The 144,179-nt window shown below is 42.9% G+C and overlaps 1 protein-coding gene across 4 annotated transcripts; it reads left to right on the forward strand.

Moving 5' to 3' along the window:
* Nucleotides 1-12,511: 12,511 nt before the first annotated feature.
* On the forward strand, nucleotides 12,512-52,527 carry Ehf (ETS homologous factor). 4 transcript variants are annotated; one of them, XM_085834616.1, is made up of 9 exons: nucleotides 12,512-12,697; nucleotides 32,108-32,207; nucleotides 35,901-36,146; nucleotides 38,429-38,491; nucleotides 41,143-41,211; nucleotides 41,312-41,380; nucleotides 47,765-47,824; nucleotides 48,832-49,027; nucleotides 49,124-52,527. In XM_085834616.1, the coding sequence occupies exons 2-9, from the start codon at nucleotides 32,111-32,113 to the stop codon at nucleotides 49,221-49,223; spliced, it is 900 nt and encodes a 299-aa protein (XP_085690742.1). In that variant the 5' UTR covers nucleotides 12,512-12,697; nucleotides 32,108-32,110; the 3' UTR covers nucleotides 49,224-52,527. The 4 variants fall into 4 exon arrangements, with proteins under 4 accessions (XP_085690742.1, XP_021011691.1, XP_085690740.1 ...); XM_021156032.2 differs by having other exon boundaries at nucleotides 12,515-12,697; nucleotides 47,762-47,824; XM_085834614.1 differs by lacking the exon at nucleotides 12,512-12,697 and adding an exon at nucleotides 14,682-14,703 and having other exon boundaries at nucleotides 47,762-47,824.
* Nucleotides 52,528-144,179: the final 91,652 nt, after the last annotated feature.

The raw sequence follows: 144,179 nt of genomic DNA on the forward strand, positions 1-144,179 counted from the left end.
TGATAAATACAGCTGCCACCCCTTCTCTGGGGTAAGAACTAGAGACCTAGTTGAAAGCTGGTTCCTAGTCCCACTGTCTTCACTTAAAAAAATTCTCAAAATGGACGACTGGAGAGGCAGCCCAGCAGTTAGAAGCACATCCTGCTCTCGCAGAGGTCCTGAGTTTCTTTCCTTTCTCCCACATAAAGTTGCTTACATCCATCTGTAACTCAAGCTCAAGAGGATCAGATTCCCTCTTCTGACTCACCTGTATTCACATATGAACCTTGCCATCCATATCAACAGATAATTTAAAATAAAGTAAATATTTAAAGTTTTATACGGCTGGAGAGATGGCTCAGAGGACTTGAAGATCTTATAGAGGATCAGAGTTTGGATCCAGCACACATCAGAGTTACTCACAACTGCCCAGGACTCCAGCTCCAGGGGATCTGATGCCCTCTTCTGGAATCCATAAGCATCTGCACACACAAGCACACAATGCAATCATGCACACACGTACACATTATTATATACAAGTATTATTTAATTGTATAAACAATAAATCTATCATCTCTCTATATCTATCTACATCTCTATCTATCTATCTATCTATCTATCTATCTATCTATCTATCTATCATCTATGCCTGTCTATCATCTATCTATTTCCCAGAAGGTCAGGGGTCAAGTTTGCTCTACTTTGGAAAGAATGATATAAATGGAAATTGTGTAGGACTGATGGCCAAGAGCTTCAGAAAGAGAAGGTAGACAACAGGGTCACTTGGCAAATGTCTCAATGTCATCAATGACCAATCTGGAATACAAAGAGACCTATCTTACTGTAGACCAAAATGCTACCTAGAGCATACAAGGTGTGACCTGAAGTTAGAGGTTGCTGCCACAAAGGCTGGATACATGAGAATGAAAGCTTCTCTTCTCTTCTCTTCTCTTCTCTTCTCTTCTCTTCTCTTCTCTTCTCTTCTCTTCTCTTCTCTTCTCTTCTCTTCTCTTCTCTTCTCTTCTCTTCTCTTCTCTTCTCTTCCCTTCCCTTCCCTTCCCTTCCCTTCCCTTCCCTTCCCTTCCCTTCCCTTCCCTTCCCTTCCCTTCCCTTCCCTTCCCTTCCCTTCCCTTCCCTTCCCTCCCCTCCCCTCCCCTCCCCTCCCCTCCCCTCCCCTCCCCTCCCCTCCCCTCCCCTCCCCTCCCCTCCCCTCCCCCCCCTCCCCTCCCCCTCCCCTCCCCTCCCCTCCCCTCCCCTCCCCTCCCCTCCCCTCCCCTCCCTTCCCTTCTCTTCCTCTTTCTTTCTTTCTTTCTTTCTTTCTTTCTTTCTTTCTTTCTTTCTTTCTTTCTGAGAAGAAATGAGCCATAGTCACAGGACAGTGGGACAAACCAGGACTTCCATTGCTGAACTCACAATGTCAATTTGTACATATTTGACAAGTCTACCACCCTCTAACCTCACATTCTCTCCATCCTCTTGGAGAATACTGGGAAAGCAAGGGCCGATGATATGGACTTAGCAGATGTGACTCTGGAGGAATCCCATGGAGACCCTGCAGGGTGATCGAAAGCTCACGTGACATGTTTGGTTTTGGTTATTTGTTTTACAAACTTTACTTGGGTCCACAGTACCTGGTGGAGTCTCTGGACCTCCTTGGAAGTCTTTGAGGCTGTGATTTATGACCCTGTAAACTAGACGGCCCTTGGCCTTCTTCTTGTCGCAGCTCCAGCTTGTAATTATCTTGGCCACAAGTGGCTGCCTGGCTTTGTTCTGCAGTTAGATACTCCTTCCTCAGTCCCCTCTGTTCCTGAGTCATTCTCAAGCTCCAATATGCACATCCAGACTGGTGAGTCACTTGCCATCACCTGAAAGGGCAGTGTGGGTCAAGGAGGAGGAGACACTGCCTTGGGGAAGGTGCTCTTGAGGACAGCCCCTTCTCTTCTACCAAAGCTCTTGGAAAGCAGGGGCTTGAGGACTATGCTGCAAAGGATGGGAGCTGGGCTTGCCAATGTGGACAGCCTTACTGAGAGCTTCACCTATGAGAGCGAACACATCAACCATGGGCAAGGCTTTCAGGTTAGATGGTCTGTGTTCTAGACCTTGTTCTACCACTATAGCCTTGGCCCAGTTTCCCACTTCTCTGAGTCTGGGTTTCCTTAGGTATAACGCAAGAATAAAGGTAGCCACTGTAGGCTGGGGATAGCTCAGTCAGTAAGGTACTTGCCTTGGAAGTGTGAGAACCTGAGTCTGAATCCCTAGAAACCATTGTAAATATCTGGGTATAATGGCACATGTCTGTAATTCCCGTGCCAGCAGGTGGAAGGTAGGAAGGGAGAAGAGGAAGGAAGAGGAGAAAGGTGTGGAGAGGAAGGGGAGGGAAGAGGAGAAAGGTGGGAAGGGGAGGTAGAAGGGGAAGGGAAAAGGGGTAGATGAGGGGACAGATGGGAGGGGGAGGGGAGAGGGGAGGAGGAAGAGGGAGAGAGCAATTGAGGAAGGGGGAAGTGGAGAACACTCTGGAGAGCTAATGGGCCAGCTCTACCTGCCTGTGATGGTGGTGTCTCAGGTCAGAAAGAAACACTGCCTCAAATAGATGGGAGGTTCCTTGGGATGGACACCAGAGGTTGTCCTCTGATTCTACATATGTGTGCCATGTATAGGTGTGCCTGTACACACACACACACACACACACACACACACTGAAAAATGTAACTACTGCCTAAAGCACCAAAGGGATTTTGCACATTTAAGTGGCACCAGAGATAATGATGACAGCAATGATGACAGGGACAATTTATATTTATTTTAAAGATGATTAAATTGAGTCTCAAATTGTCCAAAGTGAGATAATTAGTAAATAGTGGAGTCAGATACAAACCTAGTCTGTTTCCAAGGTAAGAACCTCTCCCTCTGTAATTAGTCTGTGTGCTTGTTGTGGGCTGGCAAACAAGCTGCCCATGCTACAGTGGCAATATTCACCCAAGTGGGTTCTGGGTTTTCTCCTGGAGATGAAGCTGGAAAACGATGTAATAAGATTATGTAAATATTAACTCAGGGTTCTGGGAAAGCCAGCAGGGCTTCAGGGTAAGCCATCTCCCAGCAAGCAAAGGCTTGCCCGCTAATTCTCAGGCCTTATGAGACTGATCAGGTTGCCCAGTGTGGAGGCAAAGACCAATTTGCTTCTATTTGGAGGGGAGAGCAGCTGTCTGCTCCCACTGAAGCTAGGAGAGAGTTCCTTGTGCATAATTAGAAGGTGTTTAAAGAGAGAGGTCCTGAGGTCAGCCTCAGCTGGCTCCCATCTGGCCTTTCCACCAGTGTGACCTTGGGAAAGTCACCTAATTTTTTTCTCAGCCTCAGTGTTCTCATACTGAAAATGTGGGATTATGGTGGTACTTTCTAGAGCCTTTTTGAGGATTAGGTAATAAACTACATGTCAATAAATCGGTATCCGGTGTGTAAGCGCTTGATCAAAATAATACAGCATGGTAAAGTGAGGGTTTGGTGTCCAGCATGCTGCAAACATGACTCTTCTTTCCTGCCACATGTTTCCTGGCATGCACCCAGGTTGGCCAACTTTGCTAGTTTGCCTGGGAATGTGGGGTTCTACAGGACATTGAGTGTTAAACTGGGGCAGGATCTAGAATGGGTTGGCCATCCTAATGTAGCCATCCTGCTGAGCTTGGCAGGGGTTCTAGAGGAGGGAAAGGGTAAGCAAGAAAAGAGGGGTGGGTGTGGAGTGAAGGCTGAAGGTCAGTCTTGCATTCTTTTCAATGATTCTGGCCTTCCTCTATTCTGAGGTTCTTGATGACTCCCTCTTTCCTGTAGTTACCACATGGCTACAGGGTGCTTCTATGGGCTTGGTGCCCCATGAGGGTTGAAGCTATCTCCTTAGTCTTTAGCTTGGAGATCTCAATGCACTGGCGTAAGGAGGACCCTGAACTTGACCTCAAGCTTTGCCTGCTGTTTAAGAACTGTATGGACCCCAGAAACTCACCAAGCCCAACAGAGTCTATATTATATACCAATGGAACACTGTGGGGGATCTAACAGATATAAAGAGGAAACAGATTCTAAAAGATGAGCAACTCAGGAGGCAGAGGCAGAGGCAGAGGCAGAGGCAGAGGCAGAGGCAGAGGCAGAGGCAGAGGCAGAGGCAGAGGCAGAGGCAGAGGCAGAGGCAGAGGCAGAGGCAGAGGCAGAGGCAGAGGCAGAGGCAGAGGCAGAGGCAGAGGCAGAGGCAGAGGCAGAGGCAGAGGCAGAGGCAGAGGCAGAGGCAGAGGCAGAGGCAGAGAGATCTCTGTGAGTTCCATACCAGCTTGATCTATAAAGTGAGTACAGGAACAGCCAGGGCTACAGAGAGAAATCTTGTCTTGGGGAGGTGGGATGGGGTGGTGAGTTGGAGGGAAACAAACTGAGAGAGAGAGAGAGAGAGAGAGAGAGAGAGAGAGAGAGAGAGAGAGAGAGAGAGAGAGAAAGACAGGCAGAGGGCAGGATCTTTAGCTAACATTAATGATTAATCTCAACCCTGGAGCTGGTGCCATGGGATTTGATTCAACAAGTAGGTTTGGATGCCCTGCTACTTGAGTGGAGTAATGTTCGGCCTTCCTGAGACAGAACCACAAAGAAGACTCGGGCTGCATTTGCCAGACTGGCAGGGAAAAGCAGTAATCTGAAAGTTGACTTCATCACAGTCTGTATCTGCCACAGTGGACCTTTTTCCTGCCGACCTGTGATGACTGAGGCATCACTGTCGGGTACACCCTAAGCACAGGCAGAAAGCCCCAGGCTTTTGTTAAATGTTGAGTATTACTTGTTTCCAAGGACAAAGGATCCTAGGAAATGCAAATTCGGAATGAAGGCAGTTGGGGAGGGCTGCACAGGAAGATGGGGAGAGGCTGTCTTGCTCATCTTCATCCTGTCTGGGTCACAACCAGACAAAAGGGAACAGGGAGGTGCAGGGTGCTTTATAGAAGACACATACCTGGTGTTGGGATGTACCCTCTGAGGTTGGAGGCTTAGAGACTTCAGACTAGGAATTTAAGTGGAGACGCAAGAGGAAGTCTCTCCCTTGGCAGGATGCAGTACTGAGAGTTTGCTATTTGCCATGGCTCTAGCAGTGGGGAGTGCCCATCTTTAAGTCAGTTCTCCCTGCATTTCAATCTTTTCTGTTTCTTTGCTACTGTTTTTGCTGTTTCCATTCTTTTTGGGGTTACAGAACTTAAGAGTTTGCTTTCAGTTGACTCACTTTTACTTATTAATTTTTTTCACATCAAAATCACATAGCTTAAAACAATGATGATCTACACTTGAAATCATCTCGCATGTCACCTGAGATGGTTTCATGTCACCTGAGATGGTGTGTTTCCCTCTGAGGAATATGAGCCTGGGATAGAGAACTGGCAATGATTTTTGACAAAGAGAATGAATTGGATGCTGTTTTGAGAAGGTCACAGATGCAAGGAAGTCCAGAATAGGGCATATAAGCTGTATGTGCATGTGTTTGTGTGTGCCAGGGAGGGGAGAAGGGAGAAAGGAGGGAGGGAGGGAGGGAGGGAGGGAGGGAGGGAGGGAGGGAGGGAAGGAGGGAGGCTGAGAGAAGTGGGGGAGGGAGAGAGACTCAGATACAACTGTGACTAAGATGGTAAGACATTTTCCAAGTGGATTTTGCCGTCATTGGGTTGATTATAAGCCCCCAATCCTCCCTCTCTTTGGGTGACCATCTTTTCCAGAAGTTCTGCCCTGTGCATGGTGGATGCCATGAAGAAGAAGGGAAATACGGGGAATGGAAGGCTCGGCTCTAGACTTCATCGTGACCTGCAGAACTCTGGATGTCTGGCAGTTACACCTTCACTGGTATAGTTTTTGTGGCTTTCTAGGTTCATCTTACTTGATTCTAAGAGAATGCTCCCCTCAGCCAAGGCTCAAGTTCACAGAGCTTTGTCCTCCTCCTCAGCTTGGCCTTTAGTCCTCAAGTTAAGTTGACCTACTAAGCTGGGAGAAAAAAAATGGATTAGCAAAAGTGAGGTGCTTGCCAGGGGTACCCCTCCCTCACCATGACCACACAACCTTGAGCTCTAAGACTGGATTCCCTGAGGTTTTCTGCCCTGGTGATTCTAGAAACTTCTGAAGAGCTATAGGCCAATGAGTCTGAGGGCCATAAAGAAGGCTTTGAAATTTTTTGGTGTTGATGGGAAAAATCCAACAACATTGTCTCAGTGTTGACGGAAAGGAGTCTACAGGGAGTGGGGCTTGCCTGTCTGTAGTCTCTTCTTGTTGGAGTGACTCCATTCTCTTCTCTTCTTATAGCATTCTTTTCTTATTAATTTGAAACCATGTGTGCGTTCATGTAAATGTGCATGTGGAGGTTAGAGGTCAATTTCAAGCGTCTTCTATGACTCTGTACCTTACTCTTCTGACAGGATCTCTCACTGAACCTGCACATCAACAACCAGCTAGGCTGGCTGCACAGTGCACTTCATGCATCTTCCCGTCTTGTCGTCCCCAGGGACAGTGTTATAGGCACATAGGACCATGCCTGATTCTTTTTTTTTTTTTTAGATTTATTTATTTATTATATGTAAGTACACTGTAGCTGTCTTCAGACACTTCAGTAGAGGGTGTCAGATCTTGTTAGGATGGTTGTGAGCCACCATGTGGTTGCTGGGATCAGAACTCAGGAAGAACAGTCGATGCTCTTAACCGCTAAGCCATCTTTCCAGCCCCACCATGCCTGATTCTTAAGTGGGGCTCTGAACCAAGGTACTCAGGCTTGTGGGCAGGTATGTTACCGAGAGAGCCATATCCCCTGCCTATCTTAGGCCATTCTTTTCAGAATCCCAGAGCCTTTGTGGTTTCCACTGTAAGGAGTTTTATGCATACTGTGGCTGGTCCCTCTTGTTGGCATTGTGCTCTCAACAGAAGTTTTCACATGCACTGACTATGCAGATTTGGTTCTGTTTGTAGCTAAGTTCCTTATTTCGGTTTTACTGTACACCCACCTACACTATATATATGTATATACATACATATACATTCTCTCTCTCTCTCTCTCTATATATATATATATATATATATATTTTTTTTTTTTTTTCAGAATTTCAGAGCTGTTAGCCTCCAAATCATGACTTGTATCAAACCTCCTTGGGTCAATGTCATGAAAGAAGTTACCTGTCAAAATAGGACTGTTTGGCATATAGCCTGTGCAGAGAGCAGGAAACTGACTGATTTCAAACCCTGAACTAACACGCGATTACTAAGAGTTAGGATGGGGAGAGAAGAGAGAGAGAAAAAAAAATCAGAGACATGTCCCAACATCAGCAGGGAGATTTCATCTGGATTTCCCCCAAATAGGAAATTATTCAGAAATAATTCCAGAGGTTTCTTTCCTGCCTCTTACCAGCCCACAGGTGCAAATGTTTTGAATAGCCTGAATGGATAACTTATTTATACAAATGAGTATTTTGCATAGTCCCTGTAGATGTGCCTGTCTCCTTTCTGATAGCACTTCTGGGAGTTTTGAGATGCGATGCATTTGGTCCAAGGGCATGGACAGTGCTAGCTTTATCTGGAAGACGGTTTTCAGAATGGCTGTCTGGGTGGTCACTCTGAGACACCAGAAGCTGGTTGTGCGATGGCCACAGGATAGTGACCTTCTCTCCCAGCTTGGTTTCCTTGCTGTCCTCGGTCCCTGCTGTGATCACTGTCACAGCCCCCTCTGCTCTGTTCCTCAATTTGTTTCCAGATGTCAGAGACTTCTCACATGGCATTTAGCCTATCCAATGCCACCAAGCCTGGTGATCAGCGGGGTGACCTTTGTGTCAAAAGACCCTCATAACTTCCCGCACAACACAAAATCCCTACTTTTGCAGTGGGTTTTCCCCTCAATTTTTATTCTGAACATTCAGCTTTTCCAGTATTTGATATTGAAACACAGGGGCTGGAGACTGGTCCCTAAGATCCAGGTCTGTCACCACAGTTTAGACTTGTTCACATTGGTGTCTAGTTTTAGTTTGGTCCTCCATTCATTCACTTGCTTTTACTTGTTTGAGACAAGGTCTCACTCTGCAGCCCTGGCTGGAGTTCAGTCATATGCTATAGACATCCTTTCATTAATTTTTTATTTAGGGTTCCATGATAGTGGGAAGGGCAATCTTAAGCAAAGCCTAACCTATGAAAGCAACTGATAATTGTACAATGGGATAACGGGAGTTAAAAACAAGATATTGTGTGTTTGAAAACTGCTGAGAACAGATTACAACTGCTCTTACTCCAAAAAATGCTAAATTTGTGTGTTCATGCATATGTTAATTAGTTTGATTTATTCATTCCACAAGGCATACCAAAGCATCATGTTGTATACCTTAGATATATTCAATTTTAATTCATCTGTTATAAAGAGACACAGAGGGTGGGAAAGCCTGCTCTAATTATGAAAAGCTTTTCCCTATAGAGAAAAGAAAATTCTGGTTACAGAAAATTTGTCTGGCAGAGGTCAACTTTTGCTTGGTCTTCTGGCCCTTTCTGAGACTGAGAATTGGTCCTGAGAGTCTGGGAGTAGTTTGATTCGAGAACCAGAGTGATTGTCCCCACAGTGGAGTTGGGACAGTGTGTGAGGCTGGTCCTGAGGGAAGATAAAGCCAGAGAGGGATTAGCAAGATAATACACTGTAGAAGAGGTAAGGCCGGGGCAATGGTGCTGGGCAGGAATAGAGAGAGGGCTTCTGGGTAGGAATTTAGGGTACTTCTGTTTTTTTTTTCTTTAGTGCTTAAGTAGGGCTGGAGACATGTTCAAATGATGGAGAAAGCTGTCTGTCTGTCTGTCTGCCTGCCTGTCTGCCTGCCTGTGTCTCTCCATCTGTCTCTTGCCACACTGAGCACTCAGCATCACTGGCTCCTCCCTACTTCCCAGTGAGGCTGTCTCTCACCTCAGCAGTGCGCAGGCCTTGCTCAGCAGCTGGTGGGTGCACAGATGTGATGGTGATAGCCACAGAGAGCTCTGTGCAAACACTCCGTGCAAACGTGAGGACAACAGTCAACCTATGACCTCCCCAAGAAACAGGCGGCCACTTTCAGGGCCCGTGAGATCATTGCAGAGTCCAGAAATCTAATCATTAATGTTCAGAACTTGAGAGGATGGTAAGAGGTGAGAAGCCTCCTACCACCTGACCTGTCGGGAAGATGAGGCAGGTTTCTATTCGGAGTATTTGTGTTTCTAGAGACCTTATGTACATCATATGTATGATGTCTAGTTCCTTATTTGGCTATAACCAGGCTAATAAATGACTGACTTTCTGCCCCCTGTTATACATGGAGGCACACACACACACACACACACACACACACACACACACAGAGAGAGAGAGAGAGAGAGAGAGAGAGAGAGAGAGAGAGAGAGAGAGAGAGAATATTTCTTGTTCCTGTTCAGCTTGTGTTAAACTTTTGTTTGTCTTTTATTACATATCACACTCAGTAGATCCAGACCAGCAGGAGAGAATGAGAGACAGCAATATACACAGACACACATTTGCTTTCAAAGATGAATATAGACTTCTAGTTAGGGTCTGAAGTGTAAAGCCAGTGAGCATCTGCCTTTGTGCAAAACAAGGACATCACTGCCTTTGGCCTTGTAATGACATCGGGGCCTTGTCTGAGCCTTGGAGCCCTTAAGGCTTGCTGATCTCAGAGAGACTCTCGGTTTAGCAGTTAGGTCCCTCTGATTCTTACCGTGTGAGTGTGTGTGTGTGTGGTGTTTGTTATGCCTGTGTGTATACACTTGAGTGCTTGTGCACACAGAGGCCAGAGGTTGACATTTTCTTCAGTGGCTCCCCACCTTAGGTTCTGAGACAGGAACTGTCAGTGACTCAGCAGGACTAGCTGACCAGCAAGCCACAGGGAACCTTTTGTCATCCCTAGTGCTAGGATTGTAGGTGCATGCTACCGCACCTGGCATTTTACCTGGGCACAGTGGATCTGAACGAAAGTCCTCATGTTTGTACAGTAGGCACTTCACTGAGACGTCTTGCCTCAGGACTTGACTCAGAGGCTCTATGTCTTTGTCCAAGTCCAATGCCTGGCAGGTTTCTACTCAGAGTATGCGTGTTTCTAGAGACCTTAGTACAGTTCCTGGTTCTATTTCCTTCTTATCTGTCTTCCAGAGAACCTGAGAAACATAGAGTGAATGATAGAAATCTGTGATGATAATGACACTCTGCCCAATTCTTCTTCATCTACCTACCTACCTACCTACCTACCTACCAGCACTGTCTTTTTGAAATTGACTATCAGGTAAATGACTTCATCTGGAGGAGTTTCTCTATGAATGAATGCCTAGGAATCTCTCTCTCTCTCTCTCTCTCTCTCTCTCCCTAAGAGGGAAAGTACTGTTTTAGCTATTGATTTTCTTCTAGAAAGGTAAGTTTAGTCCCAAGTAAAGAAAACAATCAATATTTAATACAGACCCACTAATTATAAGACACTTGGTTAGGTAATATATATTAATATATGTATACATATATATTCATATGTGTATTAATATATACAGCTGTGGAGGTACATATATATATATATATATATATATATATATATATATATACACACATATACATACATATATATACACATCCACAGTAGCTGTGGCTATAAGGTGACATCCCACCTCCACCAATGTCCCAGATTGTCCCTTCTCAGGAGTGTCCATCTAGCTTATTAGAATTAGTGTAAAAGGAATGGAAGCAGAAATAGTCTTGCCTCATCTTGATATTAAAAGGCCCATAACTAAGAGTGGCTGGGCCTGGGCTACGGAGCCACAAATTTTAGGTATTTGCATTTGATGTACCCCTTACCAGACTCTGCTGTTTCAGGTGAAGGTCACACAAAAGTGTGGAGAAGGCTAAGGTTGCTTCCCTAGAGGCACCCTCCGCTCCCCCCCCCCCCCGCCCCCGCCCCCAGCAAACACCCTATGGTGGGTGGAGTTAGGGCAGCTTGATTCATCTCTCCAGCAAAACTCCAGCTGGCTGTTCCCTGGGGCCTCTCAGATCTGGAGCTGATAGACTAATTGGGGCTAATATGATAATGGGCAGTGATGACATTTACTGTTTTTATAAGGCCCAGGGCATACATTTGCATGTCAACAGAGCCTTTGGCAGCTAGATAAGGTTGAACTGCAGGGGAGGTGGGTTTATTTGCTGGAGGATAGAGATGCAGAGCAGCTTCACAGAGTCACTTCAAACCCTAAACATTAAGGATGCCAATACCTCCTTTAAAGACCTACTCTCTTCCAAGACCCCTCCAAACCCACCCTTGCCTCACCTCTGTCTTTTGAACCTGGAACTTCTCTGAATTCATGGTGCTTAAACCAAGCAACAAGTACAAGAGAACATTGAAGCTGGCTGGCTCCTACCCCAGTCAGCAGCACAACAACCATTTGGGTTTTGTTTTTTCCATGAACTTTTGCATACACGCACACACTTTTTTTTTGTCACAGAAGGAACTGAGTTGTGATCACAAACTCTTCTTTTTGCCAAACTCCTTCCTGTCTTCCCACAGAGGGAGAAGAGCCTCGCCGAGTTCAACAAACCTGCCAGGGGGATTGCTTTGCTCATAGAAGGCTGGTGTCCAGGAAGACCCAGAAGAGAAAGTTAATGGTTAGGGGATTGTATTTTTCCTGGCCAGGGTAGTCGCTCACCTGTGCAGGTGGAGAAACATGTGGGACCCAGTGAAGCAAGAATAGGAAACTCCCTGTGCACCCTTAGCTCACTCAGGGGGTGGGGATATGTGAAATCCGTAGGTCCCCTCAGCAGTTCATATCTTGCTCAGACTGGCATTTGGTTTTCTCTTTTCTGGATCCTACAGGGAGGGCTGATAATATGTACGATGCATCGTGTAAGGGTCAAGGGGAAGGGAAGACAAGCTGGTCCCCCAGCCCTTGTCTGGCTGAGGATTGTTGCCCAAAGACATTTCATAGTGGCCCCTCCCTTTCAGGACTGTCCGATCCTCCGAGGTGCTTACCTGGGACTGGGGGAAGCCTCTGCAATTGTCAAGAGTCACTACAAAGAGTTGGTCATGATGCCCAGAGACAGAATGGACTAGAAGCTCCTTCCACGCTGGGTACCTGCACAGCCAGGGCAAAGATCTTGATGACATAGGAGAGAACTAAATACAGGTTAGAAAATGAGCCGGATGTTTAAGAGCACCTCAGGCCCTCTTCCTTCATTTGCTTGACGGGGACTTGGACTTGGCTTTTCTACTCCCCCTTCCTCACAGCATCTTTGAGGAGCGAGATACTTTTCACCTGAAACTGCCTCTAAGCTGAAAAGTACAGTCACCAGCAAATCAATTCCTCATCCATTAACAGGTTGTCTCTGTTCTTGAGACACAGGCATAACCTGGTTAGACCTGTTTTGTTTGAACACTAACGTGTGAGTTGGCCAAATGCAAATGAGCCAATGTTTGTAATCCTTTATTTTATTTTTTTAAAGGGCCGGGCAGCCAATCAGAGGAGGGGGAAGTGACTTAGGGAATTCCCGGTTGGTGGCTTATTGCTTAACATCCTACAAAATGATTTTAAATTATTGTCATATGCATTTATCTTCACTCTGATGAGAGCTCAGACGTGATAAGGCCGTGGCTCCCCATCCTGGTAGGAGCTGGTGTGATAGCTTCCTGCCTTCTTCTTCATCAACAGAGCCATAGGACTTCCCATCCAGAATCTTTAGGTAAATGAGGTAAGTCCTCGCTTTTAAACTTCTTTTGAACCTGAGATTCAAACACCTGCTTGGTGGAAAGACAAGCTGTCTTGAAGCAGACAGGTGAAAATAAACCTGAGGCAGCTGGCAGGAAGTCGAGCTTGTGTTCCCGGGGCTCCCCCACTGGGTCTTGTTAGAGTTTATCTGGGTGAGAGCAGCTGGGTTACTCGTGTGAGAGTGTTATCTGTGAATTCCCTACATTGTCTGGACTGCCAATCAGTGAGAGTCTAAAAGCCCCTGGTTTCTCTCTGCCCATGTGGTATGTATGCCAGAGCTATATCCCTGGGTTAGATTTTTCTGGGACAAAAAAGCAAACGGAGACAGGTGACTCTGATGTCGTTCAGTGACGAGCTGGCTGGCTAAGGGCTGGTAGGGCTCAGGGTGAGCTTATGGTCTCACAGTCTAGAGGTGTCTTGGCTGATATTTCTTCTGACTCAGGAGCTATAGGGAAAAGCCAATTCACCTTTAGTGTATTCCAGTTTGAGGAAATAGGTGTAGATAGGTAAAAGAATCTATATTCACAAAGGCGGCAGGAGTCAGGCTGCCAAGGTTAGGCAGGTGGTACTCTTAAAAATGATCCTAGGCAAAAAGAAAACTCAACTTAGGTAGATGATTTTTACCGTATCACAAGAGGACAGACCAACCCTTTGTTTTTCCACAATGGAATACTATGACCAGACAGGCAGACATGACTCACCAGCAACAAATGTCCTCGATGCAGGGACTCTTTTGATTTTGTTTGTACACTATGAACAAGTGTTGGTCTCAGTGTGGATCGAGCCGAGATCAGTGGGGGAATGAATCTTGTTGGTTCATGAGAGCAACAAAGTGGCAAGGCCATGTTTATTTTCTTGTCTTCCTTGGGACTCTCTGAAATCTGCTGTGTGACAATACATGTTCTAGATGAAGCATAAAATTCTCTGAGTCCTCAGGTGTCTCTATTGTTTTTCCACATTGATCTCAGGGAGAATCGGGGAGTTCGGAGTCTGAGATTTCTGATGGAAACATCAATTGGCTCTGTGGGCACTGGTGTGAGGATTTATCAAGGCAATATCTTTCAATGAATAAGGAGAAGTCAGGGATCAGGAATGGCTGGGCGCTACTTTCCTTGAGGTCCAGGGAAGAGTCAATTTCTACAGAAGAGATAAAGTTTCTTTTTTCTCTTTACAGAAGAGATAAAGAGAATTTCACAGTTGAGAATGCTATTAGAATATGGAGCCACGTGGGACTAGTTTCTGCTGCATCACTGGAGAGTGGCGTTTAAGAACTGTGGTGGGAGAGACTGGAGTTATTTGGAAGTTTATAACCACATTTAAACACTACCAACTCTTACGAGTACCACCTCCCATGTTTCTATTTCATTGGGCAGAGACGTTAAGAGAGCAATCTTGAGGAAGCTGTGTTAGAAGTTCTGTGACCACTCATGAGACCCTTATCCAGGACCTCTTCCCGTAGTCGTGGGTATGGAAGTGTGTTTGACCCAGGCCTCGTTTATGCAAAAGGTCCCAGAGTCAATAACATTTTTTGTTGTTGTTGTGTGTGCTAAAAATTATATTACCTATATCCACACAAGCTTTCTGATGTTTTCCTTGTTATATTATTATAATACTGCGATTTCTTATGTAAATACCTTGGGTCTTTCTAAACTTCTGATAAGCCCCACTCATACCTATGACTCCATGTTTGTGGGTACCCTCAGGGTCTCCCATTCATTGGCTGGTGTTACCTCAGTCCTCTTTCAATACCTTTGAAGGCCTGAGAAAAAACAGAACTGAGACTTCAGCTCTGTTCTTGCTGGTATTCGGTTAGCTAGTTGGTATTATTAGCAGGTCAGAGGTGAGTGCTTTGGGGCCGTGTTCTGCTCTAAGGAAGTGGGATTTTGCTTTCCGGACCCTTACTAGGTTTTATTTCCTTCTGATATCCTCCGCTCTTTGGGGATTTGAGAACTAGGCTGTGTTCATCGTGCTTTCTTGCGTCTTTAACAGGTAAGAATGTTGTTTCATATTGTATTATCACATACGGTTTTGGAGGCTTACACAAGAGCTCACTCAGTCTCCTTTCCCTTTGGACGGAGGCCTCCCTAGGCCTTTTAAAACAGATATCGCTTCTGAAGACTTGTGGGAGGTGAGGTGGGGTGGGTACTGTAACACCAAAACAGAGCTCGACAACACACGGGGCTCGGGAGTGAGGGAACCTGAATTTCAATGCCACCATTTTGCTGGTGTTTTAAGCCATTTCTCCGGTTCAGCTGGCTCTCCTCTTCATGGAACTGAAGCCACAGACTTTTCTGTTGTGGGTGGGGCCCCGGTTGGAAGCATTGGCTTGGTGTTTCAAGACCATACACTCTGCCCCTGCTTCTGTTACTATTAATTGAGCACAGAACTTTCAGCTTGGGTAAGACAAATCTGTAGTGGGGTCACCCTCGGAGCAGTGAGGCAGGAGGCTGCCACACTGGCCAACTTTCCTTAAATTGGTTCCCTACAGCTGATGGGAGAGGATAGATAATTCATTTTATTGACATTTTTATACTTAACTGTTTATAAAATGGTTTTAAGCGGTACAATTTATTCTAAGGAACAGGATTTTGCTCTTATTAAAATTTGTGATTTTTTTTTTAAATGTTGGTCAGAATTTTAGAGGGCCAGGTACTAAGATATGCAGGAAATTGTCGATGTCATGGAGAGAATGGTTGTTCATGATAGTTTATCTTAGGATGGGATATATTTTCTAGCCAAATGGCATCATGGTGAAGAAGCCAAGATGGTCGGCAGTAGACAATTCTATCAGTCCTTTATAGTCAGTTGATGAAAACTTCTTTACCTTTCAGTCAGGAACAAGGATTATTTTTTAGGGATCTTTCCTGAGGCTGTCTCTGTCTTTGGAGTGATCAGAGTATACAGAACAGGGAAGGTGGTTGGTGGGACAGTGCTCACCAAGGCAGCGAGGAGACCTGGCAAGGCTGTGTGGCCCAGACCAATATATTGCACATCTCTGGGTTTGAGTTTCCTCTTTTGTACATCCTGATTATTTTAAAGATATGTTTGAACTTACAGATTCTGTCAGCTATGGTGACCAAGGATGGGGGCACCACTATGTTGAGGGTTGGAAGGATTAGCGTCTATGAGAACAGAGAGAGGGGTAACAGATGTCCAGAGATAGGAAGATTACTGGGGGCTCTTAAAGGTCTCCTTTAGGGTCTTCAGAACTTTGACTGAGACTGGTGAGGTATGTAGCTGGCACCTGGCACCTTCAGAAGGGGTCTCAGCGGCTAATGCTATGGCATCCTAACCCATGGGCCCAGAGCTGGTGAGATAGCAGACTTGGGCAGCTTATGATCAATAGAGAGCAGGTGATTTGTGACTAGCATTTGAAGAGGCACCTCGGCTACCACGGGATCAGCCCGAGGTGAGCCTTCCACACATTGGCATCCACTCCGCCTGAGCTACATTAGTTTGTCCATGGGCAACTGAGCAGATGAGAAAGATATGGACCCTGTCCTAGAGGAAGACTCGATGGTAATCATGGGGGCGACAGGGCTGGTTGGGCCAACCTGAAGCCCATGCTGTTCCCAGATGGCTCAGCTCTGGATCTGCAGCAGACAGAGCTTATAACCGGGTCAAGCAGAGTGCCCCACTTAAAGAGGCTCCTAGGGTATTAATTGACTCAGTTTTAAAAAGAGACGTCCTGTTAAATGCTCCTTTGAAAATGATTTCACTAGCACCTAACCACAGTCTGTCTTTGGCTTGCCTTCTGGGCCTGGGCTCCTTATCACCTGGTCACTGGCCTCAGTTGTATTCCCTCTCCTGATCTCTCATTTACTCCCTAGCATTGTAGTCATTGGTGAGGAGTTTTGGACTATTTGCTTACATTATGATGTGTCCAGGGGCAACCAAAACATGTTTTCTGATGTTACAAGCTTAAAATAAAAAGGAGCGAAGAGCCAAACAGATAATTGTGTTCCTGTAAAAAGGGACCGAACATCCCACTAACCCCACTATTTTACTGTGAAAACTTATCTCAGATAACCTTGTCTAGCTGCACGGTTTCTTTGATGATGTAACTGTGGGGAAGCTGAAGCGGCTTATCTGCTGTTTCTTGCTCTCCTTGTGTCACAGACTCATGATAAGCAGACTCCGGGACTAGGACCTTAAGCTGGGTATGGATCGGAGAAACTTTAGTTAATATTAACCCTTCCCCCACCTGATACCACCGTAACCCTGATGAGCCTATCAGAATAAGAGAGGGTTTTCCTTGTGTCTGACGACAGAGTGCTGAACGTGGCCACTGTGCAGTTCACCCCGGGATCTCTCTTAGGAGCTTTAACAAGCTCTCTCTCGGTAGGGCTGCTGTTACCATCTGGAGGAAAAGTTGAGTGCATTTTGAAGGGGGAGAGCTAATGTCACTTCTGCTTCCAGGTGACTGCTGTCCAGGCTTGTTTTGGCTTTGTGTGGGCTGTAGATTTAGCCTGAAATTCAGGGTATGCCTAACATTTTTTTTTTAAAGATTTATTTATTTATTTAAATGAGAACACTGTGGTGTCACACCAGAAGAGGGCATCAGATCCCATTACAGATGGTTGTGAGCCACCATGTGGTTGCTGGGAATTGAACTCAGGACCTCTGAAAGAGCAGTCAGTGCTCTTAATTTAACCACAGAGCCATCTCTTCGGCTCTAACTTTGTTCCCTTTAAGAAATTAAAGAGCAGCTAGTTGCAATTCAGACATCTTCCCTCTACTGGCCAGAGGCTTGTGGGACTTTGTGAAAAAAGACTGCTTGTGTCTGAAGGGGTGGGCAGCATTGGGTTCTCATAGCTGGGGCCAAGGGTTTGCTGGGGTGTGATAAGATGAAGCCTGGGTATAGAGTCAGAATACCTGGCTTTAAATTGGACACTGTCCCTGGATGGTTGAGTGCCTCTGGGTGAATTCTGTAAATGTTAGCATCTAAGACTCCTCATCTGGAAAATGGGATAATAACATCTACTGTGCAGGGCTAGTAAGGAGTAAATTAAGCAAAGAACGTGAAAGCACCCAGACAATGCTCATGAATAATTTGTAGTAATGATTTGTAGGCTGGGGCCTACATAAAAGTATTCAATCTAGGTGTTGGAGCAGGAGTGTTAAATTCCAGTTTTGTTTTCGGTTTACCTTTTCCTGTGACGATTCTAAACTCTGACCTTGGGGAAGAAAAACCGGATATTTAATTTTTACTGGAGATAGTGGGTTTCAGGAAACAAACAGGATGGTCCGCATTAATAGGAGACCTCCAAGTTGATCCTTACGTTGAGCTGGCTTCAAGCCACAGCACACAAGGGATGGGTTTGGCATTTCTATCCTGTGCCCGGATACCTCACATGTAGGAGGCCCTAGAAGAAGTGTCTTTCTTTTGGTTGTCCACCAGATAGTTCTGCTGTGTGAAATGGTTCTCATTCCTACAGTTCTTGAGAATTTCCCTAGATACCTCCTGAGCACTGCGGCAAAAAACATTAACCGTGGGCGTCTGGAGGCTTTGGCCAGCGTGTGGGTGTGGTGGATGTGCAGCTGCTTATTTTGCTGAGATCTTGTGGATCTGCCTCTCAGTAAATTGTTGAGATGTTGGAGACAACTGTTAAATCCTTTCTAAAGACCAAGTTGAACAAATAATCCTTGCTTATTAGTAAAACATCCAGAGTTCTAACCTCATTTCCAAAGGAAGAAATTCAGGGGAACCTGGGAAAAATGATATTATTTTCAATAACTCTAAATTATAATTTAACACATCCTCTTAGTATGAATATAGGCAAATCTCCTCATTACTATTAGCTGGTACAGTGATTATTTTCAAGACAAATCATTAATATTTTTATATCATATTGCACTTGTTACAGAAATATTAATGTATTAACATCTTCCTTCACAGAGGTAATTAGATGTGGGACAGATGTTCTAATTCAGTGTGTTAATGAAGCACACATTGTAATATCACACACTTAGCATAATTAAGAGTGAGGCTCACAAGCTTTGATAGAGTGCACCAGGATCCACGGAGAACTAATGGAGATGAGGACGTAGGGCACAGCATTCTCTGGCATAGGAAATGACCACTGAGTAGATCAACAGTCCATATTCTTCACCACGACAGCAGAATGTGTTCTTTCTGCTTGTAGACCATGGCCTTGGTGTTGTGGATATATTTGGGTGCAGGGCATAGAGAGGAGAGTAATGATAACACTAATATTAATAACTACTGTTTGCCGAGTGTCTGCTGTAGGATAGGGTTTCCAGTGTGTTCAACTTTATATCTGTTTTATCCTCTAAACAATCTGAGAAGGCAAGATCATGGGGCATCCAGAAAAGAGCATTCCACCCTCAGTGATGATAGAGACTTGATGTGGTAAAGGCAAATGTTAGGGCTGTTGTCTTGGAGGCAGCCAGCATCAGAGGTGACTTATATGTTTATGTAGGTATGGCCCCTGTTACATAGAGTCTGGTTTTAGGAAGACTATTTCATTTAATATCCTGTTGCTATGCTTTTGACCTGCATATTCATATATTCATATTTCTCTCTTTCCCTCCCTCTCCTCTCCTCTCCTCTCCTCTCCTCTCCTCTCCTCTCCTCTCCTCTCCTCTCCTCTCCTCTCCTCTCCTCTCTCCTTTCCTTCTCCGTCTCCCCACTATGTAGCTAGGGCTGGCCTGGTGCTCACTGTATAGACCAGGCTGCCTCAAACTCCTTACCCTCTTGTGTCTGTGTCTCAAGTGTTATCATTAGAGCATGCGCTATCATACCTAGCTTAACGTACTTAATAAGGCTTCACCAAGGAGCTCTTCTTTTCCTTTTGCCCTGAGACCTGCATTCTGTAGCTTATGGTGCCTTTCATCAGGGTGAGGCTTTTGAAATCGTGATAATTCCTGGGGCCTGGTAGTCTGGGAAGTTGCTTTGGAGGACATTGTCCATGCTCATCTTCCTCATCAAAGGAACCTCGGAGCAAGCCTGAGGCTTGGGTCAGAAGAGGGGAAGACGGAGTTGCAGAGTTGAGTTGGTGAATTCCTTTTAAGTTTACACTGAAAGTTTCCTTTGAAACAAGCAGGGGAGGGGCCGAGTCATTGTTAGTGTTGTGAAACTGAATTCCCGGGAAAGCCTTTGTGGGGTTGAGGTGCTCACCTTCATGGTGGGCTTTCATTTTCTCATTTCCAGAGAGCTTCTTCCACACATAGACCACTGAGTTAAAGCAGTTAAGCGGAGTTATGGAAAGCTTTGCTGGATCTCTCTTGGTGGAAATTAGGCTCCCAGACGACACACCCAGTTCCTTTAGGTTCTGAGGTATTCCCAGCACTTGCAGGTCTTCCCTCATACTTCTGGTGCCCTCCGAAGGAACTCTAATTTCTCCTTAATTTTCTTCAGCATTTCCTGCTACTATTAGGGCTCATTTGTTAAGGCCAATAAGTCTGAGGTGGCTTTCAGCAGCCACTTTAACCCCTGAATCTACCTGGGGCTTTCAACAGGAAGTAGGAGTGAAGGGTTTGCTTTGGTTCGGTGCTGGGGATCGAATCAAGGGGCTCTTACAAGCACAGCATGTGCATCTCACTGGTGGACATCTTCAGCGGCTCCACTACTCAAGTTGAAGGTTTCGTGAATCTGTCTGGAGGACCATGAGTCAGAATGTAGTAGGAACTAGCTCCCATGTGCTCAAGGACACCTCTCCTTCTTGAGTACAGGATGACCAGCAAGTCTCCTCATTACATTTAGTGGGGAAAAATCAATAAGCCATCTTGACATGCTTTTAAATGAAAAGTATGAGGTCCTAGGAGACTGATGTCTCCTTTTTAGTGACAGAATGATCCATTTCCAAAGCTATAAAGATCTCCGAGGCTTCCCCCACCCCTTTCCTAATTCACTTACAGGATGCCCTTTCTATTTACTAAATCAGCAGGTAAGATTTTGAAATTCACTGTGCCTTTTTTATTTATAAAATGGAGTTTTTTTTTTTTTTTTTAGTACGTTATGTTTGACATTCTCATGAGGATTCCAGGAGATTATTAATGTGCGGTTTGGCTCCATTCAGTCTACACAAATATGAACTGCCTTCTCTATCTTAGTTGTTGTTGTTGTTTTGTAATTATACAGTTTGTGAGACTTCAGATCAGTGGCTGTTCGCTTGACATTTTGGTATTTTCTTGGGAGGAAACTTGACTCTTGAATTGGTCAGATCCATTGTCTTAGTCCATCCCAGTCCCTCCCTGCCTCCAGTCCCCACCCCTTCCCTCCCTCCACCCTTCCCGCATTCCTGTGCAGTTGGTCTTACTTATTTTCAGTCAATGAAGGGTGCTGTTAAACCTTTTCTTCTTCTGCTGCCTGATTTGATGTGAGGAACTCCACTCCCTGCCCTGTTCATGACAAGAATGCTTGGGAGTGCTCAGTCAGCCATGTCCCACCTGTGCTGGATCACCCTGTCCTTAACACTCAGAAGAGAAGGCACAAATCCTGCCTGGTCCTCAGCCCCTCCCTACTGCTCTCTGACCCTTTAAACCCCTGGTAATGGGCCTGTGGTCCAGAGAAGGCTGGGAAGGAGGTGTTTTTGTGGGGAGCCATGTATATTGCCTATGACTATGCATGAAATGAAATATGAAGACACTTTCTTTGACCGTGTGTTGAAGGTTGGGTGATGATGCCACTGGCTAATTGATGTCGTTCATCATCTCTGTTGAATGACATGTTTAGTACTTGGTGGCCCTTTAAGGCTTAAATCATCATGGGTTTTTGACAGACTAATGAGAAATGAGAATATCGTGTTGTTTGGCTTACAGAAGAAATCGCACTGTAATCTTCTCAGATTCATTTCACCCTGGGACTTGGGATCTCAGAGCCTGATGCAGAACATGAGGGGAGCTTTTACAAGCCTGGTTTTGGTATAAGTATGGACAGCCTCATTTCTGAGATGGGAGTGCCATAGTCTAGGGATTAGGCTAGATGTTGGGCACCTGCGAGAAAGGCTGGACTGAGACTGGGGATGTATGTGCTAAGTCTCCACTCTAGCTACCTAGTAACCCATAGACCAACATCTCCTCCCTAAGCACCCTGCATTTCAGAAGTCGATCATTTGAAGAGTGTGGTTTGAGGTTGAATCACCCTCCAGGAGTCCCTTCTTCACCCTTGTTCATCTCATTCCTGATCTGAACCTGGCTAGCTGGAGGCTGGCCATATCACTCTGCAGACCTTGGACACCCCTCAGTGCCCTTGCAAACCAGCCAATGGAAAAGTACAAAGTCTTCTAGCTCCTGAGCCTTGCCCGCTCCCAGTGGCCTATTTGATACCTCCTTTTCTTCAGGGGAGTGGGAGGATAGCATCATAACCGAAAGGACAGGGTTTTCTCTGGTTTTATAGGAAAAACAAATTGGCATGAAGACTGAGTCAAACCAGCTCAGGCTGTTTGGGCAGATGCCTTTCTTTGCTTTTTTTTTTTTTTTCTGTTTATTTTCCAACAAATCAATGCTTAACTGCATTGTTATCGGAGTAGAGCAACAGGTGCAAAAAAATAATCCTGCTGCCAACTCAAATGAAGAGGTAGGGTTTATCCCCTCTGGGAGGTATTCCGAAGATAACAGAAGCCCCTGCCAGCAACTGAATTAACAGCTCTGTGTACGGTGGGTTTTATGTTAACAACCTACTCCTAACCCTCTGACACATAAACACGCCATTGTCTGGGGCAGAGACCTGCAGCCATGCTGACAACCTGCTGCTTTATTCTGCCCCAAGTGGAGATTGGTTTTGGCTGAGGCTTCTTTGTGAAACTCAGAGGTGTTATCCTGTCTGCCAACTCCATGTCTAAGTGAGGGTTTTCTCAGAGGGCAAGGGTATGGGGTTGCTGGAGAGGTGGGGACTCAACTTGCTTTTTAAATTTGTTGAAATTCTTTCCATGACTACTTCTCCCCAAATAACAGAGAGAGTTCCCTGGCTGTCTCTGCTCTTGCTCCCGTTCTATTATCAAGGTGATGAAGGAGCTCAGGGGTCTTTGGAAAGATCTGTTATTGTTTTGAAAGTGTGTCTTGGCTGATAATCTATTCGTGCAGGGCTACATCTGTATCTTGTTCACATTCCCCCACCCCCACCCCCAGCATCAAGCAGGATGCAATACATCTAGTATATATGTTAATTGGAAGAGACCAGTAAATATTTGTAATAGTTGAACAAGTATTTCTCAGAGATAAGTTTCCTTCACCTGAAGGCTGATTCATCAATTTTGAAGGGTGTAAGGCTTAGCACCTAGGTGGTTAAATAATCTTTTAAAAGTGGAGGTGGGGCTGAGTCAGGTCAGGGATCACAGCAGCCAGTCATAAGAGCCTTTTGAATTAATGCAACAACAAAACAAACATAAGGGCTATCTAGAAATTCCGGGTTCTGTGATGAGAGCAGCTGTTCAGTCTTCAGAGATGCACACGTATAAGTAACTATACACCTAGGAATGTGGCAGTTTGGGGGTCCTGGGCATCAGACTCTGTGTCACACTGGCAAACAGAATAGCAATGGGCTCTCTACAGACAGACTGAACCTTGAATCCTCTGGATGGAATCTTTTGTCTCTGACCTTCCATGAGCAGTTCCATGTTTATGGACATTTCATTTAAGACTGATGTCTCGAAAGTCACCTGGTGGTGAGAGATTGAAGTGAGAGCAGGTAAGTTTACAGAGCAGACGTTTTCAGCTGGGAGAGTGCTCGAGGACTCTAACAGAGGGCCTTAGAACCGCAGATCGTGGGTAGGATCCCATGCAGTTTGAAGCTCCACTCTTCCTTGGGTGGTGAGCACGCTCCACAAGAGAGTCAGTCCCTGTTTCTCAAGCTAATTTGAAAGGTGGTGGTTGTAGGAGTCATCTGTGATGTTTAAGCCACCACATCTCTTACAGTCCATCCTAGGCTGCGGGAAGAACGAGGCCTGTGTCTTTACTATATTTTCTTTACCTTATAGTCATTGGCCTTTTAAAATCCTAAGGGGGCCTTAGCAAGGAGACAGATTTTTGAGGTTCAGAGGTGCTAAGGAAAATGTCAAGTTCTTAAAAATTACACACCTAGGATGTGACTTGGTTCCTGCTTCAGGTGCCACTGGCAAGAGACAGTAGAGCCTTTCTTGCTCCCAGTGGGAGGCATCAAGGCAGCACCAATGCCAGGTAAGAGAACAGAGTTGAAACCTTGCAAAACCTAGGTTTGCTAACCCGTGTCTGCCATGAGGTTTCTTTAGAATTCTAATGTCACATGAGCACAGAGCTTTACTTTATGTTTTATACTAACTATATTGGTATCCATGGTAACTATCATGATGTCCATAGATCTTTAGGTATCAGCAGCTGATCCTTAGAAAACCTGAGGCCCATAGAACAGAAGTGTTGAAGCAGAAACATACGCACGTTTTTTGGTAGAGGGAGAGAACAATTACTTCTCTTGAGGCCTCAAAGGGCTCTGTGACCTTTGGTGATTCAATCTTGTCCCGGCTTGTCATATCTGAATGAAATTGACAGAGGTACTCTGTGGGTTATTTCAGACAATCTCGTGTTTTGATCAGTTTTGGTGCCTGCCACTGTCAGTATGTACCATCTTGTCTGGATCTGGCACCAAGGCTGATAGAGGTCAGCACGATGTGACTATTTCCCAAAGGCTTACTGTCAATAAGGTGTATCTGCCAAACAGCCATCCTCTCTCTCCCCATATTGTAGGAAAATGCTCAGTGTTCTAGGAATAATATTCCAGGATGCTGCCTCTGGAAACAAGAAATGTCTGCCTCAAAGTACATTAGGAAGGTATGAAGTTAGCTGTGATGTAACTCCAGGAGGATCAGATACATTCTGCAAGCTTGATTCCCATTTTAATTAATTTGTAAAAACACAAATTGTGACCTGTGTACCATTCAGCTACATTTTACATAAACATAAATTTTCTTTTCTCCTGCTTGGGAGTAGTCCTTTGAAAAGAACAGTCAAATTGAAACAGGAAGTCAGTAGGAAGCTCGAAGCATCTTTAAGACAAAGGCTGTGTATTCAGCCTGCTGGCAGCTTTGATTAAGGATGGAGAATTGTCTGGTGGCTGCAGCTGTCACAGAACAAGTAATTATTTAAAAGGCTTAATTGCTTTCTTGACTGGAGAAGTCAAGGCATCCTGTGGCAGCCAGTTCTGAGGCAGTGTGAGGAGTGTGGTTAGGTTTTTGAAGAGGGGAGCTATGAAGGAGGAACATTGTGGCTTTCACTCTCAATTCCCTCAGACCAAGGGTAGGGGATGCAACCGCTAATCCTGATGATAAATCTGCTCCATGGTGCAGGGCCTTCTCAGTATGCCTCCCACTTTGTGATAGGAGTAAACAATAAACCCTTGACCTGGCATCTAATTCAGGTAAAGCACCCATAATTTTGGGCCAACTTATTTCTCAAATATTAAGCTGGAAATAACTCTGTAGATTTATCCAGGGGGGCAGTGACATCATATATACAGGTATGTATGCATATATATATGTATCTACTTATTGTGCATTTTATATGTGCTATTGTATAAGCTTAATAAAGGTACGAGGCAGTTCAGTGACACAAGAAATGCTGAGGCCACATTTGAAACAGGACTGTGGGTGCAAATGACATGAGGGAGGCTCTAGGCTCTGCTGAGAATTGTTGTTAGTCTGAGTTTGAATTTTCATCTAGTTCCAATCTTGCTGAGCCCCATGACCTTGAACAGGTTGTCTAACTCCTCTGAGCCTCCTGTTAGATGGCTCAGTGCTTTAGCACTCCAAGTTTTAGTTACTATAATATAACAAAAATGATTTAAAAAAAAAAAAAAACAAAACAGCATTTGGTCCTTATTGGGCACCCTACCACTGAGCAAAAGAAAGACCTGCTTCTAGCTGAGCAAGTCCATGTTGGCCTTGTTTGCCAATTTCTGGAAGATTCTCTGCATGTCTAGAAAAGAGGCCAGTAGAACAGTCTTTGCCCTTGATAGGAGTTCTGAGGCTGAGCAGAACTTCCTGTGAGATACAGGGCTTCATTACCCTGTCAGAATCCCAAAGGTGTCTCCTTCCTTTGTTTTTCTGTGTCTATACTCCAGATTTCAGATCCTGATCTTTGCAACCACTGAGTATTCTGTATTAAGGCATCGTACAGGGCAGAGAAGCTTGTGCCCAAGTTTTGTTAGGGCCATGGTGCTCTCCCCATCTCTGCTTGTTCCAGCACAATAGCCAAGGGCCGTGGGCATGCAAAACCCGTGGTCACATAGAGCTTGGGAATGTGCGCCCTTGCACAGGGCTTGGCAGCCTCAGGCTCTGTGGTTGGTGAGAGGTGAGGGAACTGGTGGGATGGTTTTTCATCCCTCAGGCAAGAACTGTGCCCATGGGCAAATAACATGACTTCTGTGAATAGTCGTCCAGCTGCAGACTGCTCAGCTGTGGTATATAAATAGCCCGCATCCACTCAGCAGCACTAGGTGGGATAGAACAGGAACCTGGAGAGCAGGCTTAAGGCTCGGCTGCTCTAGCAGCTGGGCCTGGAGAAGTGTGCAGATGACGGAGGTCTGAGGTTTTGTTTGAAATGAATTTGGTGCTCAGTTTTCTTCTTGGAAGTTCAAAAATGATGAGAATCATGAATATTATTAATATTATAATTATAAAAACCACCTAATGTATGCAAAGTATTTTTTATGTATCTGAAACTTTTCTGAGCATGTGCTAGCTGTCTCCTCTCCTCTCCTTTTTTTTTTTTTTTTTAACTCAAGAATCCTAAAAGAATATCCTCATATCATAGATGAGGAAATTGAAGTCAGGAGAAGTTAAATAACTTGTATGAATTTGCCATGTTAATAGTCTGGCAAAGCTAGGACTTAAAGTATGGCCACCTGTCTCCATACCAATGGCTCCCAGACTCTTGCACCTTTTTGTTTCTGAAGAGTTTGATTCTACCCCAAGAATGCCCCTAAAGCCAGCCAATTTCCAGCTTAAGAAGAGAGTCATCCTAAGAACTAATTAACATTAGACAGCAGCCACATGTACGATGCTTGAGTCCTTTCCAAACATTCTTGTTTACTTTTGTAACCTCCACCTTTTGTCAGCTGTAAAGAAGACACTACTTCCCCACAATGCACATGGCTATCAGACTCTCAACCTTCATGGCATACATCATGATCCTTGGCATTTAAGGACTGTCTTGGAGATACAGTAACTTGACCTGAGCAGGAATCGTAGATGCTCTTGAACATGTCCTTTAAGCTCAGAGCCATAGAGACTCCATCTCTGTGACTAGACCTTGCCTTCTCCCATGTGACAATGCCCCACTCCCAGCAGCAAAAATCTAAGATTCTCAAATTTTAGTCAGGTCAAGTGTTCCATTCCTGCTGTGTGTGTTTTTCCCAAGTGGTCCAGTCGTGTGTGGTGGCTTCGATGGCTGTCCTCTGGAAGAGAAGGGAGCTTTCGATGGAGGCCTAGAGGAAGCATGGTCCCAGGGCATCATGTAAGCCCAGAAGCTCCCATGGTTGGCATCTTAGAGCCTTAATTTGCCCCATCCATTGCCTTCATGGACTTTAGTTTGAAACACAACTCTCAACCAGGGGTGACTTTGCTCCAGGGGACACATAAAAGAAAGAGAGAGCTTATAGCATGTGGAATCTGGTGTGTAGAAACCACGGGTACTGCTGCATACCCTACCTGTGTGTAACGATCTCCACAACAAGGAGTGTCCCAGCTGTACCTGCATACTTGTTTCTTACAACAGGATTCACAGTAGGCCCAGGAATGGCTCCTTGACAGATGACTTGGTAGAGAAAATGTGGTTCACATATGCAATAGGCTGGTGTTCAGCCATGAAGTGAATGGAATCTTGTTATTCGTGGCAATGGGGATGGAACTAGAGGGCATCACGGTGAGGGATAAACCCGACATAGAAAGACAGACATTGCATGCTTGCTTCTACTCCTTGGTGGTAGGTTAAATAATGATCTCATAGAAGAAGGGAGAATGGTGGAATTAGAGGCTAGGAAAGTAGCAAGGAAGGGGGTAGAGAAGAAAAGGTTAGCAGGTCGCAAAATGCAATTAGAGGAAGAATTAGCTCCAGTGTCTTGCAGAACAATAGTGTAACCACAGTCTACAATCATTCATTATATATTTCAAAGCAACTGGGGCAGAAACATTCCAAACTCAAGCAAATGACTAGTGTTGGAAAGGAGGAAATACTAATTATATATTTTATACATGTATGAATTGCCAGACTGCACCCTCTAAAATACTCACATATACTAGGTCTTAATTAGAAATTTCAAGAAAGAATCATTCAGCCCCAAATTTTGGTTGTGGGTGTGCAGAGAAACTGCTGTCAGCCACTTTCTGGCATGAGGAGAATCTGGTCCTTTGTGCCCCTGCCCTGCCACTGACAGCACCACCAGTATCCATCCCTCAAGCTGAGGATGGAGAGAAGTGAGTCCTGCTTCCAGGTCACCTTGTACACACGGCACAGGAAGCCTCTCTCAGCCTCTGATGTATAGATCGAGTCCCAGCACAGGTGAGACATGTTAGAGCAACACCTCGAAATTTTCTATTTAAAGACAAGAAAGATCGGGCTGCTTTTAAGTTGGGTTGTGTGCATGCCATGCACTGGATTTGGACACTCCTAAAGCCACTGTAGTATTTATTCTGCAGAACAGCTCTTCTTTAGGCTTAGTGAATCAGGGTGCCCTGCCTCCCACCCTCATCATTGCCTGAGTTCAGAATGAGGAGTAGGATCTAAAGTCACGAAGCCAGATGGAGTCTAGAACCTAACTGGGGTTCTGCAGATCCTAGACTCGATTTCACACATTTCATATTACACTCACTTCCCCCTCCCTCTCTCTCTCTAAAAGAAAGCTATGATGAAGGCAAAGAAGGGAGATGAAAACAAGTCCTAAATAATCTTTTCTCCTTTTAATTAAAAGGGTAGCTTTTTTTATACTCCACACACCATGGAAAGTCTATATTAGTACACGGGGGTGTGGGTGCGTTGGTCATAATTGGTTTTTTTTTTTTAATAGTTCTCCAGGCACATTTATTATCCATTATCTTATCTGATCTCCTCAACCGTCCCGAGAGGCTGTTGGAGAACCAATGTCTACATTTTTTTATTTGAGAAGTTGGACCTGGAAGGGAGTAGATGTGGCCAAAAGCACTTGGCTAGGCTAGTCCACCCAAAGTGCTTCCCATGGCTTCCAGGGTTCCCCGTGGCTGCTGTGGGGGTCTAGGACTGTCTCTACTCACAAGACACTGTGAGCTCTGCTGAACTCTGACTCACTAAGGGTTAAGCCACATAAACTTTTTTATGAGTGGTAACCATTTAAAGGGCCTTGTAAAAAAGGCCCCTCACTATGTTGCCTGCTTTCCCCTGGAAATGGGGGTGTTCGAAGGGAGGAGGGTTTGGGGAGGTGCAGAGGGGGAGATAAGCATCTAGGACCCCATCATCCCAAAGGCTTCTCTGTGAGTTGGGGATAGTTATGGAAGTTTCCAGGCGAGTATGTAGAGAAATGACGTGTAGAGAAATTTCCTCCAAGGAAAGGAGCCTGATTAGAAGCTGAGAAGTGTGACCCGAGACACCAAATTCTTTTAAAAAAATGTTTTTATGCTGCTGCTTATTAAATTTTTTGTAGATTCGTTTTTCATGTGTTGATGCGTGAGAGTGTTCTGCCTACATGTATGTATATGCACAGTGTGTGTGCCGGGTACCTGAGGAGGAGTGAAAAGCACACCAGGTCCCCTGGAACTGGAGTTAGAGGTATTGTGATCCACCGTGTGGGCACTGGTAACTAAATCTGGATCGTCCACAAGAGCAACAGGTGTTCTCGCCTGCTGAGCCCCAGTTCTTGTTGTGAACTTGTGAACGTCTAAGATCTGGACATAAACAGTGTCAGGTGATTCTTCTTAGGCTTTGAGTTTGGAGATATGCCCATTGTATGGCTGGGACAAGCGAGGCTCAGGGCGCTTTGGGCCAGATAGATACAGAGGTCAGCATCATGTACAGTGAGCAGAGGAACTAGAGTTTCTCCTCAACTCAGAAGAGAGGGTCCAGCCCCTGTACCACCTGCCTTCTCTTAGGAAGTAGAGGACAAATCCCTGAATTGGGAACAAGGGAGGTGCTTACTGGATCCAGCAGGTTTTGTGCCCACCACAGCCATTTTGAATCAGCCCTGCAGGGGAGCCCTGGGGATCAATGCTAGGAGGACTCGCTCTGCCAGCCTCTGAGGCTGCCGGACTGTTCTCTTCAGCAGGGCTGGGCTCTGAGCTGCAACCCTTTCGGGGTTAAAAAGTAACCTTTCCACTGCTTGTGGGTGAGCTAATGCTGCCAAGGAAGAAACCCAGCCTTGAGCAAACAAACGCCAGGGCTGGGCTCTGTCCCTCCCCAGCTGCCTTCTGAGTCTCACAGACTTTCTTCTGCCTTAAAGCCCCTGAAGGATGAATTAGCAGAGGGGTATTGGAGAAAATGTGCCCCCCCCCCTCCCGTGTGAAAGGAAGGCTTGATCTGAGTAGTTTTCTTTCTCGCAAGGTGAGAATGAGACAGGCTTCTGAAAGGGGGGTTGAGAATCAGTTTTACCTTTTAAGATTGAGAAATGTAGTCTCAGGGTTGGTTTGAGTCCAGGTTATACACAGAGGTAGCCATTTTTCTCACAGTGGTTTCTTTTAACTGTGTCTGACCTTGTGCCAAGTGCCACAAATGTAGACCGGCGTTTGATCTCTAACCAGTGTCCAGGCTAGATGTGACCATCTGCATTTTTACATACAGGAACTGAGGAGGGCTAAGAGATGTTGAGTAACCCGTGTGTGAGTTCACACTCAGGCTAGCAAGTGGGGGAGCCACAAGGAATCCCAGCTCCCCTGGCTTCAAAGCCCTCCTGTAGGTGCCAGGACAGAGACTCCAGCTCTCCTGTGCACCCTCCCAAGCTTCTCTATCTCAATTGTCTTGGTTGTTTTTACTCTGGCTTGCTTTCTTCACTTTCCACTCATGCCTGGCACACGCTAATGTGTTCATCAAGCATCAGTGATCATGAGAGGTCAACAATTACAAGTGGTGTCTGGCCCAGTTCAACCCCGAAGTGCTGCTCTGTACTCAGGACCCGTAGTTGGTACTCAGCTCAGTGAATGTATGGGTGTAGTATATGCTTTCTCAAGGTTATATATATTTTCTTGATACGTTTTCACACAGAACCAACTAGAGGAGCTGAAGTGTGTAGTTAGGTGTGTGTGTCCGTGTGTGTGTGTGTGTGTGTGTCTGTATGGAATATTTTGAGGGGAAGGACCATTCTGTTGACATGGTAACACCTGAGGATGGAAAGATTCCTCCAAATAGGACAAAAACAAAACAAAATAAAACCCACAAAAACTAAAAAACAAACAAAAAACCCCCATCCATGACCTGTGGCTATCCACACTGCATCATTTTATAAAGATGGAGGGGAAGTGCTTCTCCACCTCTGGGCTAAGATGAAGTGTGAGGGAGGTGAGCCTGTGAATAGACTCACTAAGCTTCAGAAGAAGCCTTCCCCCACCCGCATGACTGCACACACACCTGGGCTCTAACTTGCAGTGTGGGGGCTGTCCAGTTTAAGAGTAAGCACATCATAAATGTTATGGATTTTTTTTTCTGAAATGTAAAATTTTTACATTGTTCCAATGTTCCGTACTGGCTCTCGATGAAAACTGTTTCCCTGGGTCCCAAGGCTTCGAAGCCAAGGAACTTGTCTTGAGGATGATTTCAAAGCCTGTTGGATCCTCCAGGTCTCTATCAGAAGAGATGCTAGCTGTAATGTTTTAGCAGAACACAAAAATCTTAGTTTTTCGTACTAGAAAGATGAAGTGTCTGCCATAGAAATCAAAGGATTACTAATCTTAGCCCAGAGCCAAAAAGCTTAAGGAGTTCTACTTAGATTGGATGGAGGCTCTCAGTTGAACAGTTGACCCCACGGAGAACGGGACACTGAGGAAATGTTCCTCGTCCCTAAGTGCAGAGGCTACTTGTGTGGGGACTCACAACGTTGTCTCACAGGGGCTAGGTCTGAGATTTCACTGATCGAAATTCCACCTCAAATAAGACCTCTCTGGTATTTTCACTTTTGTGAAGCACTTGGATGCTGGCCAGGCTTGCCCTGCAAGCAGGCATTGTGTTTTCCTCCCGGCTTCGTTTCTGATCAGAGATTATTCATTTATGAATGGGTGGCTGTAAAAACTTGCCTCATGCATATGAAAATTGAACCTGGAAAATTTTAATTGCCATGAGTTTTGCTTTTGCTGAAAGGGCTGTGGCAATGGGTGGAAGGGCACGTTCCTTTTTTCCTTTCTTTCTTTTTGTCTTTCTTTCTTTCCCAAATGAACTCCATGTTCTCCACTCTCCAGTGACATTTGTCTACGAGGCATAGACTTAAGGACTGTTTGATCCCTTGCAGATCATGATTCTGGAAGGAAGTGGTGTAATGAATCTCAACCCAGCCAACAACCTCCTTCACCAGCAGCCAGCCTGGACGGACAGCTACCCCACATGCAATGGTAAGGCCTCTCCTCTCCTGATCTTCCTTTGTTTCCAACTTGACACTTGGAAAACAGAGGCTTTATTCATGGAGGGTTACATGGAGGCTAAGAACAACTCACTCTCTCTCTCTCTGTCTCTCTGTCTCTGTCTCTGTCTCTGTCTCTGTCTCTGTCTCTGTCTCTCTCTGTTTGTCTCCTGATCATTGAACCCAATGTCTTGCCTAATCATAGACCCTACAACTGATCTATACATTCTCATAGGAGGAACCTTTTAATGTTGAAGGGCTCTGTGGGCTTCCAGAGCTCTATGTCAAAGCCCATTTGTGACAGACCACCATCTTCTTCCAAAATGAAAAGATCTGGGTTGGTAAAAGCTGTTCAATGAGATATCCCAAGGGATGGGAGACTCCTTGTTGAAGCTTTCAAGTAGTGTTTCATTAGGATATCAAGACAAGTGCACACATGTGTATTTAAAACAGAGAGAGAGAGAGAGAGAGAGAGAGAGAGAGAGAGAGAGAGAGAGAGAGAGAGAGAGAGAGAGAGAGAGAGAGAAGAGAGAGAGAGAAGAGAGATTGCTTGTTTACTATCACTTCCCAGTTTAAGGAAGTGATTGATCAGGAAACCAGGTGTTGTCTTCTAGTGCTTTACTCTGGAACATACAGACTCAAAGTAGGAGGACCTGGTGACAAAACTTGTAGGTAATGTTTGGTGATCCAGCCTGTGGCTCACAGTGAAAGCTGAATCCGGGGCCCCTGCTTCACTGTGAAGGCATTCAGTGTAGCCAGGCTGCTGGCACTCAGTGTGCTCCTCACCTGCTGCTAATTTCCCCTCCAGAGCTGCTGCTGCTCACCTTTACCTTACCACACAGATGTGTCCTGTCAGAGAGAAGAGCTTGAGAAGCAAGAGTGAGGATAACGATAGGGTGACATTCTCTGCTGAGTGGCCAGCCGGTCCACGTGGCACTCCTCTTTTAACTTGGAATCCCAGCCAAGCATGGCAGGAAGCGTGAATGGGTGGCCTTCCTGTTTTAGATTACTTGTCTCCTCAAACTGCTGTTCTTTCTGGACAGTTACATATTTGTGGCAGACCTTGAACTTGCTGTGGGGAACTAGGAAAAAAAAAATCTAAAGAGAGCAGGAAGTCTTGGCATGCCCCAGGCATTGTCTCACTGTTGGCTTTAGAGAAAACTGGAACAGTAGATTCAGCAGGGACTACAATTCAGACGTCACTTTTATTTCTTTAACTCTGGAGGTCCCAAAGAAGTCCCTGGTCTTTATCAAGACTGAAGGGGAGAAGACAATTGAATGGGAGAGTACAGCACCCTCTGGGTTTTCAGTTTTCCTGACAAGAGGGACACTGATGATCCTCTGCCTGAGGAGGGAGGCATCTTCTCCCAGCCAACTTCAGGCAAGTTTCTATCTCTCCTCTCTCGGGTTTGTACAGAATATCAGAAACAGTAATTAGGTTCACATTGAGTGCACAGGAGATGGGATCCCAGCCCTGCCACAGATAGCAGTGGGATTGTTTTAGGAATAGAGGCCACCAGCCAACAACAACAACAACAGTTCTCATCTTTAAATAGTGTCACATGTGAGGTACAATAATAATAAGGACTTGGAAACATCCACTATAAACTTTGTATTTTATTGTTTCTATGTCCCCAAAGTATAGACTATGCTTTCCCATCCTTACCCCCCTTGTCCTGTCACTGTACCCTGTAGGAGAGGCTGTGGGGATGCTTTTGCTATTTTTCTTGTAAATACATTTTCCTCACAGAACACTGTCCCCTGATCATGGCTTGGCTGTGGCTGCTGGAATTTGGAGTAGCTGTGAGTACTCATAGGAGACCAAATTTGGGTCAACTGTGTACAGTTCTCTTAAGTGAGCACAAGGTAGCCATGTGCAGAGACCATTAACATGTATCATGTTCATCAGTTTACCCACCGGAATGCACTTCGCATCTTCATCCAAATCACCTCACAGTGCAGATCTATATTCCTGCACTATTTGCTCTTCAGCTGAAATGGAATCATATTGATTATGTAGTGAGCTTCCACTATGGCTCCAGTGGAGTTTTTATGGATATATGAAGATGAATAAGATTGGAGTCCATGACCTTGGACATACAGTTTGTAAAGGAGAACAAGCCAGGACTCAGAGATCTATAAAGATAAGCAAGGCATGACAGGTGCCGTGGATAGAAATCACAAGCTCGATTCCTGGAGGTTCAGGTCTCAAGGTAAGTTAGGGAAATGGTGGTGGCTCTGAGTTCAAAGGAAAGGGAGCCAGGAGCTCAGCAGCAGTAAAGGGGAGGGTAGAAAGGGACCTGGGGCCAGACAGCACAGAAAAAAACCACAGAGGACATAGGTCACTTCAAAAGCAGTTAGCAAAGTGCTCTGGTGCCTGCCTGGCATGGCAGTTCTGTATCTTATTTCAGGGGATAGTGGGACACTACTGAAGGAAACTGAGTGGCAGCTGGGTGTTGGAGCAGCGATAGCCATCAGCCAGGGGTGAATGGATGGCGTCACCTCAGAGAAGAGCAAAGCTGTCAGAGAAAAAGAAGCTTAATTTAAGGCCCCACTTCTGGTTAAAAATAATCTGTATTTGATGAAGTTCAGCTTTTGTCTCTGTCTCTCTGTCTCCCTGTCTCTCTGACTCTCTCTCTCTCTCTCTCTCTCTCTGTGTGTGTGTAAGAGGTTAAAAAAGAGTGGTAGAGAAGAACTATCTTCAGCCCTCTGCATCCCAGGTTTCCATACCTACAGACTCAACTAAATCCTAATTTAAAAAAAAATGCATCTAGGGGCTGGAGAGATTGCCTACCACTAAAGTGCTTGCTGGGCAAATATAAGAATCTGAGTTCAGAGTATTTGAGAGCCAGGCAGATGTGGTAGTTTGCATCTGTAATTCCAGCACTGGAAGGCAGATAGATGGATCACAGTATCGCTCTGGCCAGCCAGTCTAACCAAATCAGTGAGCGCCTGGTTCAGTGAGCAAACCGTGTCTCAAAACAACAAGATGGAGAGCTATGCTAAACACCAGAAGGTGACTTCTGGTCCCCATACACCCACTTAATACACATGAACATACACTTGTGTATACACAAATACACACACACACACACATATACACACACTGAATCTGAACTGAGCAAATACAAAATCTTCTCTTGTCATCATTTTCTAAACAGTCTAGCAGTAACTATGTACAGAGCATTTACATTGTTGTGGGGCTTGTAGTTACTCTAGAGATTTTAAAATGCAGTGGGAAATATGTAGGTTATATGCAAATATGGCATTATATAAGGGATGCTTTTGGTATTCATGAGATGTTCTGACAAAGTTAATGTATTTGCATGAGTACAGTCATCTAGAAAGTAGATGAAACTATAACCAATTCTTTCATGTTGGTGCTTCTTTGAGGGTAGCATAGAGTGAGCTCAGAGTACTTCAGATATCATGTGCTATCTAGTATTCAGAGATGGACACCACACTAGGAAGAATATGAAAATGCCCTACCACAACTGGGTAAAAACCCCACATGCTAGGAGCCTGCCATCCAGAGCACATTCTGTATTCAGCTCCCGTGCTGATGCTCACAGGACAGGGGCTATGGTTGAGGTCCCCATGACATTACCCACAGCCATGCTTCTTGTGTCTGAGACCCCTCAGAAGCAAGCAGGGGCCACTCACAGGGTCATGCCCTATTTTGCAGTTTCCAGTGGTTTTTTTGGAGGCCAGTGGCATGAAATCCACCCTCAGTACTGGACCAAATACCAGGTGTGGGAATGGCTGCAGCACCTCCTGGACACCAACCAGCTGGACGCTAGCTGCATCCCTTTCCAGGAGTTCGACATCAGTGGAGAACACCTGTGCAGCATGAGTCTGCAGGAGTTCACAAGGGCAGCAGGCTCAGCTGGGCAGCTGCTCTACAGCAACCTACAGCATCTCAAGTGGAACGGTGAGTCATGCCTGGGAAGAGCAGGGGTTTCACAGCAGGCAGGGCTCCTTCTCAGGAGTGACAACTCCAAATGACTGTTTCCCAGAACAGGGAAGTAGCAGAGAGAGGAGAGGAGAGGTATAAAGCCTAGGGTATGGTATGTGTCTAATTCCTTAGAAACATTCATGGAACTCTTCTTGTGGGTACCTTCAGTCTTCATTTCCAGAGAGACAGAACTAGCTGAGTTATCTACAGGGTATGTGTCACAGTAAGACAAGATTTTCATATATATATGTATATATATATATATTTTTTTTTTGTCCTGTTATATTGAGATCAGGTTGGACTTTGCAGTTCTATAGCTGGCCTCAAATTCTCTCTGTCACTCAGACTGCCCCTAAACTCAAAATTCTCTTTAATTATCCTTCCAAGTTCTAGGATTACAAGAATGAACTAGCACCCCAGACCCAGGTTCTTAAAATAGAAGTCCAGAGTATTTAAGAAGGCCACTGAAACTAGATCTGTGTATGTGGAGGGGAGAAGGCTAGCCCCTCCTCTCCCTGTTTCCTTTACTGCATAGAATAGGGGCTAGAGAGGTGGCTCAGCAGTTAAAAGCATGCACTGCTCTTGCAGAGTTGGTTCTCCACACCCATTTTAGGGGTCTTACAAGCTCCTATAACTTCAGTTTCAGAGTATCCAATGCTTATGACGAGCCATACTGCACATACCTACAAGTGCACATACCTACACACAGAGGCATACACATGAGGACATGCACAATACAAAAAAAATTAAAAAAATGTATATTTAAAAATAGATCTATAATAAAAATATTTCTGGATACACACAGGGTGTTTCTGCATTGATTTCTGGAATAGTTCCTAAAACCTCAAGGCTTTCTCCTCAGGTCTCACCCTCACACAGAGGCCACCTTGCAAATTGTCTATGGTGACAGTGTATACATGCACACACACACACACACACACACACACACACACACACAGAGACAGAGGCAGAAAGAGAGTGTTGACCCATTGGAAAGTGTGTTTATGTCTCAGCAAAGCTTGTGTTTGACAAGTGACTAGGGCTCAGTAAATGTGAGCTCTAGAGCCGTGTGGACAGCCTGCCATCAGCTGGGAGTGTGGCAGTGACGCTGGCAGCCACCATGCCATTTTGGATGACCTCATCTGGCACCCTGGCATTCTCTTCTTTTCACTCACCTCATGGTGGTGGTTACTCATTTTTGTTTTTTCTAGAATCAAACAAAACAAGGCTCTATTATTTAAATAACCCTCAGGAATCTTTGCAACAAGCAGACATATATTTGAAGAATTAGAAGTACCACCTCTAATTATGTCTACTCCTGGGAAGCTTTGTTCTGACTGAAACCTGAGGCAGGGAGGCCTGGGAGGTGTGGTGGCCATCTTTGGCCCTCTATTACTTGTTTGTCTTGCTGTTCTTACCTGTGAGTGCAAAATGGTAGGAGTTTCCAGTCTGGGCTTCTTGTTTGAATTTCTATACAAATTCTATTAATTGACATTTGTTATGGATATGTTTACACTGTGAACTGATTTTTATAGAAAAATGCTGTGCCCATTTTAAAGATGGGAGAACTGAAGGTCAGAAATATGAACTATCGAACTATCGGTAATTCCTGTGGGGGAAGAAAATCACTATAGACTCACTTACTTGTGTGCCTTTATACATCATAGTCAAGAGGAGTTACAAACAAAGATGAGGTTATGTGGCAGGAACCATGTGTGTGAGTGCTGAAGGCACAGGTAAAGGAACACCCATGGTATTTCATCCAGATGCGTCCTATAGATGAATCTAATAAAGGTGGGGTCGACTGAGTTTAAGATCAAAGACTTAAGTGCTAGAGAAGTTAAAATGCCTTTCTGTGTATCCTCACTCCCATTTCAGATGATGTCTTAGTGTGAGAAAGTACCATAGGGTTCATATAAGGAACTCTACCCTCTTCAATCCCCTGAATTTACAGAAGAGACAGAGACTAGAGTAGCAAATGCGTTACAACTCCAAGTATTGGAGAAGACGGCCTTCTGGTTTACGACATTCTTTACTTCTACCACCCAAAGATCCCACTGGAGCAGATGCCCCACACTACTGGTTTTCTTGGATCAGAGATGGTCCCAGGCTTTGATGTGCTGAGACTCGCCAGGGAGACTTCCACGGGCCAACAAGGAAGGCAGCAAGATGGCAGAAGCTCTTCAAAGCAGCCAGCTCTGTCCTTATTGAAGTGTCAGGTTTTAACTTCCACTGACTTTGCCATCTGTCCTTCACAGGCCAATGCAGCAGTGACCTTTTCCAGTCCGCACACAATGTCATTGTCAAGACTGAACAAACCGGTGAGTGCTGAGAGGCTGAGGGAGCCAGCTCAGCCAGGTAGAGCCCTGGGGAGAGTCAGGGGGAGGGAGAACAGGAGACTGTGGCAGAAGAGGAATCCATGGAGGTGTCTTTCCTGCCTCCAGTGGGCCACTCCGCTGTAGGCCTCTTTCTTGACCTTGGGACCACCAATTCAGTCTAGTGTGTGTGCTGAGCTGTCCTGCTGCCAGCAGCAACTTGTGCCTGTCTGCCAGTCATAGCACCAGCCAGATCCAAGGCCAGTAGCCGGGTAAACACAGATTTTAAGGTGGTCTTCCTTTCCAGAAAGAGTAAGGCTCAGGTCAGAAAATTAAGGGAAAAGAAGAGAGTCTTTGTTCTCCTACCTCTGTGGGAGTGAGCTTCACAGGGAGGGAGCTGCTGTCTTGATGGTGTAGCAGCATAGTGCCTGGGCCCAAGTGAGCTTCCACAGGGACGTTTAAAGGTGGCTAGAGAGGTCAATCTCCATCTTGAGGCCATTTCTACTTGAAAGATTCTATCTTAGGCTCTGAGCAAAGTCTATAGTTTCATAATGTCTACATTTATTTTTAGTTTATTTCCTCTGTGCCCCAAACTCCTTGCTACTTTGTAACAATGTCAGCCAGTTTTTATTCTCCCAGCATCCTGAGAACAGCTTTGTTAATGTTAATGTCCTAACCATGTGATCTGCACTCATTACATTTCAGGCTGTAGAATTCTATCCTAGACTAATTCTCTTTTTTCTAGAAATTGCTCCAGCTTGGCTGTCCTCACTTGACATCCTACTACATAATCACCAGAAACAACAAAACAAACAAACAAACACACACACACACACATACACACACACACAAAACAGAACAAAATAAAACAAAACAAAACCCAACCAACCAACCCAAACATAACATGCAGGTAGCACTGCTCTTGGGTCACTCCCTATGACCACGTCAGATAGATAATACATCACGTGGGCTGACAAACTTTGCCTCAGGTCTCTCTGAGGGTTGTGTGTCAGTTGCCAAGGACAGAATTTGACCTAGGGGTGAATTTTGAGTCACTTGGCACCAAAATTAGCCCATGCAGTTATTTAATCTTTTATAAGGGCCTTGGTCTACCATAATTAAAGAAAAAAAAATAGCTCCTGAACATGTTAATTAGGCCTTCCTAGGCCTGTCCTTCAACTTGGGTGCTCTGTGTTTTGTAGGCCTGCCCAGGTTCTGGAAACAGATTATGATTTGGCTTAGAGAAAGGCCTTGGCCTTACATATAGCCCCACTGCAAGGGCCAGGGTGATATTGGAGAGGCCCCAAAGAAGCTGGTAATCCTCCTTGACCGACCGGACATTCTTGTGTTGCTGGTTTGGAAAAATTGAGCACCAGGGTGGAGAAGGTCCACCCTGGGAAATGGGGAGAATCTACTCAGAGGGGCCACCCCCCAAGCACTCTAGAGGTTGTTTTCAGAGACAACAACAGATGTACAAGGTGACCCAACAAGGACAGAGGGTGTAACCCCAAAACATTGGGCTTGGAGTGTCCAAATACATATCTGTGAGTTCAAATACCAGCTAAATCCCCATGTCATAAACAAGAGGACTTAGCCAGTGAGTCAGGTTTTAGACCATTTATGCCATTAAAAACAAGAAAGAGCTCAGCCAGTAGCTTGTCATCCTGGTCCTCACATGTGGAACCTAGGTATCAGGAAAACCGAAGCAGCCCAGAGTGGGGGCCAAGGACTTCATGCCAGGAAGAAGGTGGGTGCATCAGGCTCTTGGCCAGCCTGAGAGGAGAGTGCTTGTGTTGGAAGCTGGCCTGGATCTGATGATCATGTGGGAGTTGGGCTTACTTGGAGTAGGTGGAAGGGAGTTTCCTTCTGATCCGAACTAAAGCTGAAGTGTTGTGTCTCACTTGGACTAACTCTTGAGACATGGGGTACAGGAGAAGAAGCAGGGAGTGAGGGAGCGATTTCAGCTTCTCCCAGAGATGAAGCAAAGGCGCACCCATAAAAGCGATTTGTGTGATTTGTTAACATTTCCCTGCTTCTCCTGAATTTTGAGAATTCTATTATCACTCCTTAAGCTACTCGGAGAAAGCCTAGACTGCAGTGGCTGCCAGTCAACTGAAGGGAAATTTACTCTTCTGAATCCCAGCAGTGAAGGAATTGTTGGAAAACTGGCCAGTTTTTTTTTCTTTTCCTTTTCTGAAAGAAACACATCAATTCCCCAAGAAAGAAGAATGTTCACCAACTCATCATCATACATGTGTTCATCTCCAGAAAAGCCTTCCTTCCATTCCAGACTAAAATTATCCTGGTGATTAGGTGGTAGGATAATTGTGTCCTCCTTGACAGTGAGGACAGCCAGGCTGGAGTAATTTCTAGAAAAAAGAGAATTAGACTAGGATAGGATTCTACAGCCTGAAATGTAGTAAGTGCAGATCACATGGTCAGGACATTAACAAAGCTGTTCTCATGATGCTGGGAGAATAAAAAACGAGCTGACATTGTTACAAAGTAGCAGATAATTGAAGCCAAGTTTTTCTTCCTCCTCCTCTTGGCTGCCCTTCCTTTCCCCATTACCTCTTAGATGAGCAGACACCTAGAATGGGAATTCTTCTACCCAGGGATAACAGTTGTTCACGTTCCCCATTCTCTATCCCTTGTAGATCCTTCCATCATGAACACATGGAAAGAAGGAAACTATCTCTATGATCCCAGCTATGGTAGCACAGTAGGTAACTACCTCCCCGACTCTAAAGGGCCTTTTATACTCTGACTCAGTGCCGTGTCATCAGAAGGGTCTCTCAATGCCCCTTCCCTTTCTGTTTCCTGCAGATCTGTTGGACAGTAAGACTTTCTGCCGGGCTCAGATCTCCATGACAACCTCCAGTCACCTTCCAGTTGGTAAGTTGTCCAGACACGGGCTGGGCTTGCCTTCCACCTGTGCTTACTAATTATCAATAAAACTTACCACCACCCACATTTCTACCTCACCGGAGCCTTTCTCATTAAAAAGCCAGGGAGTGAACTGAGTTGCCATCAGCAGCCGCTCTTCCCAGCCAGCCACACACCAAAGCTTATCCGGTCACATTGCCCAGTGCTCTCCTGTAGCATCTGTTTCACTAGTCTCTTGAGACAATGAAAACTCCTTGTGGTCCCTCTATTTTGAACATAGATTTGCATTGGAGACAAACCTGGTAAATTTATTTGTACTTAAATTCAGGAGAAGGCTAGATTTAATTTTCAATTGCATCCCAAATACACATTTTGAACTACAGTTGGCTTTAGAGAACTCAAGACACCTCTGGACCTATGGGCCTGGTCTACAGGTAGAGTGATTTGGAAGTCTGGATAGAAACCATGTAAAGTGTTCAGTATGGTGCCTGGCACATGGCAAGAACTCAACACTTAGGAGTGGTTTTCTTAACTATTTTGTTTCATCTTATCGTATCATTTTAGTTTTTGTGGTACTGGGGGGGGGGGTCAACCCTTGCGCAAGTGCCCTAATGCTGAGCCATATCTGCAGTCCTCTTAATCGATTTAACTGGAAATAGAATAGCAAGTTCTTCTATCAGATGCAAGCCTGGGCCCCTTCCCTGCGCACATACTGTTAATGCATCTAGAATGCTGTTGAAAACCTCACCAGAGAACCCTAGACTAGGAAGCTTGGCTATAATATCACAAGAAAAGATGTGTTTTGCTTAATTTCTGTAGAGGATTGTCTTGTGTTTCGAGACTATTTTATGATTATGGGGTTTGGGATGAGCTCAACAATGGTCTTCACAACACCTGAGGTGCCCTTGGACATATACAAACATAGACACACAGATACAGAGAAACACCCACAGACACACACACACACACACATACATGGGAGAGGGCACTACGTTGTTAGTTTTTTAAAAAGAGGTTTTTAAATGCATTTATTTTATGCACATGAGTGTCTTGCCTGTACACACACACACACACACACACACACTTACCATGTGTGTTCCTGGTGCTCATGGCAGTCAGAAGAGAGTATCAGGCCTCCTAGAATTAGAGTTACAGATAGTTATACATAGCCCCCTTCCCACCTTTACTTGAAGCCTAATCTTGATGTCTCATCAGCACTCTGTAATCAGAGAATCTGCCCTTGTCAACTATATTTGCATTGAGTGTATTGGTTGGCGACTGGATACAACTAGGGGTTATCCATGATGCTTTGTCAAAGATTACAGCAAGGTTGGCACACTGGGGGTTGGGTATGGGAGACGGCTTTCAGCCAGTAGTGCATTTATATGTATGCTATAAGAATTAGCTGAACAAAAGATTTTTGTGTTGTTCCTTGCCCTGGCCACTTCTAGACCTCTTTAGGTCTGTGAAGCTGAGCCATCGTTTGTAGCAGAAGTGTTCCTCAGGAATTGACCTTGGGGATGGTGACAGAACTGGAAATTAGCAGTGTCTGTGTGAAAGAAAGGGTGGACCTAATAGCTCTCCATCGTCATTTGCTTTAGTTGAGTGTGTTGTGTGAATTGAACTCATCAGAGCTTTTAGTTAGAAGTTTTCTGCAGGCCAGGTCACTTGAAAGTGAGAATTAGGAGCTAGTTTAAGCACTTCAGGAATTGTGGTTGAGATTTGAAGCCACCCTCTCCCAACCCCCACAGAGCCCTCAATGTGAATCCTTTGAAGTATTTTGTGTAAATCAGGAAGGGATATTTTCCTTCCACCACATCTGCCACTATGGAAGACATGTCCATCTGGATAATTTTCTGTGGCAACGGATGCCACCTACCTAGAGAAGATTAGCAGCTTCAGGGCTGAGGAAGGCACCCAAGTCACCCTCTAGTTTCCACTCCAACTTCCGGTAGTTGTCACCTTCCCTGTCTTTCCTGTTGTGTCTTTAACATGACAGAAGATGTCAAGTAATGATAAAGTTGAACCAACTGCTTTGAGAGCCTCCAGGGTTTTTAAGTTCTCCAGACTCCTAGGAAGTCAGGGCTTTGCCACCTCACATCCATGTCTGCTTCCCCTTTGGTGCCTTACATCTTCTAGGATCTCAGAACAGCAGTGGCTCAAGGCAGCAGATTATGCCCACATCCCGTCATAGCAAGGTGTTGCTGTCTTCTGGATCCATCTAGTATGGTTTTACATGGTCCTTAAAATGAAATTTATGAATATTCTTCTCCACTTCCTACCCACCCCTGCCCCCATTTTCACCTGCCTTAGTATCAGGTTAGAAAATGAGACAGATAATCCAAGCCCTCTAATCAGAGTTAGTTTCCTAAAAAAAACCCCAAAAAACAAACAAACAAAAAAACCAAAAAAAACAAAACAAAACAAAAAACCAGCTCTGTAGTTGGTGGATTCTTTGGAGTCTTAGGTCTGGCAGGATATTAATTGCAACCATGCACAAATCAGTTCCTTCTGGAATAGTTTGATCTCTACTGGATGGAGCCAGAATGCCCCCAAAGACCTTTACCATCTGTCCTAGTTTTGCCATATCAAGTTCCTATAAAATAGGGTGCAGTTAAACATCTTTCTATGTTTTCATGCAAGTTGAAGCTGAGTTAAGGTGAGGCTTGTGTCAACTGATGGTCTCCTTGATAGTGCCAGTGTGGAAGAGAGCTTCGTTTTGATTTAGTTTATCTGCCCATCCCCTAAAATGGCTGCTGCTACCAGTGCTCTGATCTGCTCAACAGTCCCGAAGCCAGTCATGCCAACTCAGGCTTGATGTGTTTATCTACTGACTTGTTGAGCCTCCAGCTAGGGTGGCACGGTCTATTAGAACACCGAAATTTGTATATCCCGTAAAGGAATGGCTCACAGCTGACTCATATGCAAATCCATCTAATCTCTGCTCTCTTGCAAAGTAGCTAGGCTGAAGGCATAGGCTTCTACTTACACTGCAAACTTGGGGTGTCTTATAGCTTCCACCTGGACCCACAGACACCTTGATCCCAAGTGTCTCCCTTCCCTGGGGAGGGAAACAAGAGAAAGCCAGGCTGGACAACCTCTGTAGAGCTAACCATTATTTTATAAAAGTGAATCACCTGACCACAGGGCTACTTCAAAGGTAGCTTTTATTTTGTGGCAGTGGGGAGGACAAGGGGGCGGAAGAGAGGCAGTTGTATTAAATGAGCTCCTAGATCAAAAGGTTTTTGAGCTAAGGCTAGTAGGGTTTTTGTGGCTTCCTTTGCCTATTGGCAAGAGAAGAGTATCTGAAAGAAACTCATCTTTTTGCCCAATTACTTATTTTTCCATGTGATGACAGGGATAAGTGTGTGTGTGTGTGTGTGTGTGTGTGTCTGAGTGTGTCTTAGTGTGTGTAGAATTTCCCTAGTCTTTTAATCTAGAGTTTGTGAATCCCCTGAATGAGCCAGAAATCCCTGAAATGACTGACCAATTCCATTAGGATAACACACTTGCATTTTCTGGGGGAGAATATTTAGGATTTCATCCGGTTCTTAAGGCTACCATAACCCCCCAAGTGATGGACGCTCTTGTCAGGTTGGAGCCCTCATGCACGAACTGAGGCCAGTGTGCCAGGAACTGTGTGGTTTTCTGAAGCCATCCCTGGCTCTGAAATCATGGCCCTGTTCCCTCCTGGATCTCATTGGAGAATGAGCTTTGCTTGTGGCCTGCTGGGTAAATGCCACTCTTTGTCTCCAGAACAACGTGGCCCTGTCAGGGTGATGTATCACTGGGAAACCAAATGGGGTGGGTGCCAGACCTGTTTTAATGTCATCATGTCCTGGTGGGGTGTTGCAACCTTGCCCTGTGAACTGCAGGGGGCCAAGAGGTGTCCTTCCCAGTTCCGTGTATCGGTCCTTCTGAATTTCAGAGAAAGCCACATAGGGCCAGGTCCTGCTGGCATCCATGCCAGGAGAGAAATTCTTACTCAGAATGGGGAGTTTCTCTTTTGTTTAATTCCCCTTCCTGTCCCCTCGTAGCTTTGGGAATGTGGAAGTGTGAGGTGCTTAGGGATCTGATGGATGGAGGTGCCTCCATCAGCACCACACACCAGGAATTATAGCACCAGGACATGGGAATGATGGTTTTGTTTTCTGTTGATGAAGACACTGTGGAAGTAGATGGACTCTTCAGAAGGCGTTCGAGAAGTGTGTGGTGTGACCAAATTGCCTCCCTTTAGGAAAGAATCATGAGCAAAGCTTCTCGGAGCCAACCATTGATATTTTCAGCCTGGCTCTACTTCCAGGCCATTTCCTGAATCCTTTATAGATGCAAACTGTGAATGATAGTAGCACTAAACGGATTATATAATACTACCTACTCCATATTGTTATTGTATGAATGATAGAAACCATGTAAAGTGTTCAGTATGGTGCCTGGCACATGGCAAGAACTCAACACTTAGGAGTGGTTTTCTTAACTATTTTGTTTCATCTTATCGTATCATTTTAGTTTTTGTGGTACTGGGGGGGGGGGTCAACCCTTGCGCAAGTGCCCTAATGCTGAGCCATATCTGCAGTCCTCTTAATCGATTTAACTGGAAATAGAATAGCAAGTTCTTCTATCAGATGCAAGCCTGGGCCCCTTCCCTGCGCACATACTGTTAATGCATCTAGAATGCTGTTGAAAACCTCACCAGAGAACCCTAGACTAGGAAGCTTGGCTATAATATCACAAGAAAAGATGTGTTTTGCTTAATTTCTGTAGAGGATTGTCTTGTGTTTCGAGACTATTTTATGATTATGGGGTTTGGGATGAGCTCAACAATGGTCTTCACAACACCTGAGGTGCCCTTGGACATATACAAACATAGACACACAGATACAGAGAAACACCCCCCCCCCACACACACACACACATACACGGGAGAGGGCACTACGTTGTTAGTTTTTTAAAAAGAGGTTTTTAAATGCATTTATTTTATGCACATGAGTGTCTTGCCTGTACACACACACACACACACACACACACACACACACACTTACCATGTGTGTTCCTGGTGCTCATGGCAGTCAGAAGAGAGTATCAGGCCTCCTAGAATTAGAGTTACAGATAGTTATGTACCATCATGTGTGTACTGGGAACCAAATTCCCGTCCTCTGAAAGAGCAACAAGTGTGCTTTTAACTGCCGAGTCATCTCTCCAGCTCTGCCTCCTTTAATTGATCCATAATAACAATATATTTATGAGTTATGCTGTGACAGCTTGGTATTTGTGAATAATAAGTGATAACTAAGACAGACGCATTGGCTCCCCAATTTCTGGAATGTTCCTCATCTGAGTGCTGGGAACCTTGGGACTTCTTGCTTCTGGTTCTTTGTATGCTATGTAATAAATCACCATGTGCTATATTTCCATCCCACTGGCTGGCAGAACAATAGATCTTGTTCTTCCAGAGTAACTACATTGTGTAGAGCGTCACCAGCCTCCTGCTGTCCCTCTTGTCCCCTCTTGATCCCTTCATCGTTCAACTTTTGTTTCACTGGGATTAAACTTTTCAACCTGTCATCCATACCTGAGAACACGAAGTGTTTTTAAGACACATTTTTACATCAGAGAGCTGTCTCTGTCTTTTCCTCCATGGAGACAGCGAAAGAATTACCATAAGGAGTCATTTGTTAAACTAATCTGTGTTTCCATAGTCCACCCTGGCGGCCTGTGCAGAGCTCAGGCCACTCAATGGCCCCTTTGTCAAGGTGATTAAAATGTATCTTTGCATGCCAAAAAAATGGCACTCCTCTGGCTTAAATGGTATCCTTCTTTGTTATAAGTGTTTACATTTTTGAATTATGTTATAAAAACATCCTTTAGATGACCTAAATCTTTCCATGGCTTGCTGTTTCTCTCCTAATGAAGCAGAAGAGAGGCCTTTCAAAAAATTCCTGTAAGGCATTAGTGGCCAGACTTCAGCTCCCATCTCTTGTCTCCTTGTCTGCATCCACACTGGCTTCTTTCTGTCCTGTGTAAAGACTTAGGGCACAGTGACCTCAGGCACTTTGCACCTATTGTCCTCATTTATGCAAAGCTTGTCCTGGGTTCTCTGCATGGCCAACTCTCCCATATTCCACAGGTTCCATTATCACAGAAGTCTTATCTCTCTCTCAATAATAATAATAAATAATAATAATAATTATGATAATTGATATATACATATTGGTCCCCATTTCTTACCCTGCATTCTTTTTCTCCATAGCCTTTAATTCTCTGTTTCGGCACTGCCACACAGCTAACAGTGCTAGCACACCGTGGGTATTTAGTGAATATTGGCAAAGTGTGTGTATGAGAACGATAGTCATAGGAGATACGTAAACTGAGGTGTTCTTCTCTCCTTAGCAGAGTCACCTGATATGAAAAAGGAGCAAGACCACCCTGTAAAGTCCCACACCAAAAAGCACAGTAAGTCCCCTGGTGATGTAGCTTCTGTCTCCGTTCCTTTACCTCTAAATGGGACTTGTTTTCTATCAAGATGACTCCCTATGTGGCTGTTTCTGAAAGTGGGGCTTCTGGGGATTTCTTCGTCATCTTTCTTTCTCTAAAATTAGGATACTAATAGGATACTAAATTAGGATAAGAACTTGTGGGCAGGAGGTTAAAGGTTTTCCTTTGTCCAGGAAAAAACAGGATGGCCCAAGGAGCAAGATGGAAAGGGGTGGCTGCAGTACAGTACTTGTTCTTGTCCCAAGACATGGCTGTCTGAATGCTCAACTCTGTTCTCGGGGAGTTGGATTTTCCCCAGGGAAAAAACCTTAAGAACATATCTGGACTATCAGAGACATAGGTAGAGAGGCACAGAGAAGCATAAGGATTGTAAAATCTAGAAAGGATGGGACATCTCTCCTCTCTGCTTTCCAGCTTATGCCATAAAAGTGAATGCATGGAGTCCCTCGAGTGGCCTGGGGGAGGGGCGATGACATGCATCTCCTGAAAGTAAAATCAAATTCCAGTAGCTGCCTAGTTTTCAAGTTGGTTCCCCGACCCGTGTGATAACCCTCTCTACACAATGTTCTTGGAGTTAGGGCTCCAGTGCTCTAGTGATATCATTTGGATGAAAGCACAGCTGTGGGGCTGGTGTAACTTAACCAAATGAGGTGCTAGGTAAATGACGGAAGGTGGTTGTCCGAAATAAAGCCCAAGGTATTTGTGAACAATAATTAGAAGCATCTAGGCCTGAATTGCATGGTTAACAGCGATTCCTTAGTCCTGGCTTTGCTAGTAGTCAAACTGTGTTGCACTGGCTAACCCACTGAGATTCCCCAGTCCCCAACTGTATTAGTTGTTCCTTCTAAAAGCACTATTTGGTGGTTCTGTATCTCAAGGCAGAGGCTGTCACTCTACATTCGTTCTCTCTATCCTGTTCTCTGATTTGCACCCTTGCTAAGCCATTGTGCCTTGCTTTCCATCAGACCCAAGAGGCACTCACTTATGGGAGTTCATCCGAGACATTCTCCTGAGCCCAGACAAGAACCCAGGGCTGATCAAATGGGAGGACCGTTCGGAAGGCATCTTCAGGTTCCTGAAGTCAGAAGCTGTGGCTCAGCTGTGGGGGAAAAAGAAAAATAACAGTAGCATGACATATGAGAAGCTCAGCCGGGCTATGAGGTGAGCTAATTCACGTTCTTCCATGGCCAGTCCAAGAGCTGGTGCTCCCTGCCCGGCTCAGGCTGAATGGTCACCTTACTTGTTTCCTTCTTACAGATATTACTACAAACGAGAAATCCTGGAACGTGTGGATGGACGACGGCTGGTCTATAAGTTTGGGAAGAATGCTCGTGGATGGAGAGAAAATGAGAACTGAGGCTGCCAGCCCTTGGGACACAAACCAAAACACACAGCAAATGGATTCTGATCAATGAAGAACCGGACGTAAATATCTCAAAGACTACTTTTCTGTGATATTTATGTACCATGAAGGGACAAAGAAAATCTACTTCTGACGGGAAGAAGGAACACTACAGTTGATAAAAAAAATTATTTTGTTACTTTGAAGTATGTCCTTTTGTGGGGAACAAATGTACACAGTTTTCTGTGAACTATGAAACTGTATGTGGTTGTGATTTGCTGTTGCCTCTTCGTGAAGTTCTTTTCTACCCCCAAGAACAACAGGGCCTGTAGCCTTGTGCTTCTTGCTAAGAGGAAGGGAAAGGAAATGAGGGCATTAAATGTTTTCAAATGTAAAATGGTTTAGAAAAGAAAGGCAATGTGTTCTCTGCACCTAAGCATCTGTGTGACCTCAAGAGAAATGGGATTGGGTAGGGAGGACAAAGTCCAGGGTCTCAGATTGGTGGGATCAACCCAAAAGATGCTGGGAAGTTTGACTTGAATTGGGAGATAGTGAGTGGAGAGTAGGAACTTTGACGATCCAGAGTGGCCTAGAACCACAGCATGATCACAGGACTGGGAACGTTTCAATACGGCAGGAGGAGAGTTTACCCTCAGTCATGGACAATTTTCATGTAGACCCTTCATCCTTGAATGGTTGGTTAAAAAAGTCAGTTACCACATGCAGTCACTTCTAGCTATTGAAGAGTTCAGTCCAAATATTGAAAATTAAGTGGGACAGGAAAATAGTGGCCTGGAAATGATCGATGAGCATGCTCTTGTATGTCTGTAGTTCAAGGTTTCTCCATGGGTAGAGTTGACATTTGGGGTTGGGTCATTCTTTGTGGTGAGGGTTATACTGGGCATTGTGAAATGTATGGCGATATCCATGACCTCCATCAGCATTTTGTAACTGTGACAATCTGAAGTGTTTCTAGATATTGTCAAATGTCTCTAGGAGGACAATAGCACCCTTGAGCGAGGACCACCAATTGAAATGGACAGTATAAAGGCAGCCGTTCAGTCTCAGAATAGAGAGATCCATAGACACTTCTAGTCTCTAGAGTAAAGCAAAAGCAAGACCTTGAAGTCAATATATTTTTATTTTTTAAAATAGTAGGGACAGCAGGATGAGAATAAATGGAGGAGATTCTTTTCAGAGCTTCACATGAAAACCAAAGTCAAATAAATGCAGTGATGTATGGGAAGTGCAAGAGAAGTTGTTTGTACAGAGAATGCAGATATTGTAGAAGACAGTGCCTAAGGCAGAGTCTATGGATGTCTGGATGTGTCTGTGTGATCTCCCCCCCCCTCTCTCTCTGTGTGTGTGTGTGTGTGTGTGTGGTGTGTGAAGTTACTAGGGGCCTCTGTCAGTTTTCTCTCTGCTTTTTCTTCTCTGGATTTCCCTGGCTGTGGTCTAGGATGGCCAGACCACATGTCCTGGGTTCATTTATTCCTGGGTTCTCTTATTCCTGTAACTGGATTTGACCCTTCCTACACCTACTTCATTATAGAGCTATTGCTGTCAGAGAGTAGGTGAATCTGGAGAGGACCAGTGGGAACAGTTCTACAGATAAACAGATTATGCTGTTGGCTGAGAGTGGCAGTTTCTTGGCACCCAGTTACCATTTAAATAGACGGGAGTATTAAGTTCTCTGCATATCTATTGTCTTGGCTTGAATTTGCGGTGTTTTCTATGTGCTATTCATGACTTTGAGAATTCCAGGTAATCAAGCTATGCCAATTTGGGGTGTAGTGGTGTGCTTCCCACCACAGTTTGAAAAAAAAAAACACGAAAGTCCTACAGAAAAGCACCTCTTTCTTTAGGGGATAGTTACCTAGTTATTAAGTTCATCTGAGATTAATTGGCCACAGGATCACTATAGTTTCTTGAATAGTCCTAAGTGTTGTATTAGTGGTTTCCATGGGAACTGAAATCAAGTAATGGGCCATTAATACTTCACAAGACTCAGATCATCTGAGGCTCCTATATGACTTGATGAAATTAAGCAAGGTCCTGGATCCCAGAAATAGGTCCACAGGTTCTTCAGTATGCTGAGCAGGAGAGACAATGCCCATGAGTTTCATTCACTGAGCCTTCCTTCAAATTCCCAGCTGATTAGACTGTAAGCTCACCAAGGGCAGGGAGCATGTCTGATCACCTTTGTTATCTTCATACCTGGGATGCAACAGGAGAACTTCTCATGAATGGATGATGACTGTCTTCTGGGAGACTCCTCTGGCTGGGAACCCATCAGTCATATTCATAACTGGGATGTGAATCACTTCTTCAGAACAGAGCATAATAACTAAACCTTCCAGGATGAGAACATTTTACTGTGACAATCTCCTTTGCCTCCCACCTATGCTGAAAAGAAATTCAAACAGCCTGCTTGGTTCCACATGTCAGTGTCTGCTGGATGAGAATTCTGTTGCTTTTTAGAACTGTGAGACTTAACCTGGTTACAAGATGCCAGTAATGAACCCTTGATCTATTTAATCAACGAAGATTATAAATGTGTTTATATGATGTCAATTGCTATTTAAGCAGGGACCCATTTTCAGTTTTAGTATTTAGGGGTTGGTTTTTATTTTTTGTTATTTTTTTCTTCCTTTTTGAAAAATGCTGAGGGATGTTTTGATAAGGTTAGTCATATATGTTAGGTTTTCATTTTGCAAGTATGTCTTTTTTAATGTATAAAAATATAAGAAAAGGGAGAACAGTAAGAAGGGGAAGCAATTACATTACTTTTCAGTACTTTATTAAAGCACCTACTGGGTGCCTTGTGCATAGTGGAACACCATATATGTGAGGAGTATATGTGAGAGAATAGACTATAAAAGTCACACGATCTGGACCTGCAGAGGAATACTGACTAAGAGAAGGAAACACCAGCATGGCAAACTTAGTGTTAACAGGTGAGTTACCCTCAGCTGGGGGACTCAGGACTCAGTTTCTGGAATAAGGGAGACCATTAAGAAAACCAAACTTCTTGGAACTGTATCTCACAAACTTTTGAAACATGTAGACTTCAGAGTTCAGCTGAATTTGGATTAATCATTCTGTAGCTATCTGTATAAATCTCACTCTTCCTGCCATCTGGCTTCTGGGTTGATAATTGGTGGGCGACAACCCTTCTGCCACTGTTTTATTTTTATTTTTTAAATCATGACTCTTTCCCCTTAAGCTGTTAAATTCAAACAATTTCTGTTTAATGAAAGAATTCTGTTTTGTTTGTTTGATGGGTCCCAGAAAACACTAATAAAAAGCACAGAGGCCATGCTGGAGATGTGTTTCCTTCCTTGGGATAATCTACCCTACAGACTAAATGTAGTAACAGAAGATGGACAGTTTTGGTATCTGCTTACCACTCAGTGGTTTTCTTTCTTTTTAAGATTTTTTTGTGTGTATGTGTGTGTGTGTGCCTGTTTTTCTGAATGTAGACCATGTGTGTGCAGGTGTCCTTGGAAACTAGAAGAGGTGTCAAGTCCCATGGAACTGTAGTTACAGGTGGTTGTGAGTACCAACGCAGGTTCTGAGAACCAAATCCAGGTCCTCTACAAAAGCATCAAGCACTTTTTTCTGTGGAGCCATCTTTCCAATCCCCGCTTGTTGGCATTTATGTCTTCTGTGCCAGACATAGAGCATGAAACAGACAAAGATACTCAGCTCTAATGTAGCTTATGTTCTTTTAGGTGGAAATGGATAAGGAAAATCAAACCTATCACATCAGATGTGTGGACCAAGGGAAAGGATTGGAGAGGATAAGAAGTGGAGTTGTGTGGCCAGTTTAGGGAGGGCTGAGAAGACATTTTGGTAAAGGACTAAGAGTTATAAGAGAAGGAGCCTTAGATGACTGGAAGAGTGTGGTATACCAAACAACCAGCAAATGTGAAGGCCCAGAGGCAGGCATGTTACTGTCATATCTAATGAACAGCAAGTAGACTTTGCAGAAATAGACTCACAATGGTTGGACACAATGAAAGAGAAGCCAATCAGGGCAGACCAGAGCACAGAGCTCCTGGAGGCACACATGAAGAGTCCAGTCCTCAATTTGTGTAAGGTTGAGGAGTTCAAAGGTTCATGCTTCAACTCACAGTTCAAATGATGGTTGTCCCAGGAATGAACTGTAGGACAGCATTTGGTGCTGGGTGTAATTCTCAGCTGTGGGATGCAGCATAGCTTCCTCTCTCATTCTGCCTTCTAAGATAATGCACATAATTGTTTTCAATACCTGAGCTCTGCTCGATGATGGCACCTTTCTCTCTGGACCTGAGTCTGTTACCTAACCCCACAGGTGTGGAAGTAACAGCTAATTGCTTGGGTAATATATACAATGCAAGCTGGTTAATTCATTTTATTGAGCAAAATAGTCAAAAGGTTAACCAACTTTCTCAAAGTCACAAACTAGTAATGAGTCTGGCATTGTTTGTTAGCAAAGTCCAGGCCCTTGCCCTGTTTCTCTAGTTTTCTCAGATGCTAAGGTTACACACACGCATGCACGCACACAACACACACACACACACACACACACACACGCATACACACACCACTACCACCACCACCACTACCACCACACATGCCCACACACAGGACCCTTCTTTTAAGCATATTGGGATTTCTAAGTTAGATTGTGTTTTCCAGAGCTGAATACTATAGGACTTCTTGGGAGTCTTTATTATGTTGATATGCACTGTAGATCTATAAGAGAAACAGAAAGCACAGCCATTTCCCAAGATCTTTTGGGATGGACTATTTCCACCAAAGAAGATCTCATGATCTACTTTTGAACACCTAATTAAGTAATTTTTAGGAAAAGCTTCTGAAATATGGATGAGGTGACCTTTTCATGATCTGGCCAAATAACTATGCTGTCATATTTCTGTATGCCAATTTAGCCAACTTTGGAGTATGTTCCTCTTCCTCCTCTTCCCCCTCCTCCTCCTCTCCTTCCTCCTCCCCCCTCCTTCCCCTCCTCCTCTTCCTCCTACTCTTTCTCTCTTTTTTTTTTTTTTAGAAGAAATTTCTCACTAACTGTATTGCTTATTTGTGTAAATGTGTTTCAGTACCTTTTCAGTAATCAGAAAGAACATTTAACTCTCTGGAACTACCCTTCTAATACTATTTACATTAGGTAAAATTCAATACATTGAGCATCTAGTTTCTTACACTGTCCACCTTTCCTGTGCTGGATGACCATAGACGGCTGATGGCTCCTGCACTGGACAGACAGGATGCATACATCGCCATCATTGGGGAAGAGTCTTTAGATAACACTAGGATCTGAGATGGAAGGTGAGCCAGAACAACTGCTAGGAAACAAGAGGGAGGGAGGGAGGGAGGGAGGGAGAGAGAGAGAGAGAGAGAGAGAGAGAGAGAGAGAGAGAGAGAGAGAGAATATTAACTGTCCTTGTATTTGCTGGAATGATGACAGTGTCTTCAAGAATAAACAAGTTTGATGTTGCCGGTGAAGGCACAGAGTGGGAGGATTTGATTATTTCCAGCCCCACAAGTACCCTGAAGTTATTAGTATGGTTAGCTTGAGTGTGGCCTTGTGGCTCTAAATATTGGCCTTGATGGAGGATGGTTGTTATAGGAACTGGAATAAGGTCCCCAATGAGAATGGCTGCCATGCCCACCATGAGCTAAAAAAATGGCAGCAAAACTATTGTCCTTCTTCTTTTCAGGAACACCCTCTTGTAGCTTAGTCTAGCCCTGTCCCTCCTCAGTAGCTAACTCTCATCTGTGGTGCACACAGTCTGTTCTCTCCGTGCACATTAAGGCGTTGACAATGCTCCGCTGAAGGTCATTGGCCACCCATTGTGGCCGGGACTCACTGTTCACTGTTCTCTCCATCTGCAAAGCCCTTTCTGTTAGTCTTGATGTAACTGGCTCCTCTGGAGTTCTCACTTCACAGTCACCTTGTCAGATACACTTGCTTCATCTGTCTGCTTACCCCATACCACCTTCTAGTAGGTTTTTTCCATGTTTCATGTTGTCAGAACATATAATATCTGCCATTTCATTTTTTCTATAGTTTTTTTTTTGAAATTATAATTTTATCATTTCCTCTTATCCCTTCTTTCCCTCCAGCCTCTCCCATGCACTTACCTTGCTCTCTTTCAAATTCAAGGCTTCCTTTTTATTAATTGTAACATATATACACATGTAATACACACACATAGGCAAGCTAGTGATATATTAATTATCTTATATTGAATTAAGTGGCAAGAATGGCTCACCCACTTTCTTAAAGTCACAAGCTAGTAGAGAGTCTGACTTTGTTTGCTATTGAAGTTCAAGCCCTCAGCCTGTTCTCTAGTTTCTCAGAATCCTTAATGCGCTGATGTACATTGTGAATCTGTAAGAGAAATAGGATGCAGAGAATGTGTGTGTGTGTGTGTGTGTATTCCTAAATACATAAGCACACCTGTTCAGTCCATTTTCAGTTCATTATTTTATCATTTATAATGTTTACTTTAAGTGCTAGGTTGTAAGTCATTAGAGAGAGGAGGCCCAACACCATCACCTTCTGAGAGCAAGGGTATCCCTAAGCTAAGCACCAGACACCATCAGTGTCAGTTGAACATGTAAGCGAAGGGCCTTATTCTGATAGGACTCTCTCTTTGCTGGTCTTTGCTGTTAGCTAAGCGGGGAGTTCACATTCCCTTCTTGTCAACCATAAATCCTTCTAGGCAAACGTGAATCTTCTTGGTCATGTCATAGTCCTCCATCCCTGACCCAGAGAATCATAAGGATGCGCCATTTTAATGCTGATTCATCAAACCTTCCTGTGTCATAGTCAACTACTCTCCTCTGCCACACAGCAAGTCAGGAAGGTCACCCATGCTAACGATTAAAAGGGTTGATATGGAGCTAGAGGTTATGAATTAGCGCCACTGGACATGACAACTGCAGAGTTCCAGTGTCCCTGAGGCAGAGGCCTCAGAGATGAAGCTTGGGAAAGGCTCCGTCAGCTCTTGTCTCTTCTCTGCTCTGCCGTGCTTCTGTGTGAGCAGGCATGTAAATGAGTCCAGCTCTTCTCTCACCTTGCTCTCTGCACCTTTCAGTGACCCTACTTCTTTGTCATACTCTTCCTTCCTCTTGCTCACCAATCCTTTCAAGATTCTCTCTCCAAACCTGCCTCTCCAGGTTGGTGAAAGTGCCAAAAGAGGACTTGGTCCAGGACCAGAAATGGTGCCACTTCTCTGGAAAGCTTAGAGGTGACAATAACAAATGGTATTTACCTAAGAATTATTAGCACATCAACTGCTCTCCCCTTTATGGTTTAGCCATGTCATTCAACACTAATGGACTTTTCCAACAGCAAACAGAAAGAGAAGAGGGAAAACAAACAGTGCGTTCACACTAGATAGAGGCAGTGATCCCTGCCGGAGCTGGGAAAACAGAGGTGATCTCTCAGGTTGGGTCTCAGGACACATCTCACCTGAGCCAACGTTTACAAGACTCTGGACTCTTTCCACTGAGCTTTCTCCCGCAGGGAAAGCAGGAAGACCTGAACAACATAGCCTCACAGTACAAGAGGAATAAAAGGCATCTCACTTATTCGACTAATTCCAATTAGGTATTGATGACAACCCTGTGACAAGAACTGCCGGAGGCTGCCACAGGGCACCACACCCCAAGGAAAAGGTCAAGTGTCTGCTCCAACCTCATATAGTAGGTCAGTGTCAGAGGTCACCTGATATCCAGTTCCACTATACCACCCTGCCTCTATCGATGGCCAGTCTGCCTTTACAAAGGAGAATAATCTTCAGTGGCCGGGCTGGGAAAACAGGTTCATAGCACAGCCCACACAGGCTTCAGAGTTGTAACCATCTCAGCTTTGGGTTCTCAGGAACAGGCAGGGAGTGCTAAGCTGGTGTGAGTACTGTGTTGGGGGAACCAGCCAAACTGTGATCAGTGGTAGGTAACTGTGGAGAGACAGGACACTGGTCCTGGGTTCTAGTCCTGGCTCCACTGTTGATGTTAGGAAGTTTGTGAAATTCTCTTATGGTAGTTTACCAATCTGCAAACTGACAGGTTGAACCAAGCATCTCTGAAGTTGCTGCAAGTAAAAAAGTGCTAGAACTTACAAATAAACATTTGAATTCAGTCCATGACTCAGCCAAACAGCATAGAAATGGCTTTTTTTTTTCATGGTCCTGGAATGGATTGTGGAGCTGAAGTGTCCACCGAGTCACCTCTGGTGGTTGTGTAGTTTTGGAGAGGCAGGAGGAGAGTGTAGGCAAATGCAGCCAACACTGGATCCCTGGACATGCATAACGTTTCTAGAGAAGGCTGCCCTTTCATGTCTGAAAGTTGAATGTAGAGTTTTATTAAAACCACAAATAGGGGGTGGATATTGTTCAGTGGTTATAGCACTTGTTGTTCATGCAGAGGACCTGGGTTCAGTTCCCAGCACCCACACGGCAGTTTGTAGTCATCTATGACTCCAGTTCCAGGGACCTGGCACTCTCTTTTGACCTCCACAGGCACCAGGCACATATGCTGTATATGCAAAATACTCAAACACATGGAATAAAGAAAAATTTTTTAAAAAGCACACATAATAATTTGAAATTCAAAAGTCATGAAAGACATAGCCTTTTTCTGAGACTCTTGGGTCCTCAGAGTGGCAGTGTAGCAATGAGACTTCAGGCCTGATGACCTCAGCAATGCCTGGGTCAGACTGTGACATGACCCTGCTTCTATGTGTCCAGTGTCACCTGGCCCATGGGTTCTACCAGGTCAGAGCTGGTGCATCTGAAAGTTGCACTAGTATTCCAGATACTAGACTTTTCATCTACAGAACTAAAATTTGTTAGTAAAATTTATTACATTTTATTTTAGATGGTCAATGTTGATTACACACTAGATAGTACTAGTTAACACCATCATTAAAATAGGTGGTGAGAGCGGCTTATGGTAAATATAGTTTCTAAAAGACATGATAGGAACAAAACATCAGCGGCCAGAAGCTGAAAGCCCGTGGTTTGATCTTTTGAGAGTATAGTTTTTTCCAATGTAAAAGAGGCATAGAACATTAAGATCATAACTAGTCTGAGCTATCACTGGAAGCTTTTGCTGGCAGCTAAGAGTCTACAAAAGAACTAAGGAAGTCCAACGGGGAGAGTAGGGAGTGAGGGAAAGGAATTGTCCTAGCAAATGAATGGAACCTGTTTGATTATCTATAGGATGGTTTGAGGCACTGGGTACTGTGTAATCCCAGGACAAATGGAGACCAGAATCCTGAGTAAGAGAAACCTGAACTACTATTAATAAAGATGACTGACAGCTTTTGCCAGAATTTTGACTGCAGTTGTCTGTGAGACAAATCTAACTCTCCTGCAGCTTCCTGGGAGTCCAGCTTTCAGATGCACCAACTCTGATCAGATAGGACCCATCGGCCAGGTAACACTGGACGTATAGGAGCAGGGTCAGGTCACACCGAAAGGACCACAGGCTACTCTGTGGGGATGCTTTCTAGTTATCTCTTGGTAGATGTCAGATTTGAGGAATTTCATCAACTTCTCTTAATTCTCAGAGTCAGACAAAACATATTGCAATATTTAAACAGTAGGTTCTAGGGCCAGATCGCCTGTATTTGAATTTTGGCTCAGCTATGATATTAATATCTTTTTTGACCTATGTAACGATATGTCGAACTACTCTTAAATATCTAAAATAAATCTCACTTGATAACGCTGTGTAGATTTTTTGATGTGCTGTTGGATTATGATTGCTTTGTGGTATTTATTAATTTAATTAGGTTTTTTGAGACAGAGTATCTCCACATAGCCCTGCTGTCCTGGAACTTGCTATGTATTCCAGGCTGGCTTTGACCTCACTGAGAGCCACCTACTTCTGCCACCCAAGATTAAAGTTATGAGACACCATGGCCAACTGCTTATACGTTGTTAAGCTTTCTATCTATGTATGTGAGGAAAACTGATCTTCACTTTCCTTTTTCTTCCCTGTTTGTTGTTATGACTTCTGTTTCAGTAGTAGGATATGAATGAATTTGACAGACTTCTTTTCTTTTCCTTTTTTTTTGTAATAGTTTGCAAAGAAAAAGAATTCTAAAATTCATAAGAACCACAGAGGAGCCCAAGTATTCAAACTGACACTGAGCATGAAAAGCAGAGCAGGGAGCATCCTATTACCATGATTTCAACAGCATCTTCGAGCCTACAGTAGCAACAGTAGCGCGGTGCTGTCGTAAGCATCAACGCTGACGCTGACGGACTAGAACAAGAACCCAGAAACAAACCCATTTACATGCAGACACTTAAAGCTGTCTTGTTTACTCTGATACTTTCATACATGTGCACCATGTGTCTGGATCCCTCATCCTCATCCTCTCGAGTCACCCCCCCATATTCCCTTTAGGTGCTCCCCCTCCCCATACATCCCTTTCCCATCTTCATGCCACCTTCTTTTCTGTTCGTTTGTTTTTGGCAAACCACTGGATTCAGCTGTGCTGTCTGGAATACTGACAGTTTGATCTCTTGCAGGTTTGCAGACCTGCAGCAAGCTCCCGAGCACAATGGCCACATCTAGGAGATGGTATTTCAGTAGCATTCTTTGCTATCTTCCAGCTCTTACACTGTTTTCATCCCCTGGTCTTTGAATGCCTTTGAGTCTGGGTAGGTGGTGTTGATACAGCTGTCCTGTTTACTGTTGAACACTCAATGGTCGCTCATTCTCGGCACTTTGACAGTTGTGAATTGCTATATTCATTGCTGCCCAGTGTGTAAAAGAGGCTTTTCTGGACAAGGCTGAGAGCAGCACTAACCTTTGAGTATAACTATAAATACTTAGAAAGCACACTGACAACCTGTCAGCTTAGTTGAACAAACAGTAGTAAGTTCCCTCTAGACCTTAGAGTCCCAGGCTCATGACCACCTACCCAACCCCTGCACACTCCACCAGCTATGGGATTTCGACCAGGATTATAGCACCAGATATGAGTTGTTTACTATGGAACCAGCCTCAAATACAAAGGAAATGGTTAGTTACCTCATAACCGTCATGCCATTATTACACGTCTTGCCTGTAGTTAAGTTTGGCAGCATTCAAGGGTCTCCACTGAGCAAGGTCATTGATGTCTTTTCTTCCAAAGGGCCCTCAAAGCTCTTTCTGGTACTATGAAGTCTAGCTAGCAGGGAAGAAAGTCTTAGGCCAGTTCTAGCTTGATTTCTCAATGTCTTGTCACCAAAGTGTCTTCAGCAATAGGGTCTTGCCATCTAGATATGGTTGGCAGCCAAGAGCAATGGCACCCGCTTATGTTGTGTGGTGTTTCTGGGCTTCCCTAAGTGGTAATTTACAGTGAGGGATCCCACATGTTAGCCACGAAGAGCACACATGACAGAAGGGAAACCTTTTTAGAAAGTGCTGTTCATGAACTGGGATCTATTGTCTGCAGGCAACTGAAACAGATCCCTAGTTATCGCCACAGAAACGAACTCAAAATGAGTCCAGATCCTAAATGTAAGATCTTAAACAATAAAGTAACAATGTTGAAGCACAGGGGAAACAGACCAAGGGATTGCCATAGGTGAAGAAAGAACTGGGTAAACCCCCCAAAAAGCAAGGGCAGTAAGTACAAAAACAGACAAATGGGGTTTCTCTGAATTCAGATGCTTGTGAATCACCCCAAAGGAGATAATGGAGGTTGGGGCAAATTATTCATCTGATAAGGAAGTAATGATGTGCAGGATGCATTAGGAACTCCAAAAACTTAACAGCAAAAATAATTGTCAGTCCAATAAAAAAGAAAAAAAACCCCTAAACATAATCTAACAGATAGCTCTTAAAAGATACAAATTGCCAAGAAGTGTAAAAATATTGTCAGTGTTGCCTTTAGAATACATCTTTGTGACAAGATTATCTTTTCATCTATTTTCTTCATTTTTTTTTCTCTGCCTTTTTGAAAACTATTTTAAAGTCCTTGTCAGAATCATTTAAGGATATTTCTGTATTTTCAGGTTTTCTCCTTGTTTTGGTCTCTTGAATCTAATAACTTCTGATGGTCCTTTGTGTAAATGTGCCAAGGTTCTGAATAATGTTATTAAACAATCTTTAGAGCATCAGCACATTTGACTGAAGAATTTAATCCATTTACATTCAATATTATTATTGGTAGATAAGAACCTAACTACTGTCATTCTGTTAACAAATGTGCATTTTAGAATGTATCCTTCTTTCCTTTGTGTCTTTGTCTTCCTCCTTCGGCAGTGATCCCGAGTGGTAAGCTTTCATTTTTTCTACATATAGGTCTGTTTTCGCCAGTGTGCTTTATTCTTTCATGTGCTTTCTTAAGGGTAGGTGTCATCCTGTTGCTCAAATATGAACCTCTTTAAATATTTATTGTAAGACCTCTTTGCAGGTGATACGTTTCTTCAGTTCTTGCTTATTTGGGAAAGACTTGATTTCTCCTTTGCTTAAGCCTTAGCTGACAGTTATTTTCCTTTCAAGATTTTTAGATAGATAACTTTCGCCTCCTCTTGCTGTGCGATGTCTGCAAATGCATCCTCTGCTGTCTAGTGGAGATTTCCTTTCATGGGATCTGATGCTTTCGTCTTGCCATTTTAAGAATTCTTTTTAAAAGCCTGGCATTTGAAATTGTGGTTAAGTTTGTGGGTCCTTCGGATTTTATGAATAAATAAACCCCCATCTCTTTTAAGAGTCAAGACTCAGCTATTATTCTGTTGTATAGATTTCCAGTGACTTTTGCCCTCTCTTCTCAAATTCCTAGCATGCAGATATTTGTTTACTTAATCGTGTTCCAAGAGGCTTGAAGACTGTCTTTTTTCTTTCCTTTTTATTCTTTTACTTTTCTTTTCTGACTGGATTTATTTCAAAAGCTCTTGGTTCAATTTATGAAATTCTTTTTCTTGTTAGATCTAGCTTACTGAAGTTCTCAATTACAGTATTTATTTAGATTTTGAGATATTTAGCCATAGTGTCTGCATTTTAAAAAATGGCTTCTGTGTATTCTTTAAGATTTCTCACTTGGGTCTCCCCCACCCATTGCACGTCATTGAATTTTAAGTCTGAATTCTTTGTGTTTCTTTAGGATCACTATTTTGAATTCTTTTCCAGGCATTTTATTTACATTGGGGTTTGTTGGATGCTTTTTTGGGATACCCTCCCTTCTCTTCTTTTTCCTCCCATCCTCTTCTTCTCCCTCTTCTTCCCTTACCTCCCACTCCTCTGTTGTGTCTGTTTTCAACTTCTTCCTGAAGAATCTCACTGCATACACCTGTCTGGACTTGAACTTGCTCTATGGTCTAATCTAAAATTAGACTTGAAAACTTTCTCTTTCAGTCTCCCAAGGGCTTGGATTCCATGTCTCACCACCTCAGTTTCTGCTGTCTATACATCGAGTTCTGGACATTGGGTATAATGGCAGTCTCTTCTGCTGTCATTGAGTAGCTTTTATATGGAAAACATATTTCTCTCAACAGTTGCTGAGCTCTCTTTAGGTAGCTGCTTTGCTTCGATGCTAAATGGGCACAGAACCCTATCCTCTTCTTGATTTCCTCAGTTGTAATCAATGTCAGTGGTATCTGCAGGTGCTTAACAGTATAGAGACTATAAGTATCTATAGATGTGGTACTAGATAGATGTAATAAGCTTCTACATGCATGGTCATAGATCTTCTAGAAGTACATATGATAGTAATAACAGTTATGGTGCTTGATGTGTGGGCCAGAGAACAGCATGGCCTCACATCTTAAAAACTAACACTATGGGTGCCAGGGCCTTCAGTGGTAGCAGCTATGATGCTTAGGGGTACAGGTCATCAAGAAGTCGTGTTAGGCTTGCAGAGGAGTATGAATTATGGTAGCAGTTATGCACCAGGAATGAGAGAAGAAAGTAAATATTTTGAATCCTTGAGTACCAAAGGGTGAGCATGCCAATTCCCTTGGTTTGGTAAAAGTCACCTATTTCTTAGAGTTAGGGAACTTCATGGGGTTGTGTGCAGATGGTTCACTGTGTATAGTTGTTTTAGGGGTTACAGATTTGTGTGTGTGTGTGTGTTGGAATATTTATGGGGTTCTAGGGATGGACAGGTACAGCAGCTACTGGCTCCTAAGGCAGACAGACTCTATCAGTATATATATGCTTTTAATGGCACCACACTGTAATAGCTGGGCTCTGAGGGCTGAAGAGATGTTCAACTGAATTCTCTGGAGTAGAAGAGTTGCATGGACCCCAGATAGTCAAACTTCCAAAGAGGACAAAGCCTGTAGAGGCTGGGAACCTTGTCTGCAGTTACGATGACAGGTCCTTGAATTACTTCTCTGTAGTAGAGCAGTTGCATGGGCTTCAGCTAGCCCTTCACACTTCCATAGGCTTACAGCTTCTGAAGGCTGTGGTGTGTGTCTGTAGTTAAGACAGCTGGTGCCTGGTGATGGTGGAAGTTTCCTTCTCAATTTTTCCTGATGTGTGAACTCTTTTTCTCTCTCTAGAACAAAAGCCAGTCTTCTCAGGCCATCTGGCATACCTACCATTTCTTGGTTGACATTTAGAGCTCTCCTTTAAATACAATTATTCCTCTGTGGTCCTTATTCCCTTTTTGTGTCAGAGATGAGGACTGAGCACCACTATCCAGCCTTCTTGGATCCTTTCCCTCTTCCTCCTCCTCAGATGGTGATGACAATGATGATGATGATGAGGAGGAGGAAGACAATGATTGTGTCTGTGTGTCTGTGTGTGTTGTGTGTGCAGGTACACAGGTATGTGCAGGTACACACACATGTGCGTGTGGAGGCCAGATGTTAATGTTGGCTATCTTTCATATTTTTTGAAACAGGATCTCTCACTGAACAAGAGCTTGCTGAGCCCACTGGACTGGCTAGCCAGCGAGTCCCAGGGAACCCTCCTGTGTCTGCTGCTTCTGTGCTGCAGTAGCTACTGTGCTCAGCATTTTACATTGTGTTTGGGAGAGGAACAAATCCAAGTTCTCATGCTTGCACAGCAAGTCCTCTGCTGACTGAGCTATCTCCCAAGCACCCTCTCAGATTATTTAAACCAATTTCCCTTTATTGTCTGAGACTCTCATGCATGTGTCTAATGCATTTTGATCAAATCCACCCTTAATTTCCTCCCTCCAGTTTCTCCTACATTCCCTAATCACTCCTCACTCTTAGCTTTATGTGGTCTTTTCCTAAACCTACTGAATCTACATAGTGTTGCTTCTACAGCTATGCACAATGTGGGCCTCCCAGGGCCACATTTATGAAAAAAAAAATGGACTCTACCTTTCCCAGCAACCATCATTGTCAATAGCTTTCTGATTGTGTCCTGCCTCCTTGCTGGGGTTCTGTCAGGCCTGATCATGCTCAGGTCTTGTGCCCACATGTCAGCTCTGTAGACATGAATTTATGTGTGCAATCAACCTTTGTGTCTGGATCACTCTGTTTTATTACAGTCATTCACTACCTCTGACTCTCACGATATCTCTGCTCCCTCTTCTACAGTGATCCCTGAGCCTTGGAATGAGAGGGTGGACTAGGGCCCATTTAAGGCTGAGAACTCCATAGTCTCTTATTTCACAAATTGTTTTTTAAAAATCAATGTCTCTGAAAGAAAACAGAGACCAAACCTACAAGTCCTACCTACAAGGGTTCCTAATTCTTTATGACCGTGCCAATACTTGCTACCACCCATCCTTTTGATAATCGCCATTCTGGCAGGGTGAGGTGAAGTCTCTGTTTTAATCTGTATTTCCCTGATTATCTCTATTCATCCTTGTACATCTTCTCTTGAAAAAAAAAACCACCAAAGTATCCAGTTCCTTTGCTCACTTCAAAAATTATTATTTGCTTTTCAGTTGAGCTGTTTGAGTTCCTTACACATGCTGTATTGTAACCCTTTATCAGGTACATCATCTTCAAATAGTCTCATTCCATGCATTGTCTTTTTATTCTGGCGACTGTTTCTTTTGCTGTGTAGAGCTTTTCAATATGAAATAATTCTATTTGCATATTTTTGCTTTTGCTCCCTGTGCTTTGAGGTCCTTTAAGAAATCATTTCTCAAATCAGTGTTACAGAGACGCCTCCTTTCTTCTGAGCAGTTTAATATTCAGGCCTTATGTTTGCATCTCCGATCTATCTTGGGCCGATTTTGCACATGGTGTACCATAGCAGGAGCCCAACCAGACTCTTCTATGCATGGGTATCCCATTTTCCCCAGTACCATTTATTGAACAGACTCTCATGTGTTCTTGGCATCTTTGCTGAACTCCAGTTAATTCTGTCTCAGCTATCTTTATGTTTCTCTTCCCGTGTATCTATTTTTAATGTCACTGCAATGCTGTTTTGATTAATTCATTTTGCAGTATATTTTGAATTTCTATAGTTTGTTGTCCCTGGATTTGTTCATTTTGTTTACAGTTGTCTAGGTAGACACCTTCGTGATACCACATGAATTTTACAAAAATTCTTTCCTGTTATTTTTATAAAGTGTTGTTAAAAATCTCACAGGGATTTCAACAAGCCTGCAACTGTTTTGGATAGTATGAACAATTTACAATATTGGTATTCAAGCTCATAACCATCAGGTTCCTTCCTATAATCTGCATCTTGTCCCAGTTTTTTACATCAGAGATGTGAATGATCTAAGGACATGGGCTATCCAAATTGCTACATAAGCCAAAACATACCCCCATCCCCAACCCAGTACCCTGAGACTATGATAATAATTGGGAATTATAAAAAATTTGGGGACAGAGATTATTAAGCATTACCTGTTTGCAGGATATGTTCATCTTACTCATGTTCTGTTTCTTCTTACCTGTATAATGTTGGTAAATTGCCATGTGTTATTTAAAGTAGACTCCCTCCCTGTGTCAGACTCAAGTGTGTTTATATCAAATGTCCTCCAACACTGTTTGTCCTGTGTCTGGCTCATCCCCTGGCCCTGTGGCAAGGAAAAAGGAGAACTGAAAAAATAGATAAAGAGTAAAAGCATTGTGCTCTCATGAAGATCTAGAAGGCAAATCATTTCTGATAGTCATTGCTATTATTTATAGCAAGGTACAAAAATATTATCCATTGGGACTATCCATTAGAGCTCCAGATGACTGACTCAGTAAGGTTCCCCCAGTTGATTTGTGTTGGATGTTTTAGGCACTAACGTGATGGGGTTACTTGTTTGCTCTCTCAATCAGACTACTCCAGTAGCCTCTGTTGAGTGCGGAAAGGGCCTGATTTGATGATGTTTTGTTATCTATCCTGTTCTTTGTTCTTTGCTTTCTGCATGTCAAATTCTTAATAAATGCACTCATTGGAAACTGAAAGTAATTCTTTTGTAGATCTTTTTCTGGACCACACAAAGTGAACGTGGATATTCCCTCTTAGTACAGTGTTTGCATTATCTTCTATAACATTCTTCCTAGGGAGTTTTCATGTGTAATTCTCCAAACTATATTCTATGTGGCCAGAGTTCAGTATTATTATCAAAGAAGACTATCCAGAACCCCTGAGGTGACTTGAAAATAATTCAAGTGTGTGTATGTGTATATGTGTGTGTGTGTGTATGTGTGTATATGTGTATATGAATGTGGGTATATGTGTGTGTATGAGTGTGTATATGTAGGTCTATAATAGGAGTATGAATAGTATATGCAGTATCTTCAACTACTTTCTGTCTTAGTACCTCTATTTGGTCTCTCACTGAACAAGAAGTTGCCATTTCAGCTAGGATGGCTGTCCCATGAACTCAGAATCTTGTTGTCTCTACCATCCCCACCCACCTCAGTGCTGGGGTTACAGGGTCTCGTAGCCATGTCTTGTTTTTTTGTTTTTATTTTTTTTGTTTTTGTTTTGTTTTTTAATGTTGGTGCTTAGGATTCAAGATCAAATCTTGTACAGCAAGCACCCAGTAGCCTCAACTCCACAGAACATTTTCAAGCCTTTTGTGCTGACACCTCACTCTCAAAGGGTCAACATTCACAGCAACTTTACACATGCTTTGGTCTTTTCTCCATCCCTCTCATAACTGTTGCCGCTGCTTTTGAACTTGTACAGCCCTCCTTTCTCTCCTAAAATGGATCCAACCAGCCCTAGCTTGTCTGCTTTACTCTCATCTCTCTTGATTCTAATCTCTGTTGCTTGACTCTTCTGGTGACTGAAGAATTCTTCTCCGAATATCGGTCCTGAGAAGCAGTTCAGTGACCCAAATCAAAGCAACCATTTGCAGGCAGAGGACTGGGAAAAACTTGAAACTGTTGAATATTAACTAAGTTATCTGTTCACATAAATCTTTCATGCAGAGTAAGCATTCTGAAAATATGTGTGGGCATGTGTGCTTGCATGTGCTTGGAGATATATGACCTTTCTTATAGTTAGCTATTGTATTGTTGTTGTTATTATTAGCATTTCTATTATCTCATTTTTAGCTACTCCAAGCCAAGTTACAGGACTATGGCTTCTTTTAAAGTGTTTATGAAATGCTAGGCTCTGGAGAAAACCTCAGTTTCTTTTGTGTACAGCTAGGATGCTAATGAGAAAGACCAACATAGACTTTGGAACTAGAGAGAGCTGCATCTCAAATCTGCTGGACCACCTGTTGTCATTAAGCATTGGAACAAGCCACTGCAGTCTTGCAGTCCTCATCTTTAGTGATGATAACTCTTAGCTTTGCATAGTTATTTTAAAGGCTTAATTAGAAAGTTTTATCAGTAATTGCCTGCAGAGAACATCTATTTTCACGGTATCTATACCTACTGTTCTTCACATGGGGACTGTGATAGTGAAGCAAAAAACAAAACCTGTTACTCTCAAGAGGCTTGGAGCCTGAGGGGTAAGCTACATAAACACTGTCTGACACAAGGTGGGCACACAGAAAGGAAGTAACAGTCAGATGTTCACTAGACTTCATTTAAAATACTCTTTACCCCTCATTTTCTTAGATTAAAGAAAATAGAATGTTTTCTCTCTCTGTCTCTCTCTGTGTGGTGTGTGTGTGTGTGTGTGTGTGTGTGTGTGTGTGTAGACATGTGCATATATGTGCTCAACTGTTTACAGGTGCGTATGCACGTGGAGGCCAGAGGACAGCCTAGAATGTAGTGCATATTGTTTTAGACACTGTCTCTTACTACTCTAAGTATGCTAGGCTGGCAAGTGAGCCCCAGGGACCACCTTTTTCTTCCTCCCCAGAACTGGGACACAAGTATGTATTGCTGTGTCTAGTTTTATTTTTCTTTTTTTCCTTCTTTTTTCTTTTCTTTTTTCTTTTTCTGTCTCTTCCCTTTTCTTTCTTTTATATGTTTTTGTTTTGTTTTTCCGAGACAGGGTTTCACTGTGTGGGTTTTTTTTTTTTTTCCTTTTAAACATTGCTATCAAATACTTGTCACCATGGCTGACAGACAAGGACTTCAGTGACTGAGCTGTCTCACAAGCTTCAGAAGGTGGAACACAGAGGTCTCTGAGTCCTGGAATATCTGTGTTGGAAGGGCTTCTGTCTGGTTCACTGTTTCAGGGTGAAAGGACAGAAGACGGTGTCCCCTTGTGGTCCTCACTCTGAGATGGCCTTTCAATGATTCCTCCTTTGGCCTCTTCCCCAAAGCCTCTATCTATCTGCAATGTGTTTAGTTTTGCAGGACCAACAAAATGAGGCAGAATCATGGTATGTGGATTCTAACACTAGGCTTAGAAGACAGTGGGGCTTCCCCCCACCTTAAGTATTTCCCTCTTTCTCCCACAAATGAGGTACTCTGAGCAAGAACTTGCCACCATGCTATATTAACCTAGAGATGATATCCACAATGAGAGAAACTGGGTCTTCCAACAATGGCCATTTCAGTGAACTTGGATACACTGGCCTCAACCAATTTGTTAGTAGTTGTATCATTGGCTTACAGTGTCCACAATTTTCTCTCACACACCTGAACAGTTAGAAAATGAAAAGTTTCTTTGCACATGTGATATTTGAGACTATTATGTGTGTATTCTTGGTCATGATGCCTCCCAGATCCAGCAGCCAGGCGACACAGGTGAGCGCCTGGGTCTTTGGACTAGGGCTGACTCTCCTGTACCAGCCATGACTGAGCCTTTCTTCCTTAAGAGATAATAATCCTGGCCCTGTCGCATATCCAGAAGTCATGGGAACATTTGTTTCCCCCCGGGCCTGTTTTATCTATACCTTTCAACACATCAGCTAGGAAAGCATCCACCTGAGCCCCTGAGGAAAAGTGTCACTTCAAAATCATTCCATTGTCATCTTCACATTTCTCTCTGGAGATTAGGTTTAGGGTGTGGGGCACTCGTGGTACTGCAGGTGAGCTCCTCCAGTCTTGTTAGGGCATAGACTGAGACTATCAAGGCAGAGCCTGATAATGAATCTCTAGGTCAAATCCAGGCTTGGAGAGATTCCGAGTCTTAGACAAGGCCTGCTCACCCCCTGTGATGCTGCTGGGATTCATCTTGCTCTGATCAAAACCAAGTCAGGACTGCTCACTCTGGCAAGAGCTTGGGACTGTGTGTATTTGAGTGTATGCATATGTGCATATGTGCACTAAGTTGTAGGTAGGTACTCACGTTTTCTTTTCTATCCTGTGTGTGTGTGTGTTTGTGTTCACGTGCACACACACACACACACACACACACACACACACACATGCCTCCCATCTTGCCATAGGAATCCAGGGATTGACAATTCTGAAGTACTGCATCTGACTTTATGTGGGTCCATAGAATTTAACACATATCCTCACACTGTGTATGTATTTACCCACTGAACCATCTCTCCAGCCCCATGTCACACTTCTTCTAGTCAGTACTACAAATTTCTGTGTATACAAGAAATATCAAGAGAAGTCAGAGAATGTATATTTTCCAGTTTCTGTGATTGTATCCCAAAGATACACCTTTTCAAAAATTCATTTTATCACTAAAAAAGTCACCTTTTTCATGCCATAAGAAGAACAATTCACAAAAGAACTCCCAGGCTAATTAAATGACAACATTGTATATGCATGCGTGTGTGCATGTGTGTGTGTGCAGTGTTTTATCTTCTGTGAGTCATATACCATTGGAAGCTATCCTAGTCTATTGCAATTGTTTCCTCCTTAGATTCCTATCATAGTCCACTTCCTTTCTTCCTCAGATCTCATACTTCATAAGCAGAGGTGAGAGCTAAATCCAGATGTGGGTGGGCTTCAAAGCTCTGGCACTTTCTACCATGCATGGCTGTGACAGGTACCACGGCCCTGCATGTTCACCCTCACCATGTGCATGTGAGGGTTGCTCCGAAAAGACAGGACTCTGTGGTGCTCTTTCCTCATTTGCAGGGTGCCTCCACTTTAACTGGTTTTCTATTTGGAACGCTTCATTTGTATAAAGCATTTTAAAGCAAAACCAAACTGCACCAATCTGGAAAAACCAGTATATACTAACTTCAATATCTTAATAATGTCTAAGACTTCCACTATAGAGTCCTAGGCCAGCTCCCTCCTTCCTGAGCCATCTGGGTGCCCATCTCAAAGAAAGGCCAGAGCTGGACCTGGTACAAGATGGCAGCCATTCCAGTTGGGATCAGCTTTAGGCTTTAGATCCCTGTGAGATGGAGAGGAAGGAGATGCTGGGAAACATTAGACTGAGGAGACTCACCATCTAACAACTTTAACACCAGACCTGCGACCCGGCAGGTATCCTAATAGTTGGGTACCAGCTTTGGACTCAGACATTTCTAGATCATAGCTAAGTTTCGACTGCTTTCAAGATCCTTCTAGAGCACAGTCAAATTCCTTTATTTCCCTAAGCCTCAGGCCATCCTCACTGGTAAACAGGGGAAAATAATAATGACCATTTCACCAAGTGGTAACAGAAATAAGTGAGAACACACAGCAGCATCCCTGGCACTGTCACAAATCGAGCACTTCCCATATATAGGCAAACACTCAGATGACAGTCTATATTCATCACTCTGTGAGTCTGTCCAGCAACCCTACGGAGAGGGAGGTATTGACTGATGACTAGGTACTAAACAAGCAGTCAGCAAGTGGGAGTTGCCATTATTATTGCTGTGACAATGACATGGTGTTGGGTCAGCCACGCAGGATGACTGAGTGCCTGCCCACGAGCTATGATGCTGGGCAGGACCCTCCCACCTGCTGTCTTCACCAGCTTCTCTGGATGAGAGGAGTATGGCTTCCACCCAGAGCTAAGATCTCTGTGATCTCTTTCTGTTGAGTTTCCTTCTCTTCTGTTGTGAAGAACTTCAACTCCTCTCTCCAGCCCCAGTCCAATCAATCTCTTCTGACTCCTGCTGACTCTGGTTGGCAAGAAGGGAAAAGGGAATTTTTAGAAAATGCATTTGTGTGTGTGTGTTTATGTGTGTGTGTATGTGTGTATGTTTATGTGTGTGTGCATATATAGGCCAGAAGTCAATGTCAGCTCTTTCTTAACTGTTTCCCACCTTAGCTTTTGAAACCGGATCTCATTAAACCTAGATCTAGCTCACTGATTTGACTAGACTGGGGCTGGGGATCCTCCTGTTTCTGCCCTCCCTCTCCTTGGGATTACAGGTGCATGCTGCCATCGATGGCTTTTTAAAACACGAGTTCTGGAGATTAGAATTAGGCCCTGATACTTTTGTGCCAAACATTTTGCCAACTACGCCATCTCCCTGCCTCAGAGTATGCATTAGATTTAAGATCAGAAAGCAGACTTGGGTTCTCCTTCTTCTATTTTCAGACAGAGAAGGCTGCCTGCCATTTGCCACCAGTGTGGGAGCCTGCAGAATGGTAGTTCATCACAAAACCCAAATCTCCTGCCTCACAGAACTGGAAAGGGAGTACTGTGGAGGACCAGCTACATGCCAAGGGAATTATGAGTTGCCTCGGTTGTTCAATACCTTGTGGCCATTGTCACAACTTTAGAGATAATAAAAAAATAGTGGCAAGACCCACCCAAGAAGTGGGACTGGAATGCTGGTTAGTTGAAACCAAGTCCTAAGCTCCTGTGACAACATTAATAGAACTTCCAAAGGTTATCCTTGGGCAGCCTTCCATTTCCCCCTCTGCCCATATGTGAGAAAACAATGGTCTACTTTGTTGGCCATTTTTTGTTGCTAAATATCTCCACAAACTACTCACATAATCAGATACAAGTGTGGTTAATGTTGTTCATTAGGTTACCAAGGCTATAGTGCCACCATCTGCAGGCCACCTTGACTACCGCTTTTGGAAGGTAATTTGAGCAATAATAGGAAGTTCTGATTAATTCTTGATATGGTTTCCTCTTTGAGTCTTTGGGTTTAAACAAAAATGTAGCTTTGATCCTCGTCAACAAACATGGTGACACAGCCAGGTGAGTCACACAGCACTCAATGGCTTTTCAATGCATGGGCAGACCACTAGTTTGTCTAGTTTATTTCCAAGGAATCTTTTTTCTTAGCACATGCCTGTCAAAAATAGTTCACGTGACAGCCACCTGTGCTACCATCTTGTCCGTATAGATAAGGGAGATAAGGGAATTCTGTTAGTAAGCGAGAAGCATCCTTTCTCTTTGAGAACATCATAGACTGTCAATTGATTTAGAATCTGGTGAGATTGTTAGCATATTTAAAAAGGGACTTGGAAGATGAGAGCAAGGTTGGAACACTGATGACCAACACAGATACGAGATTATTCTACATGACTATATAGAAAACGTGAAATCTTCCTATATGTCTAAGATATGAGACCATGCTTGCCACTAATCTTAGAATCTCTTGGTAAAGGAAAACTAAGTATCTGGGAAAGAAAATTCTCTTTCCAAATCTCTTGTCCTATATATTGGCCACCTCCATTTTCATCTTGAGATTTTATGTTGAGGAATACATGAGAGGTAGACTTCCCCTTAGCATGCTGTCTTCATTGATCAGAACAGAAGCATTATATACTGTGTCAGAGTCTCTGGTGTGACAAGTCTCTTGGGTGGACCAAGAAATGGTAGAGCAGGTGCTGTGTGGCAGCTCAGCTAACTGTATAGTAAATGTACCTGCTTATGCATCCAGCGGTGGTGCTTGGATGTGAAAGGAGAATATAACAAAAATCATCAATATCATTTTCCCACTGCAATTTAGAAGGGTTAGTTAGAAAGCTAGTATTTAAAGAAAAAAACAGCTCATCTCTTCCAAATATATGGTGTCTGTGTTAATATATGTGATGAGGTTTTGGTATACACTAGTCTATGGTACCTGTGGAAGACTGCTTGCAGGAAGCCCCTAGGATATAACTCTCAAGTTCCTTTGTAAAATAGAATTACATGTGCACAGTCTTTCGGACACTTAATCTCATATCTGGATTACTTACCCTTCCTAATACAATGCAATACCAAGTGCATACCTGTTACCCGGTGGTCCTTCAGGAAACACTAACAAGTATAATGTCTGTGCGGGCTCAGTCTGAGCATAGTTCTTGATAAATTTTTTTTTATTTTTTTTTAATTAAATCTGTAGCTCGTCAAATCTGCAGATATAGAACCCAGGAATGCAGAGTCAAGTGTGTCTCCTCAATTTTTTGTATTAATTTTTGAAAATATAATTAATATTAAAATATAGCACAATTGTGTATCTTACTTTTCTGCTATACTAGATCACAAGCAACTAGGAAATTATTATAAAGTTTAATTCTAATATAGCTAACTATCTAAGCAATGTTAATTGGTATGTGATAGACATAACACAAAAGCACTTAGCATTCATTTAATTTCCACTTAAGTCAGCAGGTTCAGTTCTTACAACACAAAGGCTGACACAAAGACTTAGGGGTGTCAGTTTACATATCAACAATCACTCAGTTAAAAGCCTAAGTTGGAATGTCAACTCGGGTTAGCCAGGCTACTGAATGTGAACTTCTTTTTCTGAAAGGGTGACATAATGACTTCCTTGCATTGACTACTTATTACTTTTTCTTTTTTTACTTATTGAGACATAAAATATGGAGGTCTTACTATCAATGGCTCTTTGAGTACATGAAATCAATGGTCTTATGTCAAGATTACTCATTGTATCTCTCTAAATTTACACACACACACACACACACACACACAGAGGAACTGGCACACTTATGTGCACACACACAAGAATACATACACCCACATGTACTTTTCTCCATGTGTTGACTTGCTATTGTAAACAGAAAGCATTTAAATTCCCAAAAGATTGGCACAAGTGGAGAATCTATTTAATTAAGCACTTCATAAGGAGGAAGAGAGAAATGTCAGGGTCACCAACCCAACAGTTTGCCAGGGAAACCAACTCTGTTTACTAACCTATCTACAGCCCTTATCCCTTATCCCTTATTCTCTTATCTACAGCCATTTCTGTTAGTTTATTGTTTTTACCATAGAGTTACACTAGGAGATATAAGAAGTAAGAAGTGATGGGAGAAACTCAAGAGTAAGAGGAGGAAACATAGTACAGAGTGTTTATTTACCAGGTTCACTATGAAACTACAGGAAAACAGGCAAGTATATACCATGCCTTCTTAGTAGTACACACAACAGATGTGTTGTGTGGGCCGTCTTTCACAATTGGTCCTGATGATTGGAGTGCTTGTCGACATACCAGGTATGTGATGCTCTTAAAGTTCTTCCATCTACTCCTCTTATCTGTGGTAACGTGATACCTCAGACTGATGCTCAGATCTTTGTTCCCTGAGTTAGTACCCTCCCAGATGGACTGTAGGGCATCAGTCCTGAGAAAAAGGAACAGAGATCTTGGTCTCTCTACATTCTGTTTTACTATACCCTGTGCAGAAAATCATCTATCTACCAGTCTACATGCAAACCACGTGGCTAACTCAGTGCAGGTGAGGATCCATCGACACTTGCAGCATCTTCTTCCAAACAAAAGAGTGAACACACCGAGGACAAGAGTCTGCTTACTGGCAGAGCTAACCTGCTCTGCAGTTTCTGGAGCACGCTTCCTTTGGTTCCTAAAGTATTCTTTCTCTCTATTTTGCTTAGAGTTGTTTTTCTTTTTTTCACACTCACTCCCATATCCACACCCATGCTTATGAACCATATGTGTTTATTCTTGTGACTCACATTTCAGTCCTTTAAAAAAGTAACCCATTGTCATGTACTCATTTACTTACTTATTTTTGATGCAGGGTCTTACTATATAGGCCCAAACAACCTGGAATTTGCAATCCTCCTGTGTGTGCTAGATTAGAGGCATGTACCACCATATCCAGCATAGAACTAGATTTTTCACTAACATGTCATTTGAATATATACTTCTCTCCATGTGCTTTATTTCAATTAAATGCAAATTGTGTTTGACTGCGCATCTCAATGTATTTACTTTTCCCATAGAGACATCTGTGAGAGTGCCCTCAGACTGCTATTTGCAGCAAGTCCACCGCTGCCCATTACCACATAGTGCCCCAAGGCTGGTGCTCCCATCAGCTGCCTTTCTCCTCTTCAGTAGACATGCTGGTTGTAGTCAGTGTTCTGTGAATAGAGTGAACACTGTGTAGACACTCTCTTCTTGGGCTTGTAAAGAATTGATTTGGGGAATATGGCCAGGTGTGTGGAACCACAGGGTGTTGCCTCCTCCTCAAAATGCAAAAGGGGTCTCATGACTCCTCCTCCTCACCTACACCCTTCTTTCCCTCCCCTCCGCTCACCTCCCTTTCCTTCCTTCTCTCCCCTCCCCTCCCCCTTTGATTTTCTTCCTTTCATCTGCCCTTCCTTCCTTCCTTCCTTCCTTCCTTCCTTCCTTCCTTCCTTCCTTCCTTTCTTCTTTCCTTCCTTCCTTCCCTCCCTCTCTGTCACAGGGTACAACTAAGAAGTCACAATGGTATTTTTCTTCATTTATGGTTCACACATAACTTAGTCTTAAATCCCCCCTTGTTTGTATAGTTAGATAGGGAGCTAATTTTCTTCATCTTAGACTTTCCTAGGTTCCCACTGACCTTTGTTGACCAAGTATTGCCCCCAGCGAATTGGTGATCAGTTTACTTATTGTCATCTGCTGATCTTCTCCTGTCTACTTCTGTTCTGTTGGCTACTTTGTTTCTAATCCAATATCAAAATTTTTATTATTGGTTTTTAACGTGCCCAAAAGTCAATGTCTTGGTCATCTGTGAGTCAATATAAATATCCAATAATCACGTTACTTAAAAATATCCAGATGGAATTTTAATTGGATAACATTAGTTGTGTACCTGAAACCCAAGGAAAATTCTGGCTGTTGGTGACCTTGTGATCCCTGGCCTTGGGCCAGGTTTGGCACTTGGGGTTGGCAATGCCAGAACATCTGGTGAAGCCAGCACTTCAAGGCACTCCTTGGCTCCTGGAAATCAGCGCCCTGGGGATGACTCATGGTATCATGAAAAGCTGCTGATCTCATGAGTTTCAGAAACCATTGCACTGTTGGGCAGGGACTCTCAGCTGGATGCCATGCTGACGGCTGCCCGGAGGAACACCTCTCACTTCTTCTAAGGTGGTGACATAGCCAGAAACTGGTTCCCATCTAAACCCTGGAAAGTACCATGGGTGAGGTCATGTCCACACATGTCAGGACCTTTCTGAGATTGTTATCTTCATAGTCCCCAAAACCACTTTCCACCAAGTCTAGCTGACTTGAATGGAGAAAATAAATTCAATTTTGTTGACTTCCATCCCTTGTTATTACTAAAGGAATGCGTGCTAACCACACCCCACAGGAAGAAAGGGCTTAATTGTTCTGCTTTCAGAAAACATAAAAATGAGTTGGCCTTTCTGAACAACAAAGGAGAATTAAAGGAAAAGAAATCTGGAGGCAGAGAAAAAACAAACAAAACAAAAAATAAAGCTAAAGTCAACCCATGAGCCAAGAGAGGACCAGTGCTCAAATCTTGGCCTTTTCTCTTCTAGATTATTTTTTTAATTAATTATTTTATTTATTTACATCCCATCCTGGTCCCCACCCCCTCCTAGAGTTCTTCACCCCGTCCCTCCCTCCCCTTCACCTCTGAGAGAGTGCCCATCACCCCAGCATCCCTCTTCCCTGGGGTATCAAGTCTCAACAGGATTAGGCACATCCTTTCCCACTGGGGCCAGATGAGGCAATCAGTCCTCTGCTACATATGTGTCAGGGTCCTCGTCTGATTATGTAATTTGTAAGTGTCTACACGAAGGACTTGGTATAACTTTATTTTGTAGAAGATCTCTTTTGCTTTGCAGAACGTTATTAATTGCAGCATTCAAAATTAATCAATATTTTCTTTATGAATTCTTTCTCTCACATGGTGCTTCAGAAAAAGACATTTCAGTGCTGAGCTCATAAGGGTATTCAGTCCTATTTTACAATTTTTAAAAAATAATTTTTGCCTTTTTAATTTTGTTTTTAAATTTATCCAGAATTTTCTGTGTGCAAGGAGAGGTAAAGAATTACTGTGGGAACTCTGACAGCTACCCAGAGCTTTTATCAATAGTTCTTCATATTTTTAATTACACACTAAGAAACAAAATGTTAGTTTTGTCTCAGTGCAGACCTGCCTGTCACTATCTTAGTATTTCTCCCTTTTAGCTTTCAACATATTTTCTCTGTATATTTAGTGTTTTAACTGTAATATACAACTTTCATTTCTTTCCAAACCTGCCTCTACCTTTCTCTTTAAAATGTCTGTTACTAGAAACACATTACCAGTTTCTTAGGCTCTCTGTCTTTTTTTATAATAATAATTATTATTATTAGATATTTTCTTTATTTACATTTCAAATGCTATCCCCTTTCCTCATTTCCCCTCTGAAAACCCCCTATCCCCTACCCCCTACCCCCTACCCCCTACCCCTGCTCACCAACCCACCCACTCCCTCTTCCTGTCCCTGGCATTCCTCTATATTGGGGCATAGAACCTTCATAGGACCAACGGCCTCTCCTCCCATTGATGACCAACTAGGCCATCCTCTGCTACATAAGCAGCTAGAGCCATGAGTCCCACCATGTGTACTCTTTGGTTGGTGGTTTAGTCCCAGGGAGCTCTGGAGATACTTGTTAGTTCATATTGTTGTTCCTCATCTGCTGTCATCTGAGTTTTTGATCTTAGCCATTCTGACTGGTGTGAGGTGGAATCTCAGAGTTGTTTTGATTTGCATTTCCCTAATGACTAAAGATGGTGAACTTTTTTTTTTTTTTTTTAGGTGCTTCTCAGCCATTTGGTATTTCTCAGTTGAGAATTCTTTTTTTTTTTTTTTCCCCTTGGTTTTTCAAGACAGGGTTTCTCTGTGTAGCCCTGGCTGTCGTGGAACTTACTCTGTAGACCAGGCTGGTCTCGAACTCAGAAATCCGCCTGCCTCTGCCTCCCGAGTGCTGGGATTAAAGGCGTTTGCCACCACGCCCGGCTCTCAGTTGAGAATTCTTTGTTTATCTCTGTACTCCATTTTTAAATATGGTTATTTGGTTCTGGAGTCTAACTTCTTGAGTCCTTTGTATATATTGGATATTAGCCCTCTATCGGATGTAGGATTGGTAAAGATCTTTTCCCAATCTGTTGGTTGTCTTTTTGTCTTATTGAGAGTGTCCTTTGCAATTTTATGAGGTCCCATTTGTTAATTCTCGATCTTACAGTACAAGCCATTGCTGTACTGTTCAGGAATTTTCCCCCTGTGCCCATATCTTCGAGACTCTTTCCCACTTTCTCTTCTATAAGTTTCAGTGTCTCTGGTTTTATGTGGAGGTCCTTGATCCACTTGGATTTGAGCTTTGTACAAGGAGATAAGAATGGATCAATTCGCATTCTTTACATGCTAACTACCAGTCAAGCCAGTACCATTTGTTGAAAATGCTGTCTTTTTCCCACTAGGCTCTCTGTCTTAATCATGGTTCCAGCCATTTGGAGGATGGAATTTTCCAGATTCCAGTTTCTCCAGGAAAAGAAGGTCTCTGGGCATTGATCTTTACTGCCAAGGTTATGGATTTAGAATTAGAATATGAGGGGGAAAATTTGGGTATGTTTGTGAGAGAGCTTCTAGGGCAGATGTGCCCTAAATTCTATAGACTGGAGTCCCTGACTAAAGAAAAAGGGTTGAGTCCATGCATTCAACCCTCTACTTCCTGACTATGGGTACAATGTAAGCAGCTGCCTCTGGTTTCTGCTGCTAAGCTTTCCCCACCATAATGCATGTGCCACACAACCTTCTCCTACAAATGGCTTCTTGTCATGTATTTGAGCACAGTAGGAGAAAAGTCTCCGATTACACAGACCATATTTGTATGTGGTTGAAATATTCAACAGAGATGTTTTCTCCAAGTCAACTCCTGTTGTTACTAGAATCTGAAGTAGATCTGTACTGCTCTCTACTAAAAACCTTGTAATAAACACTGCCCACTGTACTAGGCTCTGTCTGAATTCTTTTGATGGGGATCACAAGAACTGGGGAGGGCTGTGGGGAGGGCAGAGTGAGACCCCAGTGAGATTGTCGCATCCCAAGAGCTGGTTTCTGAGTATGTAAACTTCATTTAAAGAAGGGGCAATTAAAATAAGCCCACATATGTATGGGCACTTGATTTTTGACAAAGAAAGCATGTATGGTTTATACAGTAGAAAAAAGAAAGCGTCTTCAACAAATGGTGCAGGTCTAACTGGATGTCTGCTTCTGTAAGGCAACGGACAATGTTAATAGGACAAAATGACAGCCTACAGATTGGGAAAGGATCTTCACTAACCCTTCATCTGACAGAGGGCAAATATCCAAAATTTATAAAGAACTCAAGAAGTTTGACACCAACAACTCAAGTACCTCAATTAAAAAATTCGATATGGAGCTGAACAGAGAAATCTGGAATGGCTGAGAAGCCCTTAAATGTTCCAAGACCTTAGTCACTAGGGAAATGCAAATCAAAAACAACTCTGAGATTCCATCTTATACTGGTCAGAATAGCTAAGATCAAAAAGTCAAGGGATTGCACATGCTAGTGTTGGGCAAGGGTAACATGTCTCCATTAGGAGTGCGAACTTGTACAACCACTTTGGGAATCAATTTAGCCGGTTTCTCAGAAAACTGGAATAGTTCTATCTCAAGACCCAGCTATATTACCCCTGGGCATTTACCCAAAAGATGCTCCACTATACCACAGGGACACTTGCTCAACTATGTTCATAGCAGCTTTATTTGAATTGCCAGAAACTGGAAACAACCCAGATGCCCCTCAACTGAAGAATGGATAAAGAAAATGTAGTACATCTACACAACGGGATACTATGCAGCTATTAAAAACAAAGACATCATGAATTTTTCAGGCAAATAGATGGAACTTGAGAATATCATCCTGAGTGAGGTAACCCAGACCCAAAAGGGCACGCATGGTATGTACTCACTCATAAGTGGATATTAGCTGTAAAATACAAGATACCCATGCTACACTTCACAGACCCAAAGAAGCTAAACAAGAAGAAAGGCAGAAGCAAAGATACTCGAACTTCACTTAGAAGAGGGAATAAAATAGTCATAGGAGGTCGATGGAGGAAGGGGGATGGGTAGGAGAGGGGATAGAGAGGGGAATAGGTGGTGAGTTCAGGATCAGGTGTAGTGGGGTACAGGTAAGATGGTCAGATGGCTATGAGAATGAGTGAAAAATTTGCAATTGGGAGGGGTAGAGAGGTAGGGGACATCTCAAAGATGTGCCAGAGATCTGGGAGAGGGAACATGCCCAAGAATCAGTGGTGGTGACTTTAGCTGTGATTCACAGCTTTGGAGATATGGAACCTGAAGAGGCCACCTTCTGTAGTCAGGCAGGAAGCCCAGTGGAGTGATAGGGAACCAACATACACAAATTTTGACCCAAAATTATCCTGTTTACAAGAAATACAGGCACTGGGGATGGAACAGAGACTGAGGGAATGGCCAAACAATAACTGGCCCAATGAGAGACCCCATTCCAGGGTCAATCACCAATCACTGACGCTATAAATGATACTCTTTTATGTTTGCAGATAGGAGTCTAACATGGCTGTCCTCTGAGAGACGTCACCCAGCAGCTGACTCAGAGAGATGCAGAGACCCACAGCCAAACAGTGGATGGAGCTTAGGGACTCTTATGGATGAGATGGAGGAAGGATTGAGGCCCCAGAGTGAGTAGAAACTCCACAGGAAAACTAACAGAGTCTACCAACCTGGACCCTTCAGACTCTCTCAGGGACTGAACCACCAATCAAAGGGATACGTGGGCTAAACCTAGGCCTCTCATACATATGTAGCAGATGTGCAGCTCTGTCTTCATGTAGGTCTTAAACAACTGGAGTGGGGGTTATCCCAAAAGCTGTTGCCTGTTTGTGGGATATGTTCTTCTAGCTGGGCTGCCTTGTCTGGCCACAATGGGAGAGGATGTGCCTAGCCTCAAAGAGATGTGAAGTGCCAGGATGGGGGTGGGGGGATACTCAGGGAGAGCCTCTACCCTCTCAGAGAAGGGAACGGGGATAATAGGAGCGATTGTGGGAAGGGGTGACCAGGAGGAGGGCAGTGATTGGGATGTTAAGTAAATAAACAAAAATAAATAAATAAAAAAATTAAAAAAAAAAGAAGGGGCTAGTCTCTAGTTGGACTTGAGCTCCAAGTCTAGATGACTGGTCACTGATAGTTCCTGTAATATTCATCAGGTGCCATCTTGTACCTGTAACTTAATGCTATTTCCTACTTTCTCATGCATTCTGAAGACTGAAAACCTCTGCATTCCTGACTGTGTGTTTGGACCACTTTCACTGATGTGTAATAACTGTATTTGAATTTATTTTGTGGTCTCTTTTATGGTTAGACCATATTTTTACTGTTCTTCTTTCCTCCTTTTTTGCCATGGCTTCTTTTGAATTAATTGAATAGATTTTTAAATTTCATTTTGTCTCTAATCTTAATTTTTAAATTCATTTTGTCATTCACTGTTTTTCTCTTTTATCTCTGTTTGTATTTCACCTTCTTAGGTTGCTCTAGACATGCTGTAATGGTCTCTACTAATCTTTGGGGCTACACATTTCCTGCTGGGGTTCCTCATGAAGATGAAGCTGGCCACCACCAACTCCTAAAGTGCAAATGTGATACCAGGGAAAGTGCCTCACAGCCATTTCACCTGCCAGTTGGGCAGAGTTAGCGCCTCAGCTGATGTCCTTTCCCAGATGACTCTAACCTGGGTACAGTTGACAAAAGCCAACCAGTGCACATTTTCAAAGTGATTTTGTTAACAGTAGCAGGAATGAATGTGAAATTCTTAGTATTGATTTTAGTGAAAGACATAAGACCCCCTACCCTGAAAACTCTATGACACTGATGAAGCAAAAGACAATTTAAGTTTAAAACTCAATGTTAATTAGGTCCCATCCTTCCCACATTGACTCCGTGTATACATTCAATGCAATCCTAGTCACAATCTCAATACACTTTTTTTCCAGTAGAAATTAATAAGAGAATTATCAAATATACATAGAAATGCAAATGACTTGGAAGATGCAGAGCACTTATGAAGAGCATCAGACTTGCAGGACACACATAAAGCTTGAAGGCTGTCGTGAAACTATGGTGATTAACACGCTGCCTGGTGGGTAGGCAAGGACTGAGCTAGTTTCTTAGGGCTATCTGAAACAGAAATGTTCTCTGTAGTAAAAGCTATTTAAATTATATTGTATTAAGTAACTATCATGTGAGAAGGATACTTTTAAAGTTTGCATATCATATTGTATATAAGTTCACTTTGATCCTGGAGATGATGCACAGAAATGGTACCTCAAAAGGAGAAGGGAAAGAAGGGGAAAACCCATCAGCTTTGGACATCGAATGGCTGGAGGACAGAATGTATTTGCTGTCTGCCTCATCTTCGCATCCTTCAGTGACATCTCTGTCCATGTTACCAAACTCTCTGGCAAGGAAACCATCTGCTGTGACTGGCGGTACTGAAGGTAAAAGCTGACTGAGACGAATCCTCTCTCTATGCAGCCATATGGTTGTCCATGATATGGCCCAGAGGTGTAAGGAGTAGGCCATCACTTGCCCGGATATCAAACTCTGGCCTACAGAAGGAAACAGGACCTGGAGCCCAGTCAGTCCTCGGAGGTCCTGTTTACTCAGGGATAATGAAGCCATCACCCCAATCTGCCAGCACTCAAAGGAAGGGGTGCTGTTCTGGTCACCATCTGTGAACGGACTTCTCAGATTACTTTCTGTTAATAAATTGCTTTGTGTAAGCTAAATAATAAATAAATAAATTAATTAAATACATTCACTTTAAAGGGAAAGCCATCTAGATAAACATATAACATTGAGGCGGGTTAAGATGCCTCCTGGATATTCAAACAGAGATGTTAGATAGGCTGTGAGATATACAAGCCTGGGGTAATAGAGGTGTGAGCTACTACACACATTTGCCAAGGCAGAATTGATATCGAATATTCTAAAACTAGATGAGATAGTTTGAGGAGTGATTATAAATCAACAAGGTCTGAGAAGGAAGTCCCAAGTGTGTGGCCTTTGCAAGCCTGTGGGGCTGATCAGGAAAAGTCAGGGAAGGAGGCTAGGAAGGACTGACCAGAGAGGTAAGAGGAAAACCATGCAAATTAGATCGTCACACAGGACAGTGACTATGTACATGAAGCACTGCCAGAGAGGCAAGAAAAACCAACCAAACACCAAGGTAACAAACAGGTGATGATTGGTGACCTCGATGTGGGACAAGAGAGCAGTTAGGAAGAGTCTGATGCAGCTGTGTCCAACTCTTCCATAAAGGATAATGTAGGCCAGTGGCCAGGGGTGAATGTAAATCCAGAAGACAAACAATGTATTAAAAACATGTGAGAAACAATGACCCTCACTTCATAAGAGTACCAGAGACACGGAGAAGCAAAAGAGAGGGTGTTTGTTTGTTTTTGATCTTGCAAAGTCAGGTGTTAGCTTAGAGAAAAGGCAAATAAGGCTCCCCAGTTTCCCATTGGTTGAGTTCTTCAGGGAGGAACAGACTTCACAGTGTCTAGTATTGCCTCTCCCTAAATCCCCTGTTTCATTTGTTCTAGATGCCAAGCTTTATCTAATGTATATCCTGGGGCTCAATATTCACTCACTTTCTGAATGTGTGTTTGGTCACGTACCAGACTGCCTGTGACTCTTCAACCCTAAGCTGAACTGAGAAGCACCCAGGTTTCTCAGGTGCCAGCTGAAGACAAGGGCCTAGTGCCTCTGGCTTATTTGTGATTTAGAAATGAGCTCTAAGCACACCCTATACTGAGAATGGAATGTAAAGATTTATTTCTTACAAACTGATGGCAATGTGCAACAGACGACAAATTTAGACAATATAGGAGAGGGAGGGGAGGATTACTGAGTGTTTTTTCAGTGGTGAGGGGTGTGTGTGTGTGTGGGGGGGTTGACTTGCTGTTACTCAGATCAAGAAGTAAAGCAGAGCTTGCAGACTTCAGTGTGGTGGATAAGCCCTTGACACTTAGTGATAACTCTTCTATGCTTGCAGACAGGAGCCTAGCATAACTGTTTGCTGAGAGGCTTCACCCAGCATCACATGGAGATAGATGCAGAGACCAACAGACAAACATCAGGCAGAGCTCAGGGAGTCTTGTAGAAGAGTAGGGGATAGAACTGAGCAAGCTGGGGGTGGTGTGTGTGTGTTGGGGGAGGGTGGTTGGCAAAGGCCACCACAAGGAGACCTACAGAGTCAACTAACCTGGGCCCATGGAGGCTCACAGAGACTGGACCACCAGCCAAAAAGCACAGCAGAGCTGGACTTAGGTCTCCTACATATTTAGAGCAGATTTGCAGCTTAGTATTCATATATACCCCTTAGCAATTTGACAGGGGCTTGTCTCTGACTCTGTTGCCTGCTGTTGGGTCCCCTCTCACTAATTGGACTGCCTGGTTGGGCCCCAGTGGAAAAGGATGTGCTTAGTCCTGCTGGGATTCGATGTCCTAGGATGGGGAGGTACCCAAGGGGGTCTCTCCCTTCTCTGAGTAGAAGGAGACAGGGTAATGAAGGAGGGATTTATGAGGGTGGGGCTGGGAAGAGAGGAAGAGAGTCTGCAATCTGGATGTTAAAATGAATAAATTAATGTAAAAACGACTCCCCAAAAGGGTGGGTGGGTAGAGACAGCAGGAAAATGGGGAGTTCTCTTCCAAGGAGGGTCATCAGCTCACAGTGAGAACTGAGAATGAGACTGACATGAGGATGCATGGGCAGAGGTCTCTTGTTGGGCACGGCGGTGGCCACTATAGTTTCAACTCTTGAGGAGGCTGAAGAAGGAGAAATATGAGCCTAGAAGGTTTACGGATAGCCTGGAAAACATACTAAAATCCAGTCTAAAATAATACCTCCCCCCGCCCCCCACAAAGAATCAATCCCTCAATACCTAAAAACCAAAACCCAATAAATTATAAACAAGGAGCATCTGCCCAAAGAACTTACAATCTTCTGAGGAAGAAGAAATAAAAACAAATGGAAAACCGAGTACCAACACTTGCTTCCACAACGAACCAGAAGGGATGTAGCCAAAACTCAATGGGAATATAGAGGGGCAGACAGGTGATCAGTTTTACTGTCACGTGGCCAAGTATTTACACAGGGCTTGCATTCTGCAAAAGGAATGACACAAGTCAATGCTCTCTGAAGCGCCACCCCCACCCCCACCCCCACAACAAGTCACTAGGCTGTTCTAAATAACACAGTAAAGAACATCCTGCTACCAAAATCTTCATTTCCTCCCTTAATTATTTCCTTGGGACAGATCTCTAAAAATGGAATTTCTGGGTCAGAGGCTGACATTTTTCAGTTTTTTGCTATATTCAGCAAGGCTGCTGGGTTTCACAATTTGAAATTTCATGGATAATCGTGGTAATGTTTCGTAAAGCATTTTGGTTATTGAAGAGTAGGAAATTCTAGTAAGACTGCAAAATTGAGTTCGAGCAAAACTGACAAGAATTTCAGAATACTCCTAATGATTTTGGATTTCAGCCTACAAATGTGAGGAATTCATCATTAGGTTTAAAGTGGAGCGAGTAGAGATGCTATTAGGAGTGTGCACTTAGGAATCAATCAGAACATAGCGTACCTTCTAACAGGCAGTACTACTCGGGTCTCCTCCCTACTGGCCGAGAGCATCATCTGGAATCGAGTGAAACTGATGATCTTTGTCTACCAGCACACAGACAGGAAGACAGCACGGGGACCTGCTGTAGCATCTTCAGACGTTTTAAGCCATAAGACCACTTACCTTTACTACCTTGAGGCACTTGAAGCTGGGTTCTTCCTTGTTACCTCTCCCCAGGATGCAAGGGAGACAGCCCCTTTCCATAATGTTGCTTCTAGATCCTGTTAAGAGTGGCTCTGGATTTTCAACTTAGAAGGCTTTATTCTAGTCTTTCTTTGGGTTACAACCATTATTGTGAGGTGAAAGATACATGGTACCAAAGGAAGGGACTCACCTAGAGCTCATTTTCTGTATTTAAAGCCACAATTCCAGCCTTGTTAATTCTCTACTTAAATGATCTTGAAATTTCTTCAGGAGTCAGTAGAGACCATTCCCCTGAGTCCATGTTCCTGAGGACTGACTGCACCTTTGGGAAAAGTGGGCTAATGGTAGCAGCACAATGGGCCTTGGATGCATGGGCTAGCAAATCTATATATACACGTCTGCAAGATGCTGCTGGTTTATGATATGGAGAAGCAGGAAGAGGGTCCCTCAAGAATGGCAGGGGTAGGTTCTGAGCCATCATGCAGCATCCTAACCTTCTTCTCTCTTTTCCCTCTCAGGCATACTTTTTACAGTAGGGGGACACACATATTTTATCAACAATGAGTATGCTTTTCTTATTCATACTAAATATTAAGAATATGCCATGTGAAGGAGCTAGAGAAAGTACCCAAGGAGCTGAAGGGGTCTTTAACCCTATAGGAGGAACAGCAATATGAACTAACCAGTACCCCCAGAGCTCATGTCTCTATCTGCATATGTAGCAGAAGATAGCCTAGTCGGCCATCATTGGGAGGAGAGGCCCTTGGCCTTGCAAAGATTATATGCCCCAATACAGGGACTACCAGGGCCAGGAAGCAGGAGTGGTTGAGTTGGCGAGCAGGGTGGGGGAAGGGTATATGGGACTTTTGGGATAGCATTTGAATTGTAAATGAAGAAAATGTCTAGTAAAAAATTGTTTAAAAAAAAAAAGAATATGTCATGTGGACTTCATTTCTGACTTTCTCTCTGAGATCACTTGTGTGCCCCTCTATCTGAGACTCTTGGTTCTGTAACCTATCACAGTTTGAAGCAGATGTCCTTTGGAACCAATTCATTATTGATTGAGTAGGTAAGAAGTTAGTAATAGCACACTGGCATCCTACCCACAGGTCTAGATGGGGCTATTCAGCATGGATGGCTCCAGTATGCATTGCAAGGCATTTCATTTCATGCCAGATGAGTGGGATGGCAGTGCGAAGGAAGCTTGAAAAGGTCTCAGGCTTTGGCTATTGATCCAAAGCCCTGTGAGCTTGTGGTTTGGCATGGCTGATTTTTCAAAACCTCTTCTCTTGGTAAACCAGTTTGGAGCTTTTCTTCTGACGTCATTGCGGTTTCTGCTCTGGCACAATCTGGTTGTAACTTTGCCACTCAAGTAAATTGTGGCCAAATTGAGATTCTACATGGCAGGCTCTTATTGAGTTGATGACAGGACACTGACCTTGCATAGCTCACACACCCAGTTAATTGACTAGTGAGATAGATGTTATACTGCAGATATAAAGAGGACTAAAATTCCAAACCAAGGACATGTCCTTGTACAAAGCCTTTGGAGAAGAAGTGAGATGTTGAGATTGGAGCATTCTAAAATGATAGGGACAGAAAAGCCTGGGCAGAGAGAAGAGTGAGCCCAGATATTAATTCAGAGAGTGGTGGCTGCTATGATGGTGTTGCAGAGACTGAAGAGTGGGTGAGCTCCCACTCTTTTTTGCCTAGGCTTTCCTATGACTGTTCTGTTTGCAAGGATGCTGTTCCCAAGCTCATACAGTGGTTAGCTTAGGATCTTATAGGGATTTAATCCCACCATCCTAACAATCAGAAGAGTGTAATTAAATAATCTATGGCATTTTTGCTTGTTAACCTAGCTCTCCTTTGCATATGTGTGTGTGCACATATACCTATTGTTCAACAGGAATTTTTCATATAATGAGCACTCAGAAAGACTTGGACAGTGAATAAATATATGAATGAGTGAGTGAATAAATAACATATAACTTAAATAACAATGCATTAATTGATTAAGTCTGGAAGAATAGACAACGGTTAGGATGTGGGCATACCTGAGTGCCATTCTAATGGTTTTGTACTTCACTTTACAAATATGGAATGTTTTGCTCAATACTTTATTCACATGCAAATAAATATCCAGGTGTTTGATTTGTGTAGGTCATTGTGTTAAACACCACACATAGAATGGTAATTGGGATACTCTGCCAGACTCTTGTAGAATAGTGGGAGGAGCCAAATGACTGCCATGAGCAATCAAGAGTGCTTTATTAGAGATATGTTCCAAGCATATGAGCAGAGACAATGGACTACCTTATCCTTCTAGAGGGTGTGGGACAGTGAGTATTCCCTAGGAAGGGTAGCATCGCACTGGGGAACTTAAGGTTCAGGGAATACAAAGAATATTATCGGAATTTCTATTTTCATTGATATAGAGGGTCGGATAGTATAATAAAAAGGAAAAAGAGAAAAGAAAGAAAAAAGAAGAAGAAAAAGCAGTTAATGTTAGTACAACATCTAGTAAACCTCTTTGAAGCAATGTTTTCTATTACAAGGAGAGAAGGGAGCTCCTCAGATTCCCACCCTCTAGTTAGAACACAAACACGCAAGTGAGGCAGCTGGCAGCTTCTCTAATAACTTATAGCCTAGATTGTTGTGCAAACATGTTTGTTTTGACAGCTGTGATTGTAACAAATGGAGAAGTGGACAAGGACTTGAGAGTGCTCGAGAGTTGGCGTAGGAGCAGAGATTCTCACATGAAATTAAAGCCTGGAGAGGGTTGGCCATTCCTTTGGTGGAATAACACCCAAGAAGAGAAGGCACACTCTGGGCCAGTTGCAAGGGAAGAGGCATGTCTCAGCTTTGGCATGGGGTGCAAGTAAACATTATTTCCCACACAAATTCACATTATAAGAATTATAAGAATTCATGAGTACTGGAATTCAGATGTGTCCTACCTATGGTATCAGAAGTAATTCCTGAGTTAGTCCTCATTAGTATTTGGCAGAACAATATTCTGATCTTCCATAAGTAATATATTCTTCTAATCTATCTATCTATCTATCTATCTATCTATCTATCTATCTATCTATCTATCTATCTATCATCTATCATTGGAGGGGAAAGGAAATGGGGAGGGGTACAACACATGCCATGGTTTGTGTGTAGCAGTCAGAAGACAACCGGCAGGCCTCAGTTCTCTCTGTTCACCATGTAGGTCCTGATTACTGGACCAAGTAAGTAATCAGGCTTTGTCGGAAGTGACTTCCCCGTCAATTCATCTTTCCGGGCTCCTTCTTTATTTATTGAGGCGGAGTCTCAGTATGTAGCCCAGGCTGTCCTGGTGCTCACAATCCTTCTGCTTCTGAGTACTAGAATTACACATATGAGTGTAATTTTGTACCTCATACCCCCACACCCACTCTAAGCAATGTTTTAATGACCATATAAGTAAAATCACAATACACATTAGAAAAACAAACTACTATAAGCAATAAATAAGTAAAAGACTAAAGATACTGACTCCTGGATACAGAAGTAAAATTGAATACTAAATACAGTGAATGAAGAGAGTGGCTAGATCTAAATCATGTCGAACATCTATAAATGAGGAATACCACCATGGAAGTAATTTTTATAGAATTTAAAATCTTCTTATTGGAATGTTAATTTGAGAAACCATTCAAAATCCAGGATTCAAAGGTCATAATATGGAAAATAGGAAAAACATGAAGAGGAATGGAAGGTTAAAAAGGGTCTTGAAACTGTTTTCTATACTTTTCTTAATTAGGTTGGTGACATATCGTGGACAGCAAGTGGCTTGTGGCTGTCACAAAGGAGAAAGTAGGAAGAACAGACTGAGTTGAGAAGATGCATGTTAGGCAGTTCTCAGACTTTAAAAAATACAGCAGTTGGAGTCAGAGGTTCCAATAGATCATGAGCAAGGTAAGTGTAAAGTCAGTAGCCAAAATCCCAGCCTCAAAAGAGACAGCATCTAGGGTAAAAATACATAAACACAGAAGTCCATATTCTAGGGTATTAAAGTCAACATTGGAGGGAAGAACACGTGAAATATGCATAAACTACCAACTGAAAGCGGATAACTGTGTTGACTCAGAAAAATGAAGGTAAGAGGCCTGGTTGAGGAATTCAGAATAATCCTCCTCCCAGGACATCCTCCTTGATGTCATGGCAACGATGAGCTTCCTTCTACAATGGAAGGTACTGTACTCTCAGGCTCTTGGGGATGCAGTGACCTTGTTGGTAGGGCTCTTGCATATCACATGACGCTTGTCTGAGAGCTTGGGGATGAGGGGCTGTTTTCATGCCCACCTTCTGGAATGAGACAATTAGAAGGACACACGTCTAGGAAAACCATAGAAAACAATTTAAAGAACATTCCTTTAATGTTCCCTGAAAATTGTGAGAAGGTCATACCACAAATGAGGTTTTTTCAATAATATTTAGTAAACCTCAATAAAACAAGAGTCTATAGCAAGATCATGATTTCTCCCTTCTGGTCTGGTCACTCTGAGTAGGGGGAGAAGGAAGAGGAGGAGAAGGAGGAGGAGGAGGAGGAGGAGGAGGAGCAGCACCCACATTGGTCAGATGGCTCACAGATAGCTCTAACTTCAGCCCCAGGGATCCTCTGGACTTTAAGGGCATCCATGATCTCATGTGCACATCCTCAAACATAGACATATGTGAAAATAACTAAAAATAATAAAAATAAATCTTACATTTGACTGATTCTGTACATTAAAAATAAAATATGTTCACCTGAGGACATTCAAAGGCAAGGCACACATTAAGATAGAATGTTTGCTAAGCTTACATACTCCAAGTAGTTAGTATCCAAAGTATCTCATATATGAAGAGCTTCTACAAATCAAGAAAAAAAATGGATAAACAACCCAACAGAGAAGCAGTTGGACCTATAGCTAGACATTTCACTAGAGATGACACAAATGCCCAATAACCTATAGGAAGATGCTGAACCTTATTGGATCTCTGGAAAGCAAGTGAGATTCCATTGCATACTAATAGATGGTAAAACAGCAAACATGGACCCCCACGATGCCAGGGATTGGCTAGAAAACACAGCAATACAAACTGACCAAAGAGCACGTGGCATAATGATAGCTGCCACTTCACCTACCAAAATTTGAAAGATTCCTTACTGTGGGAAACAGAAGTTCTACTTTCCAGGTATATGAAGAAACCCTTTGCTTTATGAAAATATCAATAAAATTATTTATGGCTAAGTGTCATACAAATGAGAATTTGAGAAAAGGGCATTTTAAAAAAGCAACAAAGTGAAACCTCTGGCTAGCCTTTTTGTACTAATGACATTAACTCTTACATGGGTTTTAAAGACAGGAAAGTCTAGACTGAAACCTGGCTCACCCATTTAGTAGCCGCATGGCCTTAGTCTGATGGTGTCTTCTGAACCCTGACATTTGTTCCCATAGACTGAGGATAGGAGCTCTCTTTATAGGCTGTTGTGAGAATTAGGCACATTATATACAAACACCCAGTGTATAATAATACTCCTTAGATGATAGATAACTCTCATTCCTGCACCATTGATCACATCAGACCTGGACTCTACAGAAATAAAAAGCAGAGAGCCAGCCACTACTGTCTCAGTTACTCTTCAAGAGGATAAAAGATAAAATCTCCAAGGCTGCATAAATTCAAATGAGAAAAGAATATTCCCTTCAGGTCAGGATGAGCATGTAGTGAGAAGAGGATTTTGAGGGTTCAGTTAGTTAGTTCTGCCTCCGCACATGGATCTCTGACATGGAGAATGCCCTTAGCTCTCCAGGTTTTAATTTACTCCACGTAAAAAGGCAGTATTAATGTACAAGATCACTATAAGGGTAAACAAGCTAATATGTACTTTCAAAGCTCTGATATGCCAAAGGTTCTGCAAAGTATTGAATAGTTATAGCAATGATGTTTTTATTCTCATCCTCCTGTTGATAGAAATCCCACACCTGTGCCTTTTTGGCAACCAACATTCTATTGCTGGATCTGGGGCTCCTGAAACTTGAAAATGGGGTAGGAACACTTTTCAGGAGAACTTTGGGTTCTCCCTCCTAGTTATCAAAGCTTGCCTATCTGGGAAGATGGATTAAAGTGTGAAGCGCTTGCTGGGCAAGCATAAGGACCTGGGTGTAATACCTAGAACCCATCCTTTAAAGAAGCCAGGCATGATGGTGTGTGCTTGTAATTTAGCCCTGAGGGAACAGAGACAAGCATGCTCATTCTTGGGTCATACTAACAAGTTAGCCTATGTGAGAATTCATTCAGTGAGAGACTGTCTCAAAAAGACCAAGGAATGATAGCTTAGAAATGATAGTTGAGGTGGTCCTCTGGTTTCCATACCCTTATGCAAAAATGCTCCTCTCTCTCTCTCTCTCTCTCTCTCTCTCTCTCTCTCTCTCTCTCTCACACACACACACACACACACACACACACACACGAAGAAGATACTTATCTATTACTGCTGGAGGGCTGACTGACCTAATCAACCAACATACATCCATCACCAGGATAACCATAGATCCTCTCCATCTCCCTCCTGCTATAGAGCCTGTTCCTATTGATGGCACTTTCCAAGATAAATCTTCAAAAGGGACATTAAGGAAGTGTCTTGCAGAATCCCACTTCTGTCTAGTAATCAGGTTTTGTGTTCCTCCCACTGTCTCATCTCTGAGACATCTAAACATGGCTCCTACCTGGATCACCTGGATTGTGGTCGGAACCATTGCAGACCAGCTCTTTCCCATTTGGTGTTCTCACTCTCTAGGACAAGTGGGCAAATCATGTCAGCCAGAGGTTGACAGAAAAGAAAAAAATATAGTCTGCTGTACTCTGAGTATCCTACATAATGTTATTTTCCCCCAACAAAGGTTGGTTACTCCATATGCAGAAAGACCCAGCTTTCCAGCACAGGCTGAGAGCAAGCCATCAACAGCAGAGCTATGTTCCCTCCCCAGTGCTTTTCCTCAGCTCCAAAGGTTATTCTCACCCAGAGCAACAGAGAGTTGACCCTTTTCTACCAGAAACTTTAGACACAATAATTAACATAGCCTCCTAATAACTTAATAATCATGCCTTGCGTCTCAATGGGCCTGATGTTTTCAGGCTACCTCACAGTCATTAATTAATTCTACACCCAGCTGCCTGGAGCTGTAGGTCACCTTGATCACCTTCAGAGTGTGGCTGAGTCATCCAGGCAGGTCAGGGATCTACCTAAGGTCACCCAGTGTCTGAAGCTAGCTGGTGGTAATCAGGGTCATAAGGTCAGGCTACCTCTAGGATCTTCTTCACCCGGATTCGATGTCCATATCTTGCCTCATTTCCCATTCTACCTATCTTGCTTAAAGCCTGATAGCCAGAATCATGTATTCTGGTGTCTCCAGGACCAAGTCAATAATGAGAGATAGCCGGATGCAGTAATTTACAATAATGTATGACTGACTAATATTGCCTCGGAAATAGGTGTATTTTAACCGAGGGTCCTTTTCTACTCTAAAAGTTCAACCTCCATGCACAAAAGTGCAGTGCACTCCCATGTGGGTGCACACACACAAAGTTTCCAACCCTAAATCTGGACCCTAAATCTGGGTGATGTTCCAAAGGCAGGATCCCAGCATAGCACACAGGCTGCTTTAGCAATTGGACTCTTCAGGGAGAAGCGTAGCTGCACTTTTGGCTACTTTGTGGGTTCTTCTTCCTTCCACCCTTACTCCATCCCTTTACTTTTTCCCTTACAACCAACCCCTAACACTGGGTAGGAGAGAAATAAGGATGGATGGATGGAGAGAGAGAGAGGGAGGGGGAATCCCTGAATCCCTGAATAAAGTCAAGGGAAGGTAAGGGGCCCTCAGTATCTTTACAGTGCTTCCTGCTGATTAGGGTGTCAAATTCCTTGGGGGCAAGTTTGATTTTTGCCATTAGGATAGCTAATTCCCTCTCTCCTCCCCTCCCCTCCCCTCCCCTCCCCTCCCCTCCCCTCCCCTCCCCTCCCCTCCCCTCCCCTCCCCTCCCCTCCCCTCCCCTCCCCTCCTCTCCTCTCCTCTCCTCTCCTCTCCTCTCCTCTTCTCTTCACACATTTGATGAACTACCACTAACCATTAACTGTCCAACCAGCTCCTCTCAGGGGCCATAGTATTTGTATACTCTCTGAAGAGTCCCCAGGGTTTCCAATATTACACAATTGCAGAAGCTATCTGCAGCTGTCAAAATCCTGCTAGAGCATGAGACAAACCCAGCTGCTGTGGATAATCTGAAGCAACCCCATGTCCCACACCTGGGATTTATTAAAAACATCCTTATATTTCTGTGTGTTTTTAAAGAAACTAAAATTCTCACTACAGAGACGTTTCTTGTACTATCCTTGAGGCCATGTAGGCTTGAGTCGCCCCGTGAGTTAGTCTTTGGTCCCTTGCTTTACTAAGCTTGATCATTAGTTCTCTGTAGGGACAGGGCAGAAGTGGAGGACTTAGATGCAAACATCACATACTAAGAGTTGAAAGGTGGTGCTCTCTTAATTTTACCACATTTCCTTAGATGATCAAAACAGGTACCACATCACCACTTACCCTGGTGGTCAATCCAGCCCATGTTGCCAAATTCTGAGTTATTCAAGTACATGACTCAAACTAGCCCAACATATTAGTTTGTGCACACATGCCCATGTGTGTATATATTTGCCGATGTGTGAAAAAGGAGGAAGAGGGTCCCCCTAGGGGATGGATCCACCCATTTACTCTGTCCAGAAAGCTCCCGGGAACTCACATAATGCATGAAGTCTAGCAAAGTGAAGGTTTTGACCATGACAACGATGGTTGAACTCCTTGTTCCAAATGAGGGGCTCTGAAGCCTCAGCAACACAGGGGCTGGTACAAATGCCGATTAAAGGGACTTAGGGGAACCCCAGGTGGCTGGTTCTCTGTGCTGGAGTTATTATTATTCTTAAGCAGCAACTGGTTAAGATTGGAAATTGAGAGCACCAGGCTGGGGCACCCAAGGCTTGGGAAAGCCTTTTCAAAAGCTGGTGTTTTCAACAGCTTCTTATGCAAGGGGGAATTTTAGAGCAATTAACCTTGGCAAAAACAGTTGACACCAAATAAATTTGTCAGACACGTAGAGAAGATTTTGGAACTTTCTTTTATTACATTTATTTGTTTGTTTATAGATAGATGGATAGATAGATAGTATTTTTGTGTACATGTGCCATAGTCTTACATGTTTGGAGGCCAGAGGTCACTTACAGAAACCACTTCTTTTTCTACCACATGAGTTACAGAGATTGAACCCAGGTCATCAGGTTTGGTGGCAAATGGCTTTACTTGCTAAGTCATCTTGCCCGCCCTTGGAGCAAGCTTTCTTATCCCAGGTTTTTTTTCAGTAATGAGTTTAAGAACTTGGCAAAGATATTCAAGGTAAAAAAAAAAATCTCCCATGGAAAATTTTCTTTCTGTCTTTCTTGTTTGTCCTTGCAAATTGTAAGTTCACATTCTATGAGCTCTGTAGGCTGGGCGAGTGATAATTCTCTGAGCCTCAGGTTTTCATCTCTGAAGATTTGGCAGGGTTTCAGTGGTGATTAAGCAAGATGCTAATTAGGATTGCTGTTTGTGATAGCGATAATTGTTAACATGGGCTGCATTCTTGCCTTATGCCGGTTTACAGTTGTATTCCTAGTTTACAAATAACTTGTGAAGAATGGAGCAGGGACGAGGCTAAGGGAGGTGATACAGGGAGTTAACGTGTTTATTTGCTCAAGACAAGATGGGTGAAGCAATTGCATTTTGGCTGAGCTGGAAAGTGTGTGGAGATACAATGGAAGGGACATAGCAAAGTATTAATTATGGTTTTATCTAAGAGGTGGGTCTGTACATGAACCTAATTTTTCTCCCGATGTAGTAATCTGTATTTTTGAAATGACTACTTATTATTTTGGTGGTATGAAAAAAAATGATAGTGGGGTGGAGAGCATGTGGGTGGTGAGGATAAAGGCATTGCCCCCACCTGCCTCTTGTCCTGCCTTGGGCAACTGAGGCTTGAAGTCCTGTTCAGTTCACTTAGCGGGGTTGTGTTAACACTACAGCAAACTTCCCATGTACTTATGTGCACAGACCTACGCTTGCGCGTTTCTTTCCTTCCTCTGAAGACCTGAGCCACGCTCAGTTCTGAGAGGGATCATCACTCTCAACCCAATGTCCTCAGACTTAGAGATGAACATGGAGTCAAGTTCACTGTGTTTGGTCCCAGAAAAAAATTGTGCATCTTGGAGTTAAAGAGAGGTCCCAACATCCTCTCAGGACATGAGAATGTGATTTTTTATTGGTCTTGATACTGTCCCTTTGTTACCATATATAAACACAGGACCAAGACAAGTCTACAGTAGGTAGAGGGAGGACATCTGTAGATTAAACCAAGGTTTCTTGTTAAGACATGTCAAGGGCATCTGGTAAATGAGGAAAGGGGACTCATGGACTTGGTAGTGGAGAGAAGAGAGAAGGCTCGGTAGAACCTGCCCCCACCCTGCTCCACCTGTCTGTTCTTCCGATACTATCTTCACAATGCAGAAGATCCAACCACAGATCAGGAAGGGCTTGCCTGGTAAAAACAGCAGTGTCTCCATTTAATTCTAAGCCCTTTAAACATTATTTCAATGAGGCTTAGGTGTAATTGCTGGTGAGTTCACATTTCAGAGAACGTAGTCAGACTTGTAGAAGATGGCTGCCTTGCCAGGGAGTCTATACCACAGTTGCAGAGCTGAGCCTCAACCTAGCTCCGTGTGAATGCACAGCCGCAGATCAACAGTCCCCAAACTTCCCTTTGCAGAAGCAAATACATGAAGGAAGCAGCTTTTGGAAAGGCATTCCCAATTTTTATAGGTGAAAACTCTCCAGCAGCTGACCCGTGATGTACGTGTAAGTAGAGAAAAGGAGAAATGAGCTCTTTGCTTGAATTGTTCTGATTTTGAGTAGCTGTTTTTACAAAATCTAAGTCATCTTTGAGAAAGCTTCTCATTCTTTCTCCTGCCCCATAGCTGCATTTATCCACCAGGCACCCTGGATGGCAACTGCTCTCTTGTGGGTACCAGGGTGGATTCTGACTCCTCCTCCCCGACTTCATTTACTCATCCTTCAGGCCCAGCAGAATGCCTCCCTTGTCTTCCCATTTGCTCCTCTAAGCTCAGTCACACGGAGTTGTAAAATTTAAATAAGTAAGCAGTTTATATGTGTAATTTATGTATTCATATTAAATCTATATGGTTTTTAACAAACGGCAATAATGGTCTCTCCCCTCAAAGATACACTTGTCTGAACTCCTGGGATCTGTGGCTGTTACCTCAATAAGGACTCTGTAGACGTGAGTACCATAAAGAGCCAGAGACGGAAGTATCTGGACTATCCAGACGGCCCGAATCTAACCACTGAGGCACTAAGGGTGGGAGAGAGGGATGAGTGGGTCAGAGATGTGGTGTGAGAAGACCTCCATCTGCCACTGGCATTGCTGGCTCTGAAGACAGTGGAGGGCCATAAGCAAGGGAAACTTATGGGGTCCTCTTCAGTTAACATCCAGGAAAAACCAGGACCTTAGCCTCATAGCCACAGGGCTCATAAACAGCCCGAAGGACTCTTCCTGTCTCAAGACAGCATCAAAACATTCTGACTGTAGATCTTCAGACCTCTGTCAGAATTCCAACAACCACCTACAAAAGAATAAATTTATGTGGCTTTACGCCATTACATCAATGATAATTTGCTACAACAGAAATAGGAAGGCAATATGTTTCTACCGGGGTGCTATAATTTTATAAGTTTATGGTTATAATTTTATAATTTTTGTATTTCTGCCATTTTGCTCATTTGTGGTTGCTTGAGACTATGGATGTTTCTCAGATTAAATTAAAAAATTTTAGTTATTTGCAATTCCTCCCCCCCCCCCCCGCCCCAGAGCTTCCAACAGCTTTGAATTTATGGCATTTCATTCGATCACCTCATCACCTGAGTAACCGTTTTAGCCCAGCATCCTCTTGGGTACTGATGGATACCGTCCAGGTAGCTAGGGAATTGGAGCACTTCCCAGATATTTAAGTTTTTATCTCATGCAGGCACACAAGAGGACTGTATTGTCTCTGCCCACTCAAAGATCAGAGAGACTACACAACTTACTTTGGCCCAGAACTCTGAATAAATGTGCTCTCTCTCTCTCTCTCTCTCTCTCTCTCTCTCTCTCTCTCTCTCTCTCTCTCTCTTTCTCTCTCTCTCTGTCTCTCCTCTCTCTGTCTCTGTCTCTGTCTCTCTCTCTTTCTCTCTCTCTCTGTCTCTCCTCTCTCTGTCTCTCCCTCTCCCTCTCCTCTCTCTCTCTCTCTCTCTCTCTCTCTCTCTCTCTCTCTCTCTCTCTCTCTCTCCCTCTCCCTCTCCTCTCTCCTCTCTTTGGCATTTGGCATGCTACCTGACAATGTTCAAGATGGTACTGGTCTGACAGCTTGCATACCATTAGGATTATGCTCAGCAAACCTGGCAGCTGATCCGTGATGTACATGGAGGTAGAGAAAAAGTGAAATAAGCTCTTTGCTTCACTAACTCAGATTTTGAGGTGGTTGTGGTTACATAATTGAACTCATCTCTGAGGAAGCTATTTTCTGCTTTTTAGGTTCCTACAGTCTCTGTGGGGAGAGAAATGAGGCATATGAACAAGAGATAATCCAGTTCACTGCTGGGTACTCACTGAACCCCAAAGGAAGGGGAAATACAACCCTTGACACAGCTGAGGACATTAGGGGTGACAGCCTGTGGTTGATGCAGGCAAGTGCGTTACAGAAAGAGCTTGAAAAGCAGCCTGGCACAAGTTAGAAAAGAAGACCTGGAGGTTATAGGCCTGTTTTGAACTCCAACCCTGTTCTTTCATATTCGATACTGGACAAAATAAGCCCAGTATTTCCTTTTGAAAACTGAAGGTTTTGAACATCAAGCCTGCAGAGTGCCAAGAACTGGGGAACAGTATATTCCAAGACTCTACCTTACTCTTATGACACTGTGCATCTCATTGAAAGAAGCAGCAGTTTGGGAAGATGGCGCCACATGCCACACTGCATAGATGCAAACATGCTCTCCCTGAAGCTATGAACTAGCTGGAAAGCAGGGTTGCTGCAGTCCAAGACCACAGTTTCCAGCCCAGAGAGTTCGCAGAGAAAGGCCTTCCTCTGCTTGATTAGCATCTTTGTAAGGGCTTTTAAGGAGAGATGACCCTTCTGTGACCTCTAGGTTTGATGCTTGAATGCTTCTTGTAAGCACAGCGCAAGCCCTGACTCATCAATATTACGTGGGCGGCTGGGACCCTTGTGGCTACAGCCAAGACTTAATCTCTAAGCCACCTACAGTCACGTCCGCTCAAGTCTGAGCTTCAGAGAACCCCAAACCATGGGCTGGTGGAGTGAGGAGTGCCAAGAATCAGCTCCTGGGAATCCATGGGCCTTGGTGAAGCCTTCTTTAAGATTAATCTTTAGCTTGCTAAACCTTTTCTTTTTTTTCTCTGCAAGTATTCAAATGTCATACATCATCTTTTCTCATTACAAAAACGAAAACAATTATAGAAAATACTGATGAGTAAGTAAACAAATAAACCAATCAACCATTATTCTGCCATTCTAAGACGAGTTCTTTTAATATCTTGAATTTTCCCAACTAGATCTATTCTTGGATATGTATATGTATGTATAGATGTGTACCAGCATATTATATAGCATATTATGAGCATTTTCCTATAAATATACTTCTATCACATAACCACATATCACGTACTGTGTAGTAACTATTCCGTTGACTGAGGATACAGTCCCAATTTTTAATTAGGAAGACATGTAGGCACTTTCCACTTTGTAATCACACAGCTATATTTGGGTAGATTCTGTCACTATCGCTGCTTTTCTCAGCTTTCCCTTTCTTTAGTCCATTAACTCAGAATTGCTAGCAATGACAGTTGACGTCTTTTACTGGTTACTTGGTCTAAATTCTAATGGCAAAGTCGCAGATTCAGAAAGGCACTGTGACTTTAAGACAGTCATTCCTACTTTGGGTTGGATTCCTTTCTTGCAACTTCATGGAATGATAATGAAAAATATCTCTGGGAACCAAAGCAGAAGGGTTAAGTTTCCCCATCACTGAGTCCCTTGCACAGAGCTGTGCCCTTGTTAGCTGAATTTTGGGCTTAGTTTTCCTTCTGGATTCTGTAGTACCACTAGCCCCAGCTATGTTTACTGGCATGTTGTCTGAGATCCTCTGCAGTTGGGCTCACAAAGGAGGGATGGGACTTTTCCCCTTGTTCACTGTTTTCCTGAGGCAGGGGATAGAGGTTCTTCTATATTCTCTGCTTTGAGAAGGTGAGGCTGAGCTTTGTCTGACCCCTCAGAGCCCCTCACCTCTAACAATAGGTCTTTATGCTGTTTGCCTGGTGCCACCTGTGAGATTGTGGTGTCCATTGTTAGTCCCTTCTCTTGGCAGGCTCATCTATTGAGTTTGGCTTCTGCTGACTAAAGTAAGGGAAGCTGACCTAGTTGAGACGAAAGGCTGAAAGAAAAGTCCCAGTGTTGTCATATGGCCTGAAGGCTCCATGTGAACCTGTCAAAATAAATACATATGAATTAATCATCCCAATACAACAAGTCCCAGCACTGAGCCACAGTCCATGGCATATAGTGCAGCATGCTAAGAGTGCTACATGGTGGATGCGGGGGGGACAGTAAAGAATCCTGCTTTATCTTGCAGAGGGTTGTATGTCATGCACCAGAGTGAGCTACTTGTATCTTCAGGAGCACTTGCACAAGAGAGGTGTTTCACCATGCTTCATGGGTAAGACTAAACGGATGTCTATTCTTCAACTGTTGAATAGACAAAAAAACAACATGAGCCTAACAAGGGCTGTGATTATGGTAAAGCAGTTAGATGCACCAAGTCACCTATCAAGTGAGCTTATAATAAAAACACAGTTAATACATAAGGTTTCTAAAAATAAAAAGTTGCCTAAGCAACTTTTACTGAAAAATGCTTCAAGATGTAGTTTACTAAAATATAGGGATCGTTGGGATCCAAGATCCAGAGACCTAGCTCAAAAGACAGACTCTGGATTCTTAGGATGGGATAAGAACCCAGAAGAACAGCAGTAGAATAGACTGCCAGAAAAACAAGGTACAATGAAGGAGGAAGAGGTTTGCTGGAAGTCTTTGTCTAGGTTATAGGTTTGTCTTTACCAGGGATCATATCCTTGAGGTAGAATTTGGGGAGTAAATTAATATTGAGTACACAAAGCCAGGCAGAGGAAATAGAACACAACTGTTAACGAGAGCGTCAATGTGTGACAAAGGAAACACAGCCATGACATGCTACTTGGCTCATTCATGGCCAATATTTTCATATATATTATCATGTAAACAGTAAATATTGAATTAACAAAAATAATACAGTTATGTGTGAGGGAATAGGCAAGTGGAAGTGTGTACTTTGTGGGAGGATTCAGGAGTAGTCAAAGTGGTAATACTGAGAGGCCAGCCCTTCTCCACCATGCTAGAGAGTCAAAAGACAAGCATCTAGGATGGTTCAATATCAAGAATGAAATTAAAAGTTGGAGGCAATTGCCTTTGTGGAGAACAAGCTACAGATAGGAAAAAGCATGGGAGGGACTCCATATTTCATGATGCATTGCACATTTATAAACAGGTTCTAAATATTGTTTTAATAATTTGACTAAACTTCTAGGAGATATGCAATTGAAGAAATGATGGAGACTTCACTTAAAGTCCAAATGGATAAGTTTTTGGTTGTTCCTTTGTTTTGAATCATGTCCCTTCCTTTGTTCATGGGGACAATCCTAAGAGATCAGGCACAGCTGGGAGTTGTTTGTCTACTATATGTGTTGGGTTCTCCTGATGAGATTTCATTTTAACGAAATGGTCAATTGCTTGTGTTTGTTTTAAGTTTGACAGCACAGTCCAGACACAGTACATATTGCACTACCAGATTCTCCTTGGATCCCATGGGTTCAAGAACTAGCCAAGTGATTATTTACAAGATGCAAGATGTTACCTACCCAGGAGACACATTCCTTTCTCTCCATCATGACCTCTAGCTTTCCTCTCTACATGGAAGTATGAGTATACAAAGTGCTATCCACTTTTTTCTCTCACTCATTCCTGAAACCAAAGGCCATTCTTGGGCGGTTAATAGTTTAAGGGTGGTGGGTGATGCCAACAAGGGGATGGGCTTGTGGCCCTGACTTTCAGCCTCAGTGTACCCCTCCTCTACCTGCCCAGCCAGGGCATTGTGAACACATGCTCAGAACCACATCCACTTTGTACTGAATCTCTTGGTGGCAAGGTGAACAACCGTAAATCCCTTACGTGGTGCCAGGCTTTGTTCAGAGCCCTTCCAAAAGATTAACCCTTTTGGTGATCACAGCACTAAAAGTAGTCAATAGTCTTTCCCACATTTTATAAACGAGGAATCAAAGCACAGAGATGTCAACGAACAGGCCCACAGTCACCCAGCTAGCAAGTGGCAGAACTGAATATGAACAAAGACAGTTCTTGTTTATTTTTTTTCAAAGCACATGTTCTCAACAGCTTCCCTTAACCATCTTCCTTCTAGCCCCACTTTAATATTCCTTTTCCTTAAATGAGCTCTGAGATTCTCTCATGGAGGCTCTCCCATAGCCATTGTAAACCCCTCTCATTCTCTCTTTCATTTTGTTTGTGTTAATTAAACTGGAGTTTCAGCAAACATTAAGCCTGGAAACTAAAGCTGGGAGAAGAAACCCTTCATCAACACAACTGACATACGGAGGCATTTGAAATCCTTGGCGGCAATCTGATACCCATGTGGTAATGGTTTGGAATTAAGAATTTAAGTCTCACACCCAGTGGCTGACACAAAGAGAGACTGCTCACTAATCTCTTGGTGCTCGGGCAGAGCAGTGGTGGGCCAGGCATGCCTTGGGTGACTGGTTTCACAGAACAAGAGGCCCCTCTGAATAGCAGAAACCAGCAGCTTTGCAAACCAGCCCCAGATAGCCCAGACCTGGACCCTTCCCCAGCTAGTGATTTGATGTACAGAAGGCCATGGATGGCCTTGGGATTGAAGAGGGTAAGGTAGAAAAGAGCTGGCCTCATGGAGAGACCCCTGTTCCCCTATTGCTCCACTCCAGCTCAAGGAACCTTTTCTGAGGTTCTACCAGGCCAGGCTTACTCCTACCCCAAATGCTTTTGCTTGGTTAAGATTGAGCTTCCCTACCTCAAGCCTGACCAGATCTCTGTTCTACAGCATGTCTGCCAAGAAGCCATCCTGATCACCCTAGGTTAAGGCAGTTACACATTTCCCATCTTGTGTTTTTCCTATACCATGTCTACAAGTAACAAAACCAGGTCTGGAGCAGTGGCTCAGCAGTGAGGGGCACTTGATGCTCTTTCAGGAGCAGCTCGCAGATGGCTGTGAGCTGATGTAAATCCAGTGTAAAGGATCCGTCACTCTCCTGGCTTCCATGAGCACCCACACACATGTGGCACCCATACACATGTGGCACACACACAATAAATAAAAACAGATCTTTTTTTTTTTATTATTAAAAGCAACAACGTAAAAGGAAATTGTAACACTTATCACTGGTGGAGTTTATGCATTCATTCTGTTTCACTTATTTATTGTATACTTCTTCTCCAGGTATGAAAGCAGGGACTTTGTCTTGCACAAAATTTCTCAGGTCTAGAATCTAGAATTGTTCTGTTCTACATATCAATCAATCAATCAATAAATAAATCTTGAATGAATGAGTTATTTCCAGGAGCTGGGCAGGCGGGAGGGCTTGGTCTTGAGCCCACGCTGAAGAACAGTGTGGTCTTTTCACTCCAATCCTTCCTCCTACCCAGCCAGCACTGAAGACCTGTTCCAAATTATAAATAAAACCTTTCTATTAGAAGCTCTGTGATTCCTCTGGGGGATTAAAGTCAGGATGATCTAAAGGCAGAGGGTGGACTGAGTCCCTTGCTCCTTTGTTTACAGGGAATGAGGGAGCAAAAGCTATCCTTTGAGGATGCCTCTTGGCATCTAGTTCCACATCAGGGCTTTGGTTACTCTCTGCATATTCCTGGAGGGTCCTGGAGCAGCCTCTAAGCTCTCAGGAAGTGGACAGACCATAGATATTCTTTGACCTGGATGCCATGCTTGCTCAGCTCAGTGGATGCACCTCATACTCCTCATCTTAATCCAGACAACTTGAATATTCATCTGTAAGACATTCCTGCTTTGGCAGGCTGATGGGGACCATGATGGCAGGGGAGTCAAATCTAGACTCAGTGGGGCTTTTGAACCAAGCTTCTCCCTCCCTCTGCTTCAGCCCCACCCCAGTGTGGTGCAACCCTGTCCTCATGGGTCACCAGACTGGTGAAACCTGAACAGTTGGAGGCCAAAGGAGGCACTTGATGACAAGAGGGTGGGGAGGTAAGCAAGTGGAGGAGTGGGGACTTCAGACAGGAGCCTGGTGGGGGGCAGAGAGAGGCACTGGGTGACTTACTTTCAAACAGAGACAGATTTTCAAATCCAGCTTTGCTGTGTTTATCATAATGAAATCTTATGAGGTTGCTGTGAACGGGCCCTGTATGCATTGTTATGCTATTTGGTTTTGATAAAAAGTGGCATTGTACAAGATGTTCCTTGGCCACGTAAAAGCTTGCTGCATAGCTAATGGTGGCACAGAGCCATACCACAAGTTGAGCAATGCCGTGGCGGGGATTAAGGTTGGTATTTTAATGTGAACTTTAAGGGAAGAACTGAAAGAACAAGACATAAGAAGAGACAGAGGACCAAAGAGAGAAACTGAGAACTGGGAAGAAGCAGGAAGAAACTAGCAGAGAAAGGAGTGAAAGAACAAAGGCAGAACATGGCATTTAGTGGGGGAAATACTTATTAAAATGGGAGCAAGCTCACCCATTCCCAAAGGGAAGGCATTTCTTTGCCCTCTTTTTCTTGTCTGACTTTGTTATGCAGCTCTGCTCTATCTGTATGCACACCCATTCCTCTCCCTTCCCCAAGGAGCCAAACTGTCTGAGAGCTTTCCCCAATGCTGTAGGTTGTCAGAGTAGTTTAATAGCACTCTTTAACTTAGCTCAAAACCATAGCCTTTTCTGTCACTTTCTTCTGAGCACATGGGACATGCCTTTGTCAGTGGCCTCCCAGAGACATGAACAGGGACAAAGAACACTCTCTCACTCTTTCCTCCCCACCTCTCCCTGTTTTGCTTTTGAAAGAAAATTCTAGAATGTACTCAACGATGTTGGAGAAGAAGAAAGATGGTCTAGGGGAAGAGGTGTGGTTTATAATCAGAGAGTTAAAGGTCCCAACTGTACAATGAGTTTCAGAACATAAGCAGAAAAGCACCTAGTATATATAGGTATCTGATATTTCTTGTTTTCTTCATTGACAATTCATCTCGTCCTACCAGAAGACTGTGGCTCATCATTATGAGACCAGGCTATTTCTTCATCCTGCACCTGAGCCATAAGCTTGTAGACAGTGTAAAATCTGGCCCCATTTCTCAGAAAAACCAAGGAAGGTCTTGGCATTCAGTACAATGCCTTCCACCAGTGCTCAGGACTGTTGCCTGATGTAGAAATGAACTGATATAATCATGATCGAGTGCCTGGAAAGATCTGAAGAACTATGGCCAAACCATCAAGGGCAAAGAGCTATGACCTGCCAGCGTGAGTGACTGGCAATAGAGTTGGAACTTGGTTGCCTTCTGTTCTGTTGTCACCAATAGTAGTGAGGCACCAATGTCCTACTTTCCCAATCAGGTCAGCGTTTGCTTAAAGAGTTCTGTCTAAGTCATAGACTGCGGCCCCAGCGACTTGGATTTGTTTTCCGGGTTATACAGGACCTGGTGCTCACACATGTTCAGGCCATGGTGTGCTGTTGTTTCTTCTGCAAACCCTCTCTCTTCTTTTTATTTTTAAATTAATTTTCAATTTCTGACGTAATAATTGTGCATATTTATGGAGAACAGTGTGGCCTTTCAATGCATTATGTAATGAGAACAAGGTAATTGGCAGAATCATCTCAGACACTCATCACTTCTTCACGAGGACCATTCTAAGTCCTCTCTAATGGCTATTTTGAAATACAGAGTTGTTGTCAATTTAGGGGGTTGTGTGCCAGTTGTGCCATCGAACATCAGTAGCTCCTCCTGTCCAGTTGCCTCATTCCAGCTCCCCTCATCCCACCTCTGTCAGAAAAGCACCTGCTCATCTTCCATGACATGTACCCCCCTTCTCAGAGCAGCCTTTCCTGTCTCTGGCCTGCAAGAATCCAGTGTATCCTTTGTCCCCCAGTGTGGTCTGTCTAAGTCCCTGACCTGGCCTCTGTGTCTCCCCCATTTACCCAGAGCCCTTTGAGCTTAAGCATTCTATCTGGCTGCTGTTTGTGTCCCCTATGCCTAACACTGTAATGATCAGAACACAGTACTCATGGAAGGGCTCAGAAATTGCAAGTAAATAAATGAATGAATGAGTGGAAAGGAATGAAGAAACCCTCAGATGACAACCGAGACTTTAGGAACCAAGGGACTGGCTTTAGCACACTGTGATCTTTTGACTTTGTCATTATTGCAAAACTATTTAAGTTGTATTCTAATGACTAACCATCACTTGCCAGATGGCAGCCCTTGGCCCACACATAGGTAGAGTGAAAATCAGATGTGATTTCTGAATAAATGGAACAAAGCCACGAGCTACTAAAATTATGTTAGACTTCTTTATACACAAGGGAGAAAGGAAGGTGAGAGGGAACATCGGAGGACCACTTATTGGGCCAGAAAGGATATTAAGTACTTTTAGATATTTCACTGTCTCTTCACAGAGAGCCTGTGTTAGTGAACATTATTGTCCCATTGCAGAGCTGGGGAAATTCCCATTATAGATAGTAGACATGAGAGGTGAACTAGAGCATATCTTCGTCATTCTATGTGCTGAAGAGCTCTAGAAATTGGCTTCTGAAAAGTTTCTGAGGGCTGAGGAGAAGGCTCAGTGGGTGAAGGAAGCCCTTGGTGTCAGTGGGGGAGAATCTGGGTTTGAGTTCTGGAACCTTTGTAAAGCAAGACACTACAGCAGGAGTCGGTAATCCCAGGACATTAGTGACAAGCTGAGAAGCAGACATAGGAGGATCTCCAGAAACTCATGGGCCAGCTAGCCTGCCAAATACAGCCATAAACAAGAGAGACTCTGCCTTAAGCAAGGTGGAAGAAGACTGGCACCTAACATTGTCTCCACACGTGTTGTGGCATGTATACACTTACACTCACCCGCACAGACATGGACATACAGGAACACGTGGTGGGTAGGGGTAGAAAGAGGAGGGAGGGAGGAAGGAAGGAAGGGAGAGATATAAGGAATGAGAGAGAGAGAGAGAGAGAGAGAGAGAGAGAGAGAGAGAGAGAGAGAGAGAGAGAGAGATTTTCAACTCTCTTTCTATTCACAGATGAGAAAACTAAGGCAGAGATGTGACAGTCTTGGCCAAGTCACTGACATTTGGTGATAGTTTAAAAGTGTCTATCAGACCTGAAGTTCAGCCTTGAGAGAAGGTGTCTGGAGATGACTTTACATAGACAGGGGACAAGATCCAAGTCCGTGGGCCATGGTGCTGCTGTTCTAGTGAGATTGCCATGCTTCGAGTGGCTAGCATGGCCAGCGTTTTGAGACAAACAACTTCAGAAATTCCTCAAATTACAGAAGACATACAGCTTCAGCTAGATGCTGGGAAAGGGCATAGGAGACACACCAATGTGACTTCTAAATTTTAAATAAATACTTGTGTTCTCACAGCAAGACAATGAATGCTCCAGGTTAATTACCATCTTAGCTCATTACTTGCCTCTGCTTTATGACAATTAGAAAGCGCTTCTTGCAGTCTACTAAACTGAAGTCAGCATCAGCTTCCACTGAGTGCTCTGTGCTGTTGCTTAGGAATCCATAAGGGTTTTCATCCAACGTTTTGAAGACACAGGTAATTACGTGAGCTGGTGGTAACTAGGGCAATGTGCAGGAAGGGCTTACTCTCTCCCAGCTGTGTTTCTAGTACTGAAATTATTTAATTTAATGGCAACAAAAGCCTATGAGTTGCTTATTTTAGATTCATTTTTATTAAAATATAATTTAAGTTTGAGTAGATATTTACAGTCATTTAACTGCATCACAACCAAAATAAGGAATAATTCCATCACCCCAAAAGCTTTCTTATGCCTCTTTATAAAAATCCTGTCCCCCTCCACCCTCAGGCTAAACCTTTTTCATGTCCCTTTTGTTGTTGTAATGGCAGCCGCTGCAGCGGTGGCGCACGGGGGTGGGGGGGGTGGGGGGAGGAGGAGGAGGAGGAGAAGGAGGAGGAGGAGGAGGAGGAGGAAACAGTGTCTTTTGTAGCCCAAATTTGCCATGAGCTTGCTATGCAGTTGAAAATGACATTGAACTCTGATCGTCCTTACCTTCACCTCCCAGGTGCTAGGATCACAGACGTGTACCACCACACAGCTTTATGCAGTGCTGGGGGCAGAACTAGGGCTTTATGCTTGCTTTGCAAGCATTCTCCTGACTGTCACCAGACCAGCACATAGTCTTCTGCTCTGGCTCCTTTCACTCAGCATAATGCCTTTTAGAATCATTGTTGTTGTGAATAACTTACTTTGACTATCCCTCATTACATATGGGGGAACTGACATCTGGCATGGAAAAAAGTGTCTTCATCCGTTTTGTAAGTAATCCCGGCTAGAAGTCAAATCTGGCCGGGCTGACCCTAGTGCACACCTACCGTTTCAACTCCTTCCACTTTTGCACAGGCTAAAGGGGCTCCTAGCCTTAACTCACCCATGAGCCCACTCCATGAGTGGTCCTTCTATCCCACAGTCATAATGGGGAAGAGTTTCACATGTGAAATCCCAGGATGTCATAAGAAAGAGGCATGGGGCTGGATGTGGTGGTGCATGCCTTTAATCCCAGCACTTGGGAGGCAGAGGCAGGCAGATTTCTGAGTTCGAGGCCAGCCTGGTCTACAAAGTGAGTTCCAGGACAGCCAGGGCTATACAGAGAAACCCTGTCTCAAAAAACAAAAGACAAACAAACAAACAAAAAAAGAAGGAAGAGGCATGGGAATTTGTCACCTCATCATCATCCCTTCACCTCATCTTCCTCATCATCCCTTCTCCTCCTCTTCCTCACCATACTTTTTACTCCTCATCACCCTTCTCCTCCTTAACATCCCTCCTCCTCCTCATCCCTTATCCTCCTCCTCATCTCTTCTCATCATATCTCTTCCTCATCCCTTCTCCTCCTCCTCATCCCTTCTCCTCCTCCTCATCCCTTCTCCTCCTCCTCATCTCTTCTCATCATATCTCTTCCTCATCCCTTCTCCTCCTCCTCATCCCTTCTCCTCCTCCTCATCCCTTCTCCTCAACATCATTCCTTCTTCTCCTCTTCCTCATCCATTCTGTTCTTTCTTCATCTTTCAAGTTTGACCCAGAAAATATCTCAACACAATATTATGAGAGAAAAATCTGGACAAGAAAAATGTTCATCTGATTCTTAAGGAGAAACCTTCTGGCCCCCAAATTTCTATGTCCTCAGCTGTAACTTCACACAGTAGGAACTGACTACTTACTAAATGGGAAATCTGTGTGCAGCTACTCACTGGTCAGGTTGGCTTTAGCAAGTATCTTATCCCTTACTGTCCTTATCTATACAGGAGCTCCAAGAATCTGTGGAAAATTCCATGAAACAGCACAGCTGGTGCTCTGTGGGGAAAGTTCCATGCTATCTCCACAAGTGTCGGGCCTTCTAGTTTATTTCTGTCACAATTATCTCCAGAACCGAACTCCAGGTATTATCATGTTCTGGAACGTGGAAGAGCTAGGAGAAAACAGAGTTCAATGATGAATTTAACAAACATTTATTGACCATGGTCTTAGATATTGCCCCTGGATGAGGCTGGCTCTTAGCTCCTCCTCACTAAAGGCCTGCACTTGTATCACTTCATGTAAGCTTCACAAGGCTCCTCAGAGACTCCAGAACTCCTTTGTCCAGGCAAGGGAAGTGAAATGCCTAACATTATGTGACTTTGCAGGTAAGGCTGTGCTGCAATTTGGACTTACATGCATTCAGCCAAGAACAGCATTTGTTGTTGTTCTTTTTAGACAGGGTTTCACTATGTACACAGGCTGACCTCAAACTCACAGTGATCCACCTGCCTCTGCCTCTGGGATTAAAGGTGTGTACGACCATACCTGGCTTTATTGGATTTTTTTTTTATGAAAAACATTACTTTCATGAACTATTCGGATCTGGTGGGACCTGAAGAAGTTGAAAAAACAGCTGTTTTAAGAGGCGTGGGATGGAAAAGGTGCAGAGGAAGCCAGCAAACCTTAAAGGAGGAAGGCACAGTAGGAACACAAGCTCCTGTGAAGCTTACCACTAGAATCATGCATTTCAAATCTGGGATGTGTGAAAAGACAATCAGTGGGGATTTATTTGGATAGAGGAAGGCTTTACTTTCAAAAAGAAAGAGGAAAATTATCCGCTGTCCTCCTGGTGATCTCATTTTGCTTTGCACACATAAATCTGCCTTGGGTATTTATTTATTAATACATTTTATTTATTCTTGACTATCTCAAACATGTATATATACTGTATGTTGATCATATCCAACTCAAATTTCCCTCTCATTTCCACAAGGCCCTTGCTATTTTCCTTCTAACCTTATTAATTTACTTCTTATGTCAGAGGTCTCCAAATATTCAGTGAACTTTTCACAGTGACCCAAGCCTATATTTCACTGTTATATTATCAGAGCCACTTAAGTCAATAGACATTTATACATGAACAACTTGGTGACTGCAATTAAAGTAAACCAATTCACATACATTAGTTCTTTAATGACCAAGATTTCTCATTGGATATGTGTCTTCTAGGCATGTACAACTTCACCACCCTTGGAATTAGATGGGGCTGCATTCCATGATGCCTTTTCAACTCTGGGAATATTGTATGACCTGTGTTCCTCCTATAGAAGGGATATAGGGGAGAGGAACCATGGCCATGACTCTACATTGGGAAGCAGATGGCTACAGGTTTGAATTTCAGTGCCTCCTTTGTATCAAGACAGTCAAGGTGACTGTTGACCTTTTCCTCTTGTTGGCAGATGTCTTAGTGCATCACAGTCAAATATTAACAGCACACACAAAATCGGAAGGGAGGAGGAGAGGCAGCCAGTGTGATCCCTTTTCATGGGAAAGCAAAGCTGTCTCACATGCTCTACCTCACCTCTGCACAAGTCCAGTGATCTCTCAGAAGCCAGAATCATGCCATTTGCTTACCAAGGGTTACACAGACAATATCCACATTTAGCTGTGTGCACAACACTCCAAGTCATGCTTTAGGAGATGGAAGGCAGTGGGTAGATCCTGGGTAAACAAGCAGTGTCTACTGTAGAGTCACATTTCCTCATACAAAGACCAACAAAACAAGAATTAATTCCTGCTCAATAGCATCAACTCTAGCTGGAGAGCAACATGACCTACTTTGAAAAATAATCACGGTGCAATAAGAGATGCAGGAGAAAGGCACTTGATTTTCCTGGGATGACCAGAGAAAGTCCTAGGAGAAAACTAATCCCACTCTAAAAGAAAAGAAGGTCAGGAGACCTGAAGGGAAAAATGTCATGTTGTTCTGATAGGATGTCTGCATGTGCCATGCAGGATAGGTGGAAGGTAGAGATGCTGAGAAATGACACAAGCCTCATAGGGACAGACCTGCCGGCTCTACAGCTCTGTAGACCATAGCACTGGAAGAATGATGAATAGCTACTACTTACCTTTGTCTACCTTGAGGCTTTGCATCGTTTTGTTTTGTTTTGTTTTGCTTTGTTTTGTTTGAAAAATGCCCCTTTATATTCTACCAGATTGACTGGTAGAATCAGGTCATGTGACTGGCAAAGTCACATGACCTGATTCTCTATTGCCTGAGCATTGATCCATAACACAAGAAGAGCCAGTCCAAATCCTTTATGGAACTGATACGGGTGCTGAAAGTGAGGCTCTGTTCCATTAAATCAATGGGGCTACCAAGAGTTATGCTTTTCTTCTTCAGAGAAAAGAGGTTAAAAAAATGGGAAGAAGTAGAGCTGGGGTGTGGTACTCTTGCTGGAGCATCTGCCTCATGTGCTGGGTTCAGTTCCCAGTGCCTCATTAGCTGGCTGTGGTGGTACACTCACAGAATCTGACACCCAGAAGGTGGATCAGAATGTTCAAAGCTCATGCTTATCCTAGGTGTCATCCACAATGAATGCAAGGCTATTCGGAGCTACATGAGACCTTGTCTTGTTAGTAAATAAAAGGGGGCAAGGGGAGGACTTATGACATAACTCTAAAACCTGAATTTAATTCACGCCAAGCCATCACTACTCCGTGAGTTGCTTGAGCTGGTTACATTTCCTTCTTTTTTTTTTTTTTTTTTTTTTTTTTTTTTTTTTTTTTTTGTTTGACAAATGTTCTTTTATTTAACAATTTTTTATTAGATATTTTCTTCATTTATATTTCAAATGCTATTCAGAAATTCCCCTATACCCTCCCCTTGCCCTGCTCCCCAACCCACCCACTCCCTCTTCCTGGCCGTGGCATTCCCCTGTACTGGGGCATATAATCTTTCCCAGACCAAGGGCCTCTCCTCCCATTGATGGACGACTAGGCCATCTTCTGCTACATATGTAGCTAGAGACACGAGCTCAGGGGGTACTGGTTAGTTCATATTGCTGTTCCTCCTATAGGGTTACAGACTCCTTTAACTCCTTCGGTACTTTCTCTAGCTCCTACATTGGGGACCCTGTGTTCCATTCAATAGACTATGAGCATCCACTTCTGTATTTGCCAGGCATTGACATAGCCTCACAAAAGAGAGCTATGTCAGGGTCTTGTCAGCAAAATCTTGCTGGCATATGCAATAGTGTCTGCGTTTGGTGGCTGTTTATGAGATGGATCCCTGGGTGGGTCGGTCTCTGGATGGTCCTTCCTTTCCATATCAGCTCCAAACTTTGTCTCTGTAACTCCTTCCATGGATATTTTGTTCCCCATTCTAAGGAGGGACGAAGTATCCACACTTTGGTCTTCCTTCATCTTGAGTTTCATGTGTTTTGCAAATTGTATCTTGGGTATTCTAAGTTTCTGGGCTAATATCAACTTATCAGTGAGTGCATATCAAATGACTTCTTTTGTGATTGGGTTACCTCACTCAGGATGATATCCTCCAGATCCATCCATTTGTCTAAGAATTTCATGAATTCATTGTTTTTAATAGCTGAGTAGTACTCCGTTGTATAAATGTACCACATTTTCTATATGCTTTCCTCTGTTGAGGGACATCTTGGTTCTTTCCAGCTTCTGGCTATTATAAATAAGGCTTCTATGAACATAGTGGAGCATGTGTTCTTATTACACATTGGAACATCTGGGTATATGCCCAGAAGAGGTACTGCTGGATCCACTGGTAGTACTAGGTCTAATTTTCTGAGGAACCTCCAGACTGATTTCCAGAGTGGTTGTACAAGCTTGCAATCCCATCAACAATGGAGGAGTATTCCTCTTTCTCCACATCCTCACCAGCATCTGTTGTCACCTGAATTCTTGATCTTAGCCATTCTGACTTCTGTGAGGTGGAGTCTCAGGGTTGTTTTGATTTGCATTTCTCTGATGATTAAGGATGTTGAACATTTTTTTTTCAAGTGCTTCTTAGCCATTCGGTATTCCTCAGTTGAGATTTCTTTGTTTAGCTCTGTACCCATTTTTTATGGGGTTATTTGATTTTCTTGAATCCAGCTTCTTGAGTTCATTATATATATTGGGTATTAGTCCCCTATCTGATTGGTAAAAATCCTTTCCCAATCTGTTGGTGGCCTTTTTGTCTGATTGACAGTGTATTTTGCCTTACAGAAGCTTCGCAATTTTATGAGGTCCCATTTGTTGATTCTTGATCTTACAGCACAAGCCCTTGCTGTTCTGTTCAGGAAATTTCCCCCTGTGCCCATATCTTCATGGCTTTTCCCCACTTTCTCCTCTATAAGTTTCAGTGTCTCTGGTTTTACATGGAGTTCCTTGATCCACTTAGACTTGAGCTTTGTACAACGAGATAAGAATGGATCAATTCACATTCTTCTACATGATAAACTTTAACAACAAAAATAACAGGAAACAACAATTACTTTTCCTTAATATCTCTTAATATCAATGGACTCAACTCCCCGATAAAAAGACATAGACTAACAAACTGGCTACACAAACAAGACCCAACATTTTGCTGCTTACAAGAAACTCATCTCAGAGAAAAAGATAGACACTACCTCAGAATGAAAGGCTGGAAAACAATTTTCCAAGCAAATGGTCTGAAGAAACAAGCTGGAGTAGCCATTCTAATATCAGATAAGATTGACTTCCAACCCAAAGTCATCAAAAAAGACAGGGAGGGGCACTTCATACTCATCAAAGGTAAAATCCTCCAAGAGGAACTATCAATCCTGAATATCTATGCTCCAAATACAAAGGCAGCCTCATTCATTAAAGAAACTTTAGTAAATCTCAAAGCACACATTGCACCTCATACAATAATAGTGGGAGACTTCAACACACCACTTTCACCAATGGACAGATCATGGAAACAGAAACTAAACAGGGACACAGTGAAACTAACAGAAGTTATGGATCAAATGGATCTGGCAGATATCTACAGAACATTTTACCCTAAAACAAAAGGATACACCTTCTTCTCAGCACCTCATGGTACCTTCTCCAAAATTGACCACGTAATTGGGCACAAAACAGGACTCAACAGATACAAAAACATTGAAATTGTCCCATGCATCCTATCAGATCACCATGGACTAAGGCTGATCTTCAATAACAAAATAAATAATAGAAAGCCAACCTTCACGTGGAAACTGAACAACACTCTTCTCAATGATACCTTGGTCAAGGAAGGAATAAAGAAAGAAATTAAGGACTTTTTAGAGTTCAATGAAAATGAAGCCACAACATACCCAAACTTATGGGACGCAATGAAAGCATTTCTAAGAGGAAAACTCATAGCTCTGAGTGCCTCCAAAAGGAAACTAGAAAGAGCACACATTAGCAGCTTGACAACACACCTAAAAGCACTAGAACAAAAGGAAGCAAATTCACCCAAGAGGAGTAGACGGCAGGAAATAATCAAACTCAGGGGTGAAATCAACCAAGTGGAAACAAGAAAAACTATTCAAAGAATCAACCAATCAAGGAGCTGGTTCTTTGAGAAAATCAACAAGATAGATAAACCCTTAGCCAGGCTCACTAGAGGGCACAGGGAAAGCATCCTAATTAACAAAATCAGAAATGAAAAAGGAGACATAACAACAGATCCTGAAGACATCCAAAACACCATCAGATCCTTCTACCAAAGGCTATACTCAACAAAACTGGAGAACCTGGATGAAATGGAGAAGTTCCTAGACAGATACCAGGTACCAAAGTTGAATCAAGATCAGGTTAATGATCTAAACAGCCCTATATCCCCCAAAGAAATAGAAGCAGTCATTAATAGTCTCCCAACCAAAAAAAGCCCAGGACCAGATGGGTTTAGTGCAGAGTTCTATCAGACCTTCAAAGAAGATCTAATCCCAGTTCTTCACAAACTATTCCACAAAATAGAAACAGAAGGTACTCTACCCAACTCATTCTATGAAGCCACAATTACTCTGATACCTAAACCACAAAAAGACCCAACAAAGATAGAAAACTTCAGACCAATATCCCTTATGAATATTGATGCAAAAATCCTCAATAAAATTCTTGCTAACCGAATCCAAGAACACATCAAAACAATCATCCATCCTGACCAAGTAGGTTTCATCCCAGGGATGCAGGGATGGTTCAATATACGGAAATCCATCAATGTAATCCAGTATATAAACAAACTCAAAGACAAAAACCACATGGTCATCTCCTTAGATGCGGAAAAAGCATTTGACAAGATCCAACACCCATTCATGATAAAAGTCTTGGAAAGATCAGGAATTCAAGGCCCATACCTAAACATGATAAAAGCAATCTACAGCAAACCAGTAGCCAACATCAAAGTAAATGGTGAGAAGCTTGAAGCAATCCCTCTAAAATCAGGGACTAGACAAGGCTGTCCACTTTCTCCATACCTATTCAACATTGTACTTGAAGTCCTAGCCAGAGCAATTCGACAACAAAAGGAGATCAAAGGGATACAAATTGGAAAAGATGAAGTCAAAATATCACTTTTTGCAGATGATATGATAGTATATATAAGTGACCCTAAAAATTCCACCAGAGAACTCCTAAGCCTGATAAACAGCTTCGGTGAAGTAGCTGGATATAAAATTAACTCAAACAAATCAATGGCCTTTCTCTACACAAAGAATAAACAGGCTGAGAAAGAAATTAGGGAAACAACACCCTTCTCAATAGTCACAAATAATATAAAATATCTTGGCGTGACTCTAACTAAGGAAGTGAAAGATCTGTATAATAAAAACTTCAAGTCTCTGAAGAAAGAAATTATAGAAGATCTCAGAAGATGGAAAGATCTCCCATGCTCATGGATTGGCAGGATCAACATTGTAAAAATGGCTATCTTGCCAAAAGCAATCTACAGATTCAATGCAATCCCCATCAAAATTCCAACTCAATTCTTCAACGAATTAGAAAGTGCAATCTGCAAATTCATCTGGAATAACAAAAAACCTAGGATAGCAAAAACTCTTCTCAAGGATAAAAGAACCTCTGGTGGAATCACCATGCCGGACCTAAAGCTCTACTACAGAGCAATTGTGATAAAAACTGCATGGTACTGGTATAGTGACAGACAAATAGACCAATGGAATAGAATTGAAGACCCAGAAATGAACCCACACACCTACGGTCACTTGATCTTCGACAAGGGAGCTAAAAACATCCAGTGGAAGAAAGACAGCATTTTCAACAAATGGTGCTGGCACAACTGGTTGTTAACATGTAGAAGAATGCGAATCGATCCATTCCTATCTCCTTGTACTAAGGTCAAATCTAAGTGGATCAAGGAACTTCACATAAAACCAGAGACACTGAAACTTATAGAGGAGAAAGTGGGGAAAAGCCTTGAAGATATGGGCACAGGGGAAAAATTCCTGAATAGAACAGTAATGGCTTGTGCTGTAAGATCGAGAATTGACAAGTGGGACCTCATGAAACTACAAAGCTTCTGCAAGGCTAAAGACACCATCAATAAGACAAAAAAACCACCAACAGATTGGGAAAGGATCTTCACCTATCCTAAATCAGATAAGGGACTAATATCCAATATATATAAAGAACTCAAGAAGGTGGACTCCAGAAAGTCAAATAACCCCATTAAAAAATGGGGCTCAGAACTGAACAAAGAATTCTCGCCTGAGGAATATCGAATGGCAGAGAAACACCTGAAAAAATGTTCAACATCCTTAATCATCAGGGAAATGCAAATCAAAACAACCCTGAGATTCCACCTCACACCAGTCAGAATGGCTAAGATTAAAAATTCAGGTGACAGCAGTTGCTGGCGAGGATGTGGAGAAAGAGGAACACTCCTCCATTGTTGGTGGGATTGCAAGCTTGTACAACCACTCTGGAAATCAGTCTGGCGGTTCCTCAGAAAATTGGACATAGTACTACCGGAGGATCCAGCAATACCTCTCCTGGGCATATATCCAGAAGATGTCCCAACCGGTAAAAAGGACACATGTTCCACTATGTTCATAGCAGCCCTATTTATAATAGCCAGAAGCTGGAAAGAACCCAGATGTCCCTCAACAGAGGAATGGATACAGAAATTATGGTACATTTACACAATGGAGTACTACTCAGCTATTAAAAAGAATGAATTTATGAAATTCCTAGCCAAATGGATGGACCTGGAGGGCATCATCTTGAGTGAAGTAACACAATCACAAAAGAACTCACACAATATGTATTCACTGATAAGTGGATATTAGCCCAAAACTTAGGATACCCAAGATTTAAGATACAATTTGCTACATTTCCTTCTTAAGTGTGGCATGCTTGAGTTAGGTAACTGTCCCTTGCAGGGTCTTTAGAAACAGGAAAACCCACCTGAAACTCTCACAGTGGTCCAGCCTGAACCTTCTCTGTTCTGCCTCCCTTAGCTGCTGGAAGAGAAGAGACAAGTTTTCCACTGCTGTCTCCCCCGTCCCATGTGCTGTCTGAAAGAGGCTCTGGTTCTCACCCAGCTGGCTGGATGGCACCCACTTCCTGTCCTGTGAATGTGGGCTACCTTCCCGGGGCTGTTATCTGACTCCACTATCAGCCAGCAGGTTTCTAGGAAAGCAGTGTTCTACAAGAGCAAATGGCTGTGGTCAGAGCTAATGGTAACTCCAGCAGCCATGAACACAATGGGGCCCTGGACATCATTCATGACCTTTGGTGTTCAGGAGTTGGTCATGAGCTGCCACAAACAAGATAACTTATACTTCTAACAAGTTTTCAGAGGCTCCAGGGCTGACTTTAGTTTAGTTCAACTAGCTTTTAAGTACTTCCTATAACTCCAATCTAGTCTCACACTAGCTGCGTGAGCCTGGGAAAATAACCTCAGCTCTCTAAGTTTCTATTTCTTCACTGCTAAAAGGCCATTTGCAATCATATATGGAGTGCTTGCTGTGTATCAGATTATTAAGCTCTGTGTCAGGGCTGCCTCCATCGAACGGGAAGTAACCTATGTGCACATTTTCAGTACAGGACTGACACACTGTGACATTTCCATCTGAGAACAGCATTGTCATTGTTACCTGTGTTGCTATAGAGACCACCAGCCTCATTCCAGTCCTTTAATGGACAAGGAAACAGACACTCAGAAGAACTTAAAGCCACCTAGCACAATCCTGGGCCAAGAAAAAGCCCGAAGCCATACATTCCCTAAATCTAGGCACATGCACAGAAGCAACAAAGATTACAGAAGGCTGAGAAATTTTTTGACCAATGAAACCAAAATTCTAATTTAAAGAAGCATGAAAATGACCTAAGAAGAGATACTCCCTGCATTCGACTGAGCAACATCAGATCGCAATGGTCATTGTTAGTTTCGTGTCTATCCATAAGTTAAAAGTGGCAGATCTGAGACCAGCAAGGCTCTTTAAGAGATATGAGAAGTGCATTCTGATGTCTGTGGAAGAGAAAACAATGGTAGCTAAGTCAACTGCAGAAAGTAAGGGAGCTACTTCTAACCTGGAGAAGATTAGTACAAGGTGATAATACTAATACTAATACTAATACTAATACTAATACTAATACTAATACTAATACTAATACTAATACTAATACTAATACTAATAACAATAACCACCCAGCTTGGTATAGGTAAGATAGACCAATATCACCATGGATAACTGGATCCCAAAACAACTACAGGGAATAAGAGTTAGGCTTATAAACTTGATCAAGGGAGGACATTTATACGTGGCAGAGGAAGGCATCACAACATCATGACAAAAAGACCAGCTACTTAGCAGACTGAGTAGGAGACTACTTCACTCCTTGGAGATAAATAAACAAACAGAAGACATAACAAAGAAATTGCTGGGGGGGGGAAGGGGGGGGGAAACAAAGAAATTGCTGATTGTATTAAAGATTTTAAATACGAAAAATAAAATAACAAGAGAAAAATGACTCTGTGACCCTGGGATAGGAACAGCGCTGATGAGCAAAACAAATATGGACTTCATGACAACAAATAAAATCACTGGCAGTCAGGATGGGAAGAGATAAGGACATTTCATTTGTGTGTAGCCTAAATGTTGTCATCTTTCTACTCAACGTCACACCAAAGAAAAACAGTTTCTGTGAGAAAAGAGAATCTCATAGATTAGCTATGGGGGGAAAATAAAACTTCAAAATTTAACAGAGGAGTAAAGTGCCCTGACTCATTCATTTTAGGTAAACAAAAATGAAAGCAAGAAAATCAAATATCTGTCAAATTGAGCAAGCTGTCATAATTCTAGTACTACAGTAGTCAAAATTGACAAATACAGGGACTTGAGAGTCAAGTTATCACTACAGCACTGTTGTCAGGGTAACACAAATGGTATGAGATCATAAATTATTTCCTCAGGCAGCTCCCTGACTCCAAATACTATAAAGAGGAGGGGAGATATGATTTTCAGGTAACAAACCACCCATCATGTGTTCATTATTAGTAGTGGTCTATCCTGACTAAAATTCTACTTAAAAGGTCTGAGAATCATCTGAGTGGAAACAGTCCATGGGTTTGAACTGACAACCTCCTATTACAATGGTGATAATTAGTTCCACATTTAATTATAAATTAAAAGGGTCAGATCTCAGCAAACCCCAAGTCCCACACCATCACTCTGTGACAAACACTATTCTGGGCACTTTGTACCAACACACAAATTCTACAAACAATCCTAAGAAATATAATCTGAAAACAACTCCAAGGAAGTCCCTACTACTGCTGCTACTGCTCCTATACAGAAGGAAGAGAGGTACTGGGGGCTGGAGAGGCTAACCACATGAGTAGTATAAATAGACTGACTGGGATTCAAATGGAGGCATTCTGAGTTAGGGGAATTATGTAGGTTCAAACCCAAGCTGGGGCTCCTTTGAGAGTGAAACATTACACTAAGGATAATTAGTTTGAAGTTTCATCTGTGCACAAGATGTCCTGGTGAATGTGGGTCATGTGGCTCTTGGTAGAGTTCAGTCTTCTAGCTGCTTTGCTGTGCTGCCTCTCAGAGAGAGAGACAGAGACAGAGACAGAGACAGAGAGAGACAGAGACAGAGACAGAGTCAGAGACAGAGATAGAGACAGAGAGAGCCCAGCACCTGGGCTTCTGGTTGCACAGGGCAGTATCCTTTCCATCCTAGGAGGTACATATAAAACTAGAACTTGCAAACTCCCAGGGGAAAATAACAGCAGAAATCAGCCCACGGGGTGTTGAGAAAACATGAATGAGGAGTGTGATCGGTTTCAGAGCTGAAGCAGTTGAGTTGGGCCCTCAGGGACTTGGATTGAAGCAGTCATTAGCAAGAGGATCGGCTCTGGCTTGGATTTGGCTTCGAGTCAAAGAAAGATGAAGAACCAGGAGATGTGAGCTCTCTCTTCCAATCTGGGACTAAATTGGCCAGATGATGGGAATCACTTTCCTCAACACACTACAGTCTACTCTTGGGAAATGGAAGTGTGCCCTTCCCTCTGCAACCCAGCCATGCAAGGAGGAGTTGGTAATTATGTAGTAACAGCTATATTAAGCTGGTGGCTTACACAGTGACAGCACTCCCTTCATGCCTCACATCTATGATCTCATTCATTCCTTACAGAACCTATGAAGCAAGCATCTTATTCATTATTATGATTATTATTCCATTCGTTCTGAAGGCGAGGCCCTGAGCCTCAATTGCTTTCTGGGAGTTTCACGACTTAGAATACATGCAGATTTCTCTGCCTTTTAAGTGCTCTTTAGAGCACATCTTAGCATATGTCTCAGTTTCCACATGCATTCTTCACTATCAGACAGAATAATGTCTGGTAGGCAAAGAGAAGGTCAATATTCCTCACTCCAACCCATCTATGAACAAAGAGAAGTGGTAGATCTTAAAGATATCAAAGATCAGCTTCATTTTTCAGTCACCTTCAGGGAAAACTACTTTGTCTGAGACTTCAAAGGAAATATGTTGATTGGAGCAAAATTATATCAGGAGAACTTTTGAAAAAAAGTTAGATAAAGGGTTAAAGCTAAATAAGAGCGTGGAAATGGGAAGCTTTTCCCAGGAGAGGAAAAAGGATGCATTGATAGAACTACACTCAGACCCTGTAACCGGCATAGCATCAATGGCCAGAGCAGATGGGGAAGGTTCACTCCACCCCCACCCAGTGCTATTTATTGTCTTGGACATCCCAAAGTCTTTTTGGCATGTTTATCAAATTATTGAAATTAAGAACAACCTTTGTTGGCAAGCAAGGGATCTTAATTCCAATCTGACCCCAGAAGTTTAATCCTTATTAACTTGCTTTTGCTTTTGAAGATTAAATTAAAAGTTTAAGTGTCGGTAGTTAAAGCTTCTAAGGCAGTGGTAGTCCCCTGACTCATCCGTGCTAGTTCAGAAGGGGCCCATGTCCATTGCCAGGATGTAACAGACTTCAGATTCACACAGCAACAGTTACTCAGGTGTGAGATGTGGCTGAAAACCACTCAACTCTCAACTCTTCACTGGCTTCCTTCTCTTTTGAACTCAAATCTAACTCTTCCAATCTGATCTTTGGTGGATTGCAAGTCTACTTCCATCACTTACACTGAGTGATTCAATCTCATTGGAATTTTGAATCTTCATCTCATTTCGACAAGAAAAGCCAAAGTGAGATTTACTTTTCTTTTTTATTAGATATTTTCTTCAGTTACATTTCAAATGCTATCCCAAAAGTCCCCTACACCCTCCCCCTGCCTTGCTTCCCTACCCACTCACTCCTACTTCTTGGCCCTGGCATTCCCCTGTACTGGGGCATATAAAGTTTGCTAGACCAAGGGACATCTCTTCCCAATGATGGCTGACTAGGTCATCTTCTGCTACATATGCAGCTAGAGACATGAGCTCTGGGAGTACTGATTAGTTTATATTGTTGTTCCACCTATAGGGTTGTAGACCCCTTCAGCTCCTTGGGTACTTTCTCTAGCTCCTTCATTGGGGGTCCTGTGTTCCATCCTATGTGAGCATCCACTTCTGTATTTGCCAGACACTGGCAAAGCCTTACAGGAGACAGCTATATCAGGGTCCTTTCAGTAAAATCTATTGCACATGCCAGCAAGATTTTGCTGAGATTTACTTTTTAAGAATTAAAAGGCAACCTTCTTGGAGAATCCTCTGGTTCCATTGGGAAGATTAGCTTCCTATTCGCAGTCCTCAGGCAATGTAGCTAAACTAAATAAATAGCTCAATGGTGTGGTAACATTGGGTAAGGGTACGGTGGGAAGAAAAGCTACTAGGCATCTGCCAAAACACATGCTCTCTCTCATATATAAAGGTGGTTCTGACCCAGAGTCTCACAGGCAGAGTATAATTACCATTTTGCAGCTTAACTTTCACAACACTTTTCAATGCTCAGCTTGGGTAGGATCCGAATAAACACAAGACCAGAGCTGGCATTTAAGGTATTGGAATTCCCAAAAAACTAGAGTTGAGAGGGGTTAGAACTACTCCAGAAAGACAAGTCAAAGCAACAACCACAAAACTCCAAAACCACCCACTCCCCCCCCACCCATCCCCCACCCACCCAAAGAAACAAACAAACAAACAAACACAAAAACAGGGCCCTGTGCTTGGACTGTGCTGAAACCAGGAAAGTTTCTTCTTTCTCAATGGCCTCCTCCATGCCTTCTTTTTTAAAGAAGAGACTATTGAGAAATGCACTTGTTTCTGTTTTGAGGTTCAGTTGGCTAAGGCCTGTATTGATTGGGGGAGCTTTCCTTCAGGCACAAGCTTCCAAACTGAAAAAATGAGTAAGTTGGGTGTATGTACATGCTTATGTGTATGCACATATGGATATACAAACATGTATGCAAGTATGTGTGAGTGTATGTGTGTATATGTGTGAGTGTGTGTGAGTGTGTGCGTGAGGGAGAGAGAGAGAGAGAGAGAGAGAGAGAGAGAGAGAGAGAAGGCCAAAGGTCAGTGTTGAACACCTTCTCTTACTTCTCTTCACCCCATTTTCTGAGAGTCTTTTCCTGAACCTAAAGCTGACAGATCTAGATTGTCTGGCCAATGAGCACCAGGGTCTTCCTCTCTCTGCTTCTGCAGCTCATCCACTTGCATTCAGCTTCTTATTTGGGCCCTGGGATTCAATCTCATGTCCTCCTGTGTGCATGCACTGGAGACACTTTACTAATGGAATCTTCTCCCAGGCTCTTAGCTCCTAGTTGCTTCTTCTTCGTGTGAGTGCTACTAGGTGAGAAGTGTAAGAGGCAAGATGCCTTGTAAAGTCCAAGTCTTCAGTTCTAAGACCATAATGACATGATCTTTTAGATTATACTGTGATTTCATACTACCATTTATTTAACAACAATCATTCATTAGCCGGAGAGAATTGGTCAGAAGTAATAGCTATATCCACAATGCTTTATTATATCTCTCCCAAGTGTCTCCCTTGGGCCCCTCCTCTGTGCATACTATTTTGTTACTAATCCTAGCAATCTTTGGAGGTGAGGGCTCATATTCCCTTGCCTGGATGGGAAGGTATTCACTGGACACTCTTTCTGGTGTAGCCACAGATGAAGTCCTCATGCTCTAGTAGAACAGCAGCAGCTTCTTCTGTTTAAGAAATGTCACGAAGATACTATTGTGTACTTTCTTTCAAAACTTAGTTTTACCTTTCAGGTACATTTAAAATCTTTACCAAAATTCTGTCTAAATTGTTCAGTGGACAAATCAAGTTGTTGTAGTGAGCAGACTGATATATATATATATGATATATGTGTGTATTAGAATGGGGATAAGTCGAACTACATATATATCTTTTTATGTTTTATTTGTGATCACTGAAAAGCCTACTCTCTTATCAAGTTGTAGATATTTAATCTATATAAGATGAATTGTTATTAGCCGTAGTCACCATAGTGTATGACAGATCCCTGGTCTAACAGAATTCCACAGATGCCTTGCCTAACAGTTCTATTCATTTCCATCCTCTGAGAACCACTCTTTATGGCCTCTTTAGATGCATTTGATTCTTTTCATTTGGATCTTGCATACAAGCAACATCATATGGTGTTTGTATTTCTGGGCCAGCTTGTTTCCCCTAACCCAGTGTCCCGGAAATTCACCCACACTGTCAGTCACAGGCTCTCTTTCTCATTAAAGGCTGGCCAGTGCTCTATTGTGCATATACAGCACATGCCCTTTATCTGCTCACCTGCTGATGAGCACGCAGGGATTGACTTCATGCCCTGGCCTTTCTGAATTCTGTTGCAGTGAGTATGGAAGAAAAGATGTCTCTTTGACACATTGGTTTCATGTCCTTCAGATGTTTAGTCAGAGTGGAGCTGCTATATCATATTTCTATTCTCACTCTCTTCAGAAAACATCCACACTTTTCCATAATCACCATATTAATTTATATTCCCAAACATTTACACATAAAGATTACCTTTGTTAGCAACTCACAGGCACGTGTTATCTTCTGGCCTTTGGTAACAGCCTTCCACACAAGTGTGAGGGGATACCTTGTGGTTTCAATTTACATTTCACTGATGGCCAGTGGTGTGGAACACTGTTTGATGCACCTGTTCCTAGGTTCTTGAACAATTTTTTAATTAGGTTATTTGTTTTAGTCCTTTGAGCTGTTTGGTCTAAACTTATAAATCACATATTAGCTCCTTATCAGATGCACAGACTATAAATATTTCCTCCATTTTATCCTCACTATGTTGCTTCCTTTGGTAGGCAGAGGTTTTCTTATAATCACATTTGTTCATTTTTGTTCTTTCTGCATGCAATTAGAGGGGAGGAAGTATGACCATATCCAAAACTATCAAAGCCCAGACAAATGTCATGGAGGTTTTCCCCAGCGTGTTTACAGTTGGAGGACTCCTGCTTACTTTTAATTGATTGACTTACATTAAACACTTACTTTGAGTTGGTTTTTGTACGCATTAGGAACGGGAGGTCCATTTCATTCTTCTGAATGGGACATTGAGTTTTCCTAGTATCATTTGTTGAAAAAAACCCTTTTCTATCTCCGTTTTTGTTGGTATTCCTGTCAAAGCTAATCTTATCTTAAATGTGTGGGGTCATTTCAGATCTAAGGGTTCTACGTGCCATCAGGAAGGAATCTTTTGTAGCTATGGCATTGAAGTTTTTTTTGTACTCAGTTGCTATGATGCTAAAGATTGTTTTGGTTTTAGAGAGCATTTTATGGATCCACACAAATTGTAGGGTATTTTTAACATTTATATGAAAAATGTGGTTGGAATTTTGACAGGAGTTGCACTGAACATTTAGCTCACATAAGATGAATATATTAATAAACTGATGAATATAGTTTTTTGTTCATATACTCTCTCTTCATTTATATTACAGATTTATAGTATTGATCTGTAGATCTTCCACTTCCTTGGTTTAATACTTCCTAAGGTGTTTTTTTTTTGTTGTTGTTGTTATACTGATTTTATTTGCAATTTTTTTATTTGAACAAACTGTTATTCATTTATTACTTTCAACAGTTTTTGTATAGTATTTAGGGTAAATGTGTGTGTGTTTGTGTGTGTGTGTGTGTGTGTGTGTGTGTGTGTGTGTGTGTGTGTGTGTGTATTGTGTGTGTATAATCTGAAGAAGAGACTAACTTCTTGCTCAATTGGGATGATGCTATTGTTCTGATGTAGCTTGTCTTCAAATAGTACTTTCATTAGTCTTCAGCGTGACCACACGGAAGTGACAGGAACTTTAAGAGCTAGAACCTAGTGGGAGGTCACTGAGAGCCACTTTCAGAAGATAGATCTCCTGGGATCCTGGCTTAAGAGAAGGTTTTTATATAAACAGCAAATCTGGATCCTTTTCCAACTCTGATTCTTGTCTTTCTGATAGACCGAATCTCTTCTTCTAGCACACGGTCCCATCATTGTGATGGCATCCATGGGAGTCCTTCACCACAGCGGAGCCAATGTCAGTGCCATACTCCTGAGCCTTCAGAACTACAGTCTAAATAAACCTCCTTCTTTATAAAGTACTGAGACTCATTACAGTAGCAACATAAACAAACACGTATGCTTTTTCTTTACTCTCTCGCCTAATTGCTTTGGCTGGAACCCCACATACTATGTTGAAGAAAAGTAGTAAGTGGCCATTTTTGTTTTGTTTATATAGGAAAACACTTCACAGAAAGGTTTTTAATTTTTTTAAAAAAAATATTTGCTTTATGTGTATTTTGCCTGCATATATGTCTATGTGCCAGTGTTCATGCAGTACCTGTAGTGGCCAGATCCTCTTAGACTGGAGTTACAGACAGTTGTGAGCTGCTGTGTGTATGCCGGGAATCAAATCCAGGCCTTCTGCAAGAGTAGCAAGTGCTCTCCCCAGGACCAGCTTTCCCCTTCTCACCATTAAGTATGATGTTATCTCTGGGCTGGTTCCATATGATCTTTGTTTCTGTTGAGGTCCACACGTAACTTGTTGACAACTTGTAATCAGAGAAGGATGTTAGTATTTGTTGAAGGCCTTTTCTGCACCTGTTGAGATGTTTATGTGGGTTCTGTCCTTCATTTTATTGATGCAGCATACCACTTTTATTGACTTACATACACTGACTCATCCTTGCACCCCGGAGATAAATCACATGACCATTGTAGGTGATCTTGTTAATGTGTTGTGAAATTTGTCCTATTTGGCTCCTATTTTGTTGAAGGCTTTTACATTTATGCTCACAGGGGATCCTGAACTGTACTTTTTCTTATATCATGATTAGTACTGGGGCAATACTAACTTTAGAAAATGAGTGTGTGAATATTCCCTTTTGAATTTTTAGAGGAGTTTAAGGGGTGGTGTTTATTTCTTTAAATGCCTGGTGGAGTTCAGCTATGAAGCTATCAGGTCCAGAGAGAGTCTCCAGTGAGAGAATTTTTATTACCAGGTCTGTCTCCTGTGCTTATTCCTAACCATTCACATTTTCTCTTTAGTCGCGGTTTGATCTTGCTGGATTATATTGATCTAGGAAGTCGCTCCTTTCTCTCATCCAATCTAATTTGCTGGCTTATAACTGCTCATCCATTGTTGTGATTCTTTCTATGCTTTCTGATCCCAGGAGTGATGTCTCCTCATTCAATTCTGATTTTGTTTGATTTTTCTGTTTTTTTTAAAACAACAACAACAGCAAAAAAACAACTTTTAATTTTGTAGTTCCAGGTGCTGCTGCACAACAGGCGGAGAAAGGATGACGTGAAGTCTGTAATGGGGGAGGGGAGTGCCTTCTTAGAACACTTCAGTGTTAGAGCTCTTTTAGAGGATTCTAATGAAACAGCTTCTGCTCTATTCCTGGAGAACAAGGACTATATAAGCCTTGGAGAGTGGGAAGGGGTTCTTCTTTGGGTGAAGTCTCATTGGCTGAGGCTTAAGGTTCATTTGCATGGAAAGGCATTCCAGGAAGTTGAACCTGTAATTTTGCCAAAGATTCCATGATATTCCTCAGGTAGAGTGTGGGGGTTGGGGCTCCCCAGATAACGTAGGGAAGAAAAAAAGGGAGTCCTCCATTTTGCACTGAGTCTAGGGGAGCTGTCCAGACACAGTAGACAATGATCTTTAAATAGCAGAATCTTCCAACAAATTTTGTTGATCTTTTTTGTTCTGTTTGTAGTCTCTGTTTGACTTACTTATTTTCTCCAGTCTTTATCATTTTACTCCTTGTAACAACAACTTTGGGTTTAGTTTGCTCTTAGTTTTCTCTTCCCAGTTGCTTGGGTGTTGCATTCAAATTTTTTTTTTAATTTTCTTTTATGGGTTTATTGGCTTAAGTTTCCTTTTTAAAATTGCTTTTGGCCATACCTCAAAAGTCTTGAAATACTGTGTTTTTAACCTTTGTCTTAAGATACTTCTAAATTTCTCTCTAAGTCTCTCTCTTGACCGGTTGGCTCTTTGAGGCCATGCCACTCAGCTTCTAGACTGTCAGTTACTCACTTTATGGCTGGAACCAAATGTTGACAAAGAGACTTCAGGGTGGAAGAGTTGTGACTCATGGTTTGAGGGTACAGTCCATTCCGATGGGGGATCCCAAGAGCAGTGGGAGAAGCACCAAGCATGGATGCTCCTTCTCAGCTTACTTGCTTGGGACCCCCGCCCTGTGGAAAGGTGCCTCCTGCATCTAGAGGTTTTTCCACTTAATTAACCTAATATAAAAATCCCTCACAGACATCCCCAGGTTCCTTTTCATGATGATCTTAAATCCCATCAAACTGACAACCAAGATTAGCCATCGCTCAGTTTCAGAGAGATTTTAGTTAATGTTGGCAGACGCTCTCCTCATGATGGTGGGAACATGTAGCAGCTGTTTTATTCATGCTAAAGAGCAGGCAGGGATCTCAGGCTAGAGCCAGAGAAAGGCAGACCCTTCAGAGACTCCCCTCAGCTTACGACAGGCAGGCCCCATGCTCTAAAAGATCCTCAGCTTCCAACACAGTGCCACAAGCTTGGGACAAAGAGCTCAAAGCATGAGTGCACACAGTGCATGCCAAATCCAAACCAAAATTCTGAATTTTCCAAAATTCCTATTGTCTTTTAATTTCCTACCTTTGTAGTTGGAAAAAAAATACTCAAAATAGTTTCGGTCTTCTAAAATTTTTAAAAACTTGTGCCCTAACAAATGACCAGTCCTGGAGAATGTCCTGTGCACTCTGAGAAGAATGTGCACTACGCAGCTGTTGGATAGCATGTTCTGTACCTCAGTTTCATTTCTATAAAATACAGTTCAAGTCCTAGGTCCAAAAATACATTGGTAACTATTTTTTGTGTGGTTTCATGATAGAAAGGTTTATGACTAATTTTTATTGACCTGGCTGTTTAATTGAACATGATTTTTTAAAAAAAGTGATCATTCTTTTTCTCTATATAATGAGAGTTTTGTCTTATTTTTTATTTCACAGGGAAGACATTCAAATATTTGTCATTAGACATTCCAGTAACACTGCTTGCTAGTACATTATTTACAAGTTTGTCAAAGACTTATTAAACTTAGGGCTTAGTTTTATAACTTACAAGCATCTTTTTTTCTTAGGTGACCAGAAAAGAAATTCCTCCCGACACATAATAATCAGAACAACAAATGTACTAAATAAAGATAGAATATTAAAAGCAGTAAGGGAAAAAGGTCAAGTAACATATAAAGGCAAGCCTATCAGAATTACACCAGATTTTTCACCAGAGACTATGAAAGCCAGAAGATCCTGGACAGATGTTATACAGACACTAAGAGAACACAAATGCCAGCCCAGGCTACTATACCCAGCCAAACTTTCAATTACTGTAGATGGAGAAACCAAAGTATTCCATGACAGAACCAAATTCACATATTATCTTTCCATGAATCCAGCCCTTCAAAGTATAATAACAGAATAAAAAAACAGTACAAGGACGGAAACCACGTCCTAGAAAAAACAAGAAAGTAATCCTTCAACAAACCTAAAAGAAGACAGTCACAAGAACAGAATGCCAACTTTAACAACAAAATAATAGGAAGCAACAATTACTTTTCCTTAATATCTCTTAATATCAATGGACTCAACTCCCCAATAAAAAGACGGGAATGGGTGTTGGATTTTGTCAAATGCTTTCTCCACATCTAACGAGATGATCATGTGGTTTTTGTCTTTGAGTTTGTTTATATAGTGGATTACGTTGATAGATTTCCATATATTGAACCACTCATGCATCTCTGGAATGAAACCTACTTAGTCGGGATGGATGATTGTTTTGATGTGTTCTTGGATTCGGTTAGCAAAAACTTTATTGAGTATTTTTGCATCGATATTCATAAGGGAAATTGGTCTGAAGTTCTCTATCTTTGTTGGGTCTTTTTGTGGTCTAGCTATCAGAGTAATTGTGGCTTCATAGAATGAGTTGGGTAGAGTACCATCTGTTTCTATTTTGTGGAATAGTTTTTGAAGAACTGGGATTAGATCTTCTTTGAAGGTCTATAGAACTCTGCACTAAACCCATCTGGTCCTGGGCTTTTTTTTGGTTGGGAGACTATTAATGACTGCTTCTATTTCTTTAGGGGATATAGGACTGTTTAGATCATTAACCTGATCTTGATTTAACTTTTGTACCTGTCTAGAAACTTGTCCATTTCATCCAGGTTCTCCAGTTTTGTTGAGTATAGCCTTTTGTAGAAGGATCTGATGGTGTTTTGGATTTCTTCAGGATCTGTTGTTATGTCTCCATTTTCATTTCTGATTTTGTTAATTAGGATGCTTTCCCTGTGCCCTCTAGTGAGTCTGGCTAAGGGTTTATCTATCTTGTTGATTTTTCTCAAAGAACCAGCTCCTCGTTTGATTGATTCTTTGAATAGTTCTTCTTGTTTCCACTTGGTTGATTTCACCCCTGAGTTTGATTATTTCCTGCAGTCTACTCATCTTGGGTGAATTTGCTTCCTTTTGTTCTAGAGCTTTTAGGTGTGTTGTCAAGCTGCTAGTGTGTGCTCTCTCTAGTTTCTTTTTGGAGGCACTCAGAGCTATGGGTTTTTCTCTTAGAAATGCTATCATTGTGTCCCATAAGTTTGGGTATGTTGTGGCTTCATTTTCATTAAACTCTAAAAAGTCCTTAATTTCTTTCTTTATTCCTTCCTTGACCAAGGTATCATTGAGAAGAGTGTTGTTCAGTTTCCACGTGAATGTTGGCTTTCTATTATTTATGTTGTTATTGAAGATCAGCCTTAGTTCATGGTGATCTGATAGGATGCATGGGACAATTTCAATATTTTTGTATCTGTTGAGGCTTGTTTTGTGACCAATTATGTGGTCAATTTTGGAGAAGGTAGCATGAGGTGATGAGAAAAAGGTATATCCTTTTGTTTTAGGATAAAATGTTCTGTAGATATCTGTTAGATCCATTTGTTTCATAACTTCTGTTAGTTTCACTGTGTCCCTGTTTAGTTTCTGTTTCCATGATCTGTCCATTGGTGAAAGTGGTGTGTTGAAGTCTCCCACTATTATTGTGTGAGGTGCAATGTGTGCTTTGATATTTACTAAAGTTTCTTTAATGAATGTGGCTGCCCTTGTATTTGGAGCATTGATATTCAGAATTGATAGTTCCTCTTGGAAGATTTTACCTTTGATGAGTATGAAGTGCCCCTCCTTGTCTTTTTTGATGACTTTGGGTTGGAAGTTGATTTTATTCCATATTAGAATGGCTACTCCAGCTTGTTTCTTCAGACCATTTGCTTGGAAAATTGTTTTCCAGCCTTTCACTCTGAGGTAGTGTCTGTCTTTTTTCCTGAGATGGGTTTCCTGTAAGCAGCAAAATGTTGGGTCCTGTTTGTGTAGCCAGTCTGTTAGTCTATGTCTTTTCTCATTCTTAATGCTTTCCTTTCTCCAGTTCTAAACAACTCACCATCCCCTATCACTATCCATTTCAAATAAATAATGATACTGGTTATTATTTTTTAAATCTAAAGTGAAATTTTATTTCAGTTATAAAATATTTATAAATGTTTATAAATGGTATTTAGTGGGAAAACGAGTTTATCAGGCAGTAATAATGAGCTTTCATTATTTAGTGGGGGTTAATCTCTTGCTTTATAACATTCAAATGCTAAAAGCAGTTTACACCGTTGTTATAAAGAGCAACTGAGTGGTTTGAAGTCTTTCACTGTCTGTATATTGTCCACTGTGCATTTCTGTGTTAAACAGGATGTCTTCATGAAATCGCTTCCCTCAAGGCTCAGACATCTATGCAGAAAAGGAGGCAGAAAAAGTGTAAGAGCAGAGGTGATGGGTGACTCCAAGGAAACAGTGCCTTCCAGACACAACAGGACTGATAGACTCAGACACTGTGACAGCACACACCCAAATATGTTCAAAACAGACAAAATTATAGCCTGGAGAAGGGATCAAATGAGCCTTCTCTCTTTGGGGCTGGACAGTGCCCAGGAGCAGTTGGCTAACACAAAGCAAACTCCATGTTTGTATGTTTTGTGGGCTTTTTGTATCATTGTGTTTTGGCTGTTTTCAGAGTTAGGTAGGATCTGGGAGGAATTGGAGAAGGGGAAAACATTGTTTGGCATTCAAAATATATTATATGAAAACATGAATTCACATTTATGTGCTTGGGGGTGCATGTATATACATGTGTGGCGGTCAAAGGATAACCTCAGGTGTCCTAGTATACCATAGTATACCTAGTATCCTCAGGGATGCTATCAACCTACTTTAAGACAGGGCCATTTACCAATGAGTCTGGGGCTAACCAACTATCTGGAATAGCTGGCCAACAAGCCCTAGGGAGTGCCTGTCTCTATCTTTACAACAATAGGATTACACACATGTATCACCATGCCTGGCAGATTCACTTTGGTTCTGGGAATTGAAATGGAGTCCTAGTGCTTGTGAGGCAAGCCTTTACTGATTGATTGGGCCATTTGTTCTGGCATTTGATTATTTTTTAAAGAGTTCAAATATCTAATGGAAACATTTCCTCCTCCCCTTTAAAGCTATTTCTCAACATTTCTGTTTTCTCCAATTTTTGACGCATGAGGACTTTTAACATGCTAACTCTGGTATCTGGTCAGCTTCAGTTTTCTTCCTATGGCTTTGTCTACGTCGTTTGCTTCTGCCTAATCCTTTGGCCTATGTTTTTAGTATATCACACTGTATATAGTAAATATCAAGACTATCACTTAGCTGATTCTCTTTGATAGCTAGTCCCCAGTTAGATGAATGGAACAGAGACTGTAACTTACCATAGCTGCACTCAGGATTGCCTCAACCCAGACACTCATGAGATTTGGGCAAATACTTCTGCTCTATCTGCTTAGAGAAAACCAACCAACCAACCAAACAACCAACCAACCAACCAAACAAACAAACACCCAACCAACCAACCAACCAAGCAAGTAAGCAACCAACCAACCAACCAAACAAACAACCAACCAACCAACCAACCAACCAACCAACCAAACAAACAAACAAACAAAACCCACTCTCTCGTTTTGAAGCATCTAGTGTATTGGGATATTCTTCTTTTTAAAGATAACCTATCCTACTTTACTCCCTAAACTGTTACAGAAAATATCCATTGTGTTTCACAGGTCTTTGCTTTGTAGTTTAAACTCCAAGCCAAACAGCTTGACAATGCACCAAATGTTTTTTTTTTTATTTTTATTAGGTATTTATTTCATTTACATTTCCAATGCTATCCCAAAAGTCTCCCACATGCTCCCCCACCCACTTCCCCAACAACCCACTCCAACTTCTTGGCCCTGGTGTTCCCCTGTACTGAGGCATATAAAGTTTGCACTACCAATGGGCCAACTGGGCATGTGTTTGAGAATTTTCTATTTAAAATTTGTCTTTCCAACCACCAAAAACTCTGTTGGGTTCTTTCTTCCTTTGCAGAAAACCTACATTAGGCAAAGCCTGCATTTATATTCTCTGCCCTCAAGAAAAATCAATTACAGAGGATTAGCACGACTTCCAACTATTCTCTGCTCATTTCTGTCTTCACCTCACCAGCTCAGCAATGGATTTAAGCAGTATTTATTTATTTATTTATTTAGCCATTTTCCAAGCTCTTTTACTGCCTGTGAAAGATCTGATTTGCTTCAAACTTGCCTTATTTCCAGGATACAAGTCTTTTGAGAGGAAAAATAACTCACGAAAAAGTTCTGGGAATGAATGCACTCAAGTTTCTATAGAAATGGGTTGAAAGAGACTAGAACTGACAAATGGCAATTCAGAGGGTGCCAGAGTGGCTCTGTGTAGTAGGTAGAGAGAAGCTGGAGGAAGGAGGTCTGTGAGACCTTGTGGAGTTGTGAAGGAGGTCTAATTTAGTTCCATTTCTACCTGATTTACCCCTCTAAGGTTGGCTTTATGGCTCAAGTCATGCCAACAAATGACCTCTGCTAATAAATATGTGTTGAATAAATAAGGAATAAAATAGACCAGAAGAATAACCCTCAGAACATTCACGTTTAACTAACAGTAGAAGCAATCACTATCTTCTTCTGCCATTAGAATAGAATCTAAGTCTTAAACTTTATAAAGCACTCACTGGGAGAGATGAAACCTTTCTACCCAAGACAGTGATGGCCATTGGCCATATACTGAAACAGAAAATGAAGGTCACAGAAGGATGTGGGGATATACATGTATATTCATCTAGAACTGTCAGGGGAATTTCCAAAGAGAGACAAGAGTGCCGCTTTGCTTAGAACACCTCTATCCTGTGCTCTGTGCACCTCCTCAGTACCATACCCGACTATCAACCAGCTGATTTGAATAGAGGAATTCATGAGGCTTGGGATGTCCTACACATTTTGGTGACTGCATTAGAGTGTCATGGTTGGAGATCTTACTTGTGAATTGCTGGCCCCTGTGCTTCAAGCCTGTCAAAAGTGCCATGAGTTTTAAAGAAAATGCCCCTAGACACAGATGCACATACTTACAGTGAGATAAGTCTGCAGAATATGGGAGAACCAAGAGAGTCAAGAATACCAGGTATGAAGCTTAGTGTTAAAAAAAAAAATAACCTATAGAAGTGCTTTCTCAGTACAACTTTGGTTGAACACTTTTCCCAATTTATTGAGCCTTTTCCCTTTAAATAATGTTTTTGGAATGAATTTTCTATCTCCATTAAAGCCCTGCCCATGGGTGCTGCTGCCACCACAGTGGCTACCTCTGAGATTTCCTGAATTCTCAAATGTTAGTGCTCTCTCCTTTGAGAATCTCCCTCCCTCCCCAGCACCCTGTGGCCTCTCCCCACCATCTGCACTTCATTTTCTGATTGTTATGCATGCACCCTCTACTAGACGCCAAGGTTCACATTTGAGAGGGTTGGCATTCCTCTTGCTTTCATGGTATTCTCTGCACTTCGAAGGGCTCAGAGCACAGCAGGTATCTGAGGGTATTTATGTAAAGAATGCATCATAGTTCACACCACTAATTCTTCTGAAAGCCTACCCTATTTCTCTGACAAGCACTCCATCCCAGTCACAGTTCTAGGTGCTTCAAATAACCCATCCAGGCTCCTTAAACTAGGCTTGCAGAGCAGGTTTGTAGGTCCACTCAGCATCGAGAAAGATGGATGCTCAGAGAAGATAACTGATTTGTTCAAGGTGATGAGGTGACCTGTGGAGGATGTGAGGGTTGGCCTCACACTGCTTGCCTCTGACACCCAGTCTCTTTAAAAGACTTGTTCATGGATGCAACAATCCTTTTATTTTAGGTTTCCCATGTCCCCTAGTTCTCTGTTCTAGGATCTAAAAATGAGCAGATACACATTAGTGCAGGAAACGGCTTCAGAAACCTTGAGAGCGCCACTTGATCCATTCTCCTGTCCCAACTTCCCTTGGGGGTGGGGGGTGGGGGGGTGGGGGAACCCTCTCGGTGAGGCTCTCCTTTTTGACGTGCCATTTTATTTGCTTTTTGTTAATTCCTCTCAAATGTTCTTTCCTTTATAATCTCCTTCCCTGTAGGTGATAGTTGGCATAGCTCACATCTGTTGAAATATCTGCCCTACCCAGGGAAGTAGCTAAATAAGCTGCAGTGCTCAGAGTAACCATAAAGTTGGGAGAGCAATAAAAGGATGGAAATGCCTTGGGGTGGAGACAGCGTTCTTCAAATCTCTCCCTGATTCATTTGCTTTGAACTGGGTGCATCAGGATTCAGAGCATCCTTTTGCCTCTGTGCTCCTGCTCAGCACCTTCACATAGGCACATTCAGGCTTAGGTCCCATGGCCAGACTGTGGATAATGATTCTGAAGAAAAGGCTGGACTCTGGTCACCAGTCCACTTCTGTGTCTACACTTCTTCTTCCAAATTCATACTGGTGGAAACCTTACAACATTAGATGATGATGATGATTGATGATGATGTTGCAGTGTGTGTGTGCACATGCATGCTTGTTAGAACGGGTTTCAAAGTCAGCATCTGTAAGGAGGAGGTGAAATGATTTTAGTGGATGCTAGCATGAGTTCTCTGAACGCCGATGGTCGCAAATGTTAAGAATATATATTCATTAAAAGTAGTTGAGCTTCTGCAATTGTTCTAATAATCTGATGGGAATGATTATGTGAACTTTCATTTGAGGAGCAAGAAGCTACAGTGATGGAATCCGCTCTGCTTGATAAGGCAAAAAATGATGGTTTCTCATAAGAGTAATAGACCATCTGATCCATCAAAGGACACATGCTTTACTGACATCACCTGGGCTCTCCATGCTAGAGTGTCCAATTGTCCTGGCTTGCCTAAGATTTTACAGGGCTTAGCCCTAGAAGTCCCCTCTATTGGGAAATCCCCTCAGCCTTGTTCCTTGGCCTGTGTTATTTGTTGGCTTCTGCTTCCAGCTGTCCACATGACAGCAAAGATGACTATTGCCAGCTATAGATTTGCAAGAGCCCCACCACCAGTGATCTCAGATAAGAAAAAGGGGTTGGATCCTAACAGCATTTGGGAAATGTCTTTGTCTACCTGCCTTGAGTCTGACAAATCAAGTACTGATCCAGAGAGACAGGCTATTCATTTGAATACCTATGGTTAGATGGCTACCCAGAGGTAGTAAAGGGAATCCTATTGTAGGCTGTGTGTTATGTAAGGTAAAGTAATCCCCAAAAAGAAAGATATTGGGGAGGCAAAAAAGTAGAATCCGTTACTTTTAATGCCTGTTGAGAAAGTAAACTAAAAAGGATTGAGCTTGACCTTAAGATATAATGATAACAGAAATTGTGACAATGACTTCAACAAGTACCCTTCAGTCCCTTTATAAGCAAGGTCCTTCTAGCACCTCTATCCTGCTATGCCCAACACACAAAGAATGAAGGGCCTTTGGAGTCATGGCATGTGTCTCTACAGGGGAATCATCTCACTATACAGATGAAGTGGGGAAGCTGTGGGGCTAAAGAAATGGCGTAGTGGTTAAGAGCCCTTGCTTCTCTTCTAGAGAACGGAAGTTAGATTCGTAGCACCAAAGTTGCTTGACTCACAACTGCCTGTGACTACAGCTCCAGGTGACCAGGTGCCCTCTTCTGGCTTCAGGCTTTAGTAGGGCACACACACACGTGGCATATAATTACATAGGCATAAATAAAAACAAATCTAAAAAGAAGGAGGAGGAGAAAGAGGAGAAGGAGAAGGAGGAGGAGGAGGAGGAGGAGGAGGAGGAGGAGGAGGAGGAGGAGGAGGAAAGTAGCAATCTATGGGGTCTCCTTCATGAAAAATGTTTCCCAAGAGCCATTTATACCAAATACCTTCTACATTTTCCCCCTAACTTATTGATCATTGAAATTCTTCTTGGTCAGAAATAAACTCTACTATTCAGTTAGCTACAAGAGATAGGCCCTTTTAGATTATACTAAGCTATCCATGACTGATGATAACACATCTTTAATATCTGCCTGGTTTGAAACAAGTTAGTGAAGTAAAAGAGGAGATGGAGCCACAAGATTTGAGGAAGGCACTTGAGTGAAGTGTTGGGTGGGCATGGCCATGGACATCTATAATTTCAGCACTCAAGAGGCCTAGGCAAGGAGATGGACATAAGTTAGAGGTCTGCGTACCTGGACTACAAAGTGAGAACTTGACTCAGAAAGGAGGACAAAAAAGAGGAGAAAGAAGAGGAGGAGGGAAGAGGAGGAGGAAGAGGAGCGGAGGGGGAGGAGGGGGGAGGGAGGAGGAGAAAACAGCTGGCCAGACTAAAGTGGTAGAAGCAAAGTTAAGAGGTTTTCAGATTCCAAGCATGAGATGTGGAACCCTCAAGTGTGCTAGGACATGTGCTCAATTTACTCCTTGCTGTTTTCCCAAACAAGCAGAGACTGAATATGAAATCTAGGTCAGTTCTATTGGAAAAAGACTAATTCCCAGGAACAGAATAATTACAGGATGGGAATAGTATCCTGTGGCCCATCTAGGGGTGACTGATCTGGACAAGATCCTTCTCAAAGCTGATAACACAAATGCCCCTCTCTGTGGAACATCTCCAGTTCTTCAGATAATGTGAAAAATCAACAGCTCCAACACCTACCACTGAGAAGTGCCAGCAACTATGGGCTGACTTCATGCTTGGCTGGCTTAGAGCTGGCCCTGGCTCAATCATCTTTCAAAACTAGTGGTTTAGGGCATTGGCTCAAGATTCGCTATTAAAGCTAACAGAAGCATTAGTTGGGTTTGGTCTGACTCTCTTCCGAGCTTTGAAAGGGAAGTGATCACTGAAGATTAAATGGAAGGTTGCGGCACATTTTCAGGTCCTGTCCATCCACCGTCGTTATCTATCTCAGCTGTATTGACTCTGCCTTCTAACATTTGATCTAACTTTCTTATGTATCTCTTAACTGACAAACAGAAAGAAGCATAAGCCCATAAAGGGTCTCTGAAGACTTTTCTCTTTGTTATATCTCTGGGATTTAGAACAATGCCCGGTTACTATGCACTGTGTCATAATCAAAATGGAGTCACTTAACTAAAGCATAATAAGACCAGAAGTTTATGAAAGAGGGAATCATGTCCACCTGTGTTTGACAGCAAGAACTGTCCCAGTGTACGCTGCTGGGATACTCACCTTCACAAAGCCCATTACAACCTGGCAGATGATACCTCTGCAAGAACATCCATCCAATAATGATCTGTCTAACCTCAGACCAGTGTCTCCTTCGTCACTGATCCTTCAACACACTATTGGGACAAAGGTTGTGTTCAAATGAACTTATATGACTTCCTCACTGTGCCTCCCAGAGTTTCCCTTTGCCCTGTCCTTTTTCCATGACAGACGTGTCCTATATGGTAGCTTGGCCTGTTCATCCCAAATAGTTATCATTTTTCTTTATAGAGAACTTCTTTGGTATTTAACCCACAGCCAAGAGATATTTCTGAAGTAACTAATAACATTATTTTACGTTTGTAGAGGATAGAAAGTATACAACACATATTGAACACTTGAAAGTGTTATTTACTGAAGCTTGACAACATAGAAAAATGTGAGTTTTCAAAGTTAAAACTGGGAAAATGGGACTTCCTTTTTATAATAGTTTAAAACTAAAACAGGCTCTCAGCCCCCAGCATGCTCTGCTGCTCACAGCGTTCTTTCTTCTAGGTCCAGATTGCTTAGTTCCCCCCTTGGCCTTCAACTCTGCTGCAGGCTGTCACCAGGTGAGCTGCTATGTCAGCACACGGAGAAGTTCCAGAAAGGCGAAGGTGACTTGTTTTGTTTATGAAGACTGAAGATGCAAATCAGTGGCCTATAAATACACGTTGATAAGGAGGAAGGCTCCCCATCTTGTTTGTGCTCTCAGATGTTTGCAGACCTTACAGCACAGAAGAAAATAATAAAAATGAAGTCATGCTCTCTGTGTTAGTACAAACTTACCCTCTCTCTCTTCTGAGCTGATCTTGCAATCCATGTCTTGCCAGTTGGTTTGTAGTCCCTGCTACTGTATGAATTCTGCTGTAGAAGCGAGGGTGCTCCGGGGTGCCTTTTCTTTCGCTGTGCACTCCTCTTTCCAAAGGAGCACAGTTAGATATCAGGCTGGCAGGAAGTTTTGCCCTCACCAAAACCTCAAACATCAGTAAATTGCTTTACACATGGTCTCTTCACCCAGCTGCCCAGAAGACAAGGAGAAAAGATAAGGTGCTTAGAGAAAAATCCAGAAGCTTTCAATATTGGCCATGCAGTTTCCCTACCAAGCAGACTGAACATCAGATTTTTCTGGTGTGGAAGAGGTGCCAAGGACTGATGAAAGGAGCAGATCCCCTGAAGCAGGGGTGACTTCTGCCATTAGGAAGAGTCAGTTCTTTGGGAACAAGCTGAAGAAGTTGTCCTGGAGTGATGCTGCAGGAATAGTACCATGAGATTCCTTGGGGACCTTACCACGTTCTGTGTGACCATTTCATACCACACTAGTAGGAGGTCCTAAGTATAGTTGAGGTTAGCCTATTTGTAGTTCGTTTGTTCCAGTTGGGATCCTATAATGTTCCTATATGTATAGATGACCTCTTCCGTAGAAAGTAGGAGCCAAGGATAATTGGCAGCTTCTGTCCTACTGAGGATCACTCTGTACAACGTGAGTCTATCACAAAGAAGATAATAACTCATTTATTCATTTGCACAGATTTGTAGGGCACAGGGCTATATGGAAGAGACAACAACAGTAATGAGATAATGACCATATGTGCTCTCTCAAATGTTTCACTAAAGAGCTGATTTGATTTTTATGTCTTCCCACAAGTCTTTTTTTTTTCATATTGTACAATGAAGAAAACGGAATCTGAGTAATGAGACCATGGTCTCCCATACCTGTTGTGTAGAAATAAAACTGTAATCTGGTCTGTCTTTGTGATTTTAAATATTTTTAAAAAGAGAAAGAGAGAGAGAGAGAGAGAGAGAGAGAGAGAGAGAGAGAGAGAGAGAGAGAGAGAGAGAGAGAACATGCCATGTGTGTGCAGGTGCCTGCAGAGACCGTGGTGATAGGAATGGAACTAGAGTCTTCTAGAAGAACAACAAATGCCCTTAACCACTGAGCCCTCTCTTCAGTTTGTGTGTGTTTCTAACCACCAGATATATTTGAGTAAAATGCAATACTTAAAAAATTCACAGCATGCTGAGAAAAGAGAGATGACTATATATACTGAGCAGTATGGTGTCTGCTACAATGTTGATTGATTTCAGCCTTTGTGATTGTCCTAGCGTGCAAAGTGTTGTCAAAAGCTTTGCATTATCACTAAGTGCCTTGTATGTGCTCAGCAACAGCCTTTCTAAACTTTGAGAGGTGGAAGTGTCCTATACATTGCAGCATATGCAACTATGCCAGGTGCCAGGAGCACATATCCTTGCTGCAAAATCAGAAAATGATTCTTGGCATTTGCCTTTCAAATGCCAACTGGGCAACAAGTTTGTGCTACGGTGAGACTCATTGCTCTTTGAGAATTAAACTATTAAAGGACAAACATTATGACTTGCTTGCCATTTAATTTCCCATTGTCCAATACAACACATTTGTATTTATAAGGCACTTAACCATATAGCATCAGAGTATGAGTTCCCCATGCTGTGTGTGGGTAAGGGTATTTGCATGTGTGTATTTGTGTATGCATGCATGGGTATGTGCATGTGTGTGCACTGTGCATGTCTCTCTCTCTCTCTCTCTCTGTGTGTGTGTGTGTGTGTGTGTGTGTGTGTGTCTGTGTGTCTGTGTGTCTGTGTGTCTGTGTGTGCATCTGTGTATGAGGATTGCACAGTACCATTTACCCTGTAATGAGCCTGGCCACCTCAAATAACATGAGGTGAACGAAGCAGGATGACAGAACACAGGAGCCTGGAGTCTTGCTGCAGTTCTTCCTGAGAGTATCTGTGGCAGAGAGCTCCATCATAGCCAACTCTCAGTTATGCCAATCCCAGGCTTGGCAGCCAGGGCCCAACAACTGCACACACGTCTTCCACATCATCACAGTTGATCTACTCTAGAGGGTCAAATAGGCCAACTTCCCACATCCTGTGCTTTCTTTTATTTAAAAGCACCAAATGACTTGCCCCGTGACACCCCTGTGAAAAATTTTCCATGAACTTAGGGGCTCAAGCCTTCCTTTATTTAATTTCACCTTAATTGCATCAATTAGGCTCCTTCCATGTTTGCTCGACAAACTCTTTTGTTTCTTTCAGTCAGCTCTGAGCAACAGCTGCCAAATGGCCTCTTTGTTCTGGAAGCCTCTTCTAATGATCTTCACACCAATCCTGTTTATTTTCCTCGGGGGCTCTCCTAACAAACCTGAAGAAGTGTGGCTATTAAGCCTCAGAGGGCAAACTTAGCTGCCAGCTGCCATTTTCCCTACCCTCAACAAGTTCCCAGAAAAGAAACAAGGCCTTTCTTCTCCTCTCTGAAGGGAAAATGATTGCACTGGGAGAGGCTTCTGGGACCTTCAGGTTTCTTGACTTTCCATAGCCCGTCCTTGTGACATCTTCCATTATGCAGCCTTCGAGATCTCCTGGAACTTTTTTGCTCTTTCGAGCCATAGAGACATCCGCATAGATCACCTCCTTGCCTTCAGTGTTATCCCACCTTTCAGTACTCCCCATAGTTTTCAGAGATGGGAAATTTTAAGGGAATCCAGTTAAATCACCCCATTGCTCCCACCCCTGTGCTTAAGCCTTCCCTACCTCCTCTTAGAATTCAGGGTGTTTTGCTTACTCCTACGTTTGCTGCCTTGGGTTCTTCAGTCTTGATTCTCTCTCCATTCCAGGAACCCACTTGACCAAGACATTTGTCAGTAAGTACCCTCACCCCTTCTGTTTGGAAACTATTCTTTCAGAAAGGACCGAGGTTATTTCTCCAATCTCTTCAGACCTGGGCTGTTTGATTATTAAGATCTGGAAGAAGCATGCTCAAAATCTTCCAACTCTAGAGTATAAGAGGCTCACTGACTTCTACCCAGGCCTTTTGGAATATTCTTTTTGAAATTCTACTCTGGGGCTACTGGATGCCATATAAAAAGCCTAGTTATCCAGACATTGTCATATTATAGGAAATTTAAGTCATATGGGAAAGCCATAGAGAGCAATTCCTGCTGAGAGAGAGAAGCCAATGAATACCATGGCATTGAAGTCATCCATGGAGAAGCCATCTTGAAAATGGATATTCAGCTCCAGGCTCACCAACTGATACCAAGCTAATGAGAGATGAACCAAGCCAGCCAAGCTCTTCCCCATTCCTTGTGCATCATGAGGTATATTTTAAATATGCCAACAGATAAGCAAGAAAACATTTCTTCAAACAAATATTTTAGATCTTCCTAAAGCCCATTCAAGACTATTGTTCTTATTTCCATCTTGACTCCTTCCATCTTCTACTTTCTTCGTCTGCTGTAACTTTTCCACTCCTCCCTCTTACTTTTTCCTTTAAAATCAGATCAGTGTT

This window comes from Mus caroli, unplaced genomic scaffold (assembly GCF_978045245.1).
Source record: "Mus caroli unplaced genomic scaffold, Mus_caroli_1 scaffold_2, whole genome shotgun sequence".
Taxonomy (NCBI): domain Eukaryota; kingdom Metazoa; phylum Chordata; class Mammalia; order Rodentia; family Muridae; genus Mus; species Mus caroli.

Coding starts and splice junctions, on each gene's coding strand:
- Ehf (XM_021156032.2), top strand. CDS start 32,111: ATGATTCTGGAAGGAAGTGGTGTAATGAATCTCAACCCAGCCAACAAC. Junction 32,208..35,900: donor CAGCTACCCCACATGCAATG/GTAAGGCCTCTC, acceptor CCTATTTTGCAG/TTTCCAGTGGTTTTTTTGGA. Junction 41,212..41,311: donor CAGCTATGGTAGCACAGTAG/GTAACTACCTCC, acceptor TGTTTCCTGCAG/ATCTGTTGGACAGTAAGACT.